The sequence below is a fragment of the Bos taurus genome, chromosome 1 (genome assembly GCF_002263795.3).
Source record: "Bos taurus isolate L1 Dominette 01449 registration number 42190680 breed Hereford chromosome 1, ARS-UCD2.0, whole genome shotgun sequence".
NCBI classification, from domain to species: Eukaryota; Metazoa; Chordata; class Mammalia; order Artiodactyla; family Bovidae; genus Bos; species Bos taurus.
In genome coordinates, this window is record NC_037328.1 from 3,758,747 (window position 1) to 3,902,925 (window position 144,179).

Here is a 144,179-nt window from a genome sequence, read left to right on the forward strand (position 1 = left end):
TTGCCTGGAGAATCCCATGGACCAGAGGACCCTGGTGGGCTACAGTCCATAGCGTCACAAAAAGTTGGACACAACTGAAGTGACTTAGCTCACATACTCCTCCTAATTATATCACACAATACCTGGGATGGGAAGATCCCCTGGAGGAGGGCATGGAAACCCACTCCAGTATTCCTGCCTGGAGAATCCCATGGACAGAGGAGCCTGGAGGGCTATGGTTCAAAGGGTCATAAAGAGTGGGACAGGACTGAATCGACTTAGCATTCAGGCATACATACGTGAAAGATAAACATAAAGACTAGAATCCACCTTCCAATGCAGGGGACACAGGTTCGATCCCTGGTTGGGAACTACGGTCCCACATGCTGCAGCACAACTAAGCCTGCATGCTGGAATGAAGACCCTGAATGCCAATAAATAAATTTATATATATACATATATATAATAAATTAAAAAATAAACCCATGCACTTCATTGAGCCAGAACCTACAGCATCCTCCTTGATGTCTCCCTCTACCTTAACATCAATTGTTCTGTCCCAGCCCATCCATTCCCCCTTCATAAGGTATCTGACCTTGTCTCTCTACTCCATTGCCTTAAACCCTCAGCATCCCATGGGGCTAGGGCTATTCTTTCCCTGACCCCACTCTCCTACTATACACAGTAGTCTTGAAAGAGCGCACTGGACACCATCCTCCTTTTAAAAACCTTTCAATGCCGCCCTTGGGGACAAAACCCAGACTCCTTGGAAGGGCACAGACTGCTCAGGGCCTGGTCACAGTCCTTGGCACTCTCTAAACTCCAGCTGGTTCTCCTTGAGTTAACGCCACCGTGCTCAGCAAGCTCAGTCAGGCCAGAGTGCCTTCTTCAACCACTCTGGCCGCTTCTTCCAGATACAGGAAGATGCCACTTCCTCTAAGAAGCCTTCCTGGACTTCCAGTCAGACGAGTATCTTTATTCCCCAGGGTCCCTACCCTAACACTTACCATGCCATCGTTATTACCTGTTCATTTGCCTGTCCTCTCCCACTAAAACGAGCTGTCTGCGGAAAGAGAAATTATCCTTTAATTTCCATATTCCCAGAACCCAGCACAGCGCCCGGCTGACAGTAAGGTTGCGAGGGAAGTGAATCAGAACAGTGTGGCCACCGAAAAAGGAAACAACGCGGTTGTAAGCGAATCCACTCCTCCCGCGGCCGGCAATACAGGGCTCCCTTTAGGCCTGCGTGGACGTCCAGGGCCTGCAAGTCCTTCTCGGGGCTTCAGCTTGAGCAGATGTAACCCGCACCATCAGGGCAGACGGGGTACAGCATCGGCAGAGGCTGCGCGAGGAGCCCGCAAATGCATGCCTAGCGGGCTGAGGTAAAAAAAAAAAAAAAATCCTGAGCCCTTTGTTCCAGGCGGCGGAGGGTAAGCGGCTCCGAGTCCTCCGACGGGTGCAGGGCCTGCCTGGGCAGGATGGCACACAAAAACGCACCGGGCAGCGCCGCGTCCGGTAGGGGCGCGCTTGTCCGCGGGCCTTCTCCGTGCCCCCTTCCCGGCCCTGAGATTTCCCCGAACTCTCCAGCGCCCCTCGCGGGGACCCGGTGTAAGTGCCTGGCGGTCTCCCCGGCCTGAGGCGGCAGCAGGCGGGAAAGGGCTCGGCGTTCAGGCGTCACGCGCCAGCGGCTGGCCGGACGGCGCGCGCACGCGCGCGCGGGGCGGGGCGGGCGCGGGGGCGTGGCCGGCGTGGGCGGGGCGGGGCGGGGCGGGAGCCAGGCACAGGAAGAGCTGGGAGGCCGGAGCCGTCCCAGTGTGCCCCGCGCGGCGTGGACTCGGGTCGCTGCCGCCATCCCGCTGGCGAGAGGCAGAGGAGAGGCCCGCCCGCTTGCCGGTCGGGCCAGTGTGGGCCAGTGCGTGAGGGCGCTGGGGGCCGTGTCAGCGAGACGCAGAGCGCAGCCGCCGCCACCGAACGGACATGTTGGAGCCCAGCGCCGCCGCCGCCGCCTCTTTTTCCTCATCCTCCGAACGGGACTGAGAGGGGGCCCGCCACCCCTCTGCCTCCTCAGCCTCAGCCGCCTGCCCCGCCGCCTCGGCCGAGCCTCTTCCTGCCCGGCCTCCGGCTACGCCGCTCGTTGCCTCCGCCGGCCCTTCAAGGCCCGGCCGGTTCCTCAGCTCCTCTCCGCCGCGGCGCGAGGTCTTATGTGACCGACGGGCCCGGAGCAGCCGCCGTCGCCGCCGCAGCGCGAACATGGACGCCGTCAACGCCTTCAACCAAGAGGTGAGGGGTGATCGGGACATGGGGGTGCCGGGGGCCTACCAGGGGGAGCTGGGCCGTCGTTTCTCCCGCCGCCTGAGGTTTAAAGCTTAGGTCGGGGTGGGGACGCTTCCTGCCCCGGTTCCGGGGCGGCGGGCCTGCGCGGAGCGGGCCTGTGTGGCCCGGGGAGGTCGCGGCGGCCCGGTCGCCGACCCCCACACCCCTCCCCCACCGCCCACCCCCGGGCGGCGACCTCAGGCTGCCCCCTCTCGCCCCCTTCCGGCCTCGTCCAGCCCAGCGACGGCCTCCGGTGTCTTTAACTTAGCCCCCCACCCTTTTCAGGTCTGGGCGCTCTCGCCCTCTGCTCCCGTTATTGGCTTCGCGGTGCCGGGAGCCCGCAAGGGGCTAAGAAAGAAACGCGGGCGGGCCTGGGTCGGGGGGGTGGGTGGGGAAGCCGGGAGCATCTGCCGGTCGCGGGGCCGGCAGAGCGGTGGCCTGGGCTTCTCCTGTTGCTCAGGCCGCGCGGCGCGCCGGCTGCTGGACTCTGATCTCGGGTCGGGGAGGAGTTGGTGAGGGTATTCATCCCCCCTCCCTTCGGGATTCCTGCACTTGGGAAATGGAGTTAATAGACGGGGCTCTTTACCCTCCCGAGTCGTGAACTCAACCCTGTTACGGGCTCCGTGGCCCCAACGTGACACCTAAAAAGTTGAATGGGAGAGGACAGCATCTGCTCCGCCTTAGACCGCTAGAAAGCCGGCTTTGGCCTCCAGTCCTCCCACCCTCGCACCCTCCTCGCGGTTGGTTAATCCTTGGCTCCCTTCTTTGGGAACATTTACATGTGAAAAACCTCCCAAAACCGGTAACAAAGCTGCCTGCCGCCCTAAAGCTCTCTGGTTTTATCTCAAAACCTTCCAGGTGCTGTTTTTGAAGTGTCGAGTCCACAGATTCTATTTTTCAGAATCCATTTCAGGGAGAGGGGTCTTGACCATTGATAGCAAACGTACCTACAAAATGGAAACAATTGGCATATGTTGAGTTGGATTATCTTCCTTTTCCAAATACCGCCGATCAACCCAACACTGAAAAAAACAGATGTAGCAGTGCTAGATGCCTTGGGACCACGTTGATGACTTGGTGCACCCTGCACAACGTGATTTTGTAGTTTCACTTGTAACAATTAGGGTGCAGTAACTTTCACTTTGTAGCGCCTCCAGTAACACTGCAGTTAGGACCGTTCATTGCCTTGTCAGTTATCCTAGACGTGATTTGTCTTTAACTGATGAATACAGAAAGTTGGACAGTGTCTTTTAAAGTTCTATATTGCCTATTTTCAAAATGATGAAATAGTATTTCCTGATTTTTTTTGATGGCTAGGGCGTTTGTGATAATGCCCCAAAGATTTCAGGATTGGGAGTTGACTTTGTTTCCTGAAGGCAAAATATACTGGAATGTTGGCTTCATGAGGGTGGAGAGTTTCTGTCCTTTGCTTCCTCATAGCACATGCTTGGAAAAAACTTGTTGAATGAATGAGAACTTACACAAATGACACAGTGTTTTAAAAGATAGGTACATAACTTATATAAATGACACAGTGTTTTAAAAGATAGGTACATTTCTTTCTCAAGATGAAAACTTTCTGGATGTTTTCAGTGAACAAAGAGGAAGGGTTTTAGCCTATTCTTAAGACCAGAATTATTTAATTATGATTGAGGCATTATGGACATTAAGCACGTTATTAAGTATCACGTTAATTCTGGGAAAATGTGATCAGTAGTTTTTACTTTGAAAACCAAGATTAGGAATGATAGTGTCTTCTTGAAAAAGGAAAACGGCATTTTGACCTTTTAAAATGTACAAAGTAAGAGTTTTCCTATCATCGATCATTTTCCTCTTTAAATAATTTTTATTTCCGTTCCTAGTCTTTATTAACTGCATTATGTTAGGTGTATGTTACCAATTCCAGCTCTTTTCTGCCAAACTTTCTTCCCCAAAAACTTTCTTCCGGAGAAATTAGTCTGACTTTGAAATCCATCTCCTTGTCCCTGCTTGACGTAGTGCTTCTCAGTTAATTCTCCCCATTCATAAAATGTTAGTGGTTAGTTGCATGTAACCTTAAATCTCCGAAATGTTCATTTTACAAATATTTGAGAGCCTGCCTAGCTGTAAAGCTGTGTCCTAATTAGGATGGCACTGCCACTAAGGATCTCTGCCCCCTAGGAGCCTAAACTAATAGAGGACACAAAACTTAGACAAGTAACTTTAATGTGTGCTGGAACAATTTCCTTTGGGGTCTTTTTAAAGTACTGTGGGGTGGCCATGGGGCATTAGACCTGGGAGAAGAGAGTGTCAGTCTCAGAATTTCCAAAGGTGTAGGAAAAGTAATTCAAAGGCAACATTGGTGAGAAATAAGGAACAGTAGTTTGACTCCTGAGGCTACTGAAAGGGTGGTTAAGGTAGTTTGGGGCCTGACAAGTTTCAAGTCTGTCTAATATGTTTGAATTCCTTTTTCTTTTTTTCCCAGTCTATGGATAAATTGAAGGTTTTAGGCAGGGGAGTAATATAGTCAAAATACTGCTTGATTTATAGTATGTATTGTAGAAGGCAAAGGTTTGGGGAAACATGGCGGGTTGGGGACTGAGGTGGGAGAAGAAAGTAGAATCTGAGCTTGGCATATCTATAAAGGGACTAGAGAGGAGGGGAAGGATGTGGACCTGAAGAATCTGTGGATTTGACATCTGATAGATTTATAGGCACCTTTTGCCCTGGACATCTAAGCTCTGGGAGAGGGGTGACACATCAAGCAGTCATCAAAAGTATATTTAGTGGAGGGGGAAATATGTTTGATTTTGAACAGTTTATGTTTGAGTGAAACAGTCATGTGGAAATTTTTGGCTAGCAGTTGATCATATTGGACTCAAACTTGGAAGCAACAAAGAGTTGGAGGAAGACATCAAAGAGTCACTCTCAGATTGCCTTAGAGAAAATTGAGAGGGGGAGACAAAATGAATTAATAATAAGCATCTATAGCATGTGAGGTGCTTTGTATATACATATCGAAGTTAATACTCCTTCAACCTTGCGTACACGAAAGCTGATTTTCAATTTCAAAGAAATCAAATAGTAATTCACCCAGGGGCATACTACTAGTTCATGGCAGAGCTGAAGTTTAAATACAGATGGTCCCATCTTAATTACTGCCTGAAAATAATATTTTACATAATACCAAGGGAATGGTCATAGGTTAAGTTATACAAAGGCCACAAAATTTTTTGAGCACATGGGATCTGTAGTTTAAGATTGAATGGTGATGGGAGAGATATGGATAAGAGGTAGCAAATATAAAGTAGTTGGGTGTTTTGGGATTTATTGTTGTTTTAGAAGTTTGGTTGTAAGGTGTTCTGCGGAAAAGTCTCTTCAAGGATGAAGGGAAGAAAGAGCAATTGACAATGTAGTAGACGCTGGTGCTAGCCCTTTGATATGTTTATATATATAGTGTATATGTAAGGTCTTAACCTAAGTAAGTGGTGTTCAAGCCCTGGTCTTTATCAGATGGGTGTAGATGCTAGAGCATGTTGAGGGAGGGGATGTGCAAAAAAGCGTAGTTCAAGTGGCTAGAGGGATTGGTTAACTTAGAACAAAATTGTGGATGAAAGGAAGGGGACAGATCAGAAGCACAGGTAAAAGTATGTATCTGTGATACAGAAAAAGAGGAAGATAAAGATATGGTTAAAGACCTTTTGAGAGAACTTTCATGGCAAGACACTGTGAAGTGTTGTAAAGAATGGAAAGATGAGTTTAAAAATCAGTGATCTCTTAATTGTGTTCTATATATACTCCTTGTTGGTTACATGGATAAAGATTATAGATTGGAATTTTTTAATCCATTGATTGCGTTTTTAGCCTTTAATCAGTCTTCTCTAAATCAAAAAGAATAACTCTTCCCTCATCCTCGCTTTTCTTTTTGCAGCATCTGTGATTTTAAGATCTTTAATTAAAGTACAAAAAAAGTGCAGAGGATATAACAAAAATTGACAGTTGTTATTAGGTGTTTTTAATTTAAAAATAAAATATTATGATGTCTTCGTTTCCTCCCTTTCCCACCCCTCTACCCCCCCACCAACCCCCCAATCAGAAGCAATCAGGTAATGAATTTAGTATCAATCTCTGTGGTCCCTAAACTGTGTGTGTGTATGTGTGTGTGTGTATAAAATCTGTTTTGATAACATATTCCCCAGTGTTTTGTGTGTAAAAATTACTAATGCTGTATGTTAAGAACTGTATAGTTCATTCTGACCATTGTGTAGTATTCTATCATTTGAATAAACCGAATTTTATCTGGTTCCCCAGTTGATGAACGTTTGTTTCTCATTTGTTACTGATAGACACTGCAATCAATGAACTTTCTCAGACATGTCTCTGTGTAAGAGTTTCTCTCGGGCAGCTGTTCTCAAACTTTGGATTTTGACTCCTTCAAGCTCTAGAAGTTAAGGACCACGGAGACTTTTTGTATCTATGGATTATATCTTGATATTTGCTGTATGAGAAATTCAAACCAAGAACAAGATTTATTAAAAATAATAAACCTGTTACATATTATCATAAATAACATTTCTAATGAAAAATAATATTTCCAAGACCAAAAAAACCTAGTGAGAAAATGACATGGTTTTATCTGTTTGCAGATCTCATTTAAACTTAGGTTTAATAAAACTTGAATTCTTGTATATACTTCATTCAGTTTCCAGCTGTTACACAAGTCAGGTAGCCTTTGGAAAACTCCACTGTATACTTGTGAGATTAAGGATAAGGAATGTCTTAGCATTAATATGAAAACAGTTTTTACCTCACAGACCACTGAAAGAAAGTCAGACACCCCTGCCCACCCCCCTCCATCCTAGAGTGTCTTTTTAAGAAGTACAACATAGAGATGGTATGCATGTAATGATACTTTAAAGTGCAGGAAGAAAACAGGAGTACTTTTACATTTGTGTTTATCTTTTTTTTTTTGGCTGCTCCTGATGTTAGTGACAAATGGGATCTTTTAGTTTCAGCATGTGAATTCTTAGTTGCATTATGTGAGATCTGGTTCCCTGACAAGGGATTCAAACTGGGCCCCCTGCAGTGAGAGCACGGACTCTTAGCCACTGGACCACTAAGGAAGTCTCTTTTGTTTATCTTTAAAATCAGACAAATTAAACTTTATGAGTACTTTTAACATATGAGTTGACATTACTGCCCTTAACCACTTAGTTGTCAGTCTTGAACCATGTTACTCTGAAGAAGAATTGAGTTCCACATCTCATTCGGGAGCTTCCTAGTCCCAGTGGAAATTGTTCTATATAAACTGTTCTGTATTTTACCTCTTAAAATTACTAGTATGATTGTCTTCTAGACTTTAGATCATATGATGACAGTACCTTGTTAACTTTTTTTTTTAACCTGTAATGTTAATCTGGTTGTTTTTGATTATTCCCTTGTTCTCTGAGAGGTCTGTCTAAAGAAGCGGACCAGGATTTGAAACAAGTTCTTAACTGTATGGAAGAGACGTATCGGACCGGGGCAACAGAAGTAAATTTTGAGGTTTCTCATGACTCATCTGACTGTTACACTATTTATAACAGGGGTTGGAATATTAAAAGTTAGTTGTAATTTTGTTCCTCTTGACTTGCAGAGATTTACTTATCTCTGACAATAGTAGAAGTCTGGCTTTATGATGAGTGGAATAAAGCTGGCTCTTCAGAGCTTTCTGTAGCAGAATTTATCACTGATGTTCTTGTTGAAAACAGCCCACTCCCTAGTCTATCATTTTGTTTAGAATTTTGTTTCAGAAGAAAAAAATACGTGGACATATGATAAGGAACTGATTCAGAGAATAATGGGAATAATGGAAAAGTTGGCTTGTAAATCTTGTGGAACAGAATTCGCAGGGTGGGGGGAGTACCTGATAAAAAGTTGACAAGATGGCCGTTGGTTTTTTGGGGAGAGTTTTGTTTTTGTTTTTAATGTGCTCAGTCACGTCCAACTCTTTTCAACCCCAAGGACTGTAGCGCGCCAGGCTCCTCTGTCCATGGGGATTCTCCAGGCAAGAATACTGGAGTGTGTTGCCATACCCTCCTCCAGGGGATTTTCCCAACCCATGGATCGAACCCACATCTCCTGCATTATGTACAGATTCTTTACTATCTGAGCCACCAGGAAAGCCCAAGAATACTGGAGTGGTTAGCCTATCCCTTCTCCAGTGGAACTTCTTGACCTAGGAATCGAACTGGGGTCTCCTGCATTGCAGGTGTATAGTTGATTAACAATATTGTGTTAGTTTCAGGTGTGCAGCATAGTGATTCCAGGCTTTTCTTTTTTTTTCAAATTCTATTCCATTATTATTATGTTATTACAGAGATACCTTGTTATCTTGTAGTATCAATTGTCCCTTCCCCTCTCCAGCTCCTTTTCTGTTAACCATAAGTCTGTTTGCTATGTGAGTCTGTTTCTGTTTTGTATATAAATTCCTTTGTATTATTTTTTGGATTACATATATGTGATATCAATACTTTTCTATTATTTCACTAAGCACTCTCCAGATTCATCCACATTGCTGTCAATGACAATATTTCAGTTTTTATGTCCGTGTAATGTTCCGTTACGGAAAGAGTCAGACACAACTGGGTGACTGAACAACAACAACAAAGGTCCACTGTGTATATTTACCACGTGTTCTTAAGCCAGTCATCTGTTGGTGGGCACTTAGTGCTGCTGTGGAACACTGGGGTGCATGTATCTTTTCAAATTAGAGGGGTGTTTTTTTTCCCTAGATATATACCCAGGAATAGAATTGCTAAATCATGTGGTAGTTCTATTTTAATATTTTAAGGAACCTCCATACTGTTTTCCATAGTGGCTGCACCAATTTACATTCCCACCAACAGTATATAAGAGGGTTCCCTTTTCTCAAACCCTTTTTCAGTACTTATTATTTGTAGACTCTGATGATGGCCATTTTGAATGATGTGAGGTGATACTTCATTGTAATAGTTTTTATTTGCATATCTCTGATCATTAGCGATGTTAAGCATCTTTCCATATGCCAGTTAGCCATCTGTTTATCTTCTTCGGAAAAACATCTATTTAAGTCTTTTGCCCATTTTTTGATTGGGGATTTTTTTTTTTTTTTTTTTGGTTGTATGACAGGTAATTTTTCTGTAGATAATCTGCATGTGTTTAAAACTCATTTCAAATATACTTTGATAACACAGGGAAAACATTGTTACATAAATGGTCAACCTTTAGAAGTTTGTGATAACGTTTGTTAAGATAATATACAGAATCATTTCAGAGCGACACCATACAACTTTTTAACAATAAGCTAAAAACAAGCTGTACTATGTTATTAGGTAGTGTATAGGAAAAGCAGCTATTAACAATGTAAGTTTTGATAGAGTTGGTAATAGTTAAATTTGGTTAGGTTTTACCAAGTTCCGTTGTGAGCTTAGTCTAGAAGAGACATGTTAACATTTCTGTGTTAATATTAAGTGTAATTAACAATGTACTGTTCATGATTTTTTTTTTTTTTTTTTTTTGCGAACTGGAAGATTAATTGCTGAAACGGTATTATAATTTATTATGCTTCAGTCACCTTCATCCTTTTCAATATTTGCATGGCTTATCAATTAACATTTTATTGTGTTAGGACTCTATTGGTGCTTGTGAAGCCATAGGTATTTATAGAAACTTTGATAATATTGAGAAAGCATTGTATAGGTTAGTAGTGAATTCAGCAAGAAATCCAGTGACACTCTGAAGGGGATTTAAGAATTAGAAGCCAAGGTTCAGATGGGATGGGGGAAATAACAGGGCTCTTGAAAAGTGGAGGGCCATACAGGTACCCCTTAAAGGTTATAATTGGTGTTTGGATAATTCATGATTTTTGGTATAAATCCAAGTGGGTCATGTGGAGGAGATTGTAGACAGTAGCATACCTAACATATTTGACATCCTGAGAACTTTTTTTTTTAGCTTAATTCCTCTTTTACAACAAAATTATTTTCAAATATAATCATGAAATTAGCCAGGAAAGAAATTTGAACTTCATGTCACTTACAAGTAAATATTACAACAAAGAAATAATTGATTAATGTTTTAAATTTTCATTAATACTTCTTTCTGTTATATGTAGAAAATCTTACCTACGTACTGCTCTATAACAGTAATGAATAATAATATTCAGGCTCTTTTAAGTCTTAACTTCTGCATATTTATTAAATGATTGTCAGTGTTGATCTTCACAGTATTTGAGTTCAGTAGACAATTGTATGGAGAAGGCAATGGCACCCCACTCCAGTACTCTTGCCTGGAAAATCCCATGGACAGAGGAGCCTGGTAGGCTGTAGTCCATTGGGTCGCTAAGAGTCGGACACGACTGAGCGACTTCACTTTCACTTTTCACTTTCATGCATTGGAGAAGGAAATGGCAACCCACTCCAGTGTTCTTGCCTGGAGAATCCCAGGGACGGCGGAGCCTGATGGGCTGCCGTCTATGGGGTCACACAGAGTCGGACACGACTGAAGCGACTCAGCAACAGCAGCAGCAGCAGCAAATTGTAGTCAGATTTAGCAGTGTTATCTCCACCTCTAAGTGGTTGAAGAACACTTCTCATTAATTCTGTTTACTAAAGGTTGTATGTGTAGCGGCAGATACACAATAGTTGGGAAATCTTAAACATAAAGTTACCTTTGGCACAAATTTAAGAAAAGCTCACTTCACAATAAATTCTGGAAATCAAAATGCTACCCATGTCTTTTTTGACATCAATTCTAGTGACTTTGCCTGGCGACTCAGTGGTAATGAATCCATCTGCCAATGCATCCTGCATCCTGGCATCCTGACATGTGTTCGATCCCTGGGTCAGGATGATCGCCTGAAGAAGGAAATGGTAATCCATTCCAGTATCTTGCCTGGGAAATCCCACGGACAGAGAAGCCTAGCAGGCTTTAGTCCATGGGGTCACAAAGAGTTGGATATGACTTCTCTGCTAAACAACTAGTGACTTCCAAATGTACTGTCAGTCAAAAAAATTTCACTAAAATATTTTCACCCACAGTTTCTATAGAGGTCTCTATTGTAAATGATGAACCTCTTTAAGATTATGTGTAATGGCATTCTCCATAATTTTTATTCATGGATCATTAAGCTTTGTGTTTTCTTTAAGACTCACTCTGCTGTTTATAAATATTTATACCACAAAAAAAAAAAAAAAAGATATATCAGGAATGAAGAACTGCAGCTATCATACTTTAAATGTACTGTTTAAATATTTGAATATATACACTTAGGAACTGCAGAATTGGAGATGTAAAATGAGCCTGAGGAGAGTACAGGCTATCCTGAAAAACAATCTCGGTCAACCAAATATTTTAGGGAAAGGAATATTTTATCCCTTATATCATTTAGAATTGCTAGTATTTGCTGATGATAAAACAGTTTTCAAACAGTTTTATTATTTTGTAAGTCTTTAAAGACAATTCACCCACTTTTTGCCTGCCCCTGGGTGGACTTCTCCCATTGTTCCACTCTAGGTGTGTTATTACTCTGGAGAGCAGTAAGTATCTAATGCTATAGTCTGTAAATCTGCAGTATCCCCTGTATATCTTTATGCCTTTTATCGTGAATACTCCACTTTAATCCTTCTTTTGTCAGAGTTTAGTCTTAGCTGATGTAGAATTAGAATACCCTATAGAAAGCCTGTAATAAGGAAATTTATGGTAATACCCTTTTAAGTTTTCAGAAAACATAAACTATTCTTTAAATAAACAGTCACATATGACCTGGTCCACTGTAATTACAAGTTGCTGAATGATATAAATCACTTTATCAAGGACAGCCGAGTTTGGGGTTCAGTTGGAGATATGTTCAAATCTTTATGAAGACCTTAAACATTGTTGACTAATATAAGAGCATATTTTATAAAGTTTGGAGTTTTGTTTTAATATAGTAGTCCAAAATGGGCAAATCTATATAGAGAGAAAGTAGGTTATTCATGAGGGGATGGAGGAAGAATGGGGATGACTACTAATGGGTATGGGATTTCTTTGAAGTATAATGAAAATAATTCTAAAATTACATAGTGTTGATGGTTGTAACTCTGAATATAGCAAAAGCCACTGAGATGTACACTTTAAAGAGGTGAGTTTTATGGTATATGGATTATATCTCAGAGCTCTTTTAAAAATAACACAGAAAAGTTATGTTTTAACACCATTTTCATTATTTTATTGCTTGATTTGATTGACAGATTGAAAACAATATCTATTAGCTGCTGAGTGGCTCTGCAGGTTGTTTTGTTGATCCTGAATCATAAGTTTGTTGAAAGGATATCTTTAGTTTTTACATGCTATTTTAAGAAGTAATCCAGCAGAGACAGTTCAAGGGAAGGGTAGTAAATGAATCTTGCATTTGCTTATTCCCAACTAGATACTAGCATATGGGTTAGGTGTCTTATATATACCTTTCTTTATATTTTATATATACCTTTCTTTCTATTTTATATATTCTATATATTTCTTATATATACCTTTCTTTCTATTTTAGAGGTAAGGAAGCTGGAAAGGATGGTGTTATTTGACCGAGAACTCTTAAGAGGCTGCTTGAGTCCAGTCCACAGCCCCACAATACTGCTCTGAAGTTTTTTGAGCAGCTCATCTCTGTCTGTTGTATTGTTAATGAAGGGAGAGGGCTTCCTGAACAACTGTTGTATATTTGACTCAAAGTAGCAAGGGCACTGTAATGTATATTTGTGGGAGGATTTGCCAGAGTTTAAGAATGATGAAGTTTGGGAGTTTTTAAGTCATCTACAGTAATGCAGTAGATGCAGTCAGTGTTTTAAACTGAAGATTTGCTTTTTAGATGTTATATTTCATTTGCTAATTTATAGTCACAATTAAAAATTTTAATTAATTGGGGATTTTATAAATGTTAACCTTTTCAGTTTTGATCCCATGCTTGTGTGTAGATCTAGTCATTACAACTTGGTAGGGAGAAAAGTAGATATGGATAAAACATACAATGTATAGGATAGTCTGGAAGGAACTGTTTAATTCATTAAAATGTTTGATAGCCAGCTTTGGGTAAACACAAAGTTTACTTAGTGAGGCACAATAAAAGCAATTTTGAAACCTGGCAGCTATGCTAGTAAAATGGGGAGTAATGGTATGGGTAGAATATTTGGCAGTTGCAAAGATCAAATCCTGGCCTATTTCGTGAGCAAGTGAAGACAAAGGAGTTAAGGATTGATTGCAGTTCAGTGAATCAAAATGGAGGTAAGGAATAAAGAATGACCTAGTAAGTGGAACTGAGGGGGTTAAAAGGCCTGACAGCGGGGGTGCAGCAGCCTTGGTTCTAAAGTAAAAAGTTTAATTGAAAGGTAGACCCTTGTAAATTGTAAGGGAGTTAGTCTTACATGAAGAATAAATTAGGGCATACTTTGTGGAGTGAGTCATCAGAAATTAACTGCTTAGAAAATTAGTTCTGGCAGCGGCAAATGGTAACAGAATTAGGGATTGGTGATGTAATTAAATAGGGAGGAAGTTTAAACTACTGTTTGCTATATTACTATATTCTATTTTCATAATGCACATAGAAACATAAATAGTTAACTTGAAAGTGGTTTCATACATAATTTAGCAGTATATGTTTGCGTTTATTTGTGTGTATTTTGTAAAGCATTTTCCTTGGTTCTGGAACCAGGAGAAAATTTGGTGAGCTTGTGGGTAAGTGTAGTAAGGTAAAGAAGTGTAGAAAGGAGTAAGTATGAAAAATTTTAAGACTCTTTAAACTTGAGAATAGTATATGCATCTTTGCTGTTTGTAAAAATACCTGGTTTATAACCTTATGGGGAAATAAGTAGAACTGATTTGTAGTGTTTAAGTAAAGACCCTGCTCCATAGGAGCAGAGGAACTGTGTAGTTTCTTTTTTCCCATCTAAAGAGCCATGTAAATTTGCCCTGTTATTAGACATACTGTATATTAGTGCCAGACCTGTCTTGTCTCCATACATTCCTTTAACCAGGTGGAAAATTGATTAAATATTTGGGTTTCAAAGGATTTGACTCTCTGGAAAGTAAATATAACTTACATGGGAGTAAATCCCTGGGTTGGGAAGATCCTGTGGAGAAGGAAATGGCAACCCACTCCAGTGTTCTTGCCTTGGAAATCCCATGGGCAGAAGAGCCTGGAGGGCTACAGTACATGGGGTCATAAGAGTCAGACACAAGTTAGTGACTAAAACAAAACAACAAAAATCATATATCAGTAGTTAAAGGGATGCTTTCTTTAATGCACAGAGGTCAAAAAATATACTTAAGTGATTTTTCAGTTTTGGGTTTTATGCACAAAGACTTCAGATACAAAGATTTTAAATGGCAGATTTTATGTTTATTTTAAAAATTTTGTTTTAGCAGTTTGAAAAGTTAAAGATTTATAAGGCATTAATTTAAACATATGTGTTAACTTCAAAGATATGGTTTACTCCACAGACAATTCGTACTTGGTAATGATGGTCCTATACATTTACAATCAAGTTGGAGAAATGCATTTCTGTGTCTCAGACACAAATGTAAAGTTTTCCATTTTTAACCCATGATTTAATTTATTTATTTTTGAACTAATGCAAATTAGGTAAATTTAAGTAAGAAGATATCCCACCAAATATCTTTAACATTTTAGAGTATGTCAGTCTTTTTTTCCCCTTCCACTTGTGTTTGGATATGGTTACCATATCTTTTTGATAACATGAATTACTTTCTGATTTTAAAAGCCATCTTGGGAATTTGGGGAACATCTGATTTAGATAAATTTCTAAAAATGGAATTGTTGGTTTAAAAGATATGGACTTTTTGAGTTCTTGATATATATAGCTTTAGATTTCTCTCTGAAATTGAAACTTGGCCGTTAGTTCTCATCAGCAGAGTGCTTTCTTTGCTTTTTGCTAATCTACACTCATGCCCTATTAGATACCTAAGTGAACTGTTATCTCATTGTCTTAATTTGTACTTTTTTGACTATTGGTAAGACTGAACATTTTTTTCCATGTTTATTAATTAGTTTCTGGCTCTATTTGTTATACTTTGTACAGTTTCCAGTTTTATTGTTTTTCTTAGTGTTTGTTATTAACTCATGCATAGTATTCTGCTTTAGGGTAGAGTGGTATAATGGTACTTGTCTAACATGCTTGGCTTGCAGCTCTTCTTTCCTTCCCTGCGCTGCACCCCACCCCCCCACCCCCGCCCCCCGCTCTCTCTCTCAGTCTCTTTGTCTCACATATATTCACACGGTCACATTAAGTGCCCAGTATTAAAGAATTAGCTCAGACAAAGTTTTGGTAAAGGCATAAAATGAAATGCCAGTTAAGAAGAGACTAAACTATCTCTTACCTGATTGTTCTAGCACTATTTTATAGAGCTGTCTTCAGGCTATAATTAGAGGGACAAAGCATCTTTGTGGAGATGATTTTAAGATTTTCCCCCTACGTTTTCTTTTGTTAAATTTAATGTGTGCTTTTATAAAGTATATTTTATCAGTAAACATTTAAGTTAAGTTGGCTTTAACTCTTGATTTGGTTGAAGCCAATGTATCAGATTTGATGAGACAGATGAACAAAAGAGGGAGGGAGATTGTAGACTTGAACACTTTGATAACTTGATCTGTCAGAAGGGAGATTTGAGTACCAGCCTGTTACTGTGAGTATGTGTATGTATTTTTGGAAGCATCCAAATTTTTTTTTTTAACTTTGTAATTAATTATTAATAATAGGAGCTTAAGGCAGAATTTGTCATCACGGAGATCATAATAGCAAAGGAAAGGAATACTAGATATCTTAAAGTATAATTCATTATAGTAAGTTTAAGAGGATAAGATGGGATAAGTACACCATTGAAAGAGATTCTGCCTAGAGATTTCTAGTCACTTGGAGCTAGAACAGATTCTCACAGACCAATTAAACATTTTTCTTTCATAAGAAAGAAAATGTGTTTCATCTAGTGAGGACTGCATATATTTCAGATATTTGTCATGATTTCATCTTGAATAAATTAGAAAAAATATTGATAAGTTGAGAGTATTGTTAAGTGAATTTTATCTAACTGGCAGGGTCCACAGAATATTAGATAAAGTCTTCCTACAAGTTGCAAGTATCAGTTCAGTTCAGTCTCTCAGTCGCGTCCGACTCTTTGCGACCCCATGAATTGCAGCACGCCAGGCCTCCCTGTCCATCACCAACTCCCGGAGTTCACTCAGACTCACGTCCATCAAGTCGGTGATACCTTCCAGCCATCTCATCCTCTGTCGTCCCCTTGTCCTCCTGCCCCCAATTCCTCCCAGCATCAGTCTTTTCCAATGAGTCAACTCTTCACATGAGGTGGCCAAAGTACTGGAGTTTCAGCTTTAGCATCAGTCCTTCCAAAGAAATCCCAGGGCTGATCTCCTTTAGAATGGACTGGTTGGATCTCCTTGCAGTCCAAGGGACACTCAAGAGTCTTCTCCAACACCACAGTTCAAAAGCATCAATTCTTCAGCGCTCAGCCTTCTTCACAGTCCAACTCTCGCATCCATACATGACCACTGGAAAAACCATAGCCTTGACTAGACAAACCTTTGTTGGCAAAGTACTGTCTCTGCTTTTGAATATGCTGTCTAGGTTGGTCATAACTTTACTTCCAAGGAGTAAGCGTCTTTTAATTTCATGGCTGCAGTCACCATCTGCAGTGATTTTGGAGCCCAGAAAAATAAAGTCTGACACTGTTTCCACTGTTTCCCTATCTGTTTGCCATGAAGTGATGGGACCAGATGCCATGATCTTCGTTTTCTGTATGTTGAGCTTTAAGCCAACTTTTCCACTCTCCTCTTTCACTTTCATCAAGAGGCTTTTTAGTTCCTCTTCACTTTCTGCCCTAAGGGTGGTGTCATCTGCATATCTGAGGTTATTGATAATTCTCCCGGCAATCTTGATTCCAGCTTTTGCTTCTTCCAGTCCAGTGTTTCTCATGATGTACTCTGCAGATAAGTTAAATAAGCAGGGTGACAATATACAGCCTTGACGTGCTCCTTTTCCTATTTGGAGCCAGTCTGTTGTTCCATGTCCAGTTCTAACTGTTGCTTCCTGACCTGCATACAGGTTTCTCAAAATGCAGGTCAGGTGGTAGTTTCAAGTATAGGTCTTTCTAATTTTTAAAAAACCGTGGTGTTGAAAAAAGCCATCTGTATAGCAGATTCATGAAAGTTACAAACTAATTGGAATAGCTGCTACGTTGAAAACAGAAAGTGATTTCTAGACTACCTAAGTAGATTGAAGGACTGTCAGAAACCAACATAAAATCAACATGAAGTTCTAGTTCTGATGAAGATTGCAGTGAAACAGTCTGAGGGTTTTAATTGGTTATAAATATGAGTTAATAATGAATTGAGCACTATATTTAAACTGCACTGGATCTTCATTGCTTCATTGGCTTTCCCTAGTTGTGATGAGGGAGGGCTACTGTTTATTGCGGAACGTGGGCCTCTCATTGCAATGGCTTCTCTTGTTGTGGAGCACAGGCTTTTGGGATCTTTCAAGACCAGGGATTGAGCCCATGACCCCTCCATTGGTAGGGAGACTCCTATCCACTGGACCACCAGGAAAGCCCCAAGTATTTAACTAATATGCAGAGTACATCATGAGAAACGCTGGGCTGGAAGAAACACAAGCTGGAATCAAGATTGCCAGGAGAAATATCAATAACCTCAGATATGCAGATGACACCACCCTTAGGGCAGAAAGTGAAGAGGAACTAAAAAGCCTCTTGATGAAAGTGAAAGAGGAGAGTGGAAAAGTCGGCTTAAAGCTCAACATTCAGAAAACGAAGATCATGGCATCTGGTCCCATCACTTCATGGCAAATAGATCGGGAAACAGTGGAAACAGTGTCAGACTTTATTTTTGGGGGCTCCAAAATCACTGCAGATGGTGACTGCAGCCATGAAATTAAAAGACGCTTACTCCTTGGAAGTAAAGTTATGACCAACCTAGACAGCATATTCAAAAGCAGAGACAGTACTTTGCCAACAAAGGTCCGTCTAGTCAAGGCTATGGTTTTTCCTGTGGTCATGTATGGATGTGAGAGTTGGACTGTGAAGAAAGCTGAGCGCCGAAGAATTGATGCTTTTGAACTGTGGTGTTGGAGAAGACTCTTGAGAGTCCCTTGGACTGCAAGGAGATCCAACCAGTCCATTCTAAAGGAGATCAGCCCTGGGATTTCTTTGGAAGGACTGATGCTAAAGCTGAAACTCCAGTACTTTGGCCACCTCATGTGAAGAGTTGACTCATTGGAAAAGACTGATGTTGGGAGGGATTGGGGGCAGGAGGAAAAGGGGGCAACAGAAGATGAGATGGCTGGAAGGTATCACCGACTCGATGGACGTGAGTCTGAGTGAACTCTGGAAGTTGGTGATGGACAGGGAGGCCTGGCGTGCTGCGATTCATGGGGTCGCAGAGTCGGACACGACTGAGCGACTGAACTGAACTGAACTGAACTGAAGCAGTATTTTAAAATTTAATAATAATAGATGATCTCCCCTACCCTAGAGTGACCATGTTCTGAATCCTAGAACCTGAGAATGTGTTACCTTACTTGGCAAAGAGACTTTGCAGATGTGAATAAGGGTTTGAGTTGAGTTAATTGTCCCATGTTATCTGGATGAACCCAGTGTAACCCCAAGGGTCCTTAAAATGAGAGACATGAAAGTCAGAGAAAGTGAGGTACAGTGAAAGCAGAGGCTAAGGAAGGACAGACGATGCTATGCTGCCAGCTTTGAAGATGGAAGAGCCAAAGGAATTTAGGCACCCTTTGGCTAGAAAAGGAAAGAAATAGATTTTGACCTAGAGTGCCCAGAAGGAAGGCGGCCCTACCAATGCCTTGATTTCAGACTAATGAGGTTGTGAATTCCACAAGTGTTGTTTTAAGCTACTGAGTTTGTGGTAATGTGTTCCTGCAAGAAGAGGAAACTGATACAAAAGACAACCCACTAGATTCCACAGGAATATATCCAGGCCCTCTTTATTTTGTTTTATCATACTTTTAAAAGGAATTAGCCAGTATAGTCAGATCTAGAAATCATATCATATGGCTAATAGTTGAAGCCGATAAGAAAACATGCTTAGTTATGTTTATTTTCTCACATGAGAAAGATCACTATTGTTCTGTGCTCCAGAGGCAGAACTAGAGCAGGAAAAGGGAGGGAAGGTTATCAGAAGGGAGATTTGGGGTCAGTACAAAGATGACAGCTGTAACCGTTGCAGCTGATTAGTTATGAGTTAGTAACCCTGTGAACTAATATGGGACCTGCCAGATATATTGTGAAAGCAGTTGTGAATTTAGTATGAATACTAGATTAGGTAGTAGGTGCTATACAGCTGCAGAAGTCTTTGATACTGCTGTGTTTTCAGTATAGAGAAAATTTCTCCAAATGCAGCACTTGAATAGTAGATGTAACACAATAAAGTTTTTATGCTAAGCCATAATAAAAAATTGGGCTTCCCTGGTGGCTCACATGGTAAAGAATCCACCTGCAAATGCAGGAGACCTAGGTTCAATCCCTGGGTCGGAAAGATCCCCTGAAAGGAATGGATACCCACTCCGGTATTCTTGCCTGAAGAATTCCATGGACAGAGAAGCCTGGCAGGCTACAGTTCATGGGTCAGTAAGAGTTGGACACAACTGAAGCACTAACGCCTTCAGTTTCACGACAAAAACTTAAACTTGAGATCTGTGTTAAGATTCCCAGGGCATTATGTACTTCTTTTTACCGAGCCACTTATGTGTCAGATCTAGGCCAAGAGATTTATATATACATTATCTCATTTAATCCTAACAGTTTTATGAAAGTGAAGTCGCTCAGTTGTGTCCGACTCTTTGCAGTGCCATGGACTGCAGCCCACCAGGCTCCTCCGCCCATGGGATTCTCCAGGCAAGAATACTGGAGTGGGTTGCCATTTCCTGCCATCTTCCCGACCCTGGGATCGAGCCCAGGTCTCCCGCATTGCAGGCAGATGCTTTAACCTCTGAGCCACCAGGGAAGCCCAACAGTTTTATGAAGTGAATTGAATATTACTAATCCTCTTTTTCATACATCATTGAAATTCAGAAAAGTTTTAACTAAACTTGTCAAAGTTTATGCAGTCAATAAATAGTAGAGTATCATGTTATTTTGACTAACCCTCAAACCCTGTGAATTCTATAAGTGTGATGGGCCAAATTTAAAATTGTTCTTTATTGATAATAGGAATCATTGTGAGTGATTTTTTTTTCATAATTTTTAGAATACTTTGTATATCAGGCACCCAGCAGAACAGTGTTCATGTTTAGTTTTTCTAATAGTTATTCAACTGATGACAACAAAAAAAAACAAACTTGTGTCTATTGCTAGCAAATATGTTTTTCTTACTAAGGCTTTCTAAGGAGGTTTTGTACCTTTTGGGGCCCACTGCTGCTATTATCCTCTATAACAGAATTGCATCATTTTCTGTGGGTGCGTTGACACTTTTTGTTTTTGGACAGATCACATTAATTCTGAATGCAGATGTGTAGTAGCAATGAGAGCGCTGCACCTAGTGATGTTTATTGAGCATTTGCCCAGTTGCAGATGATAGTACTAGTCATTCAGTTTAGTCGCTCAGTCGTGTCTGACTCTTTGCAACCCCATGGACTGCAGCATGCTAGGCTTCCCTGTCTGTCACCAACACCCGGAGCTTGCTCAAACTCATGTCCATGCCATTGAATGGCATCGGTGATGGCATTTAACCAGCTCATCCTCTGTCATCCCCTTCTCCTTCTGCCTTCAATCTTTCCCAGCATCAGGGTCTTTTCAGATGAGTCAGTTCTTCGCATGAGGTGGCCAAAGTATTGGAGTTTCAGCTTCAGTATCAGTCTTTCCAGTGAACACTCAGGACTGATTTCCTTTAGGATGGACTGGTTGGATTTCCTTGCAGTCCAAGGGACTCTCAAGAGTCTTCTCCAACACCACAGTTCAAAAGCATCAATTCTTCAGCACTCAGCTTTCTTCACAGTCCAACTCTCACATCCATACATGACTACTGGAAAAACCATAGCCTTGACTAAGTGGACCTTTGTTGGCAAAATAATATCTCTGCTTTTTAATATGCTGTCTAGGTTGGTCATAACTTTTCTTCAAAGGAGCAAGCGTCTTTTAATTTCATGGCTGCAGTCACCATCTGCAGTGATTTTGGAGTCCAAGAAAAGAAAGTCTCTCACTGTTTCCATTATTTCTCCATCTGTTTGTCGTGAATTGATGGGCCTGGATGCCATAATCTGAGGTTTTTCAATGTTAAGTGTTAAGCCAGCTTTTTCACTCTTCCTCTTTCACTTTTGGGCTTCCCTTGTGGCTCAGCTGGTAAAGAATCTGCCTACAATGTGGTAGACCTGGGTTTGATCCCTGGGTTGGGAAGATCCCCTGGAGGAGGGAAAGGCTACCCACTCCAGTATTCTGGCCTGGAGAATTCCATGGACAGAGGAGCCTGGCAGGCTACAGTCCATGGGGTCGCAAAGAGTTGGATACTACTGAGCGACTTTCACTTTCATCAAGAGGCTCTTCGGGTCCTCTTTGCTTTCTGCCATAAGGGTGGTATCATCTGTATATCTGAGCTTATTGATATTTCTCCCGGCAGTCTTGATTCCAGTTTGTGCTTCATCCAGCCTGGCATTTTACATGATGGAATGTTAGTCAAGCCATATGAAAAAAACTAAAGCAGTAAAGGTTTAGTTTCTGGTGTTTGTCCTGGTGTTCCTTTGTGTCGCCCCCTTTTCTGTGCTACATTGAAATATTTGGTATACTGTAGTTAGTTGTATCTTTGTTCCCTTCTTACTCGTCTTCCTGGTTTTGATTCTGTAATCTCTCAGTTTCTAGAAGGACCTCTGCTTTTTCAAGATCCATATTCCAGTCTGCTGAAATCTCTGCCTGGATTTTCAGTAGGCATCCCAAGTTAAATTCAGTATGTCTCATCGTTATCCCTGAACCAATGCAATATATATAGAGAGAGATGAGCACAGATGCCTACTTGGTATTTTGCCTGCATTCTCCATCAGAGTTAATGGTCTTTGCATGTATTTACAACAAGCAGCATTGTATAAGGAGTTGACTATATGGTTTATCCAGTAGTCATGTATGGATGTGAGAGTTGGACTATAAAGAAAGCTGAGTGCCGAAGAATTGATGCTTTTGAACTGTGGTGTTGGGAGAATACTCCTGAGAGTCCCTTGGACTGCAAGGAGATCCAACCAGTCCATCCTAAAGGAAGTCAGTCCTGAGTAATCATGGGAAGGACTGATGCTGAAGCTGAAACTCCAGTACTTTGGCCACCTGATGCAAAGAACTGACTCACTGGAAAAGACCCTAATACTGGGAAAGATTGAAGGCAGAAGGAGAAGAGGACAACAGAGAATGAGATGGTTGGATGGCATCACTGACTCAATGGACATGAGTTTGAGCAAGCTCCGGGAGTTGGTGATGGACAGGGAGGCCTGGCATGCTGCAGTCATGGGGTCGCAGAGTTGGACACGACTGAGCGACTGAACTGAACTGATAATCTTAAGGATTGTGAGCTTTACAATCAACAAATTCTAGTCCAGACACATTCCCTGGGAATCATTTGAAAGCAGATGTAATCCTTTTTGGTATCGGCTCAAAACAGCTGTGACAATCTATGTTAATTGTTAATATGATTAAATAAGATGATGTACCACCTTATACTTAGGCACTTAGTGTTGATTCAAAATCAACTTCCTCTTGTCTTGAGTTGTGCCTTCTTTAGTGGAATAAATACCCTTCCTCTGTCTGTCTCTTAAATGGTAGCACTTAAATGCTCTCTTGCTGGTTTATTGCCTGAGTGATAGTTATACTGCTATATGGTATAGTCTGTACTTTAATTTTTTAAGATAAATGATTTAAATATAAACTGTAGAGCATTTCATCAGAAGATGGCACTAATCTGTCTTGTCTCCTCAGTTGGCTGGGGTTTTTTGTGTGTGTGTTGTTGTTGTTTTTTAATATGGGGAGTTCCTTACTGTAGAAATAATCAAGAATGTGGGACATTAAATGAATATTCGTGCTGGCTTAGGCTTCAGAGAAATATGATTCTCTAAGCTTTTAATGGCCAGAAAAGTAGTTCTCGCTGTTACTCATTCTTGAGATTGTGTATAAACTCTTTTTGTATCCAGTTTCTCTGCTTTAAGATCCAGAAAAGGAAATAGAACTGTAGTAATAAATAACTGTTTCAATAGCTTTTGTAACTTAGAAATGGGCAGAATATGCCCTTTTATAAACTGTGTGCTGCATACATTTTTCAGTTTGTATTGGAGTTGAAATACTTTAAATCGTTTCTTAGTTTCTCATTGGTTTATATAGTTTTAAAGATTACTGTCTCTAGTTGTTTTTCAATTAGTGAGCATTTATTTTCACGGAGAATTTTTATTTTGTTGGAAATAAAGAATAATGACCCGAATTAGATAATGCCTTTTTAAAAAAAATCAGTCTTTGTGTTAGTATCTTTGTTTTTCCCATTCTCTGTATTTTAGTATTGTTGTTCTTGTTCAGTCCTAAGTCATGTCCAACTCTTTGTGACCCCATGAGCTGCAGCATGCCAGGCTTCCCTGTCCTTCACGATCTCCCAGAGTTTACTCAAATTCATCTTAGTATCATTTATCAAAAAATTCTACCTTTCTCTGCTTAAACAAAGTACGTTTTTAGTTCTTATATTGATCATATCTTGCATTGCATACTTTTTAAAAAAATTACTGTTACCACTATCTATAGTCCCATTGTGTCTGTAGTTTTGAAAAACTGCAAAAACTCTGTTGCCAGAGTATTTTGTTGACAGGTAGGGCTATTTATTCTGGAAAAGGAGACTTGTTCTTTAGGGTACCTTTTTAGTAGGTGTCCAGTAAAGATAGTCTGTGTCTTAGGGGTTCCATATTTGAAATTCCAGCATTAGTTGGAGAGAAATGGAAATATGATTCATGTAAGACTGATAATGCTTAGAAGGCCCTGAAACTTATTTCAAAATGTATTTTTAGAAGAATATGTATGCTTATGGTTAAAACAAAAACAAGATTTTAAGAAAGTAGATATAAGCTTCTTCTTAATGTCAGAATTTTATCTTTATTACTCTTTATGGGCTCTCATTATATTTTGGTTGGGTTTAAATTTTAGGGGAAAGGAGTGTGCCTGTGTGGTTTCATCTCCTGGGACTCCCTGATTGTTGGATTTACTGTAGTGAAATTTGTTAAATACGGTGTCATTTTTATTCCTAACTAATCAAGAAATTGTGAATTCAAGTTTTATAATGACGTGTTAAGTTTCTTACCTGATGTAATACATGTGTATCTCCAAATGAACATCAGAATTATTTGAAGTCCTGCAAAATCTCAGTGAGGTTGGATTTGAAATATTAAATATTGAGTCACAGTATTGCCATTTTCAGTATAGGAACATGGTGTGTTTGTTTCCATTCAAATCAGTTTTGAGTTCTTCAGTAGGGTTTTGTAAATTTTCTGTTATAGATTTTGTCAATTTTTTTTTACCTTTTCCCCCTTTTTTGCTGATTTTAGCATAATCTTTTCCCATTCTGTTTTCAAAGTGGTGATGCTAGTATGTAAGAAAGCTCTTGGTTTTTCTTTACCAGACAAATTATTAAACCTAGTTTTAGAAATTTTATTATTCTTTTAGTTACAAATATATTTGTTGAAATGAAGGGTAAACCTCTAATTTTACTTTTAATTAAAACTTTTTTCCTTTTTTTTTTTTAAAGCTCTTTTCACTTATGGATATGAAACCTCCCATCTCTCGAGCCAAGATGATTCTCATCACGAAAGCTGCTATTAAAGCTATAAAGGTAAGAGTAAAAGAAATATATTAATTTGGAAGGTGTTTTTTAAAATGTTGAAAATATTATTGTTAAATTTGAGGTTTCATATTGTGAAGTAGTTCAGGCCTAAGTCAAAGAGCACTAACCAGGTTTTGCTGAAAGTACATAATAACAACTGTATGATGTGTCTACATTGTAACATATTTCAAAATCTGTTACGTTGTATTTCCTCTTTATATTTTTTAACTTTATTGAGGTATAGTTGACAGATTTAGTAGTAGGTAATAGAGCACGGTTTGATGCACGTGTACGTTGTGAAATGATTACCTTATACTAATTGACACATCCATCACCTCACGTAGTTACCTTGTTTATGTGTGGTTAAGAATTTTTTGAGTTGTTGACTATGGATTATTTACTAGGGTTCGTTCAGTATTACCTTGAGAATTATTCAAATTGTACAAATTTTGAGGTTTTAGGTATTTTCTAATTAGAGGAAATGTATTGAAGAGAAAAGTGTGTTAGCTGGATAATGATATTCTTTTTGTTCTTTTCAGCTTTATAAGCATGTGGTTCAAATAGTAGAAAAGTTCATCAAAAAGGTAACTATCCATTTTATTATTACCTCATTTTAGTTATGATCAATATTGTAATGTACTTTGTGAGTTGTAATTTGAATAATTACTTCGAAAGTCACTCTACAGAAAAGTTGTCACTGGAAGTCTTGTTTTTTTGTTTCATAACAAAACAAAAATATATAGCAGTACTGTTGATTGAGTACTTACTATGAGTCAGGATTCGAAATAGTTTTTTGTCTGCTCGAGCCTTCTCTCCCCATTGCCCTGATGACTCTTTTGACTTTTAACTTATCTTTTAGTACTTCAAATGAAATCACTGTGGTGTTTTCAACTTCCCTTTCTCCCATCATAATTAAACCACTTTTCACTTCTACAGTTATATGTTGTTTGATAACATATGTAACATTAGCACATGTCTATGTCAGTAAAGGACTGAGAAAGGAGACTTAGACATCATTGTCTTCTCCCCTAACCTAGAGCTGTACCTTTTTTTTTTTTAACTGTTTTGGCCATGCCACGTGGCTTGCAGAATCTTAGTTCCCCGACCAGGGATCAAGCTGTGCCCCCTGCATTGGAAATATGGAGTCTGTTTTCCTTAGTATAAATTTTTAGAAATAGGGTTGTTGGATCAAACAAGGCTTTGTGTTTATTGCTAAATTATTTTTCATAAAGGTTGTACCACCAGAAATGTTTGCAGGTGTCTATCTATTCATTTTATCTTGTCAGTTTGTAAGGCCAAGAATGACTTTGCCTTTTGGGTTTTGTTTCTCTGATACTGTACTTTAATAGAATTGAAATTAATATTTTGGTTAAGATTGGCTTTTTGATAATTTTAAAAGTTAAAAGTTATTTTTTGAGCAGGATGAATGAGAGGAGATTTTTCCATAATAAGTAGATCTGTATGGAGGTGGCTTAGGCATTGATAAAGTAATGCTGATTCTAGGAAGTTGGAAGTAGGGGAGGACAGAGGGATCAGAAAAAAGTAAAATATTGGGAGTCTGAAACATCAAGAGAATGGTAGTTCTCTACAGACCTGTGGGAATCTTGACAAGCTAGCCAATAAGAGAATTTAACATTTAAGTAGTTAATTACTTAAATTAATAACTTTAGTTATTTCTGTAGAAATAACCTTGAATATATAGTTTCATAAGAGTGAGATTAATGGGTGTCAAATTGTGATTTACTTTTCTTGTATTGACTTTACATCTTTAATCTTTGTAGTGTAAACCAGAATACAAGGTTCCAGGATTATATGTAATCGACTCAATTGTGCGACAGTCTCGTCATCAGTTTGGAACTGATAAAGATGTTTTTGGGCCAAGATTCTCTAAAAACATAACTGCCACATTCCAATATCTGTATCTTTGTCCATCTGAAGATAAGGTATAGTTTATAATTTTTAAATTAAACTTGTATTCTTACTCTATTCTTAAATGTATATTAGGTATTTAAAGCCTACTGTATTATTAGAAAGGTAATCACATAGTGATCTCTGTGAACTTGAAACAAAACCCAGTTTTTTTCTATAGTAGTCATATCTATTTTCTTGTGAAGTCCTTCAGAAATGTTGTACTTTTGAAATACAAAAGGAGCATCAGTTCAGTTCAGTCGCTCAGTCGTGTCTGACTCTTTGAAACCCCATGAGTCGCAGCACACCAGGCCTCCCTGTCTATCACCAACTCCCGGAGTTCACCCAAACTCAACGTCCATCGAGTCGGCGATGCCGTCCAGCCATCTCATCCTCTGTCATCCCCTTCTCCTGCACCCAATCCCTCCCAGCATCAGAGTCTTTTCCAATGAGTCAACTCTTCACATGAGGTGGCCAAAGTATTGGAGTTTCAGCTTTAGCATCAGTCCTTCCAAAGAACACCCAGGACTGATCGCCTTTAGAATGGACTGGTTGGATCTCCTTGCAGTTCAAGGGACTCTCAAGAGTCTTCTCCAACACCACAGTTCAAAAGCATCAATTCTTCAGCACTCAGCTTTCTTCACAGTCCAACTCTCACATCCATACATGACCACTGGACAAAAAAAAGGAGCATCATCTTTCTTTAAAGAAAACATTATTAGAAAGATTTCTTGTGACTGAATGGTAAAGAAATTCTGCAGTAGAGGAGGACAGTGCTTATCTCAAATTGTTGTTTATTCCAGAAGGAAGGGACCAATCATTGACTTTCCCCATCATATAGAGATGTTGAAGTATAAATGATATTCATTAGCAATCAGACTACTGTATTTAATTCCTCACATTTATAGCTGGTTTTACTCTGTACTATAAAAAGATAGAAAAACATAGACAAGAAACTAGACTCTAATAGATAGGAGAAATACACTGGTAAGCTCAGAATAACAAAGACTAGAGCCTGTATAATAAAGGACATATGAATTCGCATGTTATGGATTCTCTGTATTCTTGGAGGAATGCTCTTGTGGGAAAGATATACAAGAGAAGAGTTCATTCCTAGAGGAGGAGATAAGAGTTGTAACCATGAATAACACATTTTCTCTGGATCTCCTTCAAATTTGGTAACCCACAAAACAACTTACCTAGCAATTAGAGGCCAGTTAATTGTGTTAAATATTTTAACTATTAAAATCATCCTGGATTTTACTCTTCTTAGATAACTGAATTTTTTGGTTTCTTTGTAATCATAAATATGAAAATTTCAAGTAATTCTAATGCATTTCTTTTGACTCTCTAGGTTAATTTTTTGTTTTTTTTCTCTCCCTGTTTCTTACCCTGGATTACACTACTGAAGGAAGGCCAGTTAGAGTAGTTTAATGAGGCTGTAATTCTGATGATAGATTGTTTTCTAACAGATATAGCATGGAAATGTTAGCCTGTGGTGTTTTGTTCTCTCTTTTCATAAGAGGTATAATTATTTATGCTAATACTTATTATATATTCATGTTTTTTCACATAACAGAGTAAAATAGTTCGTGTATTGAACCTTTGGCAAAAAAATGGAGTATTCAAAATTGAAATTATTCAGCCTCTTTTGGACATGGCAGCAGGAACCAGTAATGCTGCTCCAGTAACAGAAAATGTTACTAATAATGAAGGTAAGGTCAGGTGTGTCTGTGCACTTAGAGAATTGTGTCATTTTTTGTACATGATATGTTTGGAATCTATTTATAGTGATGGAATTTTTCTATAAGAAGGAAACTTGAGTTTACATCTTGGAAGATCAAGTTTTCTTCCCATCATTATTTCTAATAAAAGTATTCAGTGCGTGTTGCAGTATAGGCTGTAATACCATAATCTATATTTTTTACTGTATGTTAAACTGAATAGAGTATTGTTTTAGTAAAGAAGCTTAATGGAGTTTAAAGGAAATATTTATGAGTTAAAAGTTTTTGAGGCCTTAATGATCTTTTCTTTTTTAGGTTCACCTCCACCTCCAGTTAAAGTTTCTTCTGAACCTCCACAAGCCACTACAAACTCTGTACCAACTGTACCGCAGTTGCCCAGCTCTGATGCTTTTGCTGCTGTGGCCCAACTGTTTCAGACAACTCAAGGTCAACAGGTAAACTGTCTATCCAAAGATTAAATAGTTTGCAGTTAGGTACTGTTGTCAGTTCTTATTTTACATTCTTGGTTACCGAGCACATTGTGAGGAGGGAATATATCTACTGGAAAAGTCTTTGTGAGGAAGGATACTAGGGGATATGTGGGAGAGGTAAGCAAGGGAGCAGCACACTGAGGAATGGTGTGCCCCTTTGGAGAGAGCTGCAGAGCTCTCAGGGTGGTGGAGTTGCCCACAGTGCTAGTTACAAAATTATATGGATTAATGCAGACGATTTTTTTACACTTTTTTAGAAAACATATATACATTGTTCACAATTCAGTGTATTTTCTCTTCTCTCTGACCATCATTGTCTACCATTGGCGTCATCAGCATATACTTTTAACCTTAAGTGACACACATTGTATCCCTGATATATTTATTCAGGATAAACTTAACCATTACTAAAAGGTTGGTTCCTTTTTCCAAGTTCCTCTGTGCCTGTGCTATTTTGATTCACCATTTTTTTTTTTTAAGTAAATTAACTTTTGATACTGTGATTATCCTTTGTTGTGTGGTTTATCAGTTTTCCCATTCTTTAAGCTTCAGCAGATCCTTCAGACTTTTCAACAGCCTCCAAAACCACAGTCTCCCGCCATTGACAATGCCGTGATGGCTCAGGTTCAGGCTATCACAGCTCAGTTAAAGACAGCTCCTACACAACCACCTGAACAAAAAGCTGCTTTCCCCCCACCTGAACAAAAAACTGCATTTGACAAGGTATGCTTCTCTCACATAACCCATCCCATTGTTTATATCGCCCTGTAGAAGTTAACCCTTTTCTGACTTACTTGGATTGTTCATTTAGTTATTTGAGGGATTTTCCCCCTCGGCATCAAAACATTGACTCTTATTCTTGGTTATAAATGTGATATATATTCATTGCAGAATTTTCAATATAAGAGAAAAGTAAACAGTATAAAGGAAACAGAGCATTCATCATTAACCCCCTTACTCAAGGATAACTACTGTAACATTCTGCTATATATCTTTTCAGAATTGATTTCCTGTGGATATAGTCTTTTCTTTTTTGGTCATTATGTATCTGTGTGTTTGTGTGTATGTGTGTGTACATACATATATAAAAATAGGTATTTTTAATCTATATACATAAATATACATACACATTGTTTTTAACTGGTTTATTTTTCATCTTAATCCTCATGTCTCTGGGTGGTTGTTAAGGTTAATAGATATAAATCTACTATGTACTGAGTGCTCATTAGAATTATTCCATTACATGGACACATCAGTTTAACCATTTCCCCTGTTGAAAGACATTTAAGTTGCTTTCTGTTTTCTGTTGTTGAAAACATTAGTTACCTTATCTATAATATGAAAGTTTGGGTTGGTTTAGTGTCTTCAAACTTCTCTTTTGGGCCTTAGTTATGTTTAAGGAGCTCCCACTAAGGGTATGCTGCTGCTGCTGCTAAGTCGCTTCAGTCGTGTCCGACTCTGCAACCCCATAGACGGCAGCCCACCAGGCTCTGCCGTCCCTGGGATTCTCCAGGCAAGAACACTGGAGTGGGTTGCCATTGCTTTCTCCATTGTGTGAAGGTGAAAAGTGAAAGTGAAGTCGCTCAGTCGCTTCCGACTTGTAGCGACCCCATGGACTGCAGCCTACCAGGCTCCTCCATCCATGGGATTTTCTAGGCAAGAGTACTGGAGTGGCTTGCCTTCTCTGCACTAAGGGTATAGGTGTGTTGAAAATGCACAGCTCAGAGCTTCCTGTTGAAATGTTTGCCTAAACAACTCCACTCTTACCTGTTTGTGTCTTGTCTATATATGACAATATAAAATTTAATTTCATTTTACAAGTTGCAGTACAAAAAAACACAAAAGTTTGATAATCCTAGAAAGAACTTTTAATTTAATCATCTCTAAATATCTGTTTCTTTCTAGCATTCTAAGATACAATAACTGTTGCTAGTAGTTAATATTAAGAATCTATGGAAATTACTGCTTGTTATTCTATCTATATGATTTATGAAGTGACTACTGATTAAAAGAAGGTTGGATTAAAATTTTTGAGTACAAAAGAAGTACATGCTTTTAGGGGGAAGAAATGCAGATAATACAGAAAGTTCTGAAGTGAAAAGGGAAATCAGTTCCACTGATTTGTGTATGGTTTTTCAGACCTGTTTCCTCTGCATATGTGAACATAAATTGTTAAGTGCTATGGTTTTGTTTTTTAGTCTTCTGTTCTATGTTGTGATTGGGAAAATTCTCCCCACTTGTATTAAAAATTCTCTATTTCTCCTAGTAGTTTTACATTTCTGTTTTTTATGTTTGTCTCAATGTATCAAGAACTTATATTAGCATACAGTTCAAGATAGTTAAACCTTTATATTTTTGGAAATAGCCAATTCTCCCTCACAATTTTTGTCATACACTTTTTTCTATGTCTGTCTCTAGATACCATTTTGTCCCACTAGTATCTGTGTGTGTTTTGGCATCATAGCAGTTTAAACACTTGCAACTTACAGTTCATTTCTGGATGTGTTTTCTGCCTTTATTCTTTTTCAGACATTCCTTGCCTATTCTTGGGCATGTGAATTGGTATGTTCCAGAGAAACAGGACCAGTTACAGGCACAGACACACAAAGGGGAGAAGGGGGGTATTTTTTTTTAAGGGATTGGTTCATGTAGTTGTCAAGTGTAAGTTAGAGTGTCAGGCTGGAAATCCAGGTAAGAGTTAATGCTGCAGTCTTGAGTCTAAATTCTGCAAAGCAAAAGGTTTTCCTGTTGCTGTCTTGAGAATGCTGTCTTTGGGAAACCCTGCTATAAGGCCTTTGACTGATTGATTGAGGCACACCCATATTGTGGAAGGTGTTTGTTTATTCACAGTCCACTAATTTAAATGTTAGTCACTTTTCTTTTTCTTTGCTGCTCCATGCAGCTTAAAGGATTTTAGTTCCCCAACCAGGGATTGAACCTTAGGCTCATGGTGGTGAAAGTGCAGAGTACTAACCACTGGATCACCAGGGAATTCCCTGTTAATCACATTTTTAAAATACCATCAGAGCAACATCTAGGTTAATATTTGACCAAACAACTGGACATCATAACCTAGCCAAGTTGGCACGTATACAGTTGACCATCACAGCATGCTTTTCCAGATGAGCTGAGTGTTAGCATAAATTTTTATGAATTTACAAGTTAATTTAAGAAGTACTGATAATTTCTTATATAGAATCTCAATTTACTAGGTTTCTGATTTTTTTTATATTTGTTTCATTTATTCTTAGATAATTTACTCATTTTTCATGTTTAGTGTTTCATAACACTTCCATGTCCAAATCTTTGCAATCCTATGGACTGTAGCCCACTAGGCTCCTCTGTCCATAGGATTTTCCAGGCAAGAATACTGGAGTGAGTTGCCATTTCCTCCTCCAAGGGATCTTCCCAACCCAGGGATCAAACCGGCACCTCCTATGGCCCCTGCATTCCAGGCAGATTCTTTACTTCTGAGCCACCCTGGAAGCCCAATTGATGCTGTTGAGGGAAACTATTGAATTTTTATGTTATCTTGTAAATTATCTTGTTTTCTCTAGTTGGTTCTCTCACATTTTGTAGGCTGCTAAATTTGACTTTTCCCCTTCAACATCTAGACCTGTTTCTTTTTTTTTTTTTTACTGTCTTGATGGCTAGGACTTCCAGAAAAATAAAATGTTGAGTAATAGCAGTGCTAGCAGTGGCATTCGTATTTTGTTGTTCATTTGAATTGCAACTAATTCCTCTAGTGTTTTATCTTAAGTGGATTGATCAATGTTTGTTCTTTACATTAAGTTTAGAAAAAGGAATTGTGCTTTGCTTTTGACTGAGAAGGTCTATTTTAAGCTAGTCAAACAGCTGACTGGGAACAGCTTGTCTATTTCAGCCTCTTTGTAGATGTTCAGTTTCCTTAAAAGCAGCAGAAATATCTTTTTAGATAGTAGGGCTCAGTTAAATTTTTTAATTGCTTCAGATGTTTTCCCCAAGCAATAGGTTTGAATCGTAAAACTTTTGAGGAACATGTCTATATGTGATAAACTGCATAGAGTTCTTTTGTTGTTTTTGTAGATAGTTTAAACCTAATTTTTTTTTTTGTTTTTTATATTTTATTTATTTTTGGCTGTGCCAAGTCTTTGTTGCTGTGCAGGCTTTTTCTAGCTGCAGCAAGCGGGGGCTACTCTCTAGTCTCCTTGTGTTGGCTTTTCTTGTTGTGGAGCACAGGTGCTAGGACACGCAGGCTGCAGGAGCTGCGGCTCTCGGGCTCTCGAGCACAGGCGCGTTAGTTGTGGCACACAGGCTTAGCTGCTCCACGGCATATGGAATCTTCCCAGACCAGGGATCAAACCTGTGTCTCTTGCACTGGCAGGCAGAGTCTTCACCCCTGAGCCGATCATCAGGGAAGCCCTAGACCCGAGTTTTAATTTTGGCTCCTGTCATTGACTCTATTAATGTTGAGTTACTTAAATATTCACTGTATACCTCTGTAAAAAAGCAATGGTAGTACCTTTTTTGTGTGTGCAAAAATTGTCTGTGCGCCAAAGTCCCTTAGAAGCATGTGGGAAAATGAAATTGTACATCACAGCATAGCAGGGTTATAGATGATGGTGAATGTCTGTTTTTATCAAGTTTTTTTTGTGCAGTGAATCACAACCTGAATTTTAAAACGGAATATTGGCATACCTCTTGCAGAAGCTACTTGATAGATTTGATTATGATGATGAGCCAGAAGCAGTGGAAGAATCCAAGAAAGAAGATGCTGTTGCCGCCTCGGCCACCACAACACCTGCTCCTGCCGCTGTTGTGCCCACTACGCCGGCCACCGCCGCCGCACCTTCTGTGGCTGCGCCCACTGCCTCTCCTCCACAGGCACCCTTGTACGTCACTTTCTTTTGATTCCTCAGCAGATAGAACTTTGGTAGTCATTACAAGGCATAATGCAAGTAACACTTAATAGTCATTTTTCATATAGCGTCTTCTAAAATTCTTTTAAAAATTGTGGTATTTGGGGATTTCTTCTGAATGGGGAGGGGATCCTGTCAGATTTACAATAAAAAATGACTTTTATTTTGGGAATAATGCTGAGTTTTTAAGTTAATATAGGTAAATAAATGATTAAGTAAAATGTTGATTGTTAACAACTCCTGAACAGCAATCTGTAAGTTTGTGTAGCGTAAATGTGGCCAAGAATGATGTGTTTTTGAATGGGTAAAAAGAAGACTGCTCATCTCTTTTAGTGGGTTTCCTGGAGATGGCATGCCGCAACCAACATATGCCCAACATCAGAACATGGATCAGTTTCCGCCTCGAATGATGGCAGTGCAGCAGGATCCAGTGCACCATCAGGTAGAGGCATTTCTAATTACCTAAGACGTGTTCATTAGCGCGTCTGGGTTGCACTTGCCAGAGTAGTAGTGTTTAGTTGTGTGGGTGGCTGAATAGTCCTTAAGCTGTACTAAAAGCTGTCAAGCACATAACTGATTTGAGTTGCTTTTTTGCTTTAATTAAAACAAGGATGCTAAATATTCATGCTAATAATTTAATAGGTATTTTTATTTAAATAGTTTAGAGAGAGATTGTTGGTTCTATTTTAAGGAACTGAGCTATTTAGTTATACACCTTTTCCCCTTCTGAGAAGCCTTTTTTTCCCCCGCTTTTCACTTTTATTTATTAATTTTTGTGGTACACTGTGTTTTGCAGGATCTTAGTTCCCCAGCCATGGGTTGAACCTGTGCTGCCTGCATTGGGAGCACAGAGTCTTAACCACTGGACTGCCAGGGAAGTCTCCCTTTTTTTTTTATTAATGTTGTGTGACTTGTTGCTTTAGAGGGCTTTCAGCTCTTCAGCAGTCAGGAATATAGTTTGAAATCTGCAGTATAAGGTAAGGAGGACATCATACTGGAGAATTTCAGGAAGTTAGACTGTGTTTGTTCGTTGGATCTATTTTAATAAATTCTCTAATTCAGAGTTTTCTAAACTTGTCCGTACATCTCAGTTGGAGGAACATACTACAAAATACATATCCTAGACTTCTGGTGCTATAGTCAATCTTAGAGAATCTTTATTTATTTTAATTATGTGATGATTCTGTTGTACCACCAGCCTTTGGGAAATGCTCCTTTTAGACTTAATTTAGAAAGTGCTCTAAGAAACCTTTTAGAATATATTCATTTTCTTATCTGTATCATGTTCAATCCATTATATATAAAGGCATACCTTGTTTTTTCATTTTTCACAGATCCTGCACTTTTTTTTTTTTTTTAAACAAATTGAAGGTTTATGGCAACCATGGGTTGTCAAATGATTATTGGCATTTTTTTTAGCAAGATAGTACTTTTTAGTTAAAGCATATACATTGTTTTATTTGGATATATTGCACACTTACTGAACTGCAGTAAGTGTGAGCATAAGTTTTAAATGCCGTGAAAACCAAAATATTCATGTGACTCACTTTATTGCAGTATTCATTTTATAACAGTGGTTTGCAATCAAATCCATCATATTTTGAGATATGCTTGTATTTGGTCATATGAAACTGACATTGTGATTTAGTGACTTGTTGATCAGTTCAGTTCAATCGCTCAGTCGTGTCTGACTCTTTGTGACCCCATGGACTGCAGCACGCCAGGCTTTCCTGTCCATCGGCAACTCCTGGAGTTTATCCAAACTCATGTCTTTTGAGTCGGTGATGCCATCCAACCACCTCATCCTCTGTCGTCTCCTTCTCCTCCTGCCCTCAATCTTTCCCAGCATCAGGGTCTTTTCAAATGAGTCAGTTCTTCGCATCAGGTGGCCAGAGTATGGGAGTTCCAGCTTCAACATCAGTCCTTCCAATGAACACCCAGGACTGATCTCCTTTAGGATGGATGGGTTGGATCTCCTTGCAGTCCAAGGGACTCTCAAGAGTCTTCTCCAACACCACAGTTCAAAAGCATCAGTTCTTTGGCACTTAGCTTTCTTCATAGTCCAACTCTCACATCCATACGTGACTACTGGAAAAACCATAGCCTTGACTAGATGGACCTTTGTTGGCAAAGTAATGTCTCTACTTTTTAATATGCTGTCTAGGTTGGTCATAACTTTCCTTCCAAGGAGTAAGCGTCTTTTAATTTCATGGCTGCAGTCACCATCTGCAGTGATTCTGGAGCCCCAAAAAATAAAGTCAGCCACTGTTTCCCCATCTATTTGCCATGAAGTGATGTGACCAGATGCCATGATCTTAGTTTTCTGAATCTTGAGCTTAAACCAACTTTTTCACTCTCCTCTTTCACTTTCATCAAGAGGCTCTTTAATTCCCCTTCACTTTCTGCCATAAAGGTGGTGTCATCTGCATATCTGAGGTTATTGATGTTTCTCCTGGCAATCTTGAGTCCGGCTTGTGCTTCCTCCAGCCCAGCGTTTCTCATGAAGTACTCTGCATGTAAGTTCAATAAGCAGGGTGACAATATACAGCCTTGACATACTCCTTTTCCTATTTGGAACCTGTCTGTTGTTCCATGTCCAGTTCTAACTGTTGCCTCCTGACCTACATACAAATTTCTCAAGAGACAGGTCAGGTGGTCTGGTATTCCCATCTCTTTCAGAATTTTCCAGTTTATTGTGATCCACGCAGTCAAAGGCTTTGGCATGGTCAATAAAGCAGAAATAGATGTTTTTCTGGAACTCTCTTGCTTTTTCCATGATCCAGCAGATGTTGGCAATTTGATCTCTGGTTCCTCTGCCTTTTCTAAAACCAGCTTGAACATCAGGAAGTTCACAGTTCACGTATTGCTGAAGCCTGGCTTGGAGAATTTTGAGCATTACTTTACTAGCACGTGAGATGAGTGCAATTGTGCGGTAGTTTGGGCATTCTTTGGCATTGCCTTTCTTTGGGATTGGATTGAAAACTGACCTTTTCCAGTCCTGTGGCCACTGCTGAGTTTTCCAAATTTGCTGGCATATTGAGCACTTTCACAGCATCATCTTTCAGGATTTGAAATAGCTCAACTGGAATTCCATCACCTCCACTAGCTTTGTTCGTAGTGATGCTTCCTAAGGCCCACTTGACTTCACATTCCAGAATGTCTGGCTCTAGGTGAGTGATCACAGTATCGTGATTATCTGATCATGAAGATCTTTTTTGTACAGTTCTTCTGTGTATTTTTGCCATCTCTTCTTAATATCTTCTGCTTCTGTTAGGTCCATACGATTTCTGTCCCTTATTGAGCCCATCTTTGCATGAAATATTCCCTTGGTACCTCTTAATTTTCTTGAAGAGATCTCTATTCTTTCCCATTCTATTGTTTTCCTCTATTTCTTTGCACTGATCACTGAGGAAGGCTTTCTTATCTCTCCTTGCTATTCTTTGGAACTCTGCATTTAAATGGGTATATCTTTCCTTTTCTCCTTTGCTTTTTGCTTCTCTTCTTTTCACAGCTATTTGTAAGATCTCCTCAGACAGCCATTTTGCCTTTTTGCATTTCTTTTTCTTGGGGATGGTCTTGGTACCTGTCTCCTGTACAATGTCATGAACCTCTGTCCATAGTTCCTCAGGCACTCTATCAGATCTAGTCGCTTAAATCTATTTCTCACTTCCACTGTATAATCATTAGGGATTGATTTAATTTAGGTCGTACCTGAATGGTCTAGTGATTTTCCCTTCTTTCTTCAATTTAAGTCTGAATTTGGTAATAAAGGAGTTCATGATCTGAGCTACAGTCAGCTCCCGGTCTGGTTTTTGCTGACTGTATAGAGCTTCTCCATCTTTGGCTGCAAAGAATATAATCAGTCTGATTTCAGTGTTGACCATCTGGTGATGTCCATGTAGAGTCTTCTCTTGTTTTGTTGGAAGAGGGTATTTGCTATGACCAATGTGTTCTCTTGACAAAACTCTATGACTTGTTGATAGATGAAATTTAAAAAATATTTTCTCATCCTGTTTAAAATACAAATGAAACCTATGAACTTAATTCCAAATGTTTAACAATTATTGATAGTTTATTAATAATTTAGAGAGACTGCTTTTTTATATTATAGTGATATTACACTATAATTGTATAATTGTATTGGCATTAGAATGTTAAGTGTATAAAATTGTTAGATTGTGAACATAGTACTCTTATTATAATGATATTTCAAACCCTAAATAAATTCAGCCGTAGGCATGTTGGCTGAAATTCCCCTTGGAGTAAAACTTAAAACAAACTTAGAAGTCAGTGCTTCTAAATACTTTTCCTCCCCTAAAGCTTAATTGCCTTTAAAGTTGAAGAGAGAATATTTGCAGTAGAGTACCTCTGATTTTAAGTTTAGTCTGTCACATTGCTTTCTCATATAAATGAAGGTATGTTTTTATAAATGAAGGTATGTTTTTAAATTATAAAACCTGACATTTGTGTTAATTTTAAAATGAGTTGTAGGATTTTTAAGCTGTGTTCTTGGATATAAGCAGTTTCTTTGGATAAAAATTGTATATGTAGAAATTGTTGGTCATGGTTGAATGTCATAGTTTTTCCTTGATCAAAATTTATTGAAGATGTTTTAGTTTTATATAAAGTTAACTAAAATTTTTTAAAAATTATTTTTGGTAGCAGTTACTTAAAATCTACTCATACAATTTTTTTTTGTTTTAAAACAAACAAGGTTCCACTTCCTCCTAATGGACAGATGCCAGGCTTTGGCCTTCTTCCTACACCTCCGTTTCCTCCCATGGCTCAGCCCGTGATTCCTCCAACTCCACCTGTGCAGCAGCCCTTCCAAACTTCCTTTCAGGCACAAAATGAGCCACTTACACAGAAGGCACATCAGGTAAAGCTTCATTCTCCGGTTGCTGGTTATTTTTTGGTTCCCTTGATTTACAAGCAGATTCCTGACTGTTTGTTGGCTTTCTATCTTCAGTTTTGAATATGAAGAAAAACTATTAACTGTGGGAATATATTCACCTTTTCTGTGACCTAACTTATTCTTTTAGGAAGCGGACATAATAATACTATAAATTTTCATAGGGTTCATGAGGATTGAGATAGAGTATGGAATGCTTAAACAGTGTCTAATTCATTGCTTTAGGTGATGGTTTGTTAACACAGTATGTTAACTTTCACAAAATAATTTCCAGAAGTAGATAAGTATTTCTTCTTTGTTTGTGAGCCATATGAAAAAAACTTTTCCCACTCATGCCCAGTCATCATTAAGCTAGTAATTAGGTCTCAAGTAATCATAAGAGAACTTTCTGGGCAAGAGATTTGTAATTTAGCATTTTGTAAGTTTTTGGCCTCTTTTTTTCTATTTATAATTTCCATTTTCTCCTTTAATGATGGGTTTTGTATTTTGTTTTTCTTTTTAAAGGAAATGGAAGTAGAACAACCTTGTATTCAAGAGCCTAAGCGGCACATATCTGATCACAGAAAGTCAAGATCTAGATCAGCATCCAGGTAGTTTATAGAAAATGTTAATCCAGATGTTCATGTTTTGAGAGACTTAGTATTTAATTGTTTTTAGATGTATGGGATTAATAAAATAACACTTGGTATGTTTGTATGCATGAGTAGAATGGGGGCAGGAGACATATTAGTTTTAAAAAACTAAGTCATTTTAGCCAGTATTTTTTCCCTCTGAGTTTCTGTAATGCCTGTTTACAGATATGCATGGAATTGTAAGATTTATGTATTCAAAGTTCCTTTACCAATTTATCAAGCCAAAAAAAAAAAAGTGGAAAGAAAGTAAGGAATACTGTAATCAGATCACATATTTTTAATTGCTACAGAAAAAAAGACTTTTCTGAGAAGATAGAGAATAGCAATCACAGTATATCTCTGTGATGACATTAGCTTTTTCATTACAAAGATGTCATTTAAAATAATACTAGAGGTATCAAAGATGAGAGATACTTTTTTATAAGTTAGCAAACTTGTTTATAATATATATGTGCTTTCTAACTTTGTGCATATTAAAAATCCTTAAAATGAATTCCCTACTGTCAAATTCTTACACATCTTACAAATTCTTACATATCTTACATTAAATTCCCTAGTTGTATTTTTTTCTTCTTGCGATTAACACATGCTGAAGTTTTCTTTATTTCCGTATATTAATCCATTCTCCTTTGTCCTGAAAATATTAGGTCACCGAAAAGGAGACGATCTCGATCTGGTTCTAGATCTCGAAGGTCTCGGCATCGACGTTCTCGATCTAGGTCCAGAGATAGACGCCGACATTCTCCTCGGTCTCGATCCCAAGAAAGACGAGATCGAGAAAAGGAAAGAGAACGCCGACAGAAAGGCCTTCCTCAGATCAAAGCAGAAACCGCAAGTGGTAAGTGAACATTTATAATTCACATTTCCTGCATTTTTTTTTTCATTTCATAAGTTTTAAATGCTTTGTAACCACTTAGGAAAATACTGCTTTCTTGGGTCTTGTCTGTTTGTACTCTGGCGTATACCTTTAGATTTGCTTTTGTACCTATAGCTGGCTGTGAATCAGCAACGAGAAGTGAGCCAAACTAACAGTGATATGTAATAGTGTGTCTTGAGTCAAGTGTATAAAATATAGTTGTTAACTAGTTCTGCACACTGAGGAAAGGTGGGGGTGCTCCTCCAGAACAACTAATACCCTCTTACTTTATAAAGATACACAATTTATAGGGTGTGTTAGCTTGCATTATCTCCTGAATTTCATGATGTGTTTAGAATATGTTTAATAATATATAGTAGATATTCTTGATATAAGTCTATAGCTGTTAATGAAATTTTAATTGATAATATGACTTGGGCATATATAAAACTTCTGACTCTGCAGGGCTGATTATCTAGGACACAGCATGAAACAAAAATCATTACACTCGACAGTTGAAAAGGGACAGCTACTTACAGTGAACAAAAGCACTGAATTGGTTGGTGATCAAGGTCTTTGGGATCAAGGCTTTAACTCCTTTGTTCACTTGCCAAGGGCATTCTTGGGCAAGATGCTGCTTCTCTGACTCTTTACATAGATGAAATCTTTAGATGTGTCTTCAAAAGACCAGTTTTTTCCCACCTCATCGGTTTACCTTTCACTATCCTGGTTCCTAGAATGTCGACATTCACTCTTGCCATCTCTTGTTTGACCACTTCCAATTTACCTTGATTCATGGACCTGACATTCCAGGTTCCTATGCAGTATTGATCTTTACAGCATCAGACCTTGCTTCTATCACCAGTCACATCCACAGCTGGGTATTCTTTTTGCTTTGGCTCCATCCCTTCATTCTTTCTGGAGTTATTTCTCCACTGATCTCCAGTAGCATATTGGGCACCTACTGACCTGGGTAGTAGGTCACATGCTAGTAAAGTAATGCTCAAAATTCTCCAAGCCAGGCGGCTTCAGCAGTATGTGAACCGTGAACTTCCTGATGTTCAAGCTGGTTTTAGAAAAGGCAGAGGAACCAGAGATCAAATTGCTAACATCCACTGGATCATGGAAAAAGCAAGGGAATTCCAGAAAAACATCTATTTCTGCTTTATTGACTGCCAAAGCCTTTGACTGTGTGCATCACAATAAACTGTGGAAAATTCTGAAGGAGATGGGAATACCAGACCACCTGACTTGCCTCTTAAGAAATTTGTATGCAGGTCAGGAAGCAACAGTTAGAACTGGACATGGAACAACAGACTGGTTCCAAATAGGAAAAGGAGTATGTCAAGGCTGTATATTGTCACCCTGCTTACTTAACTTATATGCAGAGTACATCATGAGAAACGCTGGACTGGAAGAAACACAAGCTGGAATCAAGATTGCCGGGAGAAATATCAATAACCTCAGATATGCAGATGACACCACCCTTATGGCAGAAAGGAAAGAGGAACTAAAAAAGCCTCTTGATGAAAGTGAAAGAGGAGAGTGAAAAGGTTGGCTTAAAGCTCAACATTCCGAAAACAAAGATCATGGCATCCGGTACCACCACTTCATGGGAAATAGATGGGGAAACAGTGGAAACGGTGTCAGACTTTATTTTTCTGGGCTCCAAAATCACTACAGATGGTGACTGCAGCCATGAAATTAAAAGATGCTTACTCCTTGGAAGGAAAGTTATGTCCAACCTAGATAGCATATTCAAAAGCAGAGACATTACTTTGCCAACAGAGGTTCGTCTAGTCAAGGCTGTGGTTTTTCCTGTGGTCATGTATGGATGTGAGAGTTGGACTGTGAAGAAGGCTGAGTGCCAAAGAATTGATGCTTTTGAACTGTGGTGTTGGAGAAGACTCTTGAGAGTCTTCTTGAGACTTGAGAAGACCCTTGGACTGCAAGGAGATCCAGCCAGTCCATTCTGAAGGAGATCAGCCCTGGGATTTCTTTGGAAGGAATGATGCTAAAGCTGAAACTCCTGTACTTTGGCCACCTCAGGCGAAGAGTTGACTCATTGGAAAAGACTCTGATGCTGGGAGGGATTGGGGGCAAGAGGAGAAGGGGACGACAGAGAATGAGATAGCTGGATGGCATCACTGACTCGATGGACGTGAGTCTCAGTGAACTCTGGGAGTTGGTGATGGACAGGGAGGCCTGGCGTGCTGCGATTCATGGGGTCGCAAAGAGTCAGACACAACTGAGTGACGGATCTGATCTGATCTGATCCTGGTTCCATTTCTGGAAGTACTACTGTAATTTTCTAGAATTTTTAAAACTTATATGGGGTTTTGGGCTTTCCAGGTGGCTCAGTGGTAAAGAATCTGCCTGTAGTTTCAGGAGACACAAGAGACCTGGGTCATGAAGATCCGCTGGAGGAGGAAATGGCAACCCACTCCAGTATTCCTGCCTGGGAAATTCCATAGACAGAGGCGCCTGGTGGGCAACAGTCCATGGGATCAAAAAGAGTCGTACGGGACTGAGCAATTGAGCCGTAGCACATATGGTGCTTTATACTTAAACTTGTGGATATCATAATGTAACTCATGCATGTTTTCTGTAATGATTTTTTTCATGTAAAGTACAGAGCTGCTCAGTATGGAATGTGTATATTTTTATGATTATAATTTTATTTTAAGTTTGTAGTACTACACTCTGGGTGGGACAGCTGGACAAAAGGACTACTCAGCAGGATGTTGCCAGTCTTTTAGAAGAGTTTGGTCCAATTGAATCAATTAATGTGAGTATTTATTAAATTTCTTAACCACAGTAGATAGAAGTGGTTAATGTTATTTTGTGAAATTAAGGACTTGAGACCTAAGTTAAAATTGGTCTAGGTTTGTAGAAGATGTGGCTGGAGTTGAGGTGTTTGTTCTAAGTTTTTGTTTAGCATTTAAGTACATTTTTTGGATAACCAAATTTAATCTAAAATCTTTTTCTAAAAATGACTTTATATAACAAAGCTTGGGGCTGTAGATTGTTGATGATTGGCAGTTGAGACTAAATTGGAGCCACCAGTTTTCAGATTTTTTTAAACTCCAGTTATAGAACACAGGGCTCTGGAGTGTGTAGGGGATTGGAATTGAGGTTGTTGGAACTGACTGCTTAATATTATGTCTTGTTGCTTTTTGGTTTTGTTATCATGTTTTATAATATTAAATCTTTTTGAGCAGATGATTCCTCCCAGAGGTTGTGCCTATATTGTTATGGTTCATAGGCAAGATGCCTATCGTGCCCTGCAAAAACTGAGCCGAGGGAACTACAAAGTGAACCAGAAATCCATAAAGGTACTGTTTTATCATTTATAATTCATTTTTTAAAAAATGTAACATAAAAAAACTGTAGTTTTGGACACTGGGGTATTATTACATGTGCATCTTTTTTTTAAGAGGTTATCTCCTAAGAGTTACAATTTTAAACGCTAGGTATATGGTAGAATTTTGTCTTTTTTTTTTTTTAAGTTTGCCATCTCAGAACTATGAAAAATAATCACTAAAGATAGAGGGAAAGATATAGGTACATGGGTGTTCTTCCTCTGAGGGGTCAGAGTCAGTGTTTCCTTCAAGTCCCAAAACCCTGTTCCACACTTGGATTTCACTGCAAAAGGATTTTGTCTAATGTTGAATAATTCTGATGTACCCAAGACTTTTAAAAGTGTTCCCTACTTTCTTATGCCCAATCAGCCAGTCCCTGATAAAATTTTCCCTTTTCTCTTAGTTTTATGCTGTCTGAGTAGGGGTGATTGGAAGAGTGAGAAAGAAGGTCATTGACAGTCAGATTTCCTTCTAGGACAAACAAGAGTGGGATGAAAGGGTAACCAGATTCCTGGCGCCAAAGATGCTTTGAGTGAGCCCCATGGGTAGCCAGGCCAGATTGTTCCCTTGCTGACCAAGTCTGAGTGATTGGAATCATGGGAAACAGTTTATGACATTCTTCTCCTTTCCTTTTTATATTTTAACAAATGTTGAACTAGATTGCCTGGGCCCTAAACAAAGGAATAAAAGCAGATTATAAGCAGTATTGGGATGTAGAACTTGGTGTTACTTATATTCCATGGGACAAAGTCAAGCCTGAAGAACTGGAGAGTTTCTGTGAAGGAGGAATGTTGGACAGTGATACACTTAATCCAGGTAAAGTAGTATTTAATTTTTTTTAATGTATTTATTTCCTTGGTAGTACTATGACAAATGTTTATTCTTTGCCTTAGGAACTGTTTTTTGAGATTTTTCAAATACCCACTATGTGGGTGCTAGTCTCTCCATTATAAACTAAGGGAGCAATGGTGAATAAGACAAATGTGGCCTTTGCCCTTATGCAACTTACATTTAGTGGGAGAGATGCAGACACAAATAATTACTGATTGTGGGGTTCATTATTCATTATAATATTAAGTGGATCTTAAGTAGACTTTTTCAGTGTAAAAAACTAACAGATCAGATGAGTCTTAAACTGAACATTGTTAGTAAGATCCACTGCCTCATAATAATTTCTTTGAAAATGTTTAAATGTCCAGAGAAGCCATCAAAAGTAAACATGTAAGATGAGGAGATGCAGTTATTTGAAGCCTGGATATTAAAAATGCCAGGTTGATAGTGGAATTTTCATTGGGGAAAATGCCAGCCTGTGGGGACATGACCTGGAGAAAGAGAGATAGCAGGACAAAGAGGAGCACAGGATGGCATGGCAAAATAGAGTAAATATTTCACACATTACAGAACTTCAGTCAGGAGTGCAGAGCTGGACTTGCCCCACATACCACCTCCTCCCTGCGCGTGCACAGCGCCTTCACTTACGGATAGAGCTAGGCGTTTCTGTTCAGGCAGACAGGTGTTGAAGGTCTGTGCTCTAGGTGTTCTGGGCGTCTCTGGTCCAGGATAAAAAGAACTCTGCTCCTCCTTCCCAGGGTCTTTGATCCAAAGACATCCTCCTCCACCATTGTGGTTAAGAACAGAGACTTAAGAGCCAGATGTATCTGGGTTGAATCCCATCTCTGCCTCTGCCAAGCGTGTGTGACTTTGTTTTCCTCTCATAAAATGGGAATAATAATAAATAGAACTATTACATCTGTGTATATATGTATGTATGTATGTATGTAACAAAGGCTTACATTTTCAGTTTATAATTTTAAACGCAGAAATGATTTTTTTTAATGTTGATGATATTAAAATCAGAGAGCTTTCTGATTATATTTCTTTAACTCTTCATAGATTGGAAGGGAATTCCCAAGAAGCATGAAAACGAAGTTGCTCAAAATGGAGGAGCTGAAACCTCACACACAGAGCCAGTGTCACCCACACCTAAGCCTCTGCCTGTGCCTGTGCCTCCTATTCCTGTTCCCGCACCGATAACAGTACCGCCTCCACAGGTAAGAGTACTTGGGGCATTGTTGAAGCTTTCAAGCATCTAAAAGATACCTTTCTAAATCTTACTGGTGATGTATGTCTAGATTCATAGCTAAAAGATGTGAGTACATACACGTGCGTATTAATTTCTTATATATTGGTATGTCAGACCTAATATTTATAAATGCTTTCAAAAACCAGAGTAAATTTCATTTTGCCTTACATCTGCCCAGATTATTCAGTATCTTATTACCTCATAAACTTTTTGACTTGAAATGTGATTTTCCTGCTACATGTTAAGAGCTAAGTAACTAATGTGTTGGTAAGAATTAGAAGTACTTGATCCATACTTTCATGTGTGATTCACTAGATTTTTCTCTTCTTTCAGTACCTTCTTTCCTCAGTTTCTCACATTAAAACTGAATAAGTAAATCTAAGCTATCTCAGGGCTGGGTTGCCTAGCTTCTTGATTTTCCTCAATGTTAAGAGAAAAGTACATGCTTTGGTACATTCTTAGCGGTGACATTTTATAAATGGATTCCCCAAATTGGCACTCCTTACGCAACCTTTTGGATATGACTTCCAGTGCAGGTTTCAGTGTATGTCAGCGCTCACTTAAAGAAACTTGACTTATCTGTTAAGATTGATACTTTTTTTTTTTTAAGCAATAACTAAAGTGTTGGGTATGTATTAAATGTCAGGCATTAGCACTCCACATTTATTTATTCTCTAATCTCCATAATTATGTGAGGTTGGCACTTTTTCATCTTACAGATGAGTAAACTGAGGTCTGCAGAGTGTAATGTAAGTCGCTTTCTCAGGGTCACAAAATGACTTAAAAGGGGGAACAGGCAGTTTGACCCCAGGAACTGTGATCTTAATCACAGTTAAGTGCAAATTACCTGGTAGCTTTTCTTAGAGTTGTATTCCTCAAACTTAATTGACCTGACCGTGAGACATTTTTTTAACAATATTCTGGCAGAACACCAGTGTAGGTGATGGTGAATCACAGTGTGGTATTTGCTTTGATAAGTATAGGGCAAACTGATTTCTGGAAATTCCTTGGTAGCTCAGTGGTTAGAACTCCATGCTCCCACTGCAGAGTTGCAGCTTCAATCCCTGGTGGGGGAACAAAGATCCTGCAAGCCACATGGAGCAAGCAGCCCAGAATTTTTAGAAAAGGGGAAAAGTATGTAGTTTCCATTGTTTTGGAGTGGGTACAGATTACCACTGTTATCTAATAAATGTATTCACATAATAAGCACAATTTAGAGATACTGGTTTTTTTCAGCAAGGTATTTTCTTTGTCTCTACCCACTATATGAGTGAGAGGGTGGCTAGATACGCGGCTTCATTTTCCTTTCTTTCTTTCTAGGTCCCACCACATCAGCCAGGACCTCCTGTAGTTGGTGCTCTCCAGCCACCTGCTTTCACGCCTCCTTTGGGAATTCCACCTCCAGGCTTTGGGCCTGGTGTTCCTCCTCCTCCACCTCCGCCACCGTTTTTGCGCCCAGGATTCAACCCAATGCATCTGCCACCAGGTACACTAAGTTATTTGAGAAGATACTCTCTTTTAAGAGCCTGAAATAAAGTGACACAACTTAAGTTGGCATTGTTTTTCTTATTCTAGGTTTTCTTCCCCCTGGACCCCCACCTCCTATAACTCCACCAGTATCCATTCCTCCTCCTCACACTCCACCAATAAGCATCCCAAACTGTAAGCATGTTTTTCCTTTGTCACTTGTCCTCTTGGAGTTGGGAGTAGGAGGGAGAATGGACCAGTAATAGGTTCTGTAGTATGGCAAAAGCATGTTAACCGGGGTGATAATTAATTATTCAGCTTCACATGTTGATGTAATTATATTCCTTAGCTACTATCGCTGGTATAAATGAAGACACTACAAAAGACTTATCTATTGGAAATCCCATTCCAACAGTGGTGTCTGGGGCTAGAGGAAACGCCGAGTCTGGTGACAGTGTGAAAATGTATGGCTCTGCTGTGCCACCTGCTGCACCCACGAATCTGCCTACCCCTCCTGTAACCCAGCCTGTTTCACTTCTTGGTAAGTTCATTTTTTTTATCATTAGTTTTCTTTCCCCTTCCCAAGTTAGGCTTTTTAGAAACAGTGTTCATTTTGGTAAATTATTCTCTGAGGCTATTTTCCTTGGAGGAAGACCTTTCTTTTAAATATGTGTACATGGTCTTCACCAAGTCTACCCTTAAGAGACAGCCTCAAAAATGAAATCTTATTTGTTTCTGTCTTAAATAAAACTTTGGATTTGCACATCTTAATTTGGTATAAAAAAGTGATCAGACTAATCTCTATGAACAGGAATTGGTACATAGTCCATGATTAACAGAACCCCAGACATCCTGGCATAGTAAGATACAGACTTTTTTTTTAAGCAACATAGGTTTTTTTTCTGTCTGGATGAATTTTTATATATTTAAAATTCCTGGACTTTGATACCATTCTCTGTAGGCTGGCAAAGAGACTATCTTTGATACATTGCAATAAAATGGCTTTGTTACCTGAGTGACAGTTGCACAGCCTGAGGCAGTGCTTTCCCACTGACCCCTCAGTTTCTTATAAGACTTAACCTGTTGTATTCTTTACCCACAACTCAACTTCTAAGGTCCAAGAAAGTGTGGTTTAGATTGTTCACATCTTTAAGAGGCCTTACCCTTGCTTGCTTGAATTTAAATGATATGCCATATACTTATTTCAAGTGTTAATAACAAATTATTATATTTGAAGTGGTATTGCTAACTATAATTAACACTTGATTCTGATAATGGGTAGTTAATTTATCCTTACTATTGTAATGTTTCAATCCTGTGAACTCATTGTATTTTTTAAAGGTGTGTGTTTGTGCACAAATGTTTGTTTTCCTAATCTTAGATTTTTTAAGGAAAGAGCCCTATACTCCTGGGATATAGGGCTGTGGGACATTGGTTTGTGATGTAGGACTTTTACTTTTCACCTGCAGTTTTCAGGACTGTTGGAAATTTTACTTTGTTGCATGTACTACATTTATAATAAAAGTTAATTTGTTTTTAAATGGCATGCTGTCTTCTGCCCTCTCCAAGACTGAGGTTAGGTTAATAATAAACTTGATTTTTATTTTAGTACACAGACTGAGTAATAGTAAAAGAGGATTTATGGTTAAAATTTGTCACAAGTAGTGTACAGTAGTCATTGTAATGATGCAAAATGATTTGTTTGATGGGGAAGTTGCTTAAGAGGTCTATGCCCTGATGGAAGTCAAAGTAGAAGGAACAGTAGTAGACTGGGAGCCAGGAAACCTCAGTATCTTTGGATCTCAGTTTTGTTAAAAACCCCCTCCCCCCCAATATTTGTAATAAGATGATTATACAAGAATCATAGTGAATCTAAGTTGGGTAGAATTTTCTGATCACCCTCTTTCCTTTACCCCACACCCATGCCCCTGATTATGAATTCTCACTGAAATGAAATTTCCTACTCTGGTGTCCATAGATATTAATCACCTGAGACTGTTTGCTTGCATTTGTGCTTTTTTCCTGGGTTTAGTAAATTCATTAAATCAGTGAAAAGATTTCATCATCTCTAAGACTTTGATAACCACTACTTTTGAACAACCTTCAAGAATAAATAACCCAGGGAGTTCCCCTGGTGGCCTGATGGTTAGGATTCCAGGCTTTCACTGCCGTGGCTTAGGTTCAGTCCCTGGGCTGGGAACCAAGATCCTGCAAGCCACATGGCACAGCCAAAAACAAATAAGAATAAACAGCCTACCTTTTATTTAACATTTAGGCTTTGGAAACTCTGCCCTTAATTTCTCATCACTACTGAAATGTATAATTTAAACTCTCAGCCAACATGTGAAACAAAACATATCAAAGCTAGTCAGTGCTAGAAAAATAATCAAATGTCTTAGCATTTTTTGTTATGTAACATACCTGCTTAGATGTCCATCTCCTCCTACCCACCAGACTGGAAGCTCCATGAGAGAGGAACATTTATTATGTAAGTGGATGGATGGATGCTTTTCAGTGTAGGGCTGTTTATACTTCACCTCTGACGATGATCTTTGTCCTTAACTTTTAAAACAAAAAATTTAGGGAATAAAGGTTGTTCCAGATCTGGAAACATTAAAATCTGATATAGCATAAAAATAAGAACAGTTTTGTTAAAATAAGCACTTTTAAGTAAAATGCAGTAGTTTTATTTGAATCATGAAAAAAATATACTTGTTTCCCTTCGATTAGAAATCTTGAAAAGAGTATCCCATGAATTTTGACCTTTTATAGAAGTGAGACTTTTTAATGTATATGCAAATAAAGGAGGATTTATCCAAAAGACTGATCACAATTCCATCATTTTGATAAAGGAATATAGTAATCACATGCAGTATTGTAGTACTAAAGGATCAATTAAGTAGGTTGGATACTGTTGATGTCAACCATGAAACAGAAGACTAGAGCTAAGATGCTTTCATGTTTTCTCTTGGTGCTCTAATGTTTTCTCTTAAGATAATAAAAACCAACATGACACTATACAGAAAATTTTAAGCCTAGGAGGTGATACTTAAACTTCAGCTTCTTCATCTGTGAGACAAGAAATAAAAATGTTAAACCAGGGTGTTGGGGTGATTCAGTTGGACTAACATAAACATATATAAACAGCTGACATGGGGCCTGTCACAAAGTAGGCACTCAGTGAATAGTGGGTGCTTATTACAGGTAAGAAATATCATAGACAATATTTAGAATAAAGAAGAGTATTTATACTTGGAAATTCTAAAATTATATTACTGTACCTATAATTTATTTTAAATTGTTCTAATTGTCAGCAGTAGAAGTAGCTTTTTTAGGAAAGTATGTATCTTGGCATGGTTGCCTCAGATATTTTTACAGTATATTAAACCAGGTGATAAGTTCACATATATAGAAGTTCCATCATGGCTTAGTGATAAAATGTGTATTGGTTATATAGTAATGGCATTTCATTTAAATAGCATGATATGGTATCTGTATTTATCCTATTAGTGATACTCAAATTGTTTTCTTAAAATGAAAGGTAAATATATCCTTGAGAGTTAACTGAGTTCTTGGATCTTAATTTCTGAAATGTGGCAATGATATTTTTAAACTAGAGGGGCCAGTAAAATGTTCAACAGATCTTCCAAAATTCTGTTGTGGGCCTTGGTTATGAAGGAGGCAGTGGGGTGCTTTAAGGATGGTTTGGTTTAAAGAGTTTTCTGAATGATCAGACTTAAGTTTAGGTGTTAGTTTGGAAGTGATGACTCTCTGGAATTGGGCTGAAGTAGCCCACACCACCAGATTTGTAGAGAACCACCTCCATCTTCTAGAGATTTTTATTGTTTTAGTAACCGATAATCTGAAAACGTAAAAACTATTTGATGCACAATAATAATTCATTACTTGATTTTAAAGGAATCTGTGCTTAATACCTCACACTCCCAAGTAGCTTGCTAGAGCAGTGGTCATTTCATTAAAGTTAATAATTTATAGTTGTTGACCATTTAGAAGAGAAGGAATATTAAAGATGATAGCAATTCAGTACATTCTCTTTACTGTATAAGTGTATGTATTTATTACTTTTCCAAATTTATGTATAACATGTATCTCTAATACAATGTACAACATATTCTTATTTAAAATTTCATTGTAATGTGAAATTTGGGTTACTTTGGTGTTCCAAACAATAAAAAAATACACAAAAAAATGTTTGTTTGTGTTACATATCTATTGTGTTACCAGCATATCCAAAATATCTTTTCAAGGAAGAAATTAAGCTAAGTCAGACTCATTCCTATTGTGCAAAATTAAAGTCTCTTCTCTTGTCAGGTACATACATTCATTAATTATTATTATACAGAGATTCTCCCCGGTTTTGTCACAGTGCTATAAATGATGGTAAACTTCATAAGTAAGAATTGGGTATGTGTTAGATTGCTTCTTTTTGATAATATTTGTTACCAAAGATTTAAAGCACAAGTCACAGATCAGTGGCCTACAAGCTGAATTGCTAGACAGTAGTATGATGTATTTCGAGCTTGATTTTTCACACTTCCTTGCCTGGCATTTGATTTTCCATAATTTGAACACGTCAAGAATTATGTAGACCAAATTGGTTTGTAAATTAAACAGTTATATTTGCTTTTATGCCATAGCTGTGACCTTAATACTGTCTTGAAGATGAACAATTTTATTGTCAACTTCTGTAATTCCACTTGATTCTTGAACAGTGCTGGGATTAGGGGCTTCAACTCCCGTGCAGTTGAAAATTCACTTTTAATTTTATACTTGGCCCTCAGTAACCGAGGTCCCACATCTGTAGATTCAACCAACTACATACCCTGTAGTATGTATTTACTGGGAAAGCAGTCTGTGTAAGTGGGTCTGTACAGTTCAAATCTGTTTTTCAAGGGTCAACTGTGCTTTAAAATTGATATTTTAAGTTGTGATTTCACTTAGCTTTACAGTTTTCTCCCCAGAATTTTGATTTTTTGATAATTTTTAATATTGTAAATTAGAACATTAGAGCACCAATCTAATAGTGTGAATAACATTTAAAGGAATTCTGAAGAAAATTCTCAATATTTTTTTAATGGTAATGTCTAATTTTTAAAACACTTCTTACATTTTAATTTTTTTCTTATTGTAGACTTGGTTGTGATGTTGGTTATATTAAATTATAACCTAGAGGGGTCTACCAAATGTTCCTTTGTCCTGTAAAAGTGTTCTTTGAAAGCTTTAACATATTTGAATTGGTACTCTAAATATTGCGTTTTATTATTCCACTAGTGTTTTATACTTAGAAATGCTTCCAAAATACTCATCACAGTGCTTCTTTCAACTTTGTATAAAAAACATTGTTCAATGAATGACTAATAGTGATCAATCCACAACAAATACTTACTTTGGGTATGAATTTATACATGAATATACTGTGTTTTCTCAGAAGGTGAAGCACTTCAAACAAAACCTTGGCAAAGTCTTGCACAAAAACGTGAAAGGTGCTTATCACATTGTCTCCATCTCTGTCTGCACCTTCTAGGCTGCAGAACTCCAACCTAAAGAGTCTCTTTTTAATTGAAACCTGACAGCTTTTGGGGCCTAAGGAAGGTAGGAGGGACAGAAACTCTGGGCTCTAGATTGATTTTTGGTAGACAAGTATAATGCTATGAAGAATTGCAGGTAAGATTTTTTCCAGATAACACTGAGAATTATGGATGATCTCATTCAGTAATGGATTACCAGTATATCCCAGACTTCTTGACTCCAGTAGTACAACTCTTAACTCCAAGTCACACCTGTTATGCCTCTGTATACAAACTCAAATTCTAAAAAACAACTATAAAAGATCTATAGGAAAATTGACCAAACCTTATTGTAGATTGTTTTGCAAAAAAAAAAAACCAAGAAGTCATTTTTAAGAGATAATGGTTTCTGTTTTTTTCATTTAAAATTAGGGTTTTCATGTCCTATGCCATGCTAAAAATAGATATACGGCTTAGTGTACTTACACTATATTACTGAAACTCAAATTTCTTTTAAGTTTTTGCTAACATACCTTTTTTTTTTTTTTTGGTGTAGTAATGTATAATGCAATCTAACATGTGCTCTCTCTCTCATTCTTTGAAAACTAGCTCATTTTTTTCATTCTCCCCAGCTCCCAACACAGTACCTGCTAGAAGAATCACCTGGGAGTCTCTTCAGAATAATTATGCCCTAATTGTTATTAATTGGTGAATCTAGGCAAAGGAAATACATGTTTGGGTTGTACTATTATTTCAATTTCCTGAAGGTCTGTAGTTTAAAAGAAAAAAGACAGCTTTCAATGGTTCAACAACCATATATCTGTATGCCTAGAGGCTCTCAGGGCGTTGATGGGAGAGATAAGAGTGGCTGGTATATCTTTTTCCTTGTGTGAACAGATTTCGAATTAGGTTCATGCACAGTGCCACAGTGGCATTCTTTTGGAATCAAAAAAGGTGGAACTGCAACTGGGAGCGGAAAAGGAGGTTGTGAAAGAACATTGCAGCTTTTCTCAAAATAAATTTCAGGTCTTCATAGGTAAGGAAAGAGACCACCCTGGGGAGAGACTGTTTTTGCCCCCTGAGAGGTATCTTGTCTATGAGTTTAGTTGTCGGTTTATGCCACCACCATACATTCATATGTTCTACATGTTTACTCCCAATACCTACTGTGGACCAGGCAGTGTTCTGGGTACTAGAGATACCTGAATGACAAGAGAAGGCCTGTCTTCCTGGAGCTTACATTCTAGCAGGGACTTAGATAAATAAGTAAACTAATAATTTCACATGAAGATATTCCTGTGAAGAGAGTAAAGCAGAGAATGGGATTGGAGGAATGTCGTGTAAAGTGTACTGTTTTGAATAAAATGGCTGGAGAAGGCTTCTGAGGAGGTAATATAGAGAGAAATAATAAGAGGAAAGAGTCGTGTAGATACAGAGGAAGAACATCTCATTTAGAGAAGACAGAAGGGGAGCCTGGACTGAGAACAAACTACAGAGGGCTGTAGGGCTGGAACAAGGTGAACATAAGAGCAGCCGTGATGAGTTCAGAGCTAGTTACCAAGGGTCAGTCAGGAGTGCAACAGGAAGTGTAGGTTTGAACACTGTTGTGAACTAGTTTCCATTTTTCAAAGGATTGTATATGGCAGTTCTGGAGAAAGCAAACTGCAAGAGTTGGTAAGAGTGGAATGAGGGGACTATTTTGGATGAAGATAGAGCCTTCAAAGTGACTCTCCTAACTTACATACGTGAGAGAAGAGCCAAGAATGACTACGTTTTGTTGTTTTTTTTTTTTAACCTGAGCATTTGGTAGTGTAATCGCCATTCCTGAAATGGGAAAATCTCAAAGAGGTGTGGGTTTAGGGTGAGGATGTCAAGTTAAATATGTTGGATGTTTTGACATTTAGGTGCAGATGTCAGCTAAACATCTGGTAAAGATAAGTTCTGGTGTTGTCAGCAAATATAAACGACATTTACAGCCACCAGTCGTGAAATTACCTAGGGAGGGGATGTAGTGCGAGGGATGAGCCCAGGAATACTGCAGCACTTAGCAGTTGAAAATACAGTATGGAGAACTAAGAGTTTGTGTATATCAATCATTTAAGCCTTACAATTCTTTGAAGTCGACACAGTTATCCCCATTTTGTAGATAGAGTGTAAGAGGCATAAAGAGATGAAATAACCTGCCCAAGGTCACAGCTCCAAGTGGCAGTGCCTAGAATTCAAGGTACCCTCGTTCCAACACCCATGCTTTTAGCCACTGTCCTGTGCTGTTCCATCCAGCAAAGGCGCAGCCAGGGAGCTAGGAAACAGTAGAGGGAGGTACTCTGGAAGCTGAGTAAAGAAAAGTTCCTAGGGAGGAGGGAGGCGGCAACCACCAGAGGCCATTGTTGGGTCAAAGAGCGCTGAGACTTGCCAACTGGATTTAGCAAAATGAAAGCTTCTGGGTGACTTTGGGAAACGTGGTTTTATTGGAGTGATGGGTTCAAAAGCCTGTATAAGTGTGTGTGGGGGTATATATATATATATATATATATATATAGGAGAGAATGAGAGAGAGGAGGCAATGGTACAGTAATTCTGGACATCCTACTCTGAGGAGATGTGCCATATGGGGGAACATTAAAATGGGGGTGAGAGCTGAAGGGAGATCCACAGTGAGGGAGGGTTTTTTTGTTTTTATTTCTAAAAGATAGACAAAACTCCAGCATGTTCTTACTGGAAAACCCGGGAGAGGGGAAATTTTTGATGCAGCAAAAAAGATTTGCTAGGTTGATATTCTTAGGTAGATGAGAGGGGGGCCTAGATTTGGGGTTTGAGTGTGGGGCTTCATTTAGCCTTTGGAACACATGTTCCAAACAGATGTTCACAGACGGAAGGAGCAATACGGATACAGGTGCAGGTAAAGGGTAGGTTTGGTGGTAGGTGGGTGGATGAAAAAGTCTTAATAAATGCCTTCTTTTAATGCTATACCAACTAGGATAAATAAAACTTATTTCCATTTAACATTACTTGGTTATGAAATGAAGTACTTTGGATGGGCCTTGAAAGGATACGCTAAGTCAAAGAATCTAGTCACAGAGGGTCGTGTATTGTATGATTCCACTTACATGAAATGTCCAGAATAGCCGAGTCCATAGAGACAGGAAATGGGATGTATGGTTGCCTGGAGGTTGGGGGGAGATGGGGAATGGTAGTTAATGAATACAGGGTTTCTTTTTGAGATGATAAAAATTGTTCTAAAATTTATTTTGATGGTTGCCCAACTGAATATATTTAAAAACATTGAACTACACCCTTTACATGGGTGAATTGTAGGCTATATGAATTTTACCTCTCAAAAGCTATATAAAACCAACCAGGTAAGAGCAGACAATTAAGGAAAAATGAACATTTGAAACAGATACCTAGAAGCATATGAATGTGAATTGACTCACGAAATTAGAATTGGTGGCCAGGATTAAGGGAGAATTTGTGGTTGTAGTTACAAACAAAATGAGGCCAGTCAGCATGTTGGGGGTGGTGCCCAGCCGTCTTCAGGTGCAGATTAGGTAGAAGTGTTGCATTTAAAACCAATTTCTGAGCAGCATGGTGAGGGAGAACCATGGACTCCCAAGACAGGTAAGGAGGAAAGGAAAGACGTTGCGGGCATGGGGAACATGATCCTAGTGGGATTGACCGTTGTTTGGGGCACTTGAAAATGAGAATTTTGAAGTAACGAAGTTGCTTCTGATGAAAAGTCCAGGACTTCCCAGAGGCATTGGCTGTGGTAGAATGAAAGACATGATGATTGGTGGAGAAGAGGCAGAAGAACCATCCTTTCTGCTGATTGGCCTTTTCAGATGTTCCCTCTGCCCTTCCTCCCCTTGCTTTCCCCCCTTTCCTTCTTCACATAGCAGATCCTTGCTTTAAAAAAAAAAAAAAAAAATCCAACTTAAATTTACATCATCTGTGAAAGAATACAACTAACACATTCAGCTGGTCTCCACCACAGTAAATAAGTCAAGCTTTATTCTTCTGAGATTTCAAGGTCCACACTGGTCTCTAACCATATCAACCTTCCCCTCCCACACCACCCCTTTAGCCTTTTAACATACTTGTTTCTTATTTCCCATGATCACCAACATCTTTGCTATAGAAAGCAGTGGCATCTCTCTAATCTTGATACTTGTTTTTTAGTTGTGGAACAGTTGAGGGCTTTTTGACTCATAGGAAATAGCCTTGGCTATTTAAACTCCAATGAGTTTCTTGCCCAGTGGCTTGGACGGTAAAGAATCCACCTGCAATGCAGGAGACCCAAGTTTGATCTCTGGGTCAGCAGGACCCCCTGGAGGAGGGTATGGCAACCCACTCCAGTATTCTTGCCTGGAGAATTCCATGGACAGGAGAGCCTGGTGGGCTACAATTCATGGGGTCGCAAAGAGTCCGACATGACTGAAGTGACTTAGCACACATGCACGAGTTTCTTCTACTCCTTGAATTTAAATAATTTGTCTGCCTTAAAATCTTGCTGCATTAGAAAATTTGGAGTTTTCTATCTACTGTACTGTCTCCCCAGGTCTGAATTCCTCCCTTTTTTGTTTCATCCATATTCTGGATAAGTTAACACCATGACTCTTAATCTTCTGAGCTCTATACATTTAATCAATCTCTTGAGCACATTTCCATCAGGTGTAGCCCAGGCCTCTCCAACCCTCAGTGTTACCATGTGAAGTTTGTCGTCTGTCTCCAAAAATTGCTTCTGTTATTAAATTTCTGCATTGCACAGATGCCTCCATCCTCGTTCAAAGCAGAGAGCTGTGTTCCTCCAGCTCTTGGATTCTTCCAGTCCTGCTGTTGAAAAGCTTAAATGTTCCTCCTTCTCTAGCACCTCTTTCAGTTGTCTATCACCTCTGTCCCCTGGATTCTTGAAATAAGAGCCTCACTACTCTCTAGTATCCTCCCTCCTCCCCCTTCTTGCTTTCCTGAAAGAGGGATCTTCCGAAAACGAACATAGGACCATCCCTGCTAAAAATCCCTGTGTGGTTTTCCCCCCTCTCTAGATCAGTCCAAGTTCCTTATCACGCATGGAAGACCTGGATGCCCCGGCCTACCTTGTTCAGCCTCACACATCTCATCTTTTTTTCTTTTTCTAATTTGTAATTGATAGCGATTTATATTTGTACAGATTGTAGCTGCTTCAATAATAAACCTCACCTTCTCTCCTCGATTTTCATTCAGAAGACATTCTGCTGCAGTAACAGCACACTTTACTGCTTCAGCTTGCTAATAGGCCTTTTCAGCAGTGCCATCCTCTTGATCGTAACATTCTTCATTCCTAATGTTGGCCTGAATGTTTTTGTCTTCTGCTGACACCTAATTCAGACATCTCATGGGACTCCTGCTCATTTTCACACACACCGACTTGTATCAGTTTTACTTTTGTCACCATCCTAGTGTGTGCCATCTCTTAGAGCAGTTAACATTTGTTTCTACTAGGCTGTATTCTGTTTGAAGGAAAAGATTATTAATTTTAGTCCTTATATCCCCAGCACATGCTTCCCTGGTGGCTGAGTGTTAAAGAATCCACCTGCCAATGCAGGTTTGATCGCTGGGTTGGAAAATTCCCCTGGAGAACGAAATGGGAACCCACTCCAGTTTTCTTGCCTGAGAAATCCCATGGACAGAGGAGCCTGGCAGGCAACAGTCCACAGGGTAGACACAGGTTGGGACACAGCCACTAAAGAACAACATCCCCAGCACAGTAAATGTGGTAACAATGTAAAAAAAGCTTCGAGGTTCAACATACGTATGGGTGAATTTTTTTTTTTTTTTTTGAAGTTTGTAACTGGAAAACTTGTCCATGGTATATTGCACATCAAACTTTGAAATAAAATGAATAATTACGTTGAATGTCCTTTAGACCTGGGGAACTCACTACATATCCACTGGTGTGTGTGTAACATCAGCTTTCCTAATGAAAATGAAATTCAGCTGTTATCCCTACCAGGAACTTACACCACCTGATATATTTTTTTAATCAAATGTAACTTTAATTAAAAGCAGTACTTTTTTGTTCACTGCAGAACAACAACAGATGAGCAAAAAAATCAGTAATTCTACCACTTGTGTATTTTGAAGGCCAACATTTGAAACTATGGAAATACTGTCAGGGGAGTCTGTACTTTGTTGGCCCATAAAGGGTTAAAGGGAAATCAGCTTATTTATGAAAGAGAAAAATTATTTGAGTGTATAATATTTTAAGTAAATCCTAAATATCCACATATGTTAGATAGATAAATTAGGCAATGGGTTTTTTTCTTTATAAAAATATGCTTTGGGGAATTCCCTGGTGGTCCAGTTGTTAGGACCCTGCATTCACTGCCATGGGCTCTGGTTCAATACCTTGTTGGGGAACTAAGATCCCAAAAGCTTCATGTCGTGGCCAAAAATTAAAAATAAATAAAAATTTATTTGTAGGAGGTTTCATTATATGGGACTTCCCTGGTGGTCCAGTGGCTAAGACTTCACTCTCCCAGTGCAGGGGCTTGGGGTTCAGTCCCTGGTCAGGGTACTAGATCCCACATGCCACAACTAAAGACCTGGTTTGACAAAATAAATATTAATATATACATATATATATATATATATATATATATATATGCATGTACTGTAAAAGTTAACCCTGTTAAGTCCGTCTGTATGTACCCTCAGATGCATGTTACAAAGAACTTAGAAATGCGTTCCTAGAGATGGGTTTAGAAAGAATCATTGCCCATGTGATCTCTGTACAAAGATAGAGGTTGGCTTTTGGCAGCTGTCAAATTGGCAGTTGAGGAAGGCGTCAGTATTCCCATTGTCCTGCAAAGGTCTGTTTCCTCTTAAAGATTCATCTGAACTTAATTCTTTTGTTATAATAAGATACTTTTAATCCCTTCCCCATCCCTGTAGTGTAATTTATTTTTTTTTTGTAGTGTAATTTAAAACTTGGTATTGGCCCCTTGAGCTTATAGTTAGGTCCTAGAATGTGCCACACCAAGTCTTTTAACAGAGTAAACATTTATCATTTTTTTCCTTGAGTAAAAGCTGGTGGGAAATGAAAATTTTATTTAGGTGCTTCTGTATATGATTAACTATTGAAAGAGACTGTACATGGGTACATACACTTTATGTTGCTTGTTTTGAGTTAAAGTCCACAAGTGTTGGTACTGTATGATTTCTTTAAAAAGTGGGAGCAAGGAAATAACCTTAGATGCCAGGTTGTCTCACTATATGGTCCAGTCTCAGTAAATGTACAATAAGTGGCATCAAGAAAGTTTGCTGTGAATTTCATATCATTCTGAGGTAGAGTATAAGTTCTGTGTTATGCTCATTGTCTGGGATTTTCTTAAGAGTGTGAAGAGTGTATGAAGGGCTGAGGTCTTTGCCTCATTCATCCAGTTCATCATTTGTGGGTTTTCATTATGGTAATTAACATTTTCTTAGGCCTGATATATGGAAGCTTAATTTCTTTCAATTACCAAACTGCTTGACTCTAAACGGTGGTGGATATTGGGGAACCAGGAGAGGCTAATAAGATCTTAATGATCAGAAATACAAAACATAGTGTTTTTGCAAAGTGAAATACTTAGTGTTAAGATATTTACCATTTGTCAAAATAGATGTGTAGAATAATAACTGCAGCACTTAGCGATATGCCAAGCTCTGAGCTCATGCTTAAGTGTTTTATCCCATTTAATATCAGCAAAAAGCAGGTATTATTATCCGTATTTCTGAGGCATGTGTCCAGGGTCACTCCTGTGTGAGGTTTTTTTCACCAAATGTTTCTCTTTAAGCATTTAAAAGAAGGTACTCTAAGTAAAGTGATAAGAGTTACAACTTCATGTTAAGAGTTATAACTAATACACGTACATTTTCAGTCCACTCTTTTTAGTTCCTAAGTCTGACAGAGTAGTATTGGACCATATGTTCGGAGGAGCAAAAACTGAAGTAGAAATTCTTGTCTTCCATATTAGTAATAATTGTGTATACAGAAAACCTATTGTTAGGATTTAGTAGGACTTCCTTAAATGTTTGCTAAAGTGAGTGGGAGGAAGTGATTGAAACTGTAAACATAAAATAACATGATGTTGGGGATGGGAGAAAGATGAAAAAGTATTGGGTTTACTTCCAGGTTATTTTTCTGTCAGTGTTGCGCAAGCATTTCTCTCACCATTGCCACTTGATAGTCATAACCTACAACTTGCCAAAGACATCTCTGCAGTATGTGAGTAGACGGCACCTTCTGATAATACCTGAACGTTTTCCTTTTTCGAGTAACTTGTTGTATTGTTAATATTTGCAGAGAAATGAGAGAGGTGATGATACCTGTTACTTAATTAAGTTGTGAAACAAATCCTCCTTTTCTGTATCATACATGATGGGTTGAATTTGACTGTTACAATAAAGCATAAACAAAATGCCTCCTGTAAGTAGGAAATAAGACTGGTAGTCATTGTCACTTTCAGCAGCACTAACTTTTATCAGTCTTGCCATCTTTGGGAAATGAATAGAAGGTGAATAGCTGAGCACTCAGCATAGTTCAGCAGTCATTTTGGCATAGCAGTTTACATGTTATGCTGTGCTTTAAAAAGAGACTTGTGAAAACAAACTCTCCGTTCTTGTGTTGATCTTTGTTTTACAAGCATTAGTGTTTTCGATCCATGGGTTGGGAAGATACCCTGGAGAAGGATATGGCAACCCACTCCAGTATTCTTGACTGGAAAATCCCATGGACAGAGGGGCCTAGTGGGCTATACAGTTCATGGACCACCACCAGTATTCTTGCCTGAAAACTTCTAAGAGGAGCCTAGCAGGCTATAGTCCATGGGGTCACAAAGCGGCTGAGCAACTGAGCACATGACTGCACGTTAACTACGTAAAGCATTTTAGTGTCATAGACTCAAAGAAACCTCCCTCTTCACTGGATTTTCTGGGTCATTGACCCCATTTTTTTCCTAATAGAAAGTCAAAGTAAGACTTAGAGTAAAAAATTTCTAAGAGTACACCTGAAATAAGTTTCAGTTGGCTCAGCTAGTTCATTTCTTTATCTCATTAGGACATAGTACATTGTGTTTCTCAAGCATTTTGAGTGGTAAAACAGCTGCTAATCAAGGCTGTGCGGAAGGACGTTTTGATATACTTTTTCCAAAATGTGGTATATTAGTCTCCTTATGTGACATATTTGGACCTCAACCTGTATTAGGTAGGTGTGTGTACATAACTGTATGATGTATCTTTAGGACTGCTTGCCATGGATTGTTGCTGGGACTTCACATTGAGTTTCTCCTGGGTAGACTGTCAAACAGTATGACATTGGAAGATTGTGAATTTCATTTTGCTCCAAGCACCACAGGAAACAGCTGAAAATAGAATATGCCGTCTTCTGTGTTGCTTTATTTACAGTCTGATTTTTATTGCCTCATCAGGTACCCAAGGAGTTGCACCAGGTCCCGTCATTGGGCTCCAGGCCCCGTCCACTGGTCTCCTCGGTGCCCGACCTGGCCTGATCCCACTCCAGCGCCCGCCAGGAATGCCTCCACCTCACTTACAGCGGTTTCCCTTGATGCCACCTCGGCCCATGCCTCCACACATGATGCACCGAGGCCCACCACCAGGCCCGGGGGGCTTCGGAATGCCTCCGCCTCATGGAATGAAAGGCCCATTCCCACCCCACGGCCCCTTCGTCAGGCCTGGCGGGATGCCAGGGCTCGGGGGCCCGGGGCCGGGCCCGGGGGGTCCTGAGGACCGAGACGGAAGGCAGCCGCCGCCACAGCAGCAACAGCAGCAACAGCAGCAGCCACCTGCACAGCCGCCACCGCAGCAGCCGCCGCCAGCCCAGCAGCCGCCGCCGGCTCAGCAGCAGCCACAGCCGTTCAGAAATGACAGCAGGCAGCAGCAGTTCAATTCAGGTAGAGACCAAGAAAGGTTTGGAAGAAGATCCTTTGGAAATAGGGTGGAGAATGACCGGGAACGGTACGGGAACCGTAACGATGATCGAGAGAATAGTAACCGTGAGAGGAGAGAGTGGGGAAGGAGGAGCCCCGACCGGGACAGGCACAGAGACTTGGAAGACAGGAATAGACGTTCTAGTGGGCATCGAGACAGAGAGAGAGATTCTAGAGATAGAGAGTCTCGTAGAGAGAAGGAAGAAAACCGAGGCAAAGAGAAGCCCGAGGTGGCAGACAGGGCAGGCAGTAACAAGACCGTGGAACCTCCCATTAGCCAAGCGGGAAACGTAGACACTGTTTCAGAACTTCCTAAGGGGGAGCCTGGGCCTGCAGTCGCAAAGCCTTCTGAAGAGTTACCTGCTGAGGCTACCTCATCCGTCAACCCCGAGAAGGACCCCGGCTCAGCAGCAGAGGCTCCTCGTTAAGAGAGACTGGGATCTGTCGGATATGACAGCAACACAGGAGGGTAGGGCTTGGGGTGTACAGATGCTGTATTATACCTGCTCCTGCTATGTCACAGCCCCGCAGTAGTTGGTGGGAGCTGTAAGCAATTTGATTGCTTCCCTTCTATTTAAAAATAGTCACAAAATAACAACAAAAAAAATACTGAAAATATGAATAAATATTACCCTTTTTGCTGTAACTTTTTAAAAGTTTTGACTTTAAAAAGTTTACAAATCGTAATTAGAAGTGCTCTCTATTTTTTTTTTTTTTTTAATTTAAGACAAGGTAACGGTGAAAGCTCCTCAAAAAACAATAGGGATGTTTTTAATAAACTCTATTTTCGTAACAAACTTTTAACGTGTGCTATTCTTCCTACACTGCATTAAGGTAGAAAAGGACTGTTCATCAAAGTTTGAGCGGTTAATGCTGTATTAGTCTAAATTAGACTTGTTGATTTGATGGAAACAGACATCTTTATGTAGTTATTTTCAAACACTTGATCTGTAATATTTTTGATTTTTAGCATTTCAATCCTAAGGCAAAAGTTAGTGGTTTTAATGTTAACTGAAAAGCTTGAGTTTTGGGATTCAATCAAGGTGTTCTCCTCCCCACCCGCCACCCATTGGCTTTGTGGTAAATGTTGCCCTAAATAATTGGTAAAAAAAATTCTTTGCTAAGGGAACATTGGACCCCAACATTGCCAATTGTACTATAAATTATTGCCTGGGTATTACTTCTTTAGAAGGCTGGTTGTCTTTCTTACCATCCCATTAAATTTTTCAAAAAGGTGAAAGAAAATCAAGGTTAGTGTCTGCAGCTTTATTAGCTTTTTGTCTCATCTGTTTAAGAACTTAAATGCAGCCCCCACTGTTTCTGTAACCCTTGCCTGTTGCCTCTCTTTTCCCCTACTGAGCAGAGGTAAACTGAGCTTTTCACCCCTGCAAAGTACTCGCTCTTCTTTAAAATAATTGGGTTAACTAGGAAGAACAGTTGTGAGTTATCCAAGAACTGTTACATGAAGATATTTAAAGGGAAAACCTGTACCTGAAGTAGTACAGAGAAGCGGTTACATAAAGCTGCTGAGCTAGTGCCAAGGAAAAGACCAACCATTAACACAACCCAAGTATTTATGGCCTTGAAGCTCTTTTCTCCTTAAACTATGTGTCTAAACTGTCCTAGTTTGTGTGCTGGTACAGCTTCTTCACCCTCATCCCGAGGCCAAGCTGCTTTATTTGGTTTTGATTTTCTGCAGCAAGATCCTTAATGGGTGGTGGGGGGAAATGTACCCGGGCAACGTTTGGAAAATAAGAGAAAATCCCGTTTCACATATGTAGACCTGAGTCATAAGCTTACCCTGGTGTATGTTGGCCCACTGAGTGTCAAAAGGCCTAGCTGAAACTGCTTCTGGAAATACACATCTGATTAGTGTTCGGGTTTCAAGGAAACAGTCCAGTATTTCCAATTGAAAGTATTAAGGTCACCCTATTTGCTCATGACAAAACCCCAGAAGTATTAAGTGGGAGTAATTACATTTGAGGCCTTAAAGACCCAAGCAAGTCCATTTATGTAACAAACTACCTTATGAAATGTTAGTGTTGGTTTTTAAATTCCAATGTTAATTTGTGAGCATACTGTTATCACCAACTTAAAACTGAATACACTACATTTATTTTTCTAAATTAGCTTTTCCTCTCCAAGTGATCTTCACTGGCTAAAGTCCAACCAAAACAGTTGCTTATTTCTGGCTTCTCTGTCAAATATCCTATAAATTTCAATGAATAAACTATAACCCACAGTCAAACCTGTGTTAAGATCAACACTTCATTTTAAAGCATTCTTCTATAGGCATACGTGTTTAGAGAAACAGACTTGAATTACTAATTGGGTGTAGAAATTCTTGTATTTAAACAGGCAGAACTCACAACTAAGTCATTTCTTTGCTTCCACCTTACAGTGGGTATAATGTATTTCTTTAAAGGGCATATCTGAAAGCAGGTTGTGCCAAACTCTACTGTTATTAAAAATAAGTGGCCATGGGTCTATAAAAATGGAGTATGTGCCATTTTGACAGGTAGGTAAATTAATCTTACTCTGCTAAGGCTGTAACTTGCCATTTACAATTTCACTAAGTTATCAAAGGGCTCTCTTAAATTGTAAACAGCTACTTTTTAAAATAAAGTTACCACCTTAACTTCCCTAAAGCTAACAAAGAATGGCCTATTTGTCTGAGATTAAAGTTCAGCTTAGTCTTAGCTAAATTTACCAATCGCTAAAATTTTAACATTTGAATGATCTCATTTAAAAACACTTTCAAAAAAAAGTTCTATAAGATAGTTAATACCCGTCAACATATTACTAAGAGATTTAGTAATAATTCACACTCTATGTATGAATATCAAGTTAATTTAGAATTTCAATTTAAATACTTCAACAGGCTCAAAATACAGTGCCACAGAGAATGTTTATTGCAGGCTTGAGAGAATCGAAGAAATTCAGACAAATAATATACATGTGATTAAGTCTGGCAAAATACAGAGATGAATGAAACACATTTTAATTGCATATGAGTTTTATAAAATTATACAAATCTTTCAAGTGATCATAAGTCAGTTCTCATTACAGGTACTTAAAGCAATTTTTAAAAAGTCACACATATTACACTTTTTAAGTTTACAGTGTTAAATGCTTATCAAATTAAATTTCTACAACTAGCAAGATAACAGATGAGTTACTAGGACTAAGACCATGTCCCAAGGAATGTTTACTTGGCAATTCCAATTACACCACAGGCCAAACGACTTCCAGCGTTTCCAGTCTTTGTACTTTCTTCATTTCCACCTCTGCCCAAGTCATCTGGTTTTTCATGGACCTTTAAAAAGTTTTAACAACAAATTAACTCAGGCTATCAAGCAATTACCATCTCAACAATACCCAAAAGACTTTTAAGAACCACTGAATATTAGAAAATACCATGTTAAAATAATCCTACTAGTAGGAAAATACATAAATATTGAGTAGTAAAAAGTAGAAACTACCATTCAGAGCTTTTTCTTGATGATGCAGACATCATAAAGGGTTAGCAGTACTATCTCAAAAAGACGAGAAACCCATAGAATTAGGTTACAAAGTATCCACATGCTAAATCTACCATAAGAAATTTTAGTAATATCAGAGTAGACATTCTTTCATAGTACAAACTGGTTTGAGGGGAAAGGTGAACCAAAAAAAACTATAAACTTACAAAAACTTTGTCTAATTAGCTACAGACCCATAAATAAGAGATAAACCTAAAAATATCTTGAATATTCAAATCAGAATACTGGAGTGGGTTGCCATGCCCTTCTCCAGAGGATCTTCCAGACCCTGGAATCAAACCCGGGTCTCCTGCATTGCAGGCAGATTCTTTACCAACTGAAGCTATGAGGGAGGCCCTAAAAATATCTTGAATATTCAAGCAGTAGCCTTTTAAATTTTGCTCATAAAACATTAAGCCACCACTTGGTGGCTCAGATGGTAAAGAATCTGCCTGCAATGCAGGACACTTGGGTTCGATCCCTGGGTTGGGAGGATCCCCTGGAGGAGGGCATGGCAGTCCAACCCAGTATTCTTGCCCGGAGAATGCCATAGACAGAGCCTGGCGTGCTGCAAGTCCAGCAGTGGCACAGAGTCGGACACAGCTGAGTGACTAAGCACAGCACATCAAACATTGATAAGTGACTTTTCTGCTTCATAACTACAGAAGGAAATTAATTCTAAGGATAAAAGGGTGAACTGATAGGAAGCGTCTACTGAAAGTTAGCTGTCCTCTGGGAGCCTTCAGGAGGCATTCCGTAGGAACCAGATGCAGGGCTACATAGCCTGGGGCAACGGCCTCCCACACGTTACGCAAGTGACAACAACCTGCAGACGTGAATGAATACTGGCACCAGGTCCACCCCAGACTTTAGATTTCAAATGCTCTGGTTAACTGCAAGGGGGAAACCCAGTAGTGACAGAAAGCCTGGCCATCTGAAGACCAAAGACAGCTTCTGTTTCCACTGGAGAAGGCGGTGGCACCCCACTCCAGTGCTCTTGCCTGGGAAATCCCATGGACGGAGGAGCCTGGTGGACTGCAGTCCATGGGATCACAAAGAGACACGACTGAGCGACTTCACTTTCACTTTCCACTTTCATGCCCTGGAGAAGAAAATGGCAACCCACTCGTGTTCTTGCCTCAAGAATCCCAGGGTTGATCAAAGGTAATCTGCTTTATTACTGCATCTTAGCAAAACTGGTCTTAACCGACCTTGACCATTAATTCACCTTCACTGTTAAGTGTCCAACAAAATAATTGCTTTTCCTAATCTGAACGGAACGTACAATTTATATGGAAGCTTAGAAGCCAGGATTAACAATTGTGAAGTCATGACAACATACATGATCATATGTTAGAAGAAATTTCATGCATATCCTTATTATATGAAAACTTACCACCATCGTGCGGCCAATGATGGAATATTCTCCTGAGAGTGAAATCAGAGGATCTACAATATCCACGATGGCAACACCGTTTTTGTCAGCTGTCACATTGCCCAGGTCTCCAACATGCCTAACATCGAAAAAGCAGAGGGATTAGGACTGATTTCTGTCTATCTAACTTTAGTTCATAAGCTAAATTAAAAATGGATGAGTCAGATATATAAGGGTGACTTGAGAGAGCAATACGGTATTATCAAATAGAATCCACTTTTCCATACTGACAAAACTTTGAAAACATACAAATTAAACAACTAACAAGATGTTCCAGACACACAGCTCTTCAAGCAAGGCTTCAAGTCTATAAAGCAACACTCTGGAAAGACTTGGGGTGCACCCCTAACCTCAGAGGTAAAGTAAACTTAAGAGGGTAAACTCTAAGTTACTGAGTTATGCCTATTAATACTTGGCATGGCTAAAAGAGTTATGCCCCTAGCCCTTTGATATAAACGTAAATTAATCCTTGTCCTTAAAATTTAATATTTTCCTGAAAGGCTTTCAGAAAACGAACACATACAAGGGGAGTCTCAGTGAATTTTCAACATTAAATTTTCATCTACAAAGTTCCCAGAGTTTCACAATGATGTTTTAATTTTGCTAGTAGTTGACAGTACTGTTATTCATGACATTTCCTGTATTAGTTCCCTTTGACACTTGTATTAGTTCTTTATTCAATAAACGCTACAAAACCCAAATCGTTTGCAGTGTCCCCATTTGTCAATTCCTTAGCCCAGGGAGTAATGCCATTCCAGTACTCGGGGGCAAGGCGTTACGTGGAGCAACAAATTCAAAAGCAGAAGTGCAATTATCTTAGCATACAATCTGCAAGTAGTAAACCATACTGACCACCCCTGCCCAAAGCCAGCACTATTATTTCAAAAAAGAATTAAGGTCACTCACCTCTCTTCATCTTTTGGCCCACCGTGTTTTTTGGACAGAGGATTAAAGTGAGGACCTGCACTGGTACAGCCTGTTCACAAAAGAAAAAAAAAAAGGCAGCTAAATTATAAATCACAATTCCAAAATAAATTCTAAAAACGAAACTGGTCATTGCTAAAAGCCTCAACTGGAGAAAAGTACTGACCCAAAATGTGACTTCTGGGCTAGTAACAACAGCAACAGAGGGCAGGGAGTAGAGACAAATGCTAACTACTGTGTGACACTGGTCAAGGTAACACCATTCTCTGGGCTTGGGTGCTTCTGCCCCGACTTGCACTTCAATGGTCCTTCTATTAAAATCCCATGATTATGATCCTACTTCCTAAGACGACAGGATACCTCAACTACAAAAAACGTGTCTCCCCAGCAACACGCTGCCAGACAGCTGCGGTCTGGGTCTTGGTGCTTTTGGAATATAAAGCAGCATCCTAGTCCAAGGGCTGCTGCCCTGCACGACTCTGGGCCTTAAGGTTGTACTCTGTGAAAATGGCACTCCTGAGCACCGGGGAAGAGCATTTCCACAACTATGGAGGCGGCTCTTTCAGGACATGGGTCTTCACTAGATGGCTGTCAGGTGGGGTGGGGGATGGATAAAGGCCGTGAACAGCCCCCACCCTCCCCACTCAGGGAGACGACACGCAGGTTACAGGACGTGGCAGAGTAAGTCGAAGCCAAACAGCAGTCGCCTCCCACCGGAGGCGGGAATGCTTTTCCTTTGGCTGCGCCAGGTCTCAGCTGCTGCACACGTGATCTCTAGTTGAGGCACGCAGGGTCCTTAGGCAGCAGCATGTGGCCTCTGGGTTGTGGCGTGCATGTGGGGACTCCTCTCCCTGACCAGGCATCCAACCCAGGCCCCCTGCATTGGGAACTAGGTGGAGTCTTACCCACTGGACCACCTCTTAGTCCCAGGAATTTTTATAATTGTTGAAGTGGATCACATCTGACCCTTAAATCACTATTTAAAGGAACCAAATTATGGGACATTAAAAACAGGTTCCAGCAAAATGAATTAAGTTCTCATCACAGAAGGCTGAAAGACTAAGTTTACTCAAATACAGCAACTTAACCCATAAATTTTGTTAACTTGCTTCTGATCCCAAATGGAGAAAATCAAACTCAATCCACAGCACCAACACTTCACAGGCCATCATCAGTTTGTCTCTTCCTTCCCCTCCAGCCCCGTCCCAACTAAGGCTCTTGTGTTGGAGCTGTGGAGCTGTTCTTCCAGGGTAATGATAAACGTACCCCTGCCTGTCACACCCACCCTCAACCCCCAGCTCACAAGGACCAAAGGCCAAGAAGGTCAGAGAGTAGCAGCAATGTTTTCTATTGTTAAAAACACCTGAGACTCTTACATAATCAACCAATAGTAAGATAAAAACATCAATTCCCCCTTCCATTCCATGAGTCAGTCATTTTTGTCCCTGAGGCTGATTTGAGTAGTCCTATTGACTTTTTAAAAAATTGTTGGCAAGTTTTTAATGTGTGGGGATGGCTTCCTGGATGGCTCAGCAGATAGACAATCCACCTGCAATGCAGGAGACACAGAAGACTGGGTTCAATCCCTGGGTCGGGAAGATCCCCTGGAGAAGGAAATGGCAACCACTCTAGTACTCTTGCCTGAAAAATCCCATGGACAGAGAGCCTGGAGGGCTACAGTCCACGGGTTGCAGAATCAGACACAACTGAGCGTCTAAGCACACGAGAGCGCGCACACACACGCACACGCACACGCACACACACACACACACACACTACTAGGTTTATCTCACTAGGTGAGGTGACTGTGAATCGCTCGTCACCAGGACAACACCCACCTTGTGTATTGTCTCCAAACTGATGGACGTGGAATCCATGATCACCTTCAGTCAATCCTGTAATGGATCCAGTTACCACGACTGTATCTCCCTTTAGTCAAAGGAAAGTGAGAGAAGTTTGAAAAGAGGGCAAATGCTTCTGAGCAAAGAAAACGACTGAATTACCTTTACCACTCACAGGAAAAGTGAAAAGAACAGCAACTCGGGAGTCAAAAGCCTGTGTCCAAGGTTTTTGGCTAGAAAGGCCCACCACGTTCTAGCAATGAACCCCCAGGTAGCTGCTTAACCACTCATGTGTAATACGAGTAAGTTCTTGCTTATTTTGTAAATACTTCAAATAGGTTGTGCTCGTGTGTGGCTAAGTATATGTGCACGTATCAAACTTGTGAACCCAACTGCTTGCACGTCATACACTTTTCAGCATCTTCTTCATGCAGACACTGCTGTATTATCAAACACACAGATTGTCTTAAAAAGAAAAAAAAAAGGTTTCCTGGAAATACTCAACTTGCTATCCCATGGTCCCTCTTCTCCACTCCTCCCAGGAGAGGGACGTTTATCAGTTTCCCACATGGATATTTTTGGTTTGTAGCCAGAGAATATCCTCCTCATTGCCACTGGGAAGCTGATCCTAGTCTAACCAGAAGTACTGCTTTCTCGAGGCTTTTCAGGCATTGAAACCTAGATAACCTTTCCACTCCTGAGATCAAAAAGGGACAATGAAACACCGAAGCAGGTGAAGAAAAACAAAACACTGCAATCCCAGCAAAGGTGATGGGTAATGGTACTGCACGCTACATAGACAAGTCAAAGAAGTTACTTCCACAGCCACAGAGAGATCTTAGCAACTAAAATAAACCTAACACAGCAACCACACCATATAGGAATAGCAGATGGTGTTTCTGTTTTTTTAAAAAGACAGGGCCGACAGTTACAAGACGTGTTAGGCCTTGAAGATCTGATTTTCCACTGGCTAGGTATCACTGCTCCTGGAAAGTAGCGTGGCGACTGCTGCCTCTTGTATTTCTTTTTGAAGACAGATACACTATGATTCCTCTAGGTAAAGAAAAACCCGAAATTTAATAGAACATTCTGGAAAAAGCCAAATGTGACCGTTATCCCCCAAACCCGGGCCCCCTTAGTTTTTACACCTTTCCTGCGCAGCTTGTATGGCTCCCTCTTCTGGGTTCTGAACCTCCATTTTGGTGGTGCTCTCTGCACCATGTTATCAAGAGCACAGAGAGGCAAACACGCAGGCTCTTCCACACGCCCACTCAACTGGTAATGCACAGGAGAAGTTCAAGGGTAAGCAGCCTGGTACATCCTGCGGGAACTGGGCTATTCTCTCAAATGGGTGAAACAGGTCAGGGAAGCAGGAGGAAGGGAAACGGGCCGCAGTGTCACTCTAGGCTAACGAAGGCTCAGCAGGGGCCTTCTCCAGATGATTTTCAAGACAAGCTAGACTCTGGACTTAAAAGGTGAAAATTTCCGATTTTTGAAAACTGGAAACTAATCCAAAAATTTTAAACACTCAATAAGCCAAGAAGTACAGGTGATAGTTTACTGACAGTTTAATACATCTGCATACCCAAGGGTCTTTTATCAGGTGCAGAGAGCACCACCAAAGCGGAGGTTCAGAACCCAGAAGAGGGAGCCATACAAGCTGCGCAGGGAAGGCGTAAAAACTAAGGGGGCCCGGGTTGCGTCAGGTTCCACAGTTTGGCTTCTGAATCTAAGTGACACCAGGAGCTGCCTCTCAGTGGAGGAGGGAAAGAATTCCTCAGAGGCTTCTTAGGTTCTCTAGTGAGAGGCAAGAGGAGAGACAAGACAGTCTGACAAATGAAAAGAGCAAAGTTTAGTCTAATGTCAAAAAGCCTTTTCGGAAAATTTGGAAACCACCAAAAGGAAAAAATTAAGCTCAAATATTTAAGTTCTCCTTGTATAAATCTCACATAGGACACTTTGCATATCCTCTCATGTTTCCATAAACCACTGTAAATCTCATTGGTACCTTAAATACTCCCTCAAGATTAACAAGCCAGCACAATTTTCCACCCACTGGCAACCTAAGATCTGGGACAGTCTTTTCACAACATCTGTGAAAAGATGTTTCACACTCCTCACAACATCTGTGCTTCACAGTATTATCACTGTGTTTCTGTACACTTTGTTTTACATGATTCGTGCAGAGGTTTGTCCAATACCCTCTCAGTAACAGGCCTACCGGTAAAGAAATTTCAAAGTCACATGACTGAAAATGTTTACAGGAATACTCCAAGCACAGAAATGACAATTCCGTGCAAAGGAAATTACTCTAGCCCTCCTCTCCCTGGACTCCCGAACCTCATCACTGCCCTCTATCAACAGAATTCTCAATCCGCCATGAATCACTTTGGAGGCTTTAAAAACACCAAATTTCAGACTGCACCGCACCAAGTTCTGACGTAACTGATCCGGAGTTGAGCCCTGGAATCTCTATTTTAAAAAGCTCTGCCAGTGACTCTGGGGCTTCCCTAACGGCTCAGCGGGTCGAGAATCTGCCTGCAATGCAGCAGAGCTGGGTTCGATCCCTGGACTGGGACGATCCCCTGGAGGAGAAAACGTCAACACACTCCGGTTCCTCTTGCCTAGAGAATCCCATGGACAGAGGATCCTAACGGGTTACAGTCCATGGGGTCGCAAAGAGCTGGACACGACTGAAGCGACTTAGCACGCACGCGGTGAGTCTGAATCTGCCGTGCAACCCAGGATTAATATCGCTGTCTAGAAAACCCCCCAAACAAGGGAGTCTGTTAGATCTCTGGGTTTTTTTGGAGCTCTGACCAGGGCCGTCTTCTCCGTCCCCACAGAGCCTGACCATGACCTAGAGCAGGGTGTGTCAGCAAACTTTTTTGTAAAGGGTCACTGTTGCATACTAGTGTTTTCCTTTAAACACAAACATTAAAACAAAACAAAAATAAAAATACAAAGACCTGAACAGATAGAACCACTCAGCTCGAGGGCTGTACAAACACCAAACCCGGCACAGACTGTGCGCGTGGTTCGCAGATCCCTGAGCTGGAGCACTGGAGCTGCAAAGGAAGCCCCAAAAGGATAACGGACGCCACGAGATTCCTGAAGGCCCGGCCGCACCCCGCCAACCCCGAGATCTCAAGGACGGGCCAGGCCTCGGGACTGCGCAACTCAAGAATCCGCAGCATGTCAGGACCCAGACACTGACCCCGCCAAGAAGGGGGTAGGGGGGTGGGGAGGGGGGTGAATAGCCACACGGCCTCCTCAAAGCAGGGCAGGTCTCCGTCGGGGCCTGCGGACGTCGAAGGGGCGCCGTGGCATCCGGTTCTCCTCCTCCCTCGCTTTCTCTCCGCCCTCCCGGGCCCGTGGTTGTCGGCCTCACCGCCCCCACCCCCACACACACAAAGGGGCCGACCGGGTGTTCCCTTCCTGCACCCCAGCCCAGGCCTCGCCTCGCATCGCCCCCGGGCTCGCCCGGTGACTCAGCACTTTGCGGGCGCGCGGGGCGGCCCGGGGGTGGGAGTGGACCGCGGATCCGCCGAACCGCGCGCGCCGGGGGAGGGAGGCGTGGCGAGGGCGGCCCGAGGCCCGGCGGGGCCGGCCTCCCGCTCCCGGGCACAGGTTGGCGCTCACGCGCTCGCCGCTTGTCTCCCCTCTAGTCCCCCGGCAGCCCTTGCCTTTGCCTCGAAGTGGATGGTGCCTTGCACCGGGCCGTCGCCCTTCAGCACGCAGACGGCCTTCGTCGCCATGACTCGGGGGAAAGGCTCTCCGGCCCGGACCGCTAGAGACGCCCCAACCAAGTAGAGAAAACGACGCCGCAGAACACACGCCGACGCAAAACCGAGAGAAGCGCGCCGCCGCACTTTTATAGGGCTGGACGGCCGCGCCCCGCCCAACCTGGCCCTCAACCAATCGCCGCCCGCGCTCTCAGCGCGCTCCCCCGCAACGGGGTGGCCTCGGGGGGGCCCTGACGGAGGGGCGGAGCCTAGGGGCGGTGTGGGGAGCCCGTCACTCAAGCGCCGCCGGCCCTCTCCGCCCTGGGGCTGTGTGAAAACGCGCAGTAAAACCTGGATCCGTGGGGGAAAAAAAAAACAACCTCCACCCAGGCTTTCTCCTCGAAAGGGTGTGATCTGCGGATTGCAGTACACGAAAGTGGGACAGGGAGGTATATACGTGGCACGCCTGGAAGATATGAAGTCCCTTTGTCCGCAAATGTTAATGAGTGATAACTGACTTTGGTCCTGACGTTGTCGCTTTTGTGTTTCACAAGTTGAGACGCTCATGCTGGGTGTTTGTGATAATTTCCTTTTTTTTTTTTAATTGCGTTGTGGCTTTCTGAGGGTCTGTAAAGACGGTGGATCTCCGTCCCGGGTCTCACCTTTTCTTCTCCGCAATTCTTAGTCCTAAACCCATAAAACTTACGTATTTGGTTGTCAGAATTACGTCTTTCGAATATTTCCTGTGTGGCAAGGCCACAAACCTGAAAATGCCCCCCCCCCCCCAAAAAAAGCCAACTGATTGATTTCTACATCCCTCTGTGTTTTGTCTGCTGCCCCAACAGTCAAGGAGAGGGGGAGAATGGGTGAATGATACCTCCATACATTTCTTAACCTTCAAGGAAGGCGTTTCTTCTGTGGGTTTTTATTCAAAAGTATAAACATGTTTACTTGTGTGCTCAGATATCTCTAGAAAGATGTACAGGAGACTGTGGGTGGGTACCTTTGGGAAATGCAAATTTAACTTTTACTAATGTTCTCTCAAAATATTTTTTTTTTTTACAGTGACTATGCATTTGCTTCTCTCCTGACTCAGATGGTAAAAAATCTGCCTGCAATGCAGGAGACCTGGGTTCACTCCCTGAGTGAGAAGGATCCCCTGGAGAAGGGAAGGGCTACCCACTCCAGTATTCTTCTCTGGAGAATTCCATGGAGAGAAGAGCCTGGCCAACTGCAGTCCAGTGGGGTCCGCAAAGAGTCGGACAGGACTGAGTGACTGACGCTTTCACTTTTACACTTTTCACTGTGCATTTGTCTGCAACAGTTTGGCTCAGGAGAATCCCCACCACCGCCACCATCTGGCCCCACCCCCACAAACATGCTTTTCTTGGCAAAATAGTTTGATAACCACGGGATTGCCAGGGGGCATCAAGAGAAGAATCTTCCTCTTCCCTCCTCAGCGGGCTGCCTGAGTAACAAAGATGAGTGAACTGTTTTCAGAGATGAGGTTAATTCAATCAGGAAGCACGCTTTCGACTCATCTAGAAGGCTCGTTAAACTGCAGATTGCTGTGTTTCTGACCCAGTGGGTCTGCGGTGGGAACCTGGAATTTACCTTCCTCCCTTGTTCCCAGGGAGCTTTCATGTTGGCAGGTTGAGAAATTCTGACCTGCAGCTGTTTTTCATGCCCAGTGAAGTAGGCAAGTTGAGGGCAAGAGCTGGACCTACTTGACTCAAAAGAGGAGATGGGGAAAGTATACTGAAAAGAAACAGGGAGTTAAGGAGACCCAGACAGGGGCCGATGAGGGACACACCTAAGGGAGGAGAGATCTGGCTGCTAGGGATTTCTGTTGAAATCCTCTGCTTCTCCCAGTGAACTCCCAACACAATCTGCCTTTCCGTCTAATGTAGGGAGGATTTAGTTGTGGCGCTAGTGGTAAAGCCTGCCAGTGCCGGAGATGTGAGAGACCCAGGTCCAATGCCCTGGTGGTGAAGATCCCCTGGAGAAGGATATGGCAACCCACTCCAGTATTCTTGCCTGGAGAATCCCATGGACCGAGGAGACTGGTGGGCTACAGTCCATGGGGTAGCAAAGAGTCGGACACAACCGAAGTGACGTAATACACACACACAGTTGTGGGGATGGTGAAATGCTGAGTGAGACCTAGTTCAAGGTCAGAGTGAAACAAGGCAGAAACTACTTCAGCCACGTCTTGGCTGCACATGACTTATTTAATTCTACCTTTGGGCTCATACCGTCATCTATCACAGGTACACAGTTCACTTTTTTTTTATCATCCTCTTGAAAGTATACATATTTGTAATTTTGCTTGTTGTACTCAACTAGCATTTTCTAGTTAGCCTGTACGTTGCATAAATGTGCAAATCACAGCCAAAGGTCCTTTGCCCAAGGCCAAAGTCTCTTTGGCTTCCAGGAAGTTGGAATCAGATTTCAGTTCACATGCCAACAATCTACCCCATGTGCAGTGGTGCTGGGATCCAGGTTCCTCCTCTTTTGAGATAGGTAGACAAAGCCTGGGTCAGTGCCAGGGCTGTGTCATGCAGGGTTCGAGGACCCCTGAGGTTCATTCCTAGAACTACCCTCACACCTAGGCAAGGGGTTCCACACTGCAGAGGGCCCTGTTCTGTTCCTCATTAGGCGGTATTTCCCCTGGGGAGAGGTGTGGAGCTGAGAAGATGCTCCCACAAGAGTCTTACCCCTTCCTCTAGAACAGGGTTGTGTGTGTTAGTCGCTCAGTCATGTCCGACTCTTTGTAACCCCAAGGACTATAGCCCTCCAGGTTCCTCTGTCCATGGGATTCTCCAGGCAAGAATACTGGAGTGGGTTGCCATGCACTCCTCTTGGGGAATCTTCCCGACCCAGTGATGGAACCCATCTCCTGCATTAGCAGATGAATTCTTTACCACTGAGCCACCAGGGAAGCCCACGCAATACGTTGGACTGACTTCAAAGAGTTAATGACCAGGAAACATGAAGATGGAGAAACAAAGACTAGCTGTTGAACCGAGGAACTGCTAGCAATTTAGACATAAGCCAGCCACAAAGCAGTGTTACCTAGCTCCCAGGTCCCTGAAGGATGAAGGTCTGACACACATTCCTAAGTTGTTTTGTAGGAAGGAGATCCATGTGGTACAAAGGCGTCCCTTTATGCTCTTGCCCCTGTCCTGTGTTCATTTCAGTTCAGTTCAGTCGCTCAGTCGTGTCCGACTCTTTGTGACCCCATGCATCACAGCACGCCAGGCCTCCCTGTCCATCACCAACTCCCGGAGCTCACTCAGACTCACGTCCATTGAGTCAGTGATGCCATCCAGCCATCTCATCCTCTGTCGTCCCCTTCTCCTCCTGCCCCCAATCCCTCCTAACATCAGAGTCTTTTCCAATGAGTCAACTCTTCGCATGAGGTGGCCAAAGTACTGGAGTTTCAGCTTTAGCATCATTCCCTCCAAAGAAATCCCAGGGCTGATCTCCTTCAGAATGGACTGGTTGGATCTCCTTGCAGTCCAAGGGGACTCTCAAGAGTCTTCTCCAACGCCACAGTTCAAAAGCATCAATTCTTCAGTGCTCAGCTTTCTTCACAGTCCAACTCTCACATCCATACATGACCACAGGAAAAAACATAGCCTTGACTAGACGGACCTTTGTTGGCAAAGTAATGTCTCTGCTTTTGAATATGCTATCTAGGTTGGTCATAACTTTCCTTCCAAGGAGTAAGTGTCTTTTAATTTCATGGCTGCAGTCACCATCTGCAGTGATTTTGGAGCGCCCCAAAATAAAGTCTGACACTGTTTCCCCATCTATTTCCCATGAAGTGATGGGACCGGATGCCATGATCTTCGTTTTCTGAATGTTGAGCTTTAAGCCGACTTTTACACTCTCCTCTTTCACTTTCATCAAGAGGCTTTTGAGTTCCTCTTCACTTTCTGCCATAAGGGTGGTGTCATCTGCATATCTGAGGTTATTGATATTTCTCCCGGCAATCTTGATTCCAGCTTGTGTTTCTTCCAGTCCAGTGTTTCTCATAATGTACTCTGCAGATAAGTTAAATAAGCAGGGTGACAATATACAGCCTTGACGTACTCCTTTTCCTATTTGGAACCAGTCTGTTGTTCCATGTCCAGTTCTAACTGTTGCTTCCTGACCTGCATACAGGTTTCTCAAGAGGCAAGTCAGGTGGTCTGGTATTCCCATCTCTTTCAGAATTGTCCACAGTTTATTGTGATCCACACAGTCAAAGGCTTTGGCATAGTCAATAAAGCAGAAATAGATGTTTTTCTGGAACTCTCTTGCTTTTTCCATGATCCAGCGGATGTTGGCAATTTGATCTCTGGTTCCTCTACCTTTTCTAAAACCAGCTTGAACATCAGGAAGTTCATGGTTCACATATTGCTGAAGCCTGGCTTGGAGAATTTTGAACATTACTTTACTAGCATGTGAGATGAGTGTAATTGTGTGGTAGTTTGAGCATTCTTTGGCAGGCCTATTCATTTCAACCTTGAGATTCCACGATTCTGTGGCTTTGGGGTGCTCCTGCCCCCTAATCTAGTCCCAAAGGTCATGTGTGTGATCAGAGAACTCAGGTGGTTTTGAAAAGTTCAAATCCCATTGAGAGTCATTATCTCCAGGAAGTTGAGGGAATCCAAAAGGAGGTTGGGTTGTCTTGAGCCCAGGAATGTGGCTGGCCTCTGACAGTCAGGATGAGGCACGTTGACCCAGAGAGACTTGAGTTTTGTAGGGAATGGAGAGGACTGGGGGCCTTGGAACAGATTGCCTCATGTGCAGATGACTCAGCAGTTTACCGTGTGTCCTTCTGGTGTTCCTGAGCATGAAAATCAATGTTTGGTTAAGAAGTAAGTGAGAAGGTAGACCAGCTGTTCAGTCTTGCATTTCCACCCCTTTCCTCTTCTTTTCCTTTCTTAGGGTTCATTTCTCCCTTTTCTCCCTTATTTCAGGCTTCCCCAGTGGCTCCAACAATAAACAATCTGCCTGCAATGCGGGAGACCTGCGTTCGATCTATGGGTTGGGAAGATCCCCTGGAGGAGAGCATGGCAGCCCACTCCAGTATTCTTGCCTGGAAAATCCCATGGACAGAGGAGCCTGGCGGGCTGCAGTCCATGGGTTGCAAAGAGTCAGACACAACTGAGCCACTAAGCACAGCACAGCACTCCTTTATTTCATCTCCCTTTTTTCCCAAAATCATTTTTTTTCTCCTGAAATCCCAAGGCAGATCCTCCTTTACACCTTCATGGTGCTTAATAAATAAGTAGTTTTCTTTTCATCTGCTTCACATCACACATCGCAAAGGGATTATCACCAAAACTTTTGCTGATGAAAAATATGTTTTTGTATATGTGCTTAGTTGCTCATTTGTGTCTGGCTCTTTGTGACCCCATAGACCCAGGAGATTTTTGAAAACAGTGTGCTTGGGCCCGATTACATTCACATCTTTAAATTGTGTTTATTTAAATGGTAGATGCATTTGACATTGCTGTAAGTTACATAAGAAACTGGTAATGGCCTTCATTGGAAATGGGCTGCTTACCTTGGCACTTTGTATCCTACGAATAAATAAAACTTATATTTGGTTAAACAAGCATAACCAGGCTTCTGTTACATGCAGTTCAAAGTAAGTTCCAACTGAAAGAGAGAAGAAGCCACCAGGGGAGTTTTATCAGGAAGGGACTTGATTAGGTACATGAGTAAGATGGATCCTAGATACTCATGTGGGTAGATCAGAAGAGAGTAAAGTGAAACTGAGGGCAGAAAGGCTATTTGGGAGTAGTGATATAAGGTCCTGGTCGGAGGCCATTGCTAGAAAACAGAGCAGAGAGAATGAAAAAGGAACCTTCAGCCTCAGGACCTGACCAAACCTGCAGCGTGAGGGTGAAGCAGGGCAAAGGGTAGCTCCCAGATGTGGGGATTGGGTGCCAGAGTGGAGGATAGAGCTGCCACTTATTGATACCATGAAAAGAAAGGTCCAGATTCAGACCTTCATTCAGGACAAGGGTGCATCTGGGTGCCTGAGGAAGCTGGAAGTGCTGAGGTGGATGCATCCTTTTGAACACAGATGTGAACCTCAGGGTGGCCCTACGTGGCATGGCTCATAGTTTCATTGAGCTAGACAAGGCTGTGGTCCATGTAATTAGATTGGTTAGTTTTCTGTCATTGTGGTTTTCAGTCTGTCTACTTGGAGAAGGCAATGGCACCCCACTCCAGTACTCTTGCCTGGAGAATCCCATGGACGGAGGAGCCTGGTAGGCTGCAGTCCATGGGGTTGCGAAGAGCCGGACATGACTGAGTGACTTCACTTTTACTTTTCACTTTCGTGCATTGGAGAAGGAAATGGCAACCCACTCCACTGTTCTTGCCTGGAGAATCTCAGGGACAGGGGAGCCTGGTGGGGTGCTGTCTAAGGGGTCGCATAGAGTTGAACACAACTGAAGCGACTTAGCAGCAGCAGCCCTCTGATGGAGAAGGATAAGAGGCTTATGGAAGCTTCCTGATGGGAGAGACTCACTGAGGGGGAAACTGGGTCTTGTTCTGATGGTCGGGGCCATGCTCAGTAAATCTTTAATCCAATTTTCTGTTGGGTTGAGCTGTGTTCCCTCCCTGCTATTTACCTGGGGCCAAACTATGGTGGAAGTAATGAAGATAATGGTGACCTCCCTCTAAAGATCCCATGCATGTACTGCCACACTCAGTGCTCCCAACCTTGCAGCAGGCCACCACCAACCCACGCCTCTGCTGGAGACTCCCATACACAGAGGCAAGTCCAGGACAGTCTCCTGTGGGGTCACTGCTCCTTTCTCCTTGGACCAGGTGCACAAGGTTCTGCTTGTGCCCTCCCAGAGTCCGTTTCCCAGTCCTATGTAGTTCTGGCTGCTCTGTGGTGTGGTTAATGGTGACCCCCTCCGAGAGGACTTATGCCATACCCAAGTCTGCTGCACCCAGAGCCCCTGCCCCTGCGGCAGACCACCGCCGACCGGCACCTCCACAGGAGACGCTCACACACAGTTCTGTCTGTCTCTGTGGGGTCCCTGGGTCCTGGTGCACACAAGGTTTGTTTGAGCACTCTGAGCGTCTCTTGCGGGAATGGGATTTGATTCTAAACACGAATTCACCCCTTCTACCATCTTGCTGGGGCTTCTCCTTTGCCCTTGGATGTGGGGAATCTCCTCACAGCCGTTCCAGTGCCCACGGTCCTACCGGATCACCAACTCAATGGACATGAGTTTGAGTAAACTCCGGGAGTTGGTGATGGACAGGGAAGCCTGGTGGGCTGCAGTCCATGGGGTCACAAAGAGTTGGACACGACTGAGTGACTGCACTGCACTGAACTGTGAACCTTGGGGTCACCCAAAGTGTGGGCTCTGTATCAGACCCAGTACACATGCTATTCAGATTTGTATTGAAAATGTAGTTACCTACTCCCTTTGTGTGTGTGCACACTCAGTCATGTCTGACTCTTTGCAACCTCATGGACTATAGCCCACCAGGCTCCTCTGTCCATGGAATTCTCCAGACAAGAATACTGGAGTGGGTTGCCATTTCCTCCTCCAGGGGTTCTTCCTGACCCAGGGATTGAACTCGTGTCTTTCGCATCTCTGCATTAGCAGGCGGATTCTTTACTAGCAAAGCCATTGGGGAAGCCCATTTATTCCCTTTAGGGGATATAATTGTCGTCATGATTCTCTACCACACTGGGTAGGAAACTGGTGGCTCAGTGGTAAAGAATCCTCCTACCAATGCAGGAGACTCAGGTTCAGTTCCTGAGTAGGGAAGATCTCCTGGAGAAGGAAATGGCAACCCACTCCAGTATTCTTGCCTGGAGAATCCTATGGACAGAGAAGCCTATTCAGCTACAGCCCATGGGGGTCACAAAGAGTTGGACAGGACCGAGCACACACACACACATACACACACAGGAACCACTGACATTTTCTCAAGTTCATCTGGTTAAAACATTCTTTAGAGCAGTGATTCTCAAATGTTAATATCCTGGGTTGTTTTTTTTTCTTTGGCCGTGCCACATGGCATGTGGGATCTTAGTTCCACAACCAGAGATGAACTTGTGCCCTCTGCATTGGAAGCATGGTGTCTTAACGACTATACTGCCATGGAAGTCCCTCAGATGTTACTATACTTTAGAGCTGGCTAGAAGGCTTGTTAAAATTCAGATTGCTGGTCCACCCACAGAGGTTTGTTGGGTTTTTTTTTTTTTAACTTAAAAAAAAATAGCCTTATTACTATATAATTCATGTACTATAAAAAATTCACCCATTGTAAGTATACACTTCAGCAGTATTTTTAGTAAATTTTTGTAATTAGCAACCCTTCCCAAAATGCAGTTTTAGAACATTTCCATCAGCCCAGCAAGTTTCATCATGCTGGTTTTTGCTTAAGCCCTTCTCCCACTCCAAGCCCTAGGCAACTACGAATCTGCTTTTTACCCTGTAAATTTGCTTTTCTGAACATTTCTAATAAATGGAAACAGTATGTAGTCTTTTGCATCTGGCTTATCAGCATAATGTTTCAGAGCTTAATCTTTGTTGGTAGTTTGTTCCTTTTTATGTCTAAAGAGTATTCCATGGCATGGAAACACCATAAGTTGTTTTCCAGTCACAAATTTGTGGACATTTGGATTTATTATGTGTTGTTGAATTGTGAACCTCCAAAATACATATGTTGAAGTCCTAACCCCCATGAAATGTCACCTAGTTTGGAAATAGGATTTTTGAAATTAAATTAGTTAATATAAGATCATAATGGAGTAGGGTGGACCCCTTACCCAATACGATTAGTGACCTTATAAAAAGGAAATTTGGACACGGGCAGAGAGAACACCATGTGAAGATGAAGACAGAGATCAGGAGGATGCTGCTGCTGCTGCTAAGTCGCTTCAGTCATGTCCAACTCTGTGCGACCCCATAGACGGCAGCCCACCAGGCTACAAAGCCAAGGAAAACCCAGCATTGCCAGAAGCTAGAGGAGGGACATGGGACAAGTTCTCTCTCAAAGCCCAGAAGGAACCCATCCTGCTGACACCTTCATCTCAGACTTCAGGTCCCCAGAACTGTGAGCCAATCAATTTCTGTTATTTAAGCTACTTTGTTACAGAAGCCCTAGCAAACCAATACAAGATTATTTCCGAGTTTTGAATGTTATAAATAATGCTGCTGAGAATATTGGTATACACATCTTTGTGGACATACAATTTCATTTCTTTTTGATTTGCTTTTTAACTTTGGTTCAAAATAAGTGCTAGACAATATTTCAGTGGGCTACATCAGCGACGCAAAGATTTCACTTTCTCCACATCCTTGCCAACTCTTGCTATTATTTTTTTTTTTAATTACAGCCATTCCAGTGAGTATGTAGTATCTTATTGTGGTTTTAATCTGCATCTCCCTAACAGCTAATGATGCTGAGCATCTATTCATGTGCTTATTAGCTGTTTATCTTCTTTGATGAATTGTCTCTGTGGGTCTTTTCCCATTTTTGGCCTTATAACACTGTTTGGAAGCTCCAGCACAGTGTTGTAGAAGTGGTAATAGGTGGAGATCTTTGGGTTGTTCTCCATAGCTGGGGGAAGAATTCAGTCTCTTACACTTAAGTGTGATATTAGTTGTAGGTTTTTCATAGACGCCCTTTATCCAGGTTGAGGAAGTGAAGTGAAGTTGCTCAGTCGTGTCCGACTCCTAGCGACCCCATGGACTGTAGCCTACCAGGCTCCTCCGTCCATGGGATTTTCCAGGCAAGAGTACTGGAGTGGGTTCCCATCTATTTCTAGTTAGTTGACATGAAGGGTGTTAGCTTTTGTCAGATGGTGTTTCTGCATCTGCTAACACGATCATGTGGTCTTTGTCCTTTGTTTTATATATCTAGTGTATTACGTTGAGTTTCAGATGTTTAATTGACCGTGTATTCCTGTAATAAATTCCATTTGAATGGAGTGTATAATCCTTTGTATATGTTGATGAACTTGATTTGTTAATATCTATAATGTTATTTTCTTGTGCTGTCTTTATTTGATATCAGGATAATACTGGTGTCATTGAATGAGTTGACAAATCATCTCGATTTAGGCTTTTCTTTGTGGGAAGATTATTAATTACTAATTCAGGTTCTTATTAGGATTCACATCAGATTTTCTATTTCTTCTTGATTCAGTTTTGGTCATTTATGTCTTCTAAGGAATTTGTCCACTTCATCTAAGTTGTGTAGTTTGTTAATACAGAGTTGTTCATGAAATTTTCTTATAAATTTTAAATTTCTATAGGGTTAGTAATAGTGTCCCCTCTTTCATTACTGATTTTGGCTATTTGTCTCTCTAATTTTCTTTTTCAGTCTAACTAAGCAGTTGTCAATTTTGTTAACTCATTTTGAAGGAACTGGCTTCTGTCTTTGTTTTGTTTCTTGGCTGTGTCACAGGGCTTACAGGATCTTAGTTCCCCCGGCAGGAATCAAACCCCAGGTGGGGTCCTAACCCCTGGACTGCCAAGGAATTCCCCCAAAGTACCGACTTTCGGTTTCATTGATTTTCTCTACTGTTTGTCTGTTTTCTGTCTCACTGATTTCCAATCTAATCTTTATTATGTCTGTCCTTCTGCTTACCTTGGGTTTATTTTGCTTTTCTTTTGTCTAGTTTCTTAAGGTGAAAGCATTGTTTATTGATTTGAGATCTTTGTTCTTTTCTAGTGTGGTTATGTAAAACTATAAATTTCCCTCTAAGCCTTGCATTAGCTACGCCTATAACATGAGATGTCACATTTTTATTTTCATTTAATTTGAAATATTCTCTAATTGCTCTCATGACTTCTTTTTTCACCCAGGCATTACTTTATAGTGCTTGCCTTCCAAATATTAGGGTTCCCCAAATTTCCTTCTGTTATTGCATCCTAGTTTAATTCCACAGTAAATTGAAAGAATACACTTTGTATGATTTCATTCCTTTCAAATATATCGAGATTTATTTTATGATCTAATACGATCTATTCTGGGGAATATTCTATCTGCTATTGAAATGAATGTGTATTCTGCAGTTGTTTGGTGAAACATTCTACATATATCACTAAGTTTCATTGGTTGATAGTGTTTCTTAAGTTCTCTGTACCTTTGCTGATTTTCTGTCTGGTTTTTCTATAAGTAATTGAGAGTGGGATATTGAAATCTCCAAGTACTATTGCTGTATTGTCTACATTTCCTTTTATAAATGATAGAAGTATAGTTGATTTACAGTGTTCTGTTAGTTTCTGATGTATGGCAAAGTGATTCAGATTCATTTCTTTCATAGTTTATTACAAAATATTAAATGCAGTTCCTTGTGCTGTACAGTATGACCTTGTTGTTTTATCTGTTTTATGTATAGCATTTCATATCTGCTAATCCCAAAGTCCTATTTTATCCCTGCCCCCAAACCCTTGCCCTTTCGCCCTTTCCTCTTTGGTAACTGTAAGTTTTTTTCCTATGGCTGTGAATCTGTGTCTGTTTTATAAATAGGTTCATTTGTATCATGTTTTAGATTCTATATATAAGCTGTATCATATGATATTTGTCTTTGTCTGACTTACTTCACTTAGTATGATAATCTCTAGATCCACCCATGTTGCTGCGGATGGCATTATTTCAGTTTTTCATGGCTGAGTAATATTTCATTGTGTGTATAAGGTCCGTCTAGTCAAGGCTATAGTTTGTCCAGTGGTCATGTATGGATGTGAGAGTTGGACTATAAAGAAAGCTGAGCACGGAAGAATTGATGCTTTTGAACTGTGGTGTTGCAGAAGACTCTTGAGAGTCCCTTGGACTGCAAGGAGATCCAACCAGTCCATCCTAAAGGAGATCAGTCCTGGGTGTTCACTGGAAGGACTGATGTTGAAGCTGAAACCCCAATACTTTGGCCACCTCATGTGAAGAGCTGATTCATTTGAAAAGACCCTGATGCTGGGAAAAATTGAAGGCGAGAGGAGAAGGGGATGACAGAGGATGAGATGGTTGGATGGCATCACCAACTCAATGGACATGGGTTTGGGTGAACTCTGGGAGTTGGTGATGGACAGGGAGGCCTGGCGTGCTGCGGTTCATGGGGTCACAAAGAGTCGGACACGACTGAGCGACTGAACTGAACTGATACACACACACACATACACACATCACATCTTTACCATTCATCTGTCAATGAGCATTTAGGTTGCTTCCATGTCTTAGGTATTGCAAATAGTGCTGCCGTGAACATTGAGGTGCATTTATCTTTTTCAAATTGGCGTTTTCTCTGGATATAGGCCCAGGAGCGGGATTGTTGGATCATACAGTAACTCTATTTTTGGTTTTTTAAGGAACCTCCATGCTTTTCTCCACAGTGGCTGCAGCATTTTACGTTCCCACCAACAGTGCAGGAGGGTTCCCTTTTCTTCACAACCTCACCACATTTATTATTCGTGTCTACGTTTCCTTTTAATTCTGTCCCTTTCGTTTCATGTCTCTGAGGCTCTGCGAGTAGATGCATATACATTTATAATTGTTATGCTTTCCTGTTATAGTGACTCTTTTATCATTTTAGAACATCTCTCCTTGTCTATGGGAATTTTTTTGCTTTAACATCTATTTTAGCTGCTATCCATATAGCTACTTCAACTCTCTTATGGTACTGTTTTCATGGCATATCTTTTTCAGTCTTTTTAGTTTCAGTGTATTTATGTCTCAGAATCTAAGGTGTTCTCTTGCAGACAGCACATAACTGACTCTTGCTTTTGTCTTGTCTTTTTGTATATCCCTGCTCTTTGATTGGATTGTAGACCATTCACATTTAATTTAATTAATATCTGTTTGGATTTACAATTGCCATTTGTTTCCTCTGTGTCTCCTATTTTCTTTGTTTCTCTGTCCTTCTTGTACTGCTTTCTTTTATGTTAAAAAATTTTTAGTATAGCATTTAAATTCCTCTGTTAATTTTTTTTTACTATTTTAAAATTTATTTTATTAGTGGTTACTCTGTAGACTGCAACATCTTAACTTACCAAAATCCAGTTGTGATTAATACTGATCCAAAATCACTGCAGATGGTGAATGCAGCCATGAAATTAAAAGACACTTACTCCTTGGAAGGAAAGTTATGACCAACCTAGATAGCATATTCAAAAGCAGAGATGTTACTTTGCCAACAAAGTTCTGCCTAGTTAAGCCAATGGTTTTTCCAGTGGTCATGTATGGATGTGAGAGTTGGACTATAAAAAAAGCTGAGCCCCAAAGAATTGATGCTTTTGAACTGTGGTGCTGGAGAAGACTCTTGTGAGTCCCTTGGACTACATGGAGATCCAACCAGTCTATCCTAAAGGAAATCAGTTCTGGGTGTTCATTGGAAGCACTGATGCTGAGGCTGAAACTCCAGTACTTTGGCCACCTCATGCGAAGAGTTGACTCATTGGAAAAGACTCTGATGTTAGGAGGGATTGGGGGCAGGAGAAGGGGACAACAGAGGATGAGATGGCTGGATGGCATCACCAACTCGATGGACATGAGTTTGAGTGAACTCCGGGAGTTGGTGATGGACAGAGAAGCCTGGCATCCTGCAATTCATGGGGTCGCAAAGAGTCGGACATGACTGAGTGACTGAACCGAACCGAATTCTAGTAAAATACAGAAACTTTGCTCCAGGGTAGCTCCATTCTCTCCCCTCTCCTTTGTATTATTGCAGTTATATATAATATACATTTATATATGGTATAAACCCAGCAATATAGTGTGACAATTATTGCTTTATACAATTTTATGTCTTTTAAAGACATCAGGAGAAGAAATGAGGAAAATATAGAGCCTTTTATATTTACCCACACATTTACCATCTTCAGGACTTTTCATTTCTTCCTGTGCGTTCAAATTGTGATCTGATGTCACTAACTTTCAATCTGAAGGGGTTTCTGTAGTATTTTTTTGAAAGGAAAGGCTGTCATCCCTTCTATTAACAGTGCCTCTGGAGGTGGGCATTACCCACTACACCAAATCAATTGAGTCCCCTTCAATAACAGCACCGTGTCGGTCCCCATGGCCTGGCCAGCACTGGCAGGGCCTCCACACCCAGTGGGCTGGAGGAGATGGAAGCAGGCCTCACAGGCACGCCTCAGGTATCCACTAGCCTTACCCAAAGTTCAGCAGTTTTCAAACATAAACACGCCTCAGACTATTATACCTGTTTGTTCACCTTCGAGAGCCCTTAATGTTGTTGATGTCAATTTTATCTAGCTTTATAGTTGCTTCCTGGGGAAAGGATTTGCTAACCATTTCACTTGGCCCTACCCAGAAGTCTGTTTCCTTCCCGCTATGTTTCTGATTCATTAACCCTGAGGTGTAGCTGGGAATTTTAAATTTTAATGAGTTCTCAGGTAATACTAATGCTGCTGGCCCAGGGCCCACACTTTGAAACCTACTGCTTTAGATTAAATCAATCTCTTTTCGATGTGAAAACAACTTTCTCAAGTATGAATTCATTATGAGCACACATGAAATTTTATTTTAAACTTGCTGCAGGGGAACAAGGCATCCAATAAAACCAATCCAGATATTTCTGTTTTATAGAAACTTTCAGTTGCAGGAAAGGTGACTAGATAATGCTGTTAACATTAGGTTCAAGAAAGGCTTGTCTGTTCAGCACAAGCCTGCTGGTCTGGTCAGCAATTTCGGTGATTCATAACAAGACCGTTCAAGTAAATCTAACAGCCCATGAGGGCTCTTAATCTCATCAAAGTCTGTAAGAAAATTGCTGTTATTTTATCATGAATGCCAGACACTTTCCCCGGGAGGCTGTTGATTATCCCAAGCCCCTCCGGTCTTCTCCAGGCTGCCTTGCTCAGATGGTGGAAGTGCTCTCTCACCTGAGCAAATCCAGTTTCCCCGCTTTCCTGCTGTTGTGCCCTAGGAGGCATGCCGGGCATCTAGTTGGCAGAGGTCAGGCAGCAGTAGAGGCGGGCACTTCCTGTCCACGTGGTGTCATCAGGGTCCTCGCTGGTTTCTGCCGTACAGCAGCGGGTCCAGTCTGGTTCTGGACCAGTGACAGCTGTAGCATGACTGGCCCTCCACTGTCATCGGTGGTTCTGACTATTGCCAACTTGTCACCAAGTCCCAACTTCTTTGCATTTGCCCCAGTCTTCTGCTGGTCCACCGGTCAATTCAGCCTTTTCATATCCCAGCACTGGGGTGCACAGGAACATCAGGGGCTCTAGGTACCAAACAGAGGCTACATTTTACTGCTCCAACTTCTCTATCCTGACAACTCTCTCTGCACCCAGTGCCCACCCTGGCGCCCTGTTGGGATGCCTCCACGCGGAACCTCTGCGCCCACTGCCCGCCCTGGCGCCATGTTGGGATGCCTCCACGTGGACTCTCTGCGCCCCACTGCCCACCCTGGCCATGTTAGAATGTCTCCACGAGGACCCTCTGCACCCACTGCCCGCCCTGGCCACGTTGGGATGCCTTCACACAGACCCTCTGCACCCACTGCCCGCCCTGGCACCATGTTGGAATGTCTCCACATGGACCCTCTCCTAAAGCTTTATTCCTCCTCCACCCACTGTGATATGAATGCCGCTAGCTTTCATAAAGTTCTCAGGATCTTCCATTTCGTCTAAGTGTTTCTACCTCAGCAGTCACAGGGAGAGAGGAAGTGAGGACCCGAGTGGCCCATGCCGCTTGCTTCGCCTATGGCCCTCTCTCCTTTCCGTCTCTTCCCATCACGTGAAGGACAGCATGTTTTACTTTCTCCACCTCAGAGGATCTCTGACGTGAGCTACATCAGAATCCCTTGAAGGGCTTGTGAAAGCACTGATGACTCAACCCCATCCCCAGCGCTTCTGATTCAGCAGCTCTGAGATGGGGCCTGAGAAGGTGCATGTCTTTTATTTTTTAAGATTTCTTATTTATTTATTTGGCTGCACCGGATCACGGCATGTGGGATCTAATTCCCCAACTGGGGATTGAACCCAGGTCTCCTGCATTAGGAGCACGGGGTCTTAACCACTGGACAACCAGAGAAGTCGCAAAAATGTGCATTTTTTCTTAAATTTCATGCATTCATTTTATTTATGATTTTTTGGCTGTCCTGGGTCTTTGCTGCTGCAAGGGCATTTCTCTAGTTGTAGTGAAGGGGGGCTGCTCTTCACTGTGGCACACAGGCTTCTCCTGGCAGTGGCTTCTCTCTTGTGGTGCTCAGGCATCGGCAGCTGTGGCATATGAGCTCAGTAGTTGCAGCTCCTGGGCTCTAGATCGAGGGCTCAGCAGTTGTGGTGCATGGGCTTAGTTGCTTCCAGGCACACGGGATCTTCCCAGATTAGGGGTCGAACCCGTGTCTCCTGCATTAGCAGGTGGATTCTCTACCACTGAGCCACCAGGGAAGCCCAAGAATGTGCATTTGTTACAAGCCTCCTGGTGATGTTGTTGCTGCTGGTCTTCTAACCACACTGCAAGAACCACTGGTCTACCTTCTACCCTGATTTCTTGTTCCCCTCAATTTAAAGTGAAATTCTAAGATCTTTTCAGAAGACTTGATACGTGAGTTGTTAGTGGATGCTAAAGGAACTTAAAAAATCCTTTTTCTCACCAAAAATCTTTCTATTGGCCTATAATGTGGGGGTGACTATAATTTATTTGTCCAAACGGGGATACCTTTAATGGTTAGGTGCATTAATATTAATAACAATAATGCCAAGATCACGAGAGTCATTGGGACTGCCCTAGGCAAACCAGGATGCCTGTTTACCCCATGCTACAGCTCAAGAAAATCGTCTTTGGAACGCAAAGCCATAACTTCCTTGTTCTAGGAGTAAACGGACTCTCCTGGGACAAAGAGGCTGGTGGCTCAAACTTGGAGTTGGAACGCTGCCAGGGAATGTGATTTAAGAGGGAAACAAAAACATAAAGGTTTAATATCTTCAAAACATCATCCCGATTGCATTCATTTGAGTTTCCCACCTATAACACCAAGGTGACCCAGTGGTAAAGAATACACCCACAGTGCAGGAGACACAAAACTCAGGTTTGATCCCTGGGTTGGGAAGAGCCCCTGGAGAAGGGAATCGCTATCCACTCCGGTACTCTTGCCATGGAGAATCCCATGGACAGAAAAGCCTGGCAGGCTATACAGTACATGGGGGTCACAAAGAGTCGAACGTGACTGAGCTACGAACCACGCACCTATAGCACCAGAGAGCCTGATTATCCTTCAGCCACGAAATAAAAGCCGTTTGCACTTCCTTCCAGGCACAAGCACCACCAGCTCTGTTGGGCATCAGCCCTCTTCTCCGTCCCCCAGTGTCCTTAGCTATTTCTGGGCATGCCCCAAGTAGCAGCTCACAGGTGCCCACAAACCAGAATGTCAGTTGCAGCCCCCCACGAGGCCTTCTCCTTCCTCTTCTACTCTGGCTTCTTGTTCCCCTCCGTGGTCCCCAGAGCCACCTGGAGCAGTTTCGCTTCTGCAGCTTCCCATCAAAAGGGCCCCCAGTTCCACGCCAGGATGCTGCCTCCAGATGCTCCCTCGTCTCGGGTACCAGAGTGTGGCCTCTCAACTCCCTGCCGCTCTTTGTGTCCTGGGGCCCAGGGTGGATGAGTTTTGAAGGCAAGGCCAGTAGGAGTTGCTTGATGGTTGGAATACTGGGTGCAAGAGGAGAGAAGTCGAGGATGATTCCAGGGTTTCAATTCACTGTGTGAGATTGTTGTTATTTAGGATGGTTGGGAAGACTGGAAGACTATGGGTGGAGCAGGTTTTCTTTGTGAGGAAAAGGAAAGATCAGTAGTTTCATTTTGGTCATAGTAAAGTCTGTGATGTCACTTGGATATCTAAGATAAGAAAGGGAACAATGGACCTTCCCTTTCAACTTCTACACAGAGTTGAACCGAACTATAAAGATTATTTTCCAATTCCAGCAGGCACTGTTGCCTGCCTGCCTGACGGCCCTGTTTTCTTTTCTCCGTGCAGACTGGCAGAGTGTAGATTTTGCTCCAGTGTCTGACGTCAGCTGTGTGACTGGAGGAAACAGTCTAAACCAGCCAGGTCACCCCATTCTACATGTCACTGAGAAGTAGAGCCATAAGTCTGACACTCAGTTCTGGTCAGTGAGACATGGTGGGGAGCGGGGAAGTCATTTAGGGACTCTGGGGAGTGTTTGCTTTCTTTAAAAAAGATTCACTGGTAGACAGGATATGATAAGGCTGTTGGCACAGATACCCTCACAGTGTGAAGTGCTGTGAAGTTGAAGTTGAAAGGCAAAGTCCATTGTTACCTTTCTTATCTTAGATATCCACAAGACAACACGAACTTAACTATGACCAGGACTTCCCCGGTGGTCCAGTGGTTAAGAGTCTGCCTTGCAATGCAGGGGATGCAGGTTCAATTCCTGGTCAGGGAACTAAGATGGAACATGGAGCTAACAGTGTCGTGCTGCAGCGCGACTAACCCAATTGCCACAGTTACAGAACCTACACACTCCCAAGCCCGCATGCTACACCTAGAAAGTACGTGTGCTGCCACGAAAGATCCCACATAACACAACTAAGACCCGACACAGCCAAATAAATAAATACATATTTTTTAAAAAGAAATGACTTTATTAAAAAAAAAAAAAGATACATGAAAAGAATTTGGCTTTTCCTCCTGAATGTCCTAGGGCAGCCATCCTGCAAACATGATGTGGGTAAAAGCAAGCTAAGGATGGTCAACCTGAAAGATAGCATTTTCTAGCCCGTTAGTTAACTAACTGGAACCCGTCCCTTCTCTGGATCTCTTCTGCAAGATAATGCACTCTGTGACCAGTTAAGCCATTCTGAGAAGCGTTTTCTTCACTTGCCTGTTAAAGTATCCTAACTGGCACACAAAGCCAGGAGAGAAAGTCAGCCTGCGGAGAACACCTCACAACCTTCAGGGCAGTGATGAAGATGCCCAGGTGGTCACTAGCAGTGTCAAGCCGGACCATCCCAGTGCAAGGCACTGACTTGGTTATGAACATGAGCTTGCAGCTGCTTGTTTTGTGACAGGTCTGTACTTTTTTCTTTGCTAGAGAGGGCTGGCATTTCACACTGTGAGGGTATCGGTGCCAACAGCCTTATCATCTGTCTACCCAGAGCTCCTCCCTCCTACACAAAACCGTCCTTGGCACAGAGAGTCAAGTCCGTGAATTGCTCTCACACTTCCTGTTCCACTTTGCACTCACAAGCACATGTTAGGAGGCCAGGCAAGTATCATATCCCCAAATTACAGACTGAGAATTAATACTCTGAGGTGATCACAGCCTAGAAATGGCAAAACCCGGACGAGCACCAGGGTCCATTCCAGGCCAGCAGTCTTGGAAGCACCCCATGAAATTTGTTTTAAAGTCTAAAATGATGTCTTGTCGTTGTCCTCACTTGGTTATTCTAATTTTGCAGGTGAAGCCTGATTAAAGTGACTAATCGCTGTAAGACTCTCACGTGTCTTGATTCAGACAAAACACATACTAAGTACCTAAGGTCTCTAAGGTCTGTTTGGCTTTCTATTACTCAAAGTAATAGTAATTTTCCTTCAAATGCCACTTGATCAGGACTGTTTTCCCCTTTACAGTTTTCTTACAAGCGTGTTTTGAGTTTACTTTTAGTGCTGTATGTAACAGGACTCATAATCACAGTAATTCCAGAGATGATCAGGTATTTAAATTAATAGAAGTCCTGCTACATATGCAATTAGTTGTGCATGAACCAACATGGTATATATATTCTTTTTCTCGTAAAGCTCTTCATTTGCATGGGAATAAGAACTCTGAACTGGTTTGAAGTGAGAAATTCAGTCCAATTTTACCAGGAAGACAAGTCACACCAGTTCACTTGGTGGGAGAGTGCTTCAATCTGGTTTTGTTGGGAACTAGGTATTTTACCAGGAAGACGAATTTGTTTGCGTAATAGCAGGGAAATTAACAATTTAAGACAAGCACACTATGGCGAACCATAGGCAAGTTCTGAAAAAGTGGTTCTTAATAAGTTAGTTTGAGAGTGACTGGGGAATGTCCTTATTGTTTACTTTTGTTTTGGAGATAAAATGTTCCAGAAATGTTAACAAGCTGGATTTTTCAAAGAGCAAGTCTTTTTTTTTTTTTTTTTAATGTTCTAGGAATGTTTGATTTGTCATTAAGAGTGGTGGGGAAGCGGGTAGATTTTGCCCTGTTTCTCACATCAGGTACTCATCCACCCACCCCTTCCTAGCTCTTCACCTCCAAGATGCTGTACCCCAAATGTCTGGATCAGTGTCGTACTCAGGAGCATTTGACAATGAGTGACTTCCAGCCCCACCTAAACAGCTAGTTAGATATGTGAATCCAATGCCTTTCTTGGGGACTGGGGACTCATCTCATCCCCACCATCACTCTCTCTGGCCAGCAAGCCAGAGCCCTCTGGTCCGAGCATCTAGAACAGGCCTGAGAAGAAAGGAGAGCTTACCAGGACCTCCCCTCCCCCCGACCCAGGCCCTAAACCAAAACTTCCCCTATCAGCTCTGGGGAAGGGAGGTGCTGACTTACCTGCTCACCCTTTTGGGCCATTTGAATTTACCATGCTCATGTATTTTCCAAAAATATTTTAGTACATATATCTTTAAATGCTTAACTATTAAAAATACCACTAAGATAAATTTTACACCTCTGGCTGAGGCTGTTTAAAACAAGATAACAGGCCCCCAGTGGAATCGTTTGTGTTAAGCCCCATGTTACCAAGCTGTAATTTAATTACAGTTTCAGCTCTCCCAGAAATGGAATCTTTAACTAGTCAATCAGGAATTGTCAGATTCCTACACTGGTTAAGGTAGCACTGGTGTGTGCAGAGGGCCTGTGCAATACCCTGCTTTTGCTCCAGCCAAAGCTATGGTTTTTCCAGTAGTCATGTGCAGATGTGAGAGTGGGAACATAATGAAGGCTGAGTGTTGAAGAACTGATGCTTTCGAATTGTGATACTAGAGAAGACTCTTGAGAGTCCCTTGGACTGCCAGGAGATCAAACCAGTCGATCATAAAGGAAATCAGTCCTGAATATTCACTAGAAGGACTGATGCTGAAGCTGAAGTTTCAATAGTTTGGCCACTTGGTGCGAAGAGCCAACTCATTGGAAAAGACCCTGATGCTGGGGAAGACTGAAGGCAGGAGAAGGGGATGGCACAGGATGAGATGGAGAGCATCACTGACTCGATGGACATGGATTTGAGCTGTCTCCTGGATAGGTGGTCCAGGACAGAGGAGCCTGGTGTGCTGAAGTCTGTGGGGTCACAAAGGGTCAGACCCATATTATCAATTTGACTTAGCAACTGAATAACAACAACTTAAAAAGTGGCAGTTGGGGTTGTTTTTTTTTTTTTTTTTTTTGTCTCTTTGTATCTTTTCTCCAAAATTTTCCCCAACTGCTCATGCAGGCAGTTATTTTTATTTTTAGTCCCATACAGTTTCTTTGTATTTTGTTGCTAGAGGAGAGGTGTGTCCAGGTACAAGCACCACCACAAAGGGTCCCAGGTCCTAGCCTGTCTCGCTGCCCCCTTGTTTCTGCTCCCTCTGCCTTTAGGACTCTTTCATTTTGTACGGCTCCTCAGAGATGCTCTGTTTCCTAGATTGGATGCTGACTGACTCAAATTACTCTTTGCTCAAATAAACTATTAAAACAGTTAATATACCTCAGTTTAACTTTTCACAAGACTGAGTAAGGCTTTCAGTTCTCAGAGAGTTTTTCCTCCCAGAATTGAAAAGAATGGGAAGCCATCTCAGAGCGGAGCCTTTCTTCAACTTTCACCTTGCCTCCTTTGCTCATCAGCAAGCCTCCGGTCCAGTCTCGTGCCAGGACACAGGTTCAGTTCAGCTCAGCTCAGTCGTGTCCGACTCTTTGCGACCCCACGAACCACAGCACACCAGGCCTCCCAGTCTATCGCCAACTCCCGGAGTCCACCCAAACCCATGTCCATTGAGTCAGTGATGCCTTCCAACCACCTCATCCTCTGTTGATCCCTTCTCCTCCTGCCCCTAATCTTTCCCAACATCAGGGGTTTCTCCAATGGGTCAGCTCTTCACATGAGGTGGCCAAGTATTGGAGTTTCAGCTTCAACATCAGTCTTTCCAATGAACACCCAGGACTGATCTCCTTTAGAATGGAATGGTTGGATCCTCTTGCAGTCCAAGGGACTCGCAAGAGTCTTCTCCAGCACTGCAGTTCAAAAGCATCAATTCTTTGGCACTGAGCTTTCTTTATAGTCCAACTCTCACATCCATACATGACCACTGGAAAAACCATAGCCTTGACCAGATGGACCTTTCTTGGCAAAGTAATGTCTCTGCTTTTCAATATGCTATCTAAGTTGGTCATAACTTTCCTTCCAAGGAGCAAGCATCTTTTATTTATTTTTTTTAATTTTATTTTATTTTTAAACTTCACATAATTGTATTAGTTTTGCCAAATATCAAAATGAATCCGCCACAGGTATACATGTGTTCCCCATCCTGAACCCTCCTCCTTCCTCCCTCCCCATACCATCCCTCTGGGTCGTCCCAGTGCACTAGCCCCAAGCATCCAGTATCGTGCTTCGAACCTAGACTGGCAACTCGTTTCTTACATGATATTTTACATGTTTCAATGTCATTCTCCCAAATCTTCCCACCCTCTCCCTTTCCCACAGAGTCCATAAGACTGTTCTATACATCAGTGTCTCTTTTGCTGTCTCGTACACCGGGTTATTGTTACCATCTTTCTAAATTCCATATATATGCGTTAGTATACTGTATTGATGTTTTTCCTTCTGGCTTACTTCACTCTGTATAATACGCTCCAGTTTCATCCACCTCATTAGAACTGATTCAAATGTATTCTTTTTAATGGCTGAGTAATACTCCATTGTGTATATGTACCATAGCTTTCTTATCCATTCATCATGGCCGCAGTCACCATCTGCAGTGATTTTGGAGCCCAGAAAAATAAAGTCTGACACTCTTTCCACTGTTTCCCCATCTATTTCCCATGAAGTGGTGGGACCGAATGCCATGATCTTCGTTTTCTGAATGTTGAGCTTTAAGCCAACTTTTTTTCTCTCCACTTTCACTTTCATCAAGAGGCTTTTGAGTTCCTCTTCACTTTCTGCCATAAGGGTGGTGTCATCTGCATATCTGATGTTATTGATATTTCTCCCAGCAATCTTGATTCCAGCTTGTGTTTCTTCCAGTCCAGCGTTTCTCATGATGTACTCTGCATATAAGTTAAATAAGCAGGGTGACAATATACAGCCTTGACGTACTCCTTTTCCTATTTGGAACCAGTCTGTTGTTCCGTGTCCAGTTCTAACTGTTGCTTCCTGACCTGCATACAGGTTTCTCAAGAGGTAGATCAGGTGGTCTGGTATTCCCATCTCTTTCAGAACTTTCCACAGTTTACTGTGATCCACACAGTCAAAGGCTTTGGCATGGTCAATAAAGCAGAAATAGATGTTTTTCTGGAACTCTCTTGCTTTTTCCATGATCCAGAGGATGTTGGCAATTTGATCTCTGGTTCCTCTGCCTTTTCTAAAACCAGCTTGAACATCAGGAAGTTCATGGTTCACATATTGCTGAAGCCTGGCTTGGAGAATTTTGAGCATTATTCTCTACATGATCACATTTCCCAATCATTAACTCTTATGTGCCTGCCAAGTTGCTTCAGTCGTGCCTCACTCTTTGTGACCCTATGAACTGTAGCCCACCAGGCTCCTCTGTCAGTGGGATTCTCCAGGCAAGAATACTGGAGTGGGTTGTTATGATGTCCTCCTGTGGATCTTCCCGACCCAGGGACCGAACCTGCATCTCTTATGTCTTCTGCATTGGCAGGTGGGTTCTTTACCACTAGTGCCACCTGGGGAGCCCAATTAACTCTTAAGTCAGCATTTTACTTCAGAAGACAAAGACACAGGGGCTTGTACACGGGTTCAGTATGATAACATAATGAAATAAATATTCGGTCCTCGTCCATTTCCAACACAGAGATCCTAAAATCCTTGCTATTTTCTAGGCAACTAGAGAGATAAAGATGTCCTTTTTTAATAATTATTTGTTTAAAATTTTTTATCTGTCTTTGGCTGCACTGGGTCTTCACTGCTGCACGAGGCTTTCTCTCATCGCCAGGAGTGGGGGCTACTCTCTAGTCGCGGTGCACGGGCTTTTCACTGCAGTGGTTTCTCTAGTGAAGCACAGGCCCTTGGCGCTTTGGCTCAGTTGTGGCACACGGGCTTAGTTGCCCTGCAGCGTGTGGAATCTCCCTGGACCAGGCTTCAAAACCATGTCCCTGCATTGGCAGGCAGATCCTTAACTGCTGGACCACCAGGGAAGTCCAAGGTGTCTTTTTTTATGTTAATGAGATGACTTTTGGTTCCACCTAAGGATGGGAGTAAAGTAATGCTGAAAATTCTCCAAGCCAGGCTTCAGCAATACGTGAACTGTGAACTTCCTGATGTTCAAGCTGGTTTTAGAAGAGGCAGAGGAACCAGAGGTCAAATTGCCAACATCCGCTGGATCATGGAAAAAGCAAGAGGGTTCCAGAAAAACATCTATTTCTGCTTTATTGACCATGCCAAAGCCTTTGACTGTGTGGATCACAATAAACTGTGGACAATTCTGAAAGAGATGGGAATACCAGACCACCTGATCTACCTCTTGAGAAACCTGTATGCAGGTCAGGAAGCAACAGTTAGAACTGGACACGGAACAACAGACTGGTTCCAAATAGGAAAAGGAGTACGTCAAGGCTGTATATTGTCACCCTGCTTATTTAACTTATCTGCAGAGTACATTATGAGAAACGCTGGACTGGAAGAAACACAAGCTGGAATCAAGGTTGCCGGGAGAAATATGAATAACCTCAGATATGCAGATGACACCACCCTTATGGCAGAAAGTGAAGAGGAACTCAAAAGCCTCTTGATGAAAGTGAAAGCGGAGAGTGTAAAAGTCGGCTTAAAGCTCAACATTCAGAAAACGAAGATCATGGCATTTGGTCCCATCACTTCATGGGAAATAGATGGGGAAACAATGTCAGACTTTATTTTGGGGCGCTCCAAAATCACTGCAGATGGTGACTGCAGCCATGAAATTAAAAGACACTTACTCCTTGGAAGGAAAGTTATGTCCAACCTAGATAGCATATTCGAAAGCAGAGACATTACTTTGCCAACAAAGGTTTGTCTAGTCAAGGCTATGGTTTTTCCTGTGGTCATGTATGGATGTGAGAGTTGGACTGTGAAGAAAGCTCAGTGCCAAAGAATTGATGCTTTTGAACTGCGGTGCTGGAGAAGACTCTTGAGAGTCCCTTGGACTGCAAGAGGATCCAACCATTCCATTCTAAAGGAGATCAGTCCTGGGTGTTCATTGGAAAGACTGATGTTGAAGCTGAAAGTCCAGTACTTTGGCCACCTCATGCAAAGGGTTGACTCATTGGAAAAGACCCTGATGCTGGGAGGGATTGGGGGCAGGAGAAGGGGATGACAGAGGATGAAATAGCTGGATGGCATCACTGACTCGATGGACATGATTCTGAGTGAACTCCGGGAGTTGGTGATGGACAGGGAGGCCTGGCGTGCTGCGATTCATGGGGTCGCAAAGAGTCGGACACGACTGAGCGACTGAACTGAACTGAACTGAAGGATGGGAGTTGGTTGCCAGGAGAAACTGATCAGAGGTTGGCCCCTCAGGGAGAGGGACTGAAGATTGAATCACTCACCAATGATGATTTAATCAATGATGCCTATGTAATGAACCAGAGATAGGCTGAGACCTGGGACTCTCTGCTACAGAGTGGCAATGATTGCACCTGGAACAACTTGCCTCAAGCAACAAACAAAGAAATTATATGAGACTAAAAATAACTGCGTGCGTGAGCATACCCATTTGGGGCAAATTCTGGACCCAAAAGATACAAAGAAACCAAAAATCCCACTGCCACTTTTGAGGAGCCTATTCTGGGAGATAGTGAAGGGCAGGGAGGGAAGCCTGCTGTGCTGCAGTCCCTGGGGTCACAAACAGTGGCAAAGAGCCGGCCGGCCAGACCCGACAGAGTTAACAACAAGAGCGAAAGCCTGGTGTTGGGGGGCAAAGCAGGGCACTGCACATGCCCCCTGCACTCAGCACCACCTAAGGGGTGGGCAGACTGCGCAAGCCACCCCTCTGGCCTGACCCATAGACACACCCCCACCCTCACCCCATATAAGGAACAAGCCTGCTCCCCGGCCAACCCCGGCTGCTCCCAGTCTGGGAGCTAGCAAGCAAGGGAGCCTGTGCTGTTTTCCACTCCTCACTGCTGCAGCAGCAGCCCCAATACGCCTTGCCAAAATTTCTTGTCTGGCCTCTAGTCAGTTTTATTGACTGGGGAAGACCAAGAACTCTGCTCAGTAACAAAGCCTCCAGAAAACCTCCAAAAGATAGGATCTGGAGAGCTTCTGAACTGGTGGACACGTGAAGGTGGGGGAGACAAGGATGCCTAGAAAGGAGGCTCCACGTCCCTTCCGCATGCCTTTCCTCACACGTCGCGTCCATCTGGCTGTTCATATCCTTTTAGGCGTGTGTGCTAAGTTGCTTCAGGCGTGTCCGACTCTGGGCGGACACCCTGTGGGCTGTAGCCTGCCAGGCTCCTCTGTCCATGGTATTCTCCAGACAAAAATATTGGGGTGGGTTGCCATGCCCTCCTCCAGGGGATCTTACCAACCCAGGGATCAAACCCTTGTCTTTCATGTCTCCTGCATTGGCAGGCAGGTTTTTTACCACTAGCGCCACCTGGGAAGCCCTTTCCTTTTATAATACACTGATGATTTAGTGAGTTCAGTGTTTTTCTGAGTTCTGTGAGCCACCCTGAAAGTGAAAGTCGCTCAAGCCTTGTCTGACTCTTTGTGACCACATGGACTATACAGTCCATGGAATTCTCTAGGCCAGAATACTGGAGTGGGTAGCCTTTCCCTTCTCCAGGGGATCTTCCCAACCCAGGGATCGAACCCAGGTCTCCCACATTGCAGGTGGATTCTTTACCAGCTGAGCCTCAAGGGAAGCCCACCCTAAGCTACTAGGGTTAGCCACCCTAGTAAATTAATTAAACCCAAGGAAGAGGGTTGTTGGAATCAATCTGCAGCTAATAAACTGACCTTAAGACTGACTTCCCTGATGGCTCAGCCAGTAAGGAACCTGCCTGCCAATGCAGGAGACACAGAAGACTTGGTTCCGATCCCTGGGTCAGGACGAGCCCCTGGAGGAGGAAACAGCAAGCCACTTCAGTATTCTCGCCTGGAAAATTCCATGGATAGAGGAGCCTGGTGGGCTACAGTCCATGGGATCGCAAAAGAGTTGGATGTGACAGCACAAATGCATGCGAGATGCCCTGACGCTTAAATCTGGAGAAAGATGGGAAGTATCTGACTGGAGTCATGGAGGCTCACGGCGCTTGGAGATCCCCTTTAGGGTGGCCAGAATGGCCCACCCATATTTTGACTGAGTCACAATCACACTGAAGAAATAGAGAAAGAGACAGCCATGAAATGGTGGGTGAACATATCAGGTGTCTGCGATCAATCTGTAGAACTTCAGGTTTGGAAGACGGTAGCAGACCTCCATCTGGGAACACTAGCTGAAGCCCCAAGCCACTAATATGAATGATAGGGGACAGTTACCTGATATTCTAAAGAGAGATGTAAGGATATCCCCTCATAATTTGCTAAGAGGAGGCTGGACCAATCTTTTGACCTGGAATGCTCCTGTAAACAATATGAGAGAAAGTGAAGAATCTATCAGCCAGATCAGAGTGAGCATTTCTTTGAAGAGCATGGTTGGCTTGGGGTGAAAGGGTATTTTCTACTTCCATGCCCCCCCAAACTCAAGGCAAATAACAGGGCTTCAAGAGAAGCCTACCTAGCTTCGAAAGGATATATGTACCCCAATATCCATTGCAGCACTGTTAACAATAGCTCAGACATGGAGGCAACCTAAATATCCATTAACAGATGACTGGATAAAGAAGATATGGTACTATGAACAATGGAATATTATTCAGCCATTAAAAAGAATGAAATAATGCCATTTGCAGCAGCATGGATGGGCCTGGAGATGATCATACTAAGTGAAATAAATCAGAGAAAGATAAATCATATTATTATATCACTTATATGCAGAATTTTTTTTAAAAAATGATACAAATGAACATATTTATAAAATAGAAACAGACTCACAGAGTTAGAGAAGGAATTTATGGTTACAGGGGAAAGGGAGAGAGGGGGGTTAGATGGGCAGTTTGAGACTGACATGTACACACTGCTGTATTTAAAATTAAATGCCTTTCCATGAAAAAAAGAGAGCGAGGCCTGACTGGAGTGTGGATGGGCTGCCAGGAAGAAAGAAAGGCTGAACATGAGGTTGAGCTTGAAGACATTTAGAGAATGGTTATTGGAAGGCAGAGCCTGGGGGGTGTTGTGGATTGAAGGGGAGTTCTGGGCTGAAAAAGGACTTTGCTTTTCACTTTCACTGTCTTGGCTTAATGTGTTCTTTATGAATATATGTTTCTTATCTTCTAAAAAGCCAATCGTACTTACATTCAATTTGTTTAAATGTCACTCTGGCCCCTCATTTAGGAGAGAAAGTCTCAGAATAGTAAGTCAATGCTTCTCAAGCTTCAACATGCATAAAATCCCCTGGAGATCTGGTTAACGATGTATGCTCTGATGCAGTAAATCTGGGGTGTGGCTGAAACTCTGCCTTTCCAACAAGCTCCCAGTGCCCAGAATGCTAATGCATGGACCACACTTTGAGTAGCAAGGGGTAAGTGACTTGTGCAAGCCTCCCCAACCAGGGCTAGAATTCTGATTGCCTGCCTTCCCAGAGAAGATGGGCTTACTCTTGCCTTTTACTTTCAGTTTATATTAACTGCCACCATTAATCAGAACCTCATAGGTGGTGGGGAACCACCTGCACTGACTGTTAGGCTTGCTCTTTCCGTGTTGGTGTGGGGAAATGGTTTATTTTATTATTTTTTAACTATTATTGTTATTATTTTGGCTGCACCATGCAGCATGTGAGATCTTAGTTCCCTGACTGTGGATCGAACCCGGGCCCCCTGCAGTGTGGAGTCTTAGCCACTGGACCTCCAGGGAAGTCTGGAAATGGTTTATTTTAAAGCAATCACAGATGATCCTGTTAAATCTCAGACTTCAGTAGAGCTATGCTTCCCTTAAGCAGTTACATAAGCAGTTATGCAACCGTAGTCCGAGAGCATGATGTTTTTCTTTTGCCAAGAAAAGCGTGCTAGAAAAGAGCCCTTAAGGTAGTAAAGGCATTTCCTCCTTTCTGAGGCCTCGGAACACCCGAGGGAGCCTTGTCTATCCCACTGCGCTGTCTATCCCCTGGGCCACAAGAACCTTTGCTGTGTGTCTTTCCCCACCCTCTGGGCCCTTGGTGCCTGACTCTGTGACAACAGTCCCCACAGGCCATCACATCTGGCCCTCCTGACCTCCATGGGAGAGCTCGTTAGACCTCTTTTACAGATGAGGAAACTGAGGCTTCAATGCATCAAGTATTTGCCTGAAATCACACACCTAGAATTCAAAGCTTTGTCCCTCTGACTCTGGAGTCCTCATTGTCACCAGCCCACCATGCTTAGCCTGATGTGGGTCACCACGAGGGTTAGTTAGCCTTGGAGGAACCCCTGGAGCAGTCAACCCAAGGCCTGGTTCTTTTCCCAGCCTTCCCCTTCTGTGATAAGGATTGTGCGTGCGTGCGTGTGTGCTCAGTCGTGTCTGACTCTGCGACCCCATGGACTGTACCCCGCCAGGCTTCTCTGTCCATGCGATTCTCCAGGCAAGAATACTGGAGTGGGAAAAAGGACCCCAGTCGGATGTCATCTAATTACCCTTGGAACTTTCAAAGGTATAATGTGGGGTCTTATGCAAAATTCCAAGCTACCATGCAACATCTTTTAACTGTAATGAGGAGGAGGAATTGTTCCCAACCTTCTTTACATGTTGTGCTTTTTGGTTCAGAAATGCTGAATCTTTCAAGAGATGGTACAACTTTGAGTCCTTGGCTTGACTATACAACTTTGAGCTTCATGGCATGTCAGTTTTGCCATATTTAAAAGAGAGTTATTCTGTGTATAACAGCTCACAGTTGCAAGTACCACATGTGAACAATATGGTAACTTTAAAAAATGTTTGTGTTGTATTTGAAGACTGTTTGCCATAAATCTGAAGTTTGAACTTAATGTATTTCAATTTGGTATGCTAAAAAAAAGCACTGAATTAGTTTAACAGCCTTTTTAAAAAAAAAAAATCAATACTGTAAGTTTAGAATTTAACTGAAAATATAAAACCCAAATGGTTTCTATATAGTAAATTGAACTGTAAAGATAACTTATGTGTGATTCTGAATACACAGATAAAATGTTTTTAATTCTTCCTTAAAGAAAAAAAAAAAATACTGGAGCGGGTTGCCATTTCCCCTACTCCATTTCAACCCAGGGATCAAACTGGCATCTCCTGTATCTCTTGCGTTGGCAGGTGGATTCTTTACCACTGCGCCACCTGGGAAGCACATTGAAGATTGTAGCTTTGTTAATTTTCCTGTGGCTGAACTTAATTTCTACTGTGAACACTCATACCACAAGGTGTAAAAGCAACATCTCAGCCAGTTCAGTTCAAGGCTTACATAGTCCAATCAAGGTTTTTTTCCTCTCTTCCTTCTTAGCTTTGCTTGCTCCTCCTTTTTTTGGTGTGTGTGTGTGTGTCTTTATTGAATTTGTTACAATATTGCTTTTGTTTTATGTTTTGGTTTTTTGGCCCCGAGGCATGTGGGATCTTAGTTTCCCTGAGCAGGGATCAAACCTACAACCCTTTCATTGGAAGGTGAAGTCTTAACCACTGGACTGCCAGGGAAAGTCCCCTGGTGTGTGTGTGTGCTTTTAATTGATTTATTTGGCTGCACTGGGTCTCTACTGTGGCATGCAGGATCTTTAGTTGTGACACGTGGAATCTAGTTCCCTGACCAGGGATCGAACCCTGGCCCCCTGCATTGGGAGCGCAGAGTCTTAGCCACTGGACCACCAGGGAAGTCCCTCAACATCACTTTCTTTTTATTTTTTTTTTTCAACGTCACTTTCTTAAAGACACAGTTCCTGTGCACTTCCACCCAGTCATTCCAGCACTCTTTTACTCCTTGTTTATTTTTATCGGCTGTGTCTCTCTGTCATCACTCCCACGAATGCTTGGCAGTAATGGATGCTCAGTATTAATAAGTACGTGTTCAGTTCAGTTCAGTTCAGTCGCTCAGTCGTGTCCAACTCTTTGAGACCCCATGAATCGCAGCACGCCAGGCCTCCCTGCCTATCACCAACTCCTGGAGTTCACTCAGACTCACGTCCATCGAGTCAGTGATGCCATCCAGCCATCTCATCCTCTGTCGTCCCCTTCTCCCCCTGCCCCCAATCCCTCCCAGCATCAAGGTCTTTTCCAATGAGTCAACTCTTTGCATGAGGTGGCCAAAGTACTGGAGTTTCAGCCTCAGCATCTGTGCTTCCAATGAACACCCAGAACTGATTTCCTTTAGGATGGACTGGTTGGATCTCCATGTAGTCCAAGGGACTCTCAAGAGTCTTCTCCAACACCACAGTTCAAAAGCATCAATTCTTTGGGGCTCAGCTTTTTTTATAGTCCAACTCTCACATCCATACATGACCACTGGAAAAACCATTGCCTTAACTAGGCAGAACTTTGTTGGCAAAGTAACACCTCTGCTTTTGAATATGCTATCTAGGTTGGTCATAACTTTCCTTCCAAGGAGTAAGCGTCTTTTAATTTGCTAGCTACAGTCACCATCTGCAGTGATTTTGGAGCCCAGAAAAATAAAGTCTGACACTGTTTCCACTGTTTCTCCATCTATTTCCTGTGAAGTGATGGGACCAGATGCCATGATCTTCGTTTTCTGAATGTTGAGCTTTAAGCCAACTTTTTCTCTCTCCTCTTTCACTTTCATCAAGAGGCTTTTGAGTTCCTCTTCACTTTCTGCCATAAGGGTGATGTCATCTGCATATCTAAGGTTATTGATATTTCTCCCGGCAATCTTGGTTCCAGCTTGTGCTTCTTCCAGCCCAGTGTTTCTCATAAATAATTAAAATATCCCCAGGAGGAAGCTACTGGGTCCTCTAGGAATGAGGCACAGGAGGGAAAGTGGGGTTTGGGGGGAAGAGCTAAAATCCACTCCTGTCCTTATAATAGGCCCCCAAGGAGGCTTTGGTCACCCAGGCCGTTGGGTTTGGATGGGTTTTTTTTTGCTGCTTGTCCATGTTATGAAGGAATAAAGCATCTGTCTGTGGCTCTGGCTTCCTATCGGAGGAAAGCTGGAGGAGAATGGAAATCCTGAGGACACTGGGGGGCTGGAGAACCTCCAGAGAAAAGAGACTCTCCCCTCCTCCTTCGGGATAGCCCAGGGTGTAGACAAAACTTGTGAGGTCAAGTGAAAAGGTTTTCTCCTTCCTTCTAGTCCCTTTCTCACCCCTTCCCCATCCAATGCATCCTCAGGCCCAAAGTTGTCTTCCTTTCCTCTCCCCTCCTCCATCCATAAACAGTAAGACTGGTGGCCCCCATCTATTGAACTTTGTCTGTGGTGCAGGCGGAAGACTTTTTCAAGTGTCAGCAAGGTCCCAGAATGAATAAAGATGTGAACTTCCCCCTCCTGTACAGATTGAAAGGCAGTCTTCATGGTAACATTACCTCACTGGGAAAGGCAACCTGATAGAGACAAGAAGCTTGTTAATCTTTGGGATTCCACCCCTGCCTCCTTTTTAAGAAAAAATGATTTGCTGCTCCAACTGAAAATCGATGCTGACTATGGGTTTTGAATGCAACCAAATCAGAAATGAGGCCAACCGGGCCTGATGCAAGAGCCGTGTGGGATCAGACTGACATTTCTCTTCCATATTGGATGAATAGAGAAAAACGCTGGGGGGGATTTCTCAACAACCAGAGTCTTTTGCACATTTTGTTGCAGACTGGCTGTCCGTGTCTGTTTCCCAGTCCTGCTGTCTAGCCAAGTGGGATTCCTCTTCATGCCGGTTACGTGAGCACAGAGGCTGGCTCTTCCTCCAAGGTCATGAGCAGGTATGAATGTATCACAAGAAAACGGCCCTGTATAATAAACAATTTACCCTTGCCCAGAGAGAGATCTGGTCTTTGCCTTCAGCTCCCCAGAGGTGGTCTCTAAGCCATTGACTCTGATAACAGCAAATGTAGGTCCATTAACCCACAGACAGTAAAGCCAATCTACTGACCCTGCTTGCCATGAAGGAGTTTAGTATTTATTGTAAGGTGCCAAACAAGGAGTCCAGGGCAGCAAATACACAAAATACTCCAACTCAGGGAGGCATTTAAAAAAAATTATTTATTTTAATTGGAGGCTAATTACTTGATAATATTGTAGTGGTTTTTGCCATACATTGACATGAATCAGCCATGGGTATACATGTGTTCCTCATCCTGAACCCCTTTCCCACCCCCCTCCCCATCCCATCCCTCTGGGTCATCCCAGTGCACCAGCCCTGAGTTCCCTGTCTTATGCATCAAACCTGCACTGGTCATCTATTTCACATATGACAATATACATGTTTCAATGCTATCTCTCAAATCATCCCACCCTCACCTTCTCGCACAGAGTCCAAAAGTCTCTTCTTTACATCTTTGTCTCTTTTGCTGTCTCGCATACAGGGTTATCGTTACCATCTTTCTAAATTCCATATATACGTGTTAGTATACTATATTGGTGTTTTTCTTTCTGGCTTACTTCACTTGGTATAATAGGCTCCAGTTTCATCCATCTCATTAGAACTGATTCAAATGCATTCTTTTTAATAGCTGAGTAATATTCCATTGTGTATATGTACCACAGCTTTCTTATCCATTCGTCTGCTGATGGACATCTAGGTTGCTTCCATGTCCTGGCTATTGTAAACAGTGCTGCGATGAACATTGGGGTACACGTGTCTCTTTCAATTCTGGTTTTCAGGGAGGCATTTTTAAAGGCCACGTGAGGGAGGGGAGTTACGGGTCTGTAGTCGGCTCACGCGCAGTTCTCTGGCTGGTTGATTGATTGGTATCAGGGCAGCCTCCCAACAGCGGGTGGCCACATGAGGGAGGGGAGTTACGGGTCTGTAGTCGGCTCACGCGCAGTTCTCTGGCTGGTTGACTGGTATCAGGGCAGCCTCCCACAGCGGGTGGTGGTGGTGGTGACATTACCAGCTGTGAGGTGTAGGTAGGTCTGGGGGCTGAGTGCTCATGTCCATCAAGGACTTAACATATTCCCTTTGGTGGGGGTTTTTCACATCTGTAAAAACAACTCCAGAAATGTATATCAAATAATGTTATCTTAGTGCTTCGGAGAGGAGCTAAAGCTGAGGACATGGAGGGAGGGGGTCTGTCCCTGGAAAGCCCCACTGAGTCCTGCTCAGTTACATTTGTATTCCTGGACGCCAAGTAGGGACCTCTCCTGACTCCACCCTGTGTGTCTCTTCTCTTGGCTGATTTTAACCTTTATCTGAATGTAATCTAGATTTACATTGAAAGGAGATCATTCCTGGGTGTTCATTGGAAGGACTGATGTTGAAGCTGAAAGTCCAATACTTTGGCTACCTGATGGGAAGAGCTGACTCATTGGAAAAGACCCTGATGCTGGGAAAAACTGAAGGCAGGAGGAGAAGGGGACGACAGAGGATGAGATGGTCAGATGGCATCACTGACTCAATGGACATGGGTTTGAGTAAACTCCAGGAGTCAATGATGGACAGGGAGGCTTGGCGTGCTGCAGTCCATGGGGTCGCAAAGAGTCGGACACGACTGAGAGACTGAACTGAACTGAACCACTAGACCACCAGGGAATTCCCTGGTTTGCTCTACTGTCCGTCTTTCCTACTGCCTTTTCTGTTTTTTCTACATCTCAGAAGCACCTAACCCAGTGCTGGAACACTGTTCATGGCTAAGAAATGTTCCCGGAGTTGAACAGATGCAGATTCCCTGCTTTGGAACAAGAACAGTCAGGCTCAGGTTAGAAGAAATAACAGTTGGCAGCCCGAGGGCTAGAACTCAAGTCTTCTGGTCCCTGTTCTGATCCACCTCTGAGCACCGAGGGCCTGACCAGTTTGCTATCACGACCCTGAATTTCTCTCAAACAGCTGTTAAATTTTTGTTGTTAGTGGTGGATTTTTTTAATTGGATTAATAGCCTTTCTGAGACAAGCTTATTGCAAAGTTAAGTGCAGGAGGGCCTAGAGGAACTATCCCACATTGAAGGTCAGGAAGGGCAGTGTTGAGGAGATACCCCTCGTCCAAGGTAAGGAGCAATGGCTGTGCTTTGCTGGAGCAGCCGTGAAGAGATACCCCACGCCCAAGGTAAGAGAAACCCAAGTAAGATGGTAGGTGTTGCAAGAGGGCATCAGAGGGCAAACACACTGAAACCATACTCACAGAAAACTAGTCAATCTAATCACACTAGGACCACAGTCTTGTCTAACTCAATGAAACTAAGCTATGCCCATGGGGCAACCCAAGATGGGCGGGTCATGGTGGAGAGATCTGACAGAATGTGGTCCACTGGAGAAGGGAATGGCAAACCACTTCAGTATTCTTGCCTTGAGAACCCCATGAACAGTATGAAAAGGCAAAATGATAGGATACTGAAAGAGAAACTCCCCAGGTCAGTAGGTGCCCAATATGCTACTGGAGATCAGTGGAGAAATAACTCCAGAAAGAATGAAGGGATGGAGCCAAAGCAAAAACAATACCCAGCTGTGGATGTGACTGGTGATAGAAGCAAGGTCCAATGCTGTAAAAAGCAATATTGCATAGGAACCTGGAATGTCAGGTCCATGAATCAAGGCAAATTGGAAGTGGTCAAACAAGAAATGGCAAGAGTGAATGTCGACATTCTAGGAATCAGCGAACTGAAATGGACTGGAATGGGTGAATTTAACTCAGATGACCATTATACCTACTACTGCAGGCAGGAATCCCTCAGAAGAAATGGAGTGGCCATCATGGTCAACAAAAGAGTCTGAAATGCAGTACTTGGATGCAATCTCAAAAACGACAGAATGATCTCTGTTCGTTTCCAAGGCAAACCATTCAATATCACAGTAATCCAAGTCTATGCCCCAACCAGTAACGCTGAAGAAGCTGAAGTTGAATGGTTCTATGAAGACCTACAAGACCTTTTAGAACTGACACCCAAAAAAGATGTCCTTTTCATCACAGGGACAGGAATGCAAAAGTAGGAAGTCAAGAAACACCTGGAGTAACAGGCAAATTTGGCCTTGGAATACGGAATGAAGCAAGGCAAAGACTAATAGAGTTTTGCCAAGAAAATGCACTGGTCATAACAAACACCCTCTTCCAACAACACAAGAGAAGACTCTATACATGGGCATCACCAGATGGTCAACACCAAAATCAGATTGATTATATTCTTTGCAGCCAAAGATGGAGAAGCTCTATACACTCAGCAAAAACAAGACCAGGAGCTGACTGTGGCTCAGACCATGAACTCCTTATTGCCAAATTCAGACTTAAATTGAAGAAAGTAGGGAAAACCACTAGACCATTCGGGTATGACCTAAATCAAATCCCTTATGATTATACAGTGGAAGTGAGAAATAGATTTAAGGGCCTAGATCTGATAGATAGAGTGCCTGATGAACTATGGAATGGGGTTTGTGACATTGTACAGGAGACAGGGATCAAGACCATTCCCATGGAAAAGAAATGCAAAAAAGCAAAATGGCTGTCTGAGGAGGCCTTACAAATAGCTGTGAAAAGAAGAGAAGCGAAAAGCAAAGGAGAAAAGGAAAGATAGAAGCATCTGAATGCAGAGTTCCAAAGAATAGCAAGAAGAGATAAGAAAGCCTTCCTCAGTGATCAATGCAAAGAAATAGAGGACAACAACAGAATGGGAAAGACTAGGGATCTCTTCAAGAAAATCAGGGATACCAAAGGAACATTTCATGCAAAGATGAGCTCGATAAAGGACAGAAACGGTATGGACCTAACAGAAGCAGAAGATATTAAGAAGAGGTGGCAAGAATACACAGAAGAACTGTACAAAAAGGATCTTCACGACCCAGATAATCACGATGGTGTGATCACTCACCTAGAGCCAGACATCCTGGAATGTGAAGTCAAGTGGGCCTTAGAAAGCATCACTACGAACAAAGCTAGTGGAGGTGATGGAATTCCAGTTTAGCTATTTCAAATCCTGAAAGATGATGCTGTGAAAGTGCTGCACTCAATATGCCAGCAAATTTGGAAAACTCAGCAGTGGCCACAGGACTGGAAAAGGTCAGTTTTCAATCCAATCCCAAAGAAAGGCAATGCCAAAGGATGCTCAAACTACCGCACAATTGCACTCATCTCACACGCTAGTAAAGTAATGCTCAAAATTCTCCAAGCCAGGCTTCAGCAATATGTGAACCATGAACTTCCTGATGTTCAAGCTGGTTTTAGAAAAGGCAGAGGAACCAGAGATCAAATTGCCAACATCCTCTGGATCATAGAAAAGGGAAGAGAGTTCCAGAAAAACATCTATTTCTGCTTTATTGACTATGCCAAAGCCTTTGACTGTGTGGATCACAATAAACTGTGGACAATTCTGAAAGAGATGGGAATACCAGACCACCTGATCTGCCTCTTGAGAAATTTGTATGCAGGTCAGGAAGCAACAGTTAGAACTGGACATGGAACAACAGACTGGTTCCAAATAGGAAAAGTTTGTCAAGGCTGTATGTTGTCACCCTGCTTATTTAACTTATATGCAGAGCACATCATGAGAAATGCTGGAGTGGAAGAAACACAAACTGGAATCGAGATTGCCAGGAGAAATATCAATCACCTCAGATATGCAGATGACACCACCCTTATGGCAGAAAGTGAAGAGGAACTCAAAAGCCTCTTGATGAAAGTGAAAGCGGAAAGAGAAAAAGTTGGCTTAAAGCTCAACACTCAGAAAACGAAGATCATGGCATCCGGTCCCACCACTTCATGGGAAATAGATGGGAAAACAGTGGAAACAGTATCAGACTTTATTTTTCTGGGCTCCAAAATCACTGCAGATGGTGACTGCAGCCATGAAATTAAAAGACATTTACTCCTTGGAAGGAAAGTTATGACCAACCTAGATAGCATATTCAAAAGCAGAGACATTACTTTGCCAACAAAGGTCCATCTAGTCAAGGCTATGGTTTTTCCTGTGGTCATGTATGGATGTGAGAGTTGGACTGTGAAGAAGGCTGAGCACCAAAGAATTGATGCTTTTGAACTGTGGTGTTGGAGAAGACTCTTGAGAGTCCCTTGGACTGCAAGGAGATCCAACCAGTCCATTCTGAAGGAGATCCTGCCCTGGGATTTATTTGGAAGGAATGATGCTAAAGCTGAAAGTCCAGTACTTTGGCCACCTCATGGGAAGAGTTGACTCAATGGAAAAGACTCTGATGCTGGGAGGGATTGGGGGCAAGAGGAGAAGGGGACAACAGAGGATGAGATGGCTGGATGGCATCACTGACTTGATGGACATGAGTCTGAGTGAACTCCGGGAGTTGGTGATGGACAGAGAGGCCTGGTGTGCTTCGATTCGTGGGGTCGCAAAGAATTGGACAGGACTGAGTGACTAATCTGATCTGATCTGATTATATCCATCAATTTCTGTTCGAATGTGACTTCTCAAATGTTAAATGACTTCTGAAACCTCTGAATTTATTCTTCCTAGGAGCCCCATGGACCCAGTTTAACTTTTGTATAAGAAGATTTTTAAATATTCAGAAAAGTACAAAGAATTTCTTAGTGAACCCATCACTTAGATTCACCAAGGATCATTTGCCCTCTTTGCTTCTCATTTTTTTTTACGTAATTTCCTGAAACATTTTAAAGTAAATTACAAACATCATAGTATCTCAAACCTAAATAAAAAGGACAGCATTTTTCAGAACCATAATTCTTTTGTCACACATACAAAAATTAATTCCTTAATACCATTATGGACGGAGGAGCCTGGTAGGCTGCAGTCCATGGGGTCACAAAGAGTCGGATACGACTGAGCGACTTCACTTTCACTTTTCACTTTCATGCACTGGAGAAGGAAATGGCAACCCACTCCAGTGTTCTTGCCTGGAGAATCCCAGGGACGGGGGAGCCTGGCGGGCTGCCGTCTATGGGGTCGCACAGAGTCGGACATGACTGAAGTGACTTTGCAGCAGCAGCAGCAGCAATACCATTTTATACACAACCTCTATTTGAATTTTCCCAATTGTCCTTAAAAAACCACTTTATTACAGTTGATTTGAGTTCATGTAGAACAATTCCATGCTTTGTCTTTGTTAAATGTCAGTGTTTTATTGAGACAGCTTAATCAGTCTTTCTGCAAAATGTCCCACATTCTGGATTTGGTTGGTTGCTCCTCATGGAGTCATTTAACCTGTCCCCTTCTTGGGCTTCCCACGTGGTGCTAATGGTAAAGAACCTGCCTGCCGATGCAAGAGACATAAAAGACACGAGTTCCATTCCCGGGTCAGGAAGATCCCCTGGAGAAGGAAATGGCAACCCACTCCAGTTCTTGCCTGAGGAATCCCATGGACAGAGGAGCCTGCCTGGCAGGCTACAATCCATAGCGTTGCAAAGAGCTAGACACGACTGAAGCCACTTAGCACAGACACAGTCCTACTTCTTGTCAACAGTAATGTAGACCTAAAATCCTGCTCAGGCTTAATAAAAATATTAAGCATTTTTGGTAAGAATACTTCAAAGATGATGTCTTGTGCTTTGTGTTTCAACATACCAGGGTGCTCGAAATATCTGGCTGCCCCATTACTAATATGATGCTAAGATCTGATGAGTTCCGGTAATGAAAGCCTAATTCCTCATGGAAGAACTCTTTCCTCTTTCAACCAGCAAGTAATCTCCGGCAAGGTGCTTGACACTCTGCTCCCCATCAGTCTTTCACCCAAAGGTTTTCTCATCTAATGATGAGTGTTGCCTGAATCAATTATTTTATTAGAGTTTGCAAAATGGTAATTTTAATACTGTGATTTTTTTACATTTATTAACTGGCTTTTTCTCATTATTCAGGCCTATTTGGTCACTCTGAAATATATTTCCTAAAGTAAAGGCAAGATAAATGTTCAATTATTTTCCTTCAATGATCAATTTTCAGAGTATGGAGCTGGACCCATAGCTACCTCCAATGGTGACAGACACATTATTCTGGAGGGCAGGGAAGGGGACTTCCTCTTTTGATTAAATATCATAGTGAGTTCATGGTTTGGGAAGGCAATTATTTTAGGTCTCATTCTAGGGTCTCAAATACAAATAGGATGACAGTTGGCCTCTGTATCCTTGGGTTCTGTATTTGTGGATTCAAATAGCCATGGATCAGAAATATTCCAAAGGAAAGAAAATTCCAGAAAGTTCCAAAAATCAAAACTTGCATTTACTGTGCAACAGCAACTAACATTTACCTTGTACTTGCAACTATTTACACATTATTTACACTGTATTAAGTTTTATAAGTGATCTAAAGTAAAAGTGAAGTCTCTCAGTTGTGTCTGACTCTTTGTGACCCCATGGACTGTAGCCTGCCAGGCTCCTCCATCCATGGAGTTTTCCAGGCAAGAGTACTGGAGTGGGCTGCTGTTTCCTTCTTCAGAGGATCTTCCCACCCCAGGGATCGAACCTGGGTCTCCCACATTGCAGACAGGTGCTTTACCATCTGAGCCACCAGGTAAGCCCTATCTAAAGATGAATTAAAGTATATAGGAGGATGTGGGGAGTTTATATGCAACTACTACCCCATTTTGTATAACTGATTTGAGCATCCTTGGATTTTTGTATCTGTGGGAGGTCCTGAAACCAGTCTCCTGCAGGTGCGTTCGTTCCGCTTCTCTGGAGAACTCTAATTCTCTTTGCTAACCAGGATGTACCTTCTCATACATATTACGTTGTGCCTCTCTCCACAATGAACTTGATACATGATCGGGTACCTGCACACTGAACTTTCCAGTGTTCTGGGCACTCTCCTCTAGACTGGATGAACTTGGTGCACGAGAGTCTGTGATTCTATACATCCTGACACTGTATTTTCAGGTTTTAAATTTACGGTGCCCCTTCTCTGCCCCATGGCTTTAATGGCTTCCTGCCTCCCTCAGCAGAAAGTCCACAGGAGTCCACATGTCCCTCTCTCACCTTCTCACGGGCCTGCTGTCTGCCCCACCCACCTCTTACCCACTAACTGTTCTCTCCTGCTTCCAGTCAGTGGGCTTTCTGCTGCTCCTCAGCCTCACCATCTCCCTCCCACCTCAAGCCCTTTCTCTTTGCTGTTTGCTCTGGGCTCACTCCACAACTCCTCCTTGAATGTTTCTGCAATACTGTGGCTTATAATAAAAAATATATGTTTGGTATTTGTCCTCATCCCTTGGACAAACTTCCTAAAACCGTTGGAATTTCCTAAGTGATGAGTGATGAAAGAAAAGAAAGTGAAGTTGCTCAGTTGTGTCCGACTCTTTGCGACCCCTTGGACTGTAGCCCACCAGGCTCCTCCGTCCATGGGATTCTCCAGGCAAGAGTACTGGAGTGGATTGCTGTTTTCTGCTCCAGGGGATCTTCCTGACCCAGGGATCAAACCTGGGTCTCCTGCATTTCAGGCAGACACTTTACCGTCTGAGCCACCAGGGAAGCACCAAGAGGAATAAAGCTGTCTTGCTATTAATAACAAACCCATTTCAACCCTGACTGAGTTAATGAGGTGACGTTTGGAAAGCCCCCAAAGATGTGGGCTGGATGCCAGGGGAACCAACTACGTGCTGGGAGGTTGTAACTGTCAAGTTCTACCTCCCTGACCTCCTGGGAGGGGAGAGAGGTTAAAAGTCACATCAATCACCAATGGCCAGTGGTTTAATCAGTCACACCTGTGTAATGAAACCCCCCATAAAACCCCAGAAGGATGGTGTTTGAAGAGCTTCTGAGCCAGTGAACACGTGGAGAAGCCAGGAGAGTGATGTGCCCAGGGGAAGGATGGAGTCTACAGCCCTTCCTACGTGCCTTGCCCTCTGCAGTTCTTCCATCTGGCTGTTCCTGAGTTATATATCCTTTCATAATAAACCAGTCATCTAGTAAGACTACAGATGTTAGTAACTTATTATTATCAGTATTAGGTTATGCTATCAGTAATGTATTAGGAATTAACATATATAGATGCTAGTAATTCCTAAATTCAAATCTTGGACTGAAAAACATTTTTATAATTGTACGTAGTCTTCAATATCTAGAAACGTATCCAGGGATGAAATTAAAAGATGCTTGCTTCCTTGGAAGAAAATCTGTGACAAAACAAGACTGCGTATTAAAAAGGGGAGACCTCACTTTGCCAGCAAAGGTCTGTCTAGTCAAAGCTGTGGTTTTTCCAGTCGTCATGTTTGGATGTGAGAGTTGGACCATAAAGAAGGTTAAATGCCAAAGAATTGATGCTTTTGAACTGTGGTGTTGGAGAAGCCTCTTGAGAGCCCCTTGGACTACAAGGAGATCCAACCAGTCGCTCCTAAAGGAAATCAACCCTGAATGTTCATTGGAAAGACTGATGCTGAAGCTGAAGCTCTAATACTTTAGCTTGCTGATGCGAAGAGCCAATTCATTAGAGAAGACCCTGATGCTGGAAAAGATTGAGGGCAAGAGAAGCGGGTAGCCAAGGATGAGATGGTTGGATGGCATCACTGACTCCATGGATATGCGTTTGGGCAAACTCAGCGAAGGACAGGGAATCCTGGTGTGCTGCAGTTCATGGGGTCGAAGAGTCAGACACAACTTAATGAATGAGCAACAAGTAAGACAACTTACAGAGTAAGAGTGCAGAAGTATGTCAGTTACAAATCACAGGAATTGCTGTCGAACATGGTTCGTTTCATCATTTTTCCACACAAAAGTAATTTTAAAAATAAAATCATGATCAATATTATCTCTGTATTAGTTATGTATTCCTGCTGTCAACTGAAAAAAAAACACACCACCTAAAAGTTGAGAATCATGTTGTGTTTGGTGGACTTTCTCAGGACCTCACACCTCTCAGATTACTCTGAGGGACTGCTCAGAAGAAGTAAGGGAGGAGCTGGATTATATAAGAAGCTGAAGTTGAATGGTTCTATGAAGACCTACAAGACCTTTTAGAACTAACACCCAAAAAAGATGTCCTTTTCATTATAGGAGACTGGAATGCAAAAGTAGGAAGTCAAGAAACACCTGGAGTAACAGGCAAATTTGGCCTTGGAATATGGAATTAAGCAGGGCAAAGGCTAATAGAGTTTTGCCAAGAAAATGCACTGGTCATAACAAACACCCTCTTCCAACAACACAAGAGAAGACTCTACATATGGACATCACCAGATGGTCAGCACTGAAATCAGATTGATTATATTCTTTGCAGCCAAAGATGGAGAAGCTCTATACACTCAGCAAAAACAAGACCAGGAGCTGACTGTGGCTCAGATCATGAACTCCTTACTGCCAAATTCAGACTTAAATTGAAGAAAGTAGGGAAAACCACTCAACCATTCAGGTATGACCTAAATCAAATCCCTTATGATTATACAGTGGAAGTGAGAAATAGATTTAAGGGCCTAGATCTGATTGATAGACTGCCTGATGAACTATGGAATGGGGTTTGTGACATTGTACAGGAGACAGGGATCAAGACCATCCCCATGGAAAAGAAATGCAAAAAAGCAAAATGGCTGTCTGAGGAGGCCTTACAACTAGCTGTGAAAAGAAGAGAAGTGAAAAGCAAAGGAGAAAAGGAAAGATAGAAGCATCTGAATGCAGAGTTTCAAAGAATAGCAAGAAGAGATAAGAAAGCCTTCCTCAGTGATCAATGCAAAGAAATAGAAGAAAACAACAGAATGAGAAAGACTAGAGATCTCTTCAAGAAAATTAGAGATACCAAGGGAACATTTCTTGCAAAGATGGGCTCGATAAAGGACAGAAATGGTATGGACCTAACAGAAGCAGAAGATATTAAGAAGAGGTGGCAAGAATACACAGAAGAACTGTACAAAAAGGATCTTCACGACCCAGATAATCATGATGGTGTGATCACTCACCTAGAGCCAGACATCCTGGAATGTGAAGTCAAGTGGGCCTTAGGAAGCATCACTACAAACATAGCTAGTGGAGGTGATAGAATTCCAGTTGAGCTATTTCAAATCCTGAAAGATGATGCTGTGAAAGTGCTGCACTCAATATGCCAGCAAATTTGGAAAACTCAGCAGTAGCCACAGGACTGGAAAAGGTCAGTTTTCATTGCAATCCCAAAGAAAGGCAATGCCAAAGGATGCTCAAACTACCGCACAATTGCACTCATCTCACATGCTAGTAAAGTAATGCTCAAAATTCTCCAAGCCAGGCTTCAGCAATATGTGAACTGTGAACTTCCTGATGTTCAAGCTGGTTTTAGAAAAGGCAGAGGAACCAGAGATCAAATTGCCAACATCCTCTGGATCATAGAAAAAGCAAGAGAGTTCCAGAAAAACATCTATTTCTGCTTTATTGACTATGCCAAAGCCTTTGACTGTGTGGATCACAATAAACTGTGGACAATTCTGAAAGAGATGGGAATACCAGACCACCTGATCTGCCTCTTGAGAAATTTGTATGCAGGTCAGGAAGCAACAGTTAGAAATGGACATGGAACAACTGCTGCTGCTGCTAAGTCACTTCAGTCGTGTCCGACTCCATGTGACCCCATGGACTATAGCCCACCAGGCTCCCCCGTCCCTGGGATTCTCCAGGCAAGAACACTGGAGTGGGTTGCCATTTCCTTCTCCAATGCATGAAAGTGAAAAGTGAAAGTGAAGTCGCTCAGTCGTGTCCGACTCTTTGTGACCCCACGGACTGCAGCCCACCAGGCTCCTCCGTCCATGGGATTTTCCAGGCAAGAGTACTGGAGTGGGGTGCCATTGCCTTCTCCGACATGGAACAACAGACTGGTTCCAAATCTGGAAAGGAGTACGTCAAGGCTGTATATTGTCACCCTGCTTATTTAACTTATCTGCAGAGTACATCATGAGAAACACTGGACTGGAAGAAACACAAACTGGAATCAAGATTGCTGGGAGAAATATCAATAACCTCAAATATGCAGATGACACCACTCTTATGGCAGAAAGTGAAGAGGAACTCAAAAGCCTCTTGATGAAAGTGAAAGTGGAGAGTGAAAAAGTTGGCTTAAAGCTCAACATTCAGAAAACGAAGATCATGGCATCCAGTCCCATCACTTCATGGCAAATAGATGGGGAAACAGTGGAAAGAGTGTCAGACTTTATTTTTCTGGGCTCCAAAATCACTATAGATGGTGACTGCAGCCATGAAATTAAAAGACACTTACTCCTTGGAAGGAAAGTTATGACCAACCTAGATAGCATATTCAAAAGCAGAGACATTACTTTGCCAACAAAGGTCCATCTAGTCAAGGCTATGGTTTTTCCTGTGGTCATGTATGGATGTGAGAGTTGGACTGTGAAGAAGGCTGAGCACCAAAGAACTGATGCTTTTGAACTGTGTTGTTGAAGACTCTTGAAAGTCCCTGGACTGCAAGGAGATCCAATCAGTCCATTCTGAAGGAGATCAGTCCTGAGATTTCTTTGGAAGGAATGATGCTAAAGCTGAAAGTCCAGTACTTTGGCCACCTCATGCGAAGAGTTGACTCGTTGGAAAAGACTCTGATGCTGGGAGGGATTGGGGCAAGAGGAGAAGGGGGCGACAGAGGATGAGATGGCTGGATGGCATCACTGACTCGATGGATGTGAGTTTGAGTGAACTCTGGGAGTTGGTGATAGACAGGGAGGCCTGGCGTGCTGCGATTCATGGGGTCGCAAAGAGTCGGACACGACTGAGTGACTGAACTGAACTGAACTGAACTGGGATATATAACGGTTTATGCAACAAAGACCAGGACGTCACAATGAAAAGCAAAAGATGACTGTTAATAAAGAAAACCAGATACCTCAAAGAGTTTAATCTTTTCTGTGTATGGGAAGAACCAAGAGTCTGTGCTCACTGAAATCATTCCTGGAATCTGCACCTTAGCTACCCAGGGCCAGCATCCTGTTCTTTCCCAGGACACCCTGTTCTGAGTCCCCTCCGGCACACGGTTGGAGTGGCCGCAGTGACGGAGCACTTGCCACTGCTTCGTCTCCATCTTCAGGTCCCTTAGGGCTCACTGTCCGGGCAGCTTCATGGTTGCAGCATCCTTTGTTTACTGATCTGGCAGGGAGCCCTTTATCCTTCTCAGTTCTAACAAATCACCTCTTACGTATGCAATGGCTTAAAACAGCAATGATGATGATTTATGATCTTTCAAGATTTCAAGAGTGGCTTGGCCGTGCACTTCTGGATTAAGGTCCCTCTTAAACTGGGGCTTGAGTTACGCCTTGACCAGTTACAGGATGGGCTTCCGTTGTGGCTTCTGACGTGGTTGCAGGTCAGCACAGTCTCCACTCCTCTGTGCTTGAGCCTCTACAAGGGCTGCTTGAGCGTATCTTCAGAGAGCCAGTGACCCAGGGGAGCAGAGCAGAGCTGCAGTGTAGCTTACGATCCAGACCTGGAAGCCACATGCCAGATTCACGGTCGTCTATTGATCACGTAGACCGGCCCAGGGTAGAAGGGGACCGCACAAATATGTGGACAGCAGAAAGTAAGGATTCATAGAGAGGGCCCGTCTTACAAAGCTGGCTACCAGCCTCATATTATTACAATATAAGAACGTTACCAGAGTTAAACTAGACCTCTGATGATAACCCCAGAACTACTAAAACAAAAAAGAAAAATTAGCTTCATACAAAAAGGTCTGAGAAGAAAAATAACAGGACATTTATCAGAAGTTTCCGATCTCTTTTGGTATGCACAGAACTGCACTTGAAATTTTCTTCAGATTCAGAAATGAGAGACGCTAAGAAGAATGAAACTGCCTCTTCCCAGCTAATACGTGTATTGTCTGTATATTTTACGTCTCACGTGAGATGCACGTACCAGGAAACTAGGTGGCTGTTAGGAATCGTGGCCAAACTCTTTTGCCAGTGTTGTGAAAAGAAGCATTAAGGATATTATTTTTTAGTATAAGCATAACTACGTTTTCATCTCTACAGACGTTGATATGCTATATGCTAAAAGTCGATTACATTTGTGATTTTTCAGTAGTGTATAAAGTATATATGCCCGTGTGCTCAGTCGTGTCTGACTCTTTGTGACCCCATGGACTGTAGCCCGCCAGACTCCTCTGTCCATGGGAGTTTCTAGGCAAGGATACTGGAGTAGGTTGGCATTTCCTCATCCAAGGGATCTTCCCAACCCAGGGATCGAACTCATGTCTCCTATGTTAGAAGGTGGATTCTTTACTACTGAGCCACCTGGGCAGTCACATACGTGGTGGTATGGTAGGGCTTCTGTTCACAAAGAGGTCAACTGTTTTATTTTCTTTATTCTTTGGAAGCATTTGAATTTAGACTGATGGTTGCACAGTCCGGTCTGCAATTTTTTTTTTTTTTTTACCACACTGCGTGGTGGCATGTGGGATCTTAATTCCCCAACCAAGGATTGAATCCATGCCCCCTGCATTGAAAGGTGATGTTTTAACCACTGACATGCCAGGGAAGTCCCCGGTCAGCAATTTTTAAGACAGACTTTCCATGGGGCTACTTATGCTGGCATTTTTGTGTCAAGATCAGAGAGGTCTCTCTCACATTTCTATCCAAACTTGATGACTTTTTTGGGGACACATATAAAGAGGCCTTATAATGCAAAATCAGGCCACTTTAATAGCACACCATAGTCTCAGGAAATTTGTTCAGTAAATCTGATAGAAACCCAGACCATCACTCTTAATGTACAGTAAAGTCACATCCAACATGCATTTACATATAACTCACATCACATGGGGTTTCCCTCGTGGCTAAGTGATTAAGAATCTGACTGCTGTGAAAAAGATGCAGGAGACATGGGTTCGATCCCTGGGTCCGGAAGATCTCCTGGAGGAGGAAATGGCAACCCACTCCAGCATTCTTGCCTGGAAAAGCCCATGGACAGAGAAGCCTGGTGGGCTACAGTCCATGGGGTCTCAAGAATCGGACACAAGTGAGCGTACAAGCATATAGTATCAATTACAAATGCATATTGGGGGCAGAGAGAAACAGAGAGAGAACATGAACTTAACTCATGAAGGAGATTTTTGCCTGCTATCCCTGTTAATAAATATATGGCCTAGAGTAGAAAAAAGACTGGAGGTTTGACTTAAATATTCCTTTAGAAGATCTCAGTTCCTTGGTAACTCTCAGTGTGAGGATCTCACCTTGTGAGTGCGATCCTACTATTTTACGTATATATTTATTTCTGTGTAATAAGGCCCTGAATACCCAAGCAATTACTTCCACTGAGGCTCAGCTGAAAACAAGCACACAGAAGCCACAATTGGCCCATCTCTCGGGACAGGGCAAAGGACTGTTTTGGACAGCTGATGTATCACTCACCAACATACTGTGTCAAGTTGGGCTCTTATTAAGAACTGGAGTTCATGAGGGTAATCTTGGCAATACTAAATTCTAGCCTTCTATATAGCACTTGAAACTAAGTTCCTGGGAAAACAGATTGCTTGATTTTTTTTCCTTTTTTTTTTTTTTTATAATTTTATCTATTTCTTTGTTGCTTTTCTGGGTCTTTGCTGTCAGGACTTTTTTCTATTTGTGGTGAGCAGGGGCCACTCTCTAGTTGCAGCATGTGGGCTTCTCAAGGCTGTGGTTTCTCTTGTTGCAAAACTCGGGCTCCAGGGCATGAGGGCTTCGGTAGTTGCAGCTGCCGGGCTCTAGAGCTCAGGCTCAGTAGTCCTGGTGCACAGGCTTCGTTGCTGCACGGTGTGTGGGATCTTCCTGGGCCAGGGAGTGAACCCCTGATGCCTGCATTGGCAGGAGGATTGTTTACCACTGAGCCACCAGGGAAGCCTGGATTGCTGTTTTTATCCTGAATAATGGCTGTATCAGTCAGGGTTCTCCAGAGAAAGAGAAGCAATAGGATGTATGTGTGTGTATATATATATAAAATGAAGTGAAGTCGTTCAGTCGTGTCCGACTCTTTGTGACCCCGTGGACTGTGGCCTACCAGGCTCCTCCGTCCATGGGATTCTCCAGGCAAGAATACTGGAGTGGGTTGCCATTTCCTTCTCCAGGGGATCTTCCCAACTAAGGGATCAAACCCGGGTCTCCCACATTGGAGGCAGACACTTTAACCTCTGAGCCACCAGGGAAGCCCCATATATATATATACATACACATGTATTTAAGTATTTATGTGCGTGTGTTATACGTGAAATAGATTGATTTTAAGAAATTGGCTCATTTTTTAAAATTTATTTAACTTTTTAAAGTACTTTTTAATTGAAATATAGTTGACTGCATCTCTTACATCTCCTGAATTGCAGGCAGATTCTTTACTACTACACCACCACTGCTGCTGCTGCTGCTGAGTCACTTCAGTCGTGTCCGACTCTGTGTGATCCCATAGACGGCCGCCTACCAGGCTCCCCTGTCCCTGGGATTCTCCAGGCAAGAACACTGGAGTGGGTTGCCATTTCCTTCTCCAATGCATCAAAGTGAAAAGTGAAAGGGAAGTCGCTCAGTCGTGTCTGACTCTTCACGACCCCATGGACTGCAGCCCACCAGGCTCCTCCGTCCATGGGATTTTCCAGGCCAGAGTACTGGAGTGGGTCACTACACCACCGGGGAAGCCCTATTCTCTCTCTCTCTATATATATACACACACACACACATACATACATATATACTGTGCTTAGTTGCTCAGTCGTGTCCAACTCTTTGCAACCCTGTGGACTGTAGCCCACCCTGTGAACAGGCTCCTCTGTCCAAGGGGATTCTTCAGGCAGGAACACTGGAGTGGGTAGCCTGTCCCTTGTGGCTCAGCTGGTAAAGAGTCTACCTGCAATGCAGGAGATTCCAGTTTGATTCCTGGGTTGGAAAGAGCCCCTGAAAAAGGGATAAGCTACCCATTTTTCTTGGGCTTCCCTGGTGGCTCAGACAGTAAAGAATCCACCTGCAATGAGGGAGACCTGGGTTTGATCCTTGAATTGGGAAGATCTCCTGGAGGAGGGCATGGCAACCCACTCCAGTATTCTTGCCTGGAGAATCCCCCTGGACAGAGGAGCCTGGTGGGCTACAGTCCATGGGATTTCAAAGAGTCAAACACGACTGAGAGACTAAGGACGGCATATACATATGTGTGTGTGCACACACACACAGGGCTTCCCCAGTGGTGTAGTGGTAAAATATCTGCCTGCAATTCAGGACATGCAAGAGACACAGGTTCAGTCCCTGGGTTGAAAAGATCTCCTGGAGAAGGAAATGGCAACCCACTCCAGCATCCTTGCCTGGGACATCCCATGAGCAGAGGAGCCTGGCAGCTACAGTCTATGGGGTCGAAAAGAGTTGGACATGACTGAGTGACTGAGCACACAGGCATATATAAAATTAATGCTTTATATGTATATATAATTCTTTATGTATTTATATATACAACTCTCTAGTTGGGGTGCAAGTGCTTCTCATTGTGATGTCTTCTCTTGTTGCAGAGTGTGGGCTCTAGAGCTCTTGGGCTTCAGTAATTGTTGTGTGTGGGATTAGTTGCCCCACAGCTTGGGGGTCTTCCCCAACAGGGGATGGAACCTGTGTCCCCTACATTGGCAGGCAGATTGTTAACCACTGGACCACTGGGGAAGTCCCTTGTGGTTTTAACTTGCATTTCTCTGTTAATTAGTGATGTTGAGCATCTTTTGATGTGGTTATGGGGGCTGTCAAATCCTAAATATGCAGGGCAGGCTGAAGACCCAGGGAAGAGGTCATGTTACAATCTTGAGTCTGAAGTCAGGTTGGAGGCAGAATTCCTTCCTGTTCTGGAGACCTCAGTCGTTTCTCTTAAGATCTTCAAAGGACTGATTAATGCTCATCCACTTGTGCAGGGTAATCTACTTTATTCAAGGTCTGCTTGCCGGGGTCCAGCCCGGTGGATCCAGGGTATTCGAAGGGGAGACGGCGTAGGCGAAGATCAGGAAACAATTGCTTAATTAAATATTAATTAAGGATATAAAGAATAATAGAATGAAGATAGCTCAGTGAAGAAATTTAGTGGAGAAAAGCGGCTGAAATAAAGATAGCTCAGTGAAAAAATTCAGTGGAGAAAAGAGGCTAAATAATTCAGCCAGAAGGTAAGAGAAAGAACGACATGGTGAGACCAAGTTTCGGTGAACAAGGCCCACACTTTATTTTCCAAAGTAGTTTTTATACCTTAACTCAAGGGTCTCAGGTTACAAACATTAAAGCTACTATTTACACCAATTATATTAATCAATACACTGCCAGGGACACAGCAGGTAAGGGATATGGAGACTTAGCAGCAAATATTGGCCCAACAAGTGAAAATCCCTTCACCAGTACAATTTCTAATCAATCTTTTAACTGCTCAAAGGAATCTGTATTTAGACAGTTTAGAACATCTCATGCCTCTCACAGTTTGGAGGCTCTGAGCAATCACATGTGGCCGGAAAAACCTATTCAGGCAGGCTAGAGGACTTCCAAGGGAGTTTGTAGGTTGAAACACTGTCACACCCAGGAATTATTAACTGGAGCTGTAAGCTAACTCTTTTTTCAGAGAGAGGTAGTGGGGGACAGCCCCCCGTAAAGTCAGAGGTGTAGGTGAAAGCACAAAGCAGAAAGTAGGCAGACTCTGGTTTTGGGGGTAGATTGCTCGAGAATTTCCAGGGAGACTCCTGAGGCTTGATCCCGCCTTTGTGTATGCCAAGCCTCCTTCCTCATGACCTTTGCCAGGGGCGGAGCTCGCTCCCCGCATCTCCCCCTTTTTTATTTCTTAAAACAGCCATATGCAGCTCAGTCGTGAGATTCTGAATGTTCTGCCAAAGAATCCTGACAATACAAGGAAGAATGATTATGAGAAGATTAGACAGAATGCTTTTTCCAGAAATAAAAGTTAGAGAAGGTGTGAAAAAAGTAATTAGCTGCTCCAGCAGCGGAAAATCCAATCAAGAGTGTTCCAGGGTCTGTATTTGATTATGAAGTTTCTCTAAGTCCAGGCCAATGTCAGAGCTGTTCCAAACACCTGAGATATGATTTGTAATTTTTTTTTTTCATTTATAATCTGTCTCGTTTACCTCTAAAGATGTCACGCATATCGCTCGCTCCCCTCATCTACTGATTTAAATATTGGTCACAACTAAAAAAATACCTCCATAGCAGCATCTAGACTGCTAGTTAAGGAAGCAACTGTTACCATACCCAAGTTGACACATGAAATTAACCACTGCAATGCCTCGAAGGGAATCCATTGAATGACAGTCCCTTCATTGACTGGATTCCATTGTCTTATCATCAAAAGCGATAATTCCTTTTTGACACATTGTTGTTCAGTCACTAAGTCATGATCCTGACTCTTTATGACCCCATGGTCACACATGTCTGACTCTTTGTGACCCCTTCAGCATACCAGGCTTCCCTGTCCTTCACCATCTCTGGAGCTGGCTCAAACTCATATCCACTCAGTTGGTGATACCCCCTCAATCATCTCATCCTCTGTCGTCCCCTTCTCCTCCTGCCTCAGTCTTTCCCAGCGTCAAGATCCTGTCCAGTGAGTCGACTCTTCACATCAGGTAACCAACGTATTAGAGCTTCAGCTTCAGCATCAGTCCTTCTGATGAATATTCAGGACTGATTTCCTTTAGGACTGGCTGCATTGACTTTTGACATACAAAACTGAAATCCAAAAGATGGAGGAAGATACTAACTCCTTTCCCTTAGAGCCATCAAGACATAGGCCTTGAAACTCTCCATGGACAATACCTGTATCTTTGGAAGTAGGAACAGATGAATTGGGAGCCCGCAGAGAATTCTAAAACAGAACCAAAGGGCGTGATGTCTGCTGACACTTTCCTACAGGAGCTGAAGCTTGGGCCCTATGGGGCTCCTGGGCATGCAGGCCTTTTTGTCCCCTATTTCTTGTAGGCAAAACTCCAGCCTCCATGACCTTCCCTGAGTTCCAAAGAGCAGATTCGAACAATTGCAATCAAGGGAGGAGCAGCCACGAAACCACATGAGGCAAGATTAAAAGGCCCAGAGAACTCATCAAGATTAGGAGACCCGCCACCTGAGACCCTGCACACCCTCTCATCTTGTCAGCAACTCCACCCTTTAGAGATAGTTGGATGGCATCGCCGACTCAGTGGACCTGAGTTTGAGCAAACTCCGGGAGATGGTGAAGGGCAGGGAAGCCTGGCATGCTGCAGTCCACAGGGTCACAAAGAGTCGAACACAACTGAGCAACAACTACCCTTTTGAAACTTTGCAGAAGGAAGAAGATTGCAAGAGCGTTAGTTACTGCCTTGATCCTCATCACATACCCTTGCCTGGCTATATAACCTCTCCCTTATTCACCAGGGAGGGGAGCACAGTTCTTGAAGCCCTAGCCTACTCTGTGCCCCCTTTGCCTGGCAAAGAAATAAAACCACTCTTTCTTTCTCCTCTATAACCCTGGCTCTGTATTTCTGTTTGGCCTCAGTGCCCAGAGAACCAAGATTTTGGCAGTGCTAAGGGCAGCAGGCGGAGAAGGCGATGGCACCCCACTCCAGTACTCTTGCGTGGAAAATCCCATGGACGGAGGAGCCTGGTGGGCTGCAGTCCATGGGGTCGTGAAGAGTCGGACACGACTGAGTGACTTCACTTTCACTTTTCACTTTCATGCATTGGAGAAGGCAATGGCAACCCACTCCAGTGTTCTTGCCTGGAGAATCCCAGGGATGGGGGAGCCTGGTGGGCTGCCGTCTATGGGGCCGCACAGAATCGTACACGACTGAAGCGACTTAGCAGCAGCAGCAGCAGCAAGGACAGGGGCAGAAAGCCCGAGGGAAGGAGCGTCTGCCAGATGACGGAGGCTAGGGAGCATTTTGTAAGGGGGTCCTGAGGCCATCCTGCACGGAGCCATCTTGGCAAAGGGGCTGCTAAGGAATCCTCAAATAGGCCCTATTCAATAGATTTGATCCTTTTAAGAACAGAAATTCTAGCGGGAACTCTAGGGTCTCTTTGTAAACTATTAACTACAGCTCAGCAGAATGCAGAGCAGGATGGGTGTGAAACAAATCTGATTCTGTATTTATTAATAATTTATATCTAACTCTGTGTTTGTTGTTGTTTAATCACTAAGGCGTGTCCCACTCTTTAGGACCCCTCTGGACTGCACCCTGCCAGGTTCCTCTGTCCATGGAATTTTCCAGGCAATAATACTGGAGTGGGTTGCCATTTCCTCCTCCAGGGGATCATCACAACCCAGGGATCAAACTCTCATCTTTCACGTCTCCTGCATTGCCAGGCGAATTCTTTTATCACTGAGCCACCAGGGAAGCCCAATAATTTATATAAATATATTTATTTAACTTTACTTAATTTGTTGTGTGATCTCATGGTGGAATCAGCCTGGTCAAACTTTTACAGATATAAGTATTTGACACCAAGCCAAAAACTCTCAACAGCCAATAAAAGGTTGATTTCACCTTTGCCCTAGGATTGGAGGGATTTGTCTCACATTAAAATATTTCTCCTCCACACTCACAACCGTCCTCTGAATCCATCTTCCTATTGAGCAGACAAATGGAGAAGAATGAATGCATGGAGGAGGCATCAGCCGAGTGGGGCCCCCTCCCAGATCCACAGGGATCCGTCTTCTCTCCTGTAACTGATTGGCATTGGCAACATTCCAATGTTAATGAGGATCCTGCCCTTACCCCGGAGCAGAGCTTTCTTATTAACACTTGGCTATAATTCTGGAGTCCCAGCAGGAAACTGAAGGTACACTCCCTTGGAATTCTGAAATGAACTTTGTAACAAAGCATTGGTTTTGAAGTAGCTACAGGGTTAATGGATGCACAGAGGTGTGGAGGAACCCTGAGAGGTCAGTAACAATAGTAGAGCTAAGGCAAAGAAGAGACATCACTTTGCAGACCAAGGTCCGTGGAGTCAAAGCTCTGGTTTTTCCAGTAGTCATGTTTGGGTGCGAAAGTAGGAGCATAAAGAAGGCTGAGCACCGAAGAACTGATGCTTTCAAATTGTGGTGCTGGAGAAGACTCTTGAGAGTCTCTTGGACTGCAAGGAGATCAAACCAGTCAATACTAAGGAAATCAACCCTGAATATTCATTGGCAGGACTGTTGCTGAAGCTGAAGCTCCAGTACTTTGGCCACCTGATGCGAAGAACTGACTCACGGGAAAAGACCCTCATGCTGGAAAGGGAGAAGGGGGCGGCAGAGGAGTGAGATGGTTAGATAGCATCACCTACACGATGGATATGAATTTGAGCAAACTCTGGGAGATGGTGGAAGACAGAGGAGCCTGGCATGCTACAGTCCATGAGGTGGCAAAGAGTTGGACGGGACTTAGCTAGGGACTGAACAACAACAGAAGGAAAGAAACTGTTACTGAGCCTTGTTGAGACCTGGACCCAGAGACAGGAGACACACTTGCTGCAGGAAGTGGGCCCAGGAAAGTGGGAGGGCCAGGAAGTACAGGGAAGAAACACCCTGGCCTCTTTCTCCTCCAGGTCTCATCTCTTGATACCTCCCATGGGCCAAGCCCTCAGGAAGCCAGGAGAGAGGGAAACTCAGATAAAGCCCAGGGGTCAGCCCCAGGGCACAGTGTGGGGCTGAGAAAGGCAGGCAAGGGGACGGGTCTGGAGGGGCAAATGGAGAATAACCCACACAGCCTTGAATGTGTTTCACATGCTTAAACACATCCTTAACAACCAGAGTCCTAGTGATTCCAAGCAAGACCTTTTGGGATTCCTGGGCATAAAAGCCTTTCTTTCTTTCTGTCCCCCACTTCTTTCTTTCTGTCCCTCACTTCTTTCTTTAAAAAAAAAATTATTTCTTTTTGGCTGCATTGGGTCTTTGTTGCTTCATGGTGAGAGCTTTTCTCCAGCTGTGGTTGTGGGGTTCTCATTGTGGTAGCTTCTCTGGTCCATGGCGGAGCATGGACTCCCGGGCACTCAGGCATCAGTATTTGTGGTGCACAGGCGCAGTTGTCCCACAGCAGCTGGGATCTTCCCCGACCAGGGATCGAACCTGTGTCCCCTGCATTGGCAGGCGGATTCTTAACCATTGAACCACCAGGAAAGCCCCCCTCCCTGCCGCGCCTATTTCTTGATTACGGAAAATAGGCTTCATTCAGCTTCCATGACTGTCCCGAGTTCCAATGGGCAGGGTCAAGCCGTTGTTAATTAGGAAAGGGAGAGAATATGAGACAGGGAGAAACAGTCAAGAGAAGCAATGGTGCAGACTTGGGACAGGATCCTGGTTCCTCATCAAGGGATACACACAACAGTATGAGCTGTTTTGCAGATACTGAAGCCGCCACCAGGTGGGAGAGTTCACGATATGCTGCCCACAAGTATGTAGACCCCAGAACTGTTGGAACCAGAAGATTGATGGTGCTGACTCCCACTTACCTCACCACCAACCACTCAGAACAATGCCCATGGGCTTTCCCGGGTGGTGCAGTGGCTGAGACTCTGTGCTGCCAATGGAGGGGGCCTGGGTTCAATCCCTGGTCAGAGAACTAGAGCCGACATGCTGTAACTAAGACTCAGTGCAATCAAATAAAATAAATGAAAAAAAAATTTTTTTAAAGAACAATGTCCATGAGCAGATCACGCCCTCTTTAAAGTATTGCTGTAAAACTTCTCACTGCCCACTTCAGGGTGAGACAAACAGTTTTGAGGGCATTAGCCCACTGTGGACTGCTCCCCCCTCTTTTTCTGCAAAGAAATAAATCTATTCTTCTTCACCTAAAACTCTGTCTCTGGGATCTAATTTGGTGTTGGGGTGCAGAACCTGGGTTTGGGTTCATTAGGAAGCATCTCCCCTTCCCCCAACAAATCGGCTTAAAGTGGGTTGTCACCTGCATCTGTTCACCTAGAAACAGCGGAATCTCCTAAGAAGGTGTGAGTCTCCCAGTGGCAGTGTCCTTGAAGAGACAGGTTTTGGTGGCCCGGGCGGGGGCGGGTGGTGGCGGCATGTACCTTGGGGCCCAGTGTCACTAAAAAGAGCTATGGTCATGCTTCTTTATTCTGCCTGCACATCAAAGTCACACATGCAGGGTTTATCAGGGGTGGCTCTTGAGAGAAGAGGAGAAAGAAAAGCAAAATGGGGAAAAAGAAATATTAAATAAAAAAGGGATTCACCACCCCTTGAAGTGTGGGTAGCCTGGACCACTCAAAACCCTCCCCACGGGGAACAGTGAGTGCTACTGAGAATGTGGAGAAACTGGAACCCTTGTGCATTGCTGGTGGAGGTGTAAAATGGAGCAGTCCTTGTGCAAGACAGTGTAACATGGCTTTTACCATGTGATCCAGCAATTCTATTGCTGGGTGTGCACCCAAAAGAACTGAAAGCAGATCCTTGTTACCCCAGTGTTCATGGCAGTGTTATTCACAATGGCTGAAGGTATTAATAGAAAAAGCCCATATGACCATGAGCAGATGATGGGTCCCTGCCCTGGGAGCGTAGAGTTTTAGTCACTGGACCACCAGGGAAGGTTTGTTTTTTTTTTTTTTTAAATAAAGAGAGGACATTAAGCTTTTGATCGTTGAGGTATCCATTTTAGAAGACATCTATTTGAACAAGCGTATTGCCTGCTGTGTGACACAGCTGTTAGCTAAAGAACCAGATAAGGAACTAGACCCATGCAGGTCCCCTTTGAGAAAACCCTGGACAACCGGGGTGACTAATTGCTTCAGTGACCCCTCTCTGTGGATGAGTGGATAAACAATGGATGATATATCCATACCATGGAACATTAGTCAACTTTTCTAAAAAGGAATAAAGTCCGGACATTGGTAAAGCTCTGGGCTAAGAATGCATGCAGGCACTTGCCCCACAGAAACTTCCCCAATGGGACCAGAACCAGAATTTATTACTCACGGAGGGTTCACAGCACACCATGGCCCATGCAGCAAGCTCATGGGTTGAGAGGGTGCAAGAGACCCTGAGTGCAGACATGGGGTGCTGCCTTTATCAGGGTGTCTAAGGCTTTGCAGGTTCACTCATTGTTGGTTAATTTGAGCAGGAATCAGAAGCCGGCAGCACAGAGGCAGGTCACTAATTAGTTACCCCGGTTGTCCAGGGTTTTCTCAAAGGGGACCTGCATGGGTCCAGTTCCTTCTCTGGTTCTTTAGCTAATAGCTGTGTCACACAGCACGCAATATGCTTGCTCAAAAAGATGTGTTCTAAAATGGATACCTCAATGCTCAAAAGCTTAATGTCCTCTCTTTATTTAAAAAAAAAAAACAACAAAAAAGGGGACTTCCCTGGTGGTCTGGTAAATAAGACTCCGAGCTCCCAATGCAGGGGACCCAGGTTTGATCCTTGGTCAGGGAGCTAGATCCCCAACTAAGACCTGGCACGGGCAAATAAGAATTATAAATAAATAAATAAATAAATAAATAATTTTAAATTTCTCTTTATTTAAAAAAACAAAAGCTTAATATTGGGTATTTACACTGCATGCCACAACACGGATAAGCCTTAAAGGCAGTACGCTCAGTGCAATGAGCCAGTCACAGAGGGAAAAATACTGTATGATCCCACATATCCAGGGTACCCAGAATGGGCAAATTCATGGACACAGAAAGTAAAACAGAGGTTACCGGGGCGCTGAGGGGACAGGAGATTGGGCAGTTACTGTTTAACGGGTATAGAGTTTCAGTTTTCGATGATGAAAAGTTCTAGAGCTGGATGGTGGTGATTGATGATGGTACAAGATGAATGTACTCAATGCCATCAAGTTGTACATTTAAAAATTGTTAAAATGGTACATTTTATAAAATGGACATTTTATCACACACATTAAAAAAAAATTAAAATGAAACCTGCCCAGCAGCTTCCAAGACGGATGTGCAGCCAAGTCCTGTCTTCGGGGCAGAAGCCGCCCCAGAGTGGGCCTGCCTTACTCCAGCATCCCCCACCCCCCAGCATGTGGAACCTCTGGGCCCAGGCACTGAACCTGGCTTCCTTCTGTGGTCCCCAACCTGGGCTGAATACACCGGGAAGTCATTAGATCACCTTCTAAAATGGATACCTCAACACCTCAACACTCAAAAGCTTTATGTCCTGTCTTTATAAAAAATAAAAAGGGGCTTCCCTGGTGGTCCAGTGGCTAAGACTCCAAGCTCCCAATGCAGGAGGCCTGCGTTCAATCCTTGTGCAGGGAACTAGATCCCACATGCCCCAGCTAAGACCTGGCACAGACAAATAAAAATAAGAAATAAATTATTTAAAATCTTTATTAAAAAAAAATCTCTTTATAAAAAAGTTTCCACTTTCCCAAAGTCCTTTGCTTGCTTGCATTCCTGACCCCAGGCTTTTTCTGCTTTCCAAGCCCTGTCTTCCCAGCCTTCCCGCCTCCCTCTCCTCGGCTCAGGTCCCCACCCTGCCAACCCAGTTGCCCAGCTGACTTTTTATCCCTCAAGCTAGAGCAGGGCTGCAGAAGCCTTAGCTGAGATTTTGGCAAAACCTCTGCCCTACCAGTTGGTAAAAAATCTTCCTGCAGTGCGGGAGACCTGGGTTAAATCCCTGGATTGGGAAGATCCCCTGGAGAAGGAAATGGCAACCCACCCACTCCAGGATTCTTGCCTGGAGAATCCCATGGACAGAGGAGCCTGGTGGGCTGCAGTCCATGGGGTCGCAAAGGACCGGACAGACCGACCCACTAACACTCTCACTTTCACTGTTTCCCACTGGTTGCCCCATGCAAGTGGGACTGTGCCTTCCAACTCACCCGATCCCCTCTGCCCAGAACTCAGTGGCCAGCAGCCTGGGCCACGCTGCTCTTCCAGGACTCCCACCATCATCAAAGTGAGCAGCTCAGCAGGGGTGGATCAGAGTGCCAACTTCAGAGCCAGGGGGCCTGGGCTCCACTGCTTCACAGCTGTGCAGCTTTGGGCAACAGTTTAACCTCTCTGTGCCTCCATATTGTCATCTGTGACAGTGCTAACACGTGTGCCCATCAGAGGCTCTCTGTTGGGAAGCTGAGGGCCACTGTGTCATTTGATCCTCTCTGCCCATCCTTCCTACCCGCTGCAGTCTCTCATGTCATGGACCGCCCCCCTCCGCCAACCCCATCTCCTGTCTGAGTTCCTTACCAACTAAGTACAAACTGTGGGAAAGCACTGACCCCATCGCCCACCTTGCCTCCTCTCTCCCTTCAGTCATCCAGAGCTTTCCCTATCCTTGGAATGACAGCTCAAGTTCCTTTTTTTTTTTTTCTAGACCCTTCCCCAGGTCCTCTAGCAGGGCTGAGCTCTTCCTCTCTGAGGCCCCTCTGCCTTGATGGCCCAGGGGTGCTCCACAAGAGAACTTTTCCTCTTTATTTTGCCTAAGTGAAAATCAACTGCCTGCATGGAGGTTCTGTCCTCATTTACCTTTGCTTCTGTGCCCTCGATCAGAAGATGAAGACAAGGGGCTATAGCAGACGCTGTGGGTGCCCTGCCCAGATTCCCGTGGCAAGGAAAGTCGTCCTGTGGGTGTTGACCGTGGTCACATCTAAAGCTTCTCCAGAGAAATGCCCTCCAGGCTCAGGAGCGCAGAGCAGGGGAGGCTGTGTCCCTTCAACCCCACCCCCTCTGCAGCCAGTGATGCCCCCCGCCACAGGCGGACAAAAGGCCAGCCCCCTTGCTGTCAGTGGAACCAGCTCTGGGGTGCCACTCATGGCAGAGCTTCCGGTGGGATCAGCCTGAAGTTAGTCTCTAGCTACAGCCACGCTTTGCTTAGTCAACCATCTCCCTACCCCATCCTGCTTCCCTCGCCCGCGTTCCCTGAAAGCCACTCCCCAAGAAAGCCTAGAACAAGAATCCCTCTCAGGCTCTGCTTCTGAGGAGAAGCAGCAGACATTGATTAACCTGTGCATGCTTTGTGCTAAGCATTGTTCCAAGCACTTTACCTACTCTACTGCATTCAAAGCCCATCCATTAATAACGAACAAGGTCTATGACTTTGATTTCTCCGTAACCCCTACAACTCAGTGAATTCCTGCTGACTGACTGCAGCTATGAAATTAAAAGACGCTTACTCCTTGGCAGGAAAGTTATGACTAACCTAGACAGCATATTAAAAAGCAGAGACATTACTTTACCAACAAAGGTCCGTCTAGTCAAGGCTATGGTTTTTCCAGGAGTCATGTATGGATGTGAGAGTTGGACTATAAAGAAATCTGAGCGCAGAAGAATTGATGCTTTTGAACTATGCTGTTGGAGAAGATTCTTGAGAGTCCCTTGGACTGCAAGGAGATCCAACCCGTCCGTCCTAAAGGAAATCAGTTCATTGGAAGGACTGATGTTGAAGCTGAAACTACAGTACTTTGGCCACCTGATGCGAAGAGCTGACTCTTTGGAAAAGACCTTGATGCTGGGAAAGATTGAAGGCGGGAGGAAAAGGGGACAACAGAGGATGAGATGGTCGGATGGCATCACCGACTCAATGGACATGAGTTTGGGTAAACTCTGGGAGTTGGTGATGGACAGGGAGGTCTGGCGTGCTGCGGTCCACGGGGTTGCAAAGAGTCGGACGTGACTGAGTGACTGAACTGAACTGTATTGACAGCCTTCTATCATTATATCTATATCTAGTCTATGTATTATATCCTGGCTCCTCCATTGTCCATTCTCTTTTGGTAAAATTCTGGTCTTCCTCAATCCCTTCACTCTCCTTGCCTGTAGCCTGAATGGGACTGACCGGTTCCCCAGATTGAGGGGTGGGCACATGATCTGGGCCTAGCCAATCAGGGCATTCCATTTCTATGGCCGCAGTCATTGGCTCAGGGATAGGCACATGATCCCAGCCAGACCAATAAAAATCAGTTCCTGTCATGTCACTGGACCTACTGGGAGAGAGAAGTCATCTTCCCACCAGGATTGGTTAACTGGGAGGATGGGAGGCCAGGGCTACCTGCAGCCGTATTGCACCATGTGGAAAAACCTGCTGCTAGGTGAAACCATCCAGGAGGAAAGGAGAGCCAAAGCAAGTGGAAAGATATGGATCCCTGTTACTGTCTAAGCACATGGATCAGCCACCTCAGCCTTTTAGTTTTTAGGCCAATAAATTATCTTTTCTGCTTAATCAGATTTTGGTCACTCCCACTGAAATTATCCTGATTAGTACAAATTGGTTTCTTAAGACAATACCAGTAAACATCTATGGAACACTATTATGTAACAGGGCCGTCCTTACTTATGTTAATTGATTTCATCACCTCGTAAATTTTCAAAATCGCTTTGCCAAAACCTCCTGATAATGGTGGCAAATCAATCTCTTTGCTCACATGGAAGAATTTTGAAAAACTGTTGTTCCACCATATGCTTTTTCTGTTGCTGTTATTTCCTTAAAAAAATTTTTTTTATTGGCGTATAGTTGCTTTATAGTGTTGGGTTAGTTTCTGCTGCACAACAATGCCATATGCTTTTTAAAGTTTTTAGCATTTAAAAAATCATTTTCATGCTAAGTTTAAGTTTTTGCAAATGTAATTTCTCCCATATTGTTGTTGTTTAGTTGTTAAGTCGTGTCTAACTCTTTTGCCACCCCGTGGACTGTAGCCCACCAGGCTCCTCTGTCCATGGGATTTCCCCAGCAAGAATACTGGAATGGGTTGCCATTTCCTTCTCTAGGGGATTTCCCAGACCCAGGGAGCAAGCTGGAGTCTCCTGCATCAGCAGGTGGATTCTTTACCACTGGGAAGAATGACATTTTCAAATAAAACTCATACATTACTTTTTCAGGTATGAAGTTCCACTATGCAAGATGAATACATTCTGGCAATCTGCCTGCCCAGCAACACTGTAGTTATAGTTAGCCATTCTGTATTGTACACATAGCTTTGTTAAGAGGGTAGATCTCACCTCAAGTGTTCTTACCACAAAGAAACAAAATCTCTCAGATCACTTTTATTTTATTATTATCATTATTGGCTACACTATATAGTTTGTGGGATCTTTGTTCCCCAACTAGGGATCGAATGTGGGCCCTCAGCACTGAAATCACCCGGGTCCTAACCACCGGACCGGTAGGGAAGTTCCTCTCTCTGATCACTTTTAAAAGCATCTGGGGAATTCCCTGGCAGTCCAGTGGCTAGGACTCTGCACTTTCACTGCTAAGGGCCTGAGTTTGTTCCCTGGTTGGAGGACAAAGATCCAGCAAGCTGCAAGGCATGGCCAAATAAATAAACAAATATAAAAGCTGGTGGAACCTTAATAGTGAAAGTGAAGTCACTCAGTCGTGTCCGACTCTTTGTGACCCATGGATTGTAGTTGGCCAGGCTCCTCCGTCCACGGGATTTTCCAGGCAAGAATACTGGAGTGGGTTGCCATTTCTTTCTCTAGGGGATCTTCCTGACCCAGGGATCAAACTCGGGTCTTCCACATTACAAGCAGACTCTACCATCTGAGCCACCAGGGAATCCCTTAATACCCCAGTGAGTTAATAACCATCATGAATCATTTACAAAATAGGTAACAAACTCTTTTATTAATGACAGTCAGAAACTTTGCTTCCTTTCCCCCTTCTGTTCCACATCCCCTATAGAGTTCTAGCTATATATTTGAGGATCTTTGTTGAACACCCATCATTTCTCTCCAATGAAATGCATAAGTTTAAATATCTTCCACTTCCTATGATCATAAGTCTGTAAGGTTTAACTTTAATTTGTATTACTTTACAATTACTGTGATCAGTAGTATCCAATCAATTAAAACAATATGCAAAATATTATATAAAACAATATACAAAAATATTGATAATTATGATATAAAACAAAAAATAATTTTATTAGAAATACATAGCTTAGTGAAATGAGTGACTTTATTGGTAACAATGAATTCGTCCCATTGGTGATAAAAATTCCTAACTGCTAGGGGACTTCCCTGGTGGTCCAGTGGTTAAGCTTCCACTGCAGATGCCATGAGTTCAACCCCTGTTCAGGGAACTACGTTCCCACATGCCACGTGGTGCAGCCAAGAATTTAAAAAAACATACTGCTAGAATGAATCAGGCTTTGGCATGAACTCTATCCCCACTTTTCACATAGAAAACTACTGTGGAAAACTACCCAGCAATTTAAAAAAAAAATTTGATTCATGCAACAACTTGAATGAATTTCAAGGATATTATGATGACTGGAAAAGCCAGTCTCCAAAACGTCAGATATTGTATAATTCCATGTATATGACATTCTCAAAGTGGCAATATTCAGAGACAAGATGTCAGGGGTTAGGGATGGTAGGGGGAGGGGCGGTCGTGAGGATAAAGGAGAAGCAAATGGAGGTGTTTTGTGGTGATGGCACAGTTCTGTACTGTGATTGTGGCAGCAGTGATGTGAATCCACACACTCAGTAAAAGGGTGTAAACTACCCCACACGACACCGGCATCAGTTTCCTGGTTTTGATCTTGCACTGCAGCTACAGAAGTTTAACCATTGGGGGAAGCTGGGTGAAGGATATGTTGAACCTCTCTGTATTACCTTTGCAGCTTTCTATGAATCTATATTAATAATTAAAAAGAAAAAAGATGTAGGGACTTCCTTGGTAGTCTAGTTAAGATTCTGCATTTCCACTGCAGGGGGCGAGGGTTCAATCCCTGGTCAGAGAACTAAGATCCCTAATGCCATGTGGTGCAGGCAGATTAAAAAAAAGAAAAAGATGCATGTACTGAGAAGCCAGCTTCACATAAATCAGGAGATGGTTTGGGAGAAGTTTTGTTACAGCCCTGTCATCCGATTCTTTAAATTCCTTCATCACTATTTTCCAGAAATCATTTAGTGACCTTCCATAAAAATCAATTTTAATGCTGTATTAATGGGCAGTTCACTTAGGTCCTTCTCTAATTTTGTGTAAAATAATGCACGGGGACTTCCTTAGAGGTCCCATGGTTAAGACTCTGCACTTTCAATGCAAGAGACCTGGGTTCAGTTCCTGATCAGGGAACTAAGATCCCACATGCTGTGTGGCATAGCCAAAAAATTAAAAAAAAAAAAAAAGTTGAAAACAAAACTCAGGCATATTTTTTTAATTAAAATAAAAGACACACACAGTGCATGGGAAGTGGCCGGATTTGTCAGGACTTGTGACCCGGGCATCAGTCAGTTCTCCTGGGCCACAGAGACACTGCCGTTTCCCCCTTGTTTGGTGCCCCTGGGGACCCCCTGCTTCCGGGGATGGGGCACTCTCGTGAGACTGAGAGTGGCTGACACAGATGTTTCCTCTGTAAAGTAGGAGAGGAGTCATTGTAACGGGGGTGAGAGACTGAAAACCAGCTTGCTGCTTCATCCACGCTAGTGGTCAGGCAGATCAGCCTTGGAGGAGGGAGTAAATGGAAGTTAAAGATCCGGAAGCTTTCTCCCCTTTGGAAAGTTACCAAGACACACCATCACCCCAGGGTAAAGTCGGACCCTACTCAAAGATCCTACTAATAGTCTTGTTTTTATATCAGCGGGAAAGACGTCCTTGTGTGTGTGTGTGTGTGTGTGTGTGTTAGTTGCTCAGTCGTGTCAGACTCTTCGTGACCCGTGGACTGTAGCCTTAAAAGCTCCCCTCTCCATGGAATTAGTCAGTCAAGAATACTGGAGTGGGTAGCCATTCCCTTCTCCAGGGGATCGTCCCGACCCAGAAGAAGTTATAACATGGGTAAGTGCAAAATCAGGCATTGGTTGGCCTCAGAAGTTGCCTTGTATGTTATAATGTCGAACACTGTTAATACTACCTGCTGAGCACAAAAGTACTGGAAAGGACCACTTGTACAAAAATACAAAGAAAACAACCATCCATTTTTTACTTACCACCCCCACGCAGGGAAGCCTGCAGTCCATGGGGTCTCAAAGAATCAGACAGGAGTTAGCAACCCCCAGCAGAGAACTCCAAGTTCAGCTGGCGCAGGATTGTGTGCTGTGACCAGCAGGTGGCAGCACCACTTCACTCTTGGTGGCCTTGTTGATGGCTGACTCATTGATTTGGGGGAAATTCCGAGTGTAGATTAAGATGAAATGGAAGCAAAGTTTGCAGCTCTTTCCTTCTCTCCCACTTTGTCTTTTTTTTCCCTCCGAGGTGGGCAGCCTCAACATCCAGCTCTCACTAATGTGGTTTCCTTGAATAACACGTCTCTGATGCCAAAGAGGAATTTAGCTTTCAGTTTTGGCTATGAGAGGGTGAAGAATAAATAGATGACTGTAAAAACTCACTGATGGCTCAAGTGCGCCCAGCACTGAGCCTGTCGCCTGGATCACCTCATTCAAGCCTCGCGGTAAGGTAAGGAGGCAAGCTCTGTTTTGACAACAGTGGTTCAGGCTTGGGGCACCTGGATCCCGTTTTATGGGTTTACTCTTTTAATAGCTAACCCAAAGTGTTTTGCGAAATGTTCATAAAGTGTTACATCATCAGTGTTTCTCATTGGAAGTTTATTGTTTATAAACCTTTATTGGATAATTTGGATAATACCATCTGTTCTGGTTGACTATAATAAAATGGGATGAAAATCAAATGATCCATAACTCTTACATATGATATTGTCATTTATAACTATTATATACACATATAATATTTATGGGCTTCCCTGGTGGCTCAGATGGTACAGAATCCACCTGCAATGTGGAAGACCTAGGTTCTATCCCTGGGTTTGGGAAAAATCTCCTGGAGACGGGCATGGCAACCACTCCAGAATTCTGGACTGGAGAATCCCATGGACAGAGGAGCCTGGCAGGCTGCAGACCTTGGGGTCACAAAGAGTCAGACACGACTGAGCGACAAACAAACACGCACATAATATTTATATTTATTATATAAATATATACATGTGTGTGCGTGGTATGCACTGGCTGGCGAGGCCAGTGGGTTCTAATCCTCAGCAGATGTGTGACCTGGCTCCTTCCCAGGTGAAAGGCCATTACCAAATATCACTGCATGGTAAAAGATTACCAAACCCAACAATTAGGTTCACCTGGTAGTACCAGCTAAACCCCTACCATGCAGATAAAGACATCATGATACAAAGAAGTGGTGATTTGAGACTTCCCTGGTGGTCCAGTGGTTAGGACTCCAAGCTTCCAATGCAGCAGGCACAGACTCAAACCCTCGTCAGGGAACTAAGATCCCACATGCCGAACGGCACAGCCCAGAAAAAAAAGAAGTGGTAATTTATTTAAGACTCACAGCTGTTGTTCAGTTGCTAATTTTTGGTAAGTCTTTTTCGACTCCATGGACTCTAGCCCACCAGGCTTCTCTGTTCATGGAAGTTTCCAGGCAAGACTACTGGAGTGGGTTGCATTTCCTTCTCCAGGGGATCTTCCTGACTTAGGGACTGAACCCACGTCTCCCATATTGGCAGACGGATTCTTTACTGCTGAGCCACCTGGGAAGCCCCAAGACATGTAGTAACAGCCTAATTCCCTGTCCCTTCCAGATGTACAGCTCTGACCTTGTGGATTTAAGAAAAAAAAGAAACTCTGAATACAGGCTTCTCGTTTATTTCTTGATAAATGTCATCTTTCTGATTTGGACTTTGTGACAATTTAGACTTCCTTATAACTATTAAATCTGTCATCTAACTGATAATCTATCAAATGCTGTGCTGCTTAGAAATTTGATAATGTCTTCTATGTCCTCTTCTTTGTGGCCAAGTTTAAGAACAGAGCTTACTGATCGTTCACAAATTTCATTTACGATCACAAGTGAAAGTGAAGTCACTCAGTCATGTCTGACTCTTTACGACCCCAGGTACTGTAGCCTACCATGCTCCTCCGTCCAAGGGATTTTCCAGGCAAGAGTACTGGAGTGGGTTGCCATTTCCTTCTCCAGGAGATCTTCCCAATCCAGGGATCGAACCCAGGTCTCCCACATTATAGGCAGATGCTTTACCATCTGAGCCACCAGGGAAATCCTATTTAAGATCATACTGACACATTAAATGCAGGACTGGTTACATAATTTGTGGGGTCCAGTGCAAAAGGAAAATGTAGGGCCTCTTGTTATTCAGAATTTCAGAATTTCAAGATGGAGACAAAAGAACTGTAAACAAAGGGTGGGCCCTTCTGGGTGTGAGACTCTGCAAGACTACGCAGATCTCACACCCATGAAACCAGCCCTGGCTAAGCTTCTTTTCTAATGGCTTAGGCAAGTGAGATTTTATTCTTTCCGTGATTACACGGAAGATCCAGAGGCAAATTGCAGGACTTCTGCCCTTCTCACTTCTTTCCCACTCTTTTTAACATCCAACTTTCTCCTCCTGACACAGAATAGCTGCAGAACCTCAAACCATTGCATCCACATTCCAGGTGGGAAGAATGAGGCATGACGAAAAACAAAGAGCAAAATGCTTCACCTTTTAAGCATTTGCCTTTTTAATTCAGGAAGCTAAAACCTCTTTGGAGATTTCTGCCTACATCTCTTTGGCCAGAACTGTCACATGGTCCCTTAGCTGCAAGGGAGGCTTGGAATAAGAGTGTCCCATTCCAGCAAAAGAGACACAGATGTATAAAACAGTCTTTTGAACTCTGTGGGAGAGGGCAAGGGTGGGATGATTTGGGAGAACGGCATTGAAACATGTATATTACCATATGTGAAACGGATTGCCAGTCCAGGTTTGATGCATGAGACAGGGTGCTCGGGGCTGGTGCACTGGGATGACCCAGAGGAATGGAATGGGGAGGGAGGTGGGAAGGGGGTTCAGGATGGGGAACACATGTATACATGTGGTGGATTCATGTCAATGTATGGCAAAAACCATCACAATATTGTAAAGTAATTAGCCTCCAATTAAAATAAATAAATTTATATATTTTTTAAAAAGTGTGTACCATTCTCCAGCCTCAAATTGAGAATGGGGTGCAAATAACTGTGGGAAGTATTTCAATGATGCATTTTGCAGAACAAATTACCCCAAAACGTCATAGCTTAAAGCAAGAATTTTATTTTTTATGACCTAGAAAGTCAAGCATTTGGGCAGGGCTCAGCTGGGTGATATTAATGAGGGTCATTCAATCTGTGCAAGAGTCCAGAACAGCTTCCCCCATCTATCTGGCACTCTGGTGGTCAGACTTCTTACACGGCAACTTGGGGCCCCCAGAAGGTGTTCCCAGAGACTGTTCCGGTCTCAGGGCAGAAGTTGCACAGCCTTGATGACTGTGTTTTGCATTTCAAGAGGTCACTTGCACTGGGACTCTCTTTTTTAAATTTTTTCATTGGAGTATAGGTGATTTACAATGTTGCATTAGATTCTACGGTACAGCTAAGTGAATCAGTTATACGTATAGATATATCCACTCTTTTTTAGATTCTTTTCCCATGTAGTTCATTACAGAGTTGTTGTTTCAGTCGCTCAAGTCGTGTCCTACTCTGCATCCCCCTGAACAGAGGTACGCCAGGCCTTCACTATCCTTCCCTGTCCTTCACTATCTCCCTGAGTTTGCTCAAATTCATGTCCATTGAGTCAGTGATGCCATCCAACCATCTCATCCTTGTCACCCCCTTCTCCTCTTGCCTCAATCTTTCCCAGCATCAGGGTCTTTTCCAATGAGTCAGCTCTTCGCATCAGCAAGCCAAGGTATTGGAGCTTCAGCTTCAGTATTCAG

The 144,179-nt window shown here is 42.4% G+C and overlaps 2 protein-coding genes and 1 non-coding gene across 4 annotated transcripts; 1 reads left to right on the forward strand and 2 right to left on the reverse strand.

The window, feature by feature from the left end:
* The first annotated feature begins 1,790 nt into the window (after positions 1–1,790).
* On the forward strand, positions 1,791–63,773 carry SCAF4 (SR-related CTD associated factor 4). Of its 2 annotated transcripts, none has more exons than XM_002707686.7 (20): positions 1,791–2,259; positions 25,079–25,162; positions 25,693–25,737; positions 26,935–27,096; positions 28,641–28,776; positions 29,101–29,240; positions 29,823–29,999; positions 33,963–34,147; positions 34,508–34,616; positions 38,889–39,053; positions 39,591–39,676; positions 40,366–40,556; positions 43,262–43,362; positions 43,796–43,909; positions 44,596–44,752; positions 45,830–45,987; positions 47,340–47,505; positions 47,595–47,681; positions 47,836–48,027; positions 62,458–63,773. In XM_002707686.7, the coding sequence occupies exons 1-20, from the start codon at positions 2,230–2,232 to the stop codon at positions 63,402–63,404; spliced, it is 3,432 nt and encodes a 1,143-aa protein (XP_002707732.3). In that variant the 5' UTR covers positions 1,791–2,229; the 3' UTR covers positions 63,405–63,773. The 2 variants fall into 2 exon arrangements, with proteins under 2 accessions (XP_002707732.3, XP_005201174.2); XM_005201117.5 differs by having other exon boundaries at positions 47,902–48,027.
* Positions 63,774–65,865: 2,092 nt separating this feature from the next.
* Positions 65,866–74,534, reverse strand: SOD1 (superoxide dismutase 1). Its single transcript, NM_174615.2, is given in 5 exon segments — positions 65,866–66,292; positions 67,894–68,011; positions 68,839–68,908; positions 70,695–70,785; positions 74,384–74,534. Coding segments are annotated over 5 exon segments (459 nt in total). The 5' UTR covers positions 74,456–74,534; the 3' UTR covers positions 65,866–66,184.
* A 30,904-nt stretch (positions 74,535–105,438) lies between these two features.
* Positions 105,439–105,511, reverse strand: TRNAG-CCC (transfer RNA glycine (anticodon CCC)). The gene has a single exon. It is a non-coding gene; the product is annotated as a tRNA-Gly (tRNA).
* Between the last annotated feature and the right edge of the window lie 38,668 nt (positions 105,512–144,179).

Bases quoted from the DNA above. Each gene is read 5' to 3' on its own strand.
- SCAF4 (XM_002707686.7), top strand. From the start codon at position 2,230: ATGGACGCCGTCAACGCCTTCAACCAAGAG. The intron at 34,617-38,888 runs GTAGAGGCATTT...AAAACAAACAAG, and splicing joins AGGATCCAGTGCACCATCAG to GTTCCACTTCCTCCTAATGG. The intron at 40,557-43,261 runs GTAAGTGAACAT...TTTTATTTTAAG, and splicing joins CAAAGCAGAAACCGCAAGTG to TTTGTAGTACTACACTCTGG.